The sequence below is a fragment of the Bos indicus x Bos taurus genome, chromosome 10, assembly GCF_003369695.1.
Source record: "Bos indicus x Bos taurus breed Angus x Brahman F1 hybrid chromosome 10, Bos_hybrid_MaternalHap_v2.0, whole genome shotgun sequence".
Taxonomy (NCBI): Eukaryota; Metazoa; Chordata; class Mammalia; order Artiodactyla; family Bovidae; genus Bos; species Bos indicus x Bos taurus.
Window position 1 is genome coordinate 61,646,050 of NC_040085.1, and position 107,072 is coordinate 61,753,121.

General features: G+C 41.0%; 2 protein-coding genes and 2 non-coding genes across 4 annotated transcripts; 2 read left to right on the plus strand and 2 right to left on the minus strand.

Moving 5' to 3' along the window:
• Positions 1–264: 264 nt before the first annotated feature.
• On the minus strand, positions 265–37,569 carry ATG14 (autophagy related 14). The gene is made up of 10 exons (XM_027554174.1): positions 37,324–37,569; positions 25,470–25,532; positions 24,092–24,134; positions 21,787–21,868; positions 16,553–16,790; positions 13,521–13,750; positions 11,920–12,037; positions 10,384–10,474; positions 10,215–10,300; positions 265–3,252 (listed from the first exon to the last, which is right to left on the minus strand). The coding sequence occupies exons 1-10, from the start codon at positions 37,542–37,544 to the stop codon at positions 2,946–2,948; spliced, it is 1,479 nt and encodes a 492-aa protein (XP_027409975.1). The 5' UTR covers positions 37,545–37,569; the 3' UTR covers positions 265–2,945.
• Positions 37,570–39,481: 1,912 nt separating this feature from the next.
• On the minus strand, positions 39,482–66,385 carry TBPL2 (TATA-box binding protein like 2). Its single transcript, XM_027552881.1, has 7 exons — positions 66,056–66,385; positions 62,664–63,121; positions 61,726–61,813; positions 59,893–59,984; positions 57,588–57,755; positions 50,897–50,991; positions 39,482–39,558 (listed from the first exon to the last, which is right to left on the minus strand). The coding sequence occupies exons 1-7, from the start codon at positions 66,383–66,385 to the stop codon at positions 39,482–39,484; spliced, it is 1,308 nt and encodes a 435-aa protein (XP_027408682.1).
• TRNAE-UUC lies at positions 51,664–51,736 on the plus strand. The gene has a single exon. It is a non-coding gene; the product is annotated as a tRNA-Glu (tRNA).
• Positions 64,465–64,546, plus strand: TRNAS-GCU. Its single transcript has one exon. It is a non-coding gene; the product is annotated as a tRNA-Ser (tRNA).
• Positions 66,386–107,072: the final 40,687 nt, after the last annotated feature.

The following is a 107,072-nucleotide window of genomic DNA, read 5'->3' on the forward strand; positions in this document are numbered from 1 at the left end:
GCGACTGAACTGAACTGACCCAAACAAAAACGCATCTTCAGAGCAAGTATGCAACCAATTTTCAAGATGGGCCATTACTGTAATACCAATAATACTTTTTCAAAAAGTATTAACAGGCATTTTTCATCACATGGCAAAAAATTCTTAAAAAAAAAAAAAAAAAATCCTAGTTTGTATAAAATACTCCAGAGTTAGATCTCATTTTTGCTACCCTCAATTTATTATCAGTAGAAATGAGTAATCAGAGCTTGAAGAAGACATACATATTTGCAAAGTACTGTTAAAAGATTTATTGCAATAATACAACAAAAGTTTAGAAAACATTTATTTGTATGACTCAAACTGGTTTGGAAGTCGCAGAGCAGTGGGGAATCCCTGCAATGTGACGCCTTGAGGAGATTCTTTTAACAGCATGCCACCAGACGTTCTTCCCCATATTATCAATGCACGACTCTTTACATGAATTCTGTCCACTTCCCGATGTTGACATTGTTCCCCCCCGAACTTACAGATGTGCAAAACTTTTCTTCGTTACACCCCATTCCAAAAACAGTCTTTAACAGACCATTTAAAGCAGCCTATGTGGTGCCTGTGAGTTTTTCTAGTATTACCTTGTTTCAACAAATCATTTTACTATGGAAAACATGACCAGGTTCTATGGCTTTTTTTTATTTGGGAAAAAAAAAAAAAAAATACCAGCTTCAATTCTTTAAAAAGCTGTTTACATATGGTTCTGGCACCTCCATGAGAGATTTTAATGAGCAGCAAAGAGAGTAGAAAAAACAAACAGTGGTTGAAATGTATATTTAAGAATATTTACAGGGTGGATCCAGTGCAAAATAATGAAAACCAAAATATCTCAGCAGTGTTAAGTCAGTATGTTGGTGTTCAAAACCATTAAAGGTTTGATCATTTAACCCTAAGTAAAGTGCCTCTATTTGATATTAACAACAACAAAACATACCCTATCAATCCCTACATTTCCCATATCCATGTAAGCTTTGTTGAATTACTCTAGTTTGTGATATCTTCTTCATAAGATTACTTGAGAAGAACCGTGACTGCTGTGCATTTTTTCAGCTAAAGTTGTTTTCTACCCCCAAGCCCCAAATCCCAGTGTTCCAAGACTAAGCTCTTTGAGGGTTTGAATGCCTAAACAACTCTCATCTCGTGGGATTTTAAGTGCATTTGGTATTTGTTCAAGTCTACCACAGCCACCCTCTATGAACTACTCCACAGACATGGATGGGGCGATGCAACCCAGCAATCATGAAGGCCAGTACTTAAAACCCATACTGGCTGTAATAAGAACCCACAAGGGGAAAAGCCTGTTTCCTCCCTCAGTGGAAAATTCATAAAGTCAGGGAACTCAGAATTCCTGGGTAGGAATAAACATTCTTCTCTGCAATTCTACCCCAAACTCTACCAAACACTAAGTATACCAAATAGCAAGAGCTATATATAGCACCTCAGATTTGGAGGCAAAGTGTCAACTGTAATAATTACAACGAGAAAAGAAGCTAGGGCGGGACAAACCTCCAAGTGATTTATGAGGTACTATCATGCCAGTCACACTAACAAGATATGGTGATAATGCCTGCTAGGAATTTTTCATAGGATTTCATTTGTAGTTGTTACATAGGATTTTTCTTTGTAGTTATTAAAAATAAAAAACTACTTACATATTTGTACATAATGCCTCTCCACGGTTTTCTTATGAGATTGTCACTAAGAGAAGGACAAGACACATTAGCTGAAAATGATCTCTTGGTGAGAGAAAATTCTTTCCATCAGAGCTTTCCCAGGATAGAGAAGAGCAGTATTAGCTATAATGATGTGCTCTGCCTTTGAGAGCAAAGGTAGTGTCCTTAGAGCAACAAAGACCTAGGAAACAAACGAGCAGGGTGGTTTTCCCTGGAGAAACCTGCTACTTACTGAAGCCCTTAGAAAGAAACTAGACAGCAGAAGAACGGCCCGAGGCCACGCCAGTGGCTTTTAACCTGTGTCCAGGCAGGCATTTGGCTTCCATAAGGGAACACCCTTAATGACTGACTTTTTACCCACAGAAAATAGTTCAATTTCAAAATGCACACGGAGTGGGTGGTAGGAATTCAGTCTAGGTAAGAATGAACTTAATTTCCCTCAAAACACAAGAAAACAGTTCTTAAATCTCTATGACAGTATTGCAGCCAGCATCTCTTCTCTTCGTGGATATGGGTCCTAAAGAAAAAAAGACCTTGGTTTCTTTGGCGTGTGGGGAGAAAGAAAACAGGAATGTCCGACGGGCCACAGTGGAGCAGCGCGAGCGAATCGTTTTTCAACTACCTCTCTCCTCCAAAAACAAAAACAAGACTAAAAACCCACCCTTTTAAAACGAAACAAACAGCCTTGACCTAAAAACCAAACGCGACCAAATTATAAAGAAACCACGTGTTTCAAATTGCCTGCCGATTCTCTGTACAAAAAACTAATGTCATAAAAACGAACTCATATTAAACAGTTTTCATCTTTCAAGTCCTAATCATGAAGAATCACTTCCTTGTGATTCAATCTCCGAAACAAAGTGTTTAGCAACAGTCTTAGCATCACAAGGGACCAACACGTCAGCCGTGTCTGAGGGGTCCACGGCCTGTCCCAGAGGGAGCTCCCTGCGCTTCTGCCTCAACAGAACTGACCAAACAGGGCCTTCCTCCACCAGCACTGGTCTGGGAGAAGGACCTGTGACCCCTCTGTTCTGTTAATTATCGTAAGCATGTCGGTCACCACTGCCCAGTTGACCAAGAGAAATGCTAGACTCCCTGCTTTAAAAAAAAAAAAAACAACAAACCCCAACAGCTTAACCTCTTTTTGTTCCAGGCACTATCTTAGCTAAACACGTAACGTTTACTGGAGAGTGGAAGAAGCTCTTTCTCCAGGCTGTAGTGGCGCCTCTTGGTCACTGCCTGTTAACGGTGTCCAGTGTAAGCTTTAAACCAGGAGGTGACTGAGGCTGCAGCTGACGAGATCATCCCACCAGCACTGCTGCTCGCGATGGGCGGGGATGCCTGGCTGCTCTGGCTCTGGGAGACTTCCACCGGCTGGGAAGGGATGTCACAGAACCGGGGACTTGGCAGGTTCTCCCAGTCCGTGCCCAGGTCAGTTTCCTCGTCACTTACGTGCTCATCTCCACTCTCATCTGATTCTCCAGCAACTCCGGGATCCACAAATTCCATGGACTCCTCCAGGTCAGCTCGCACTTCAAAGGGTCCTGATCTGTGGGCAGACAATGAGACAAGCGCCACTCTCGAGACAGAAGGCCTAATGGGACGTGGGGGACCAGAGCCATTGCTGCACATTCTGCTGGCCTAGAATTGAGTGTTTCTTTACCTAAATAAGGGGCTTCCCAGGTGGCTCAGCGGTAAGGACTGTGCCTGCAGACTTGGGTTCAATCCTGGATCAGGAAGATCCCCTGGAGTAGGAAATGGCAACCCACTCCAGTATTCTTGCTTGGAGAATTCCATGGACAGAGAAGTCTGGCAGGCTACAGTCCACGGCAGTCGCAAAGAGTTGGACATGACTGAGCACGCATCCAGTTACCTAAATAACGACGGCCATCCAAGTAGTGAATAAAACCACCACATGACACCTTCCCTCAACTCGACCTACTTGTGCAGACCCTGAATGGAAAAAGCCCATCCACTGAGACAAGGCGTGCATGTCCAACGTGTGAGTTCCTGTTTCAAACAACTGCTGTATCTACGCGTTCCAGTGAGAGAATTCTAACAGTCAGCTGAGGTATACGCTGGTGGGTTAGTGGAACAACAGAACTGTACAGGTGTTCTCTGCCTTATGTAAGCCCTCAGTTACTAAACTCCCAACACTCACAGGGGCTAAATGATAGAGCTGTATGCATGTTAACAACACTTCCTTGGATTTATGTCAACAGCAAGCTCTTGCACACATTTTAAGATATCATTACATAATTTTCTAGCGATACATTTATAGCACTGAACGAGATATAACTCTTCAGAATATATTCATCTGGAATAGTGTGTATTTCTGTACTATATTTCAAGAGAAAGCTATTTTTATTTCCCAAAGGTCCCCAATGACATCATCACCTCCAAATCAGGCCTCATCACCTGTGATGGCTCCTCAGCACCACTGTGGAACCCGTGTCAACAGGCTCCACACAGTCCCTGCCCCTTCTCCTTGGCCTCTTCCCAGCTGCCTCAGGGGAGCTGGGCTGCATTTCCTTCAGGTGGGCAGTCACCCTGCCCACTGCCCTTCTGGGGGAGTTCCCTGCAGCCACATACAGGATGGGACCAGTCATGCCAGCAGCCCTTTTCTGTCCCCTGTGGTCCCCAAGATAAGGATCAAGGCCTTGTTCACTGAGGAATTTCATTGATGGCGATTTAGGGGAAAATGACAGACAGACATTAGCAAAAGTAATGGAGACATGAGAAAAAAGAATTGTAGAGCCCGTCATTTTACTTTATGGTCCAAAATTCTTTGCGCCCTTCTGAATGCTAAAAGCCTAGCACTAGCCTCAGCGCACCTCATCAGACCTGGACCTTCTGACTCACTTTCTTCAGGGTCAGGCAATCTTCATTCTTTCAAGACAACCATGGTTCCCGGCTAGAACACAGCAACAGTAATAGCTAACGTTTCTGTTCAGGTCTGGGGGCTTTACAAGTATTAATTAAATTGGAAGAGGCACTGCAAGGCTCCCCTTTGGTCTGCGGTGAGCAATTTACTTTTCAAAGAGCCACTCAGACCAGGGGCTCCCAAGTTGACCAGGCCTCCATCCCCAGAAGCCCTCACTGTACAAGAGGTAAAGGGAAGAAGAACGGGGGAATGTCTCTCCCCAGCAGTCTTTCAACCTCCTAACCACTGCACCAGCCTCTTAACTCTCAGGATCTCTTTTCTGGTTCCTGAAAAGGTTCTCCTTACAGTCCAGTCTTGCCCCCCTTCTTTCTTTCTTTTCTTGGACACGTCTACCCCAAAGATGTTTTTTCAGATTCTTCTCCTCCCAGCTCCACTCACAAATACCCTCCACACTGCCAGAGCTCTCTGACTGAGGGCTGCTAAACTCTCACACTCATCTTCTCTGATGTCTGAGCCCACCAGTCTCAAAATACAAGCCAGCAGGAACTCTCCCCTTCCTCCCTCATTCTCCTGCCTGCTATAAGCAAATAAGACCCCCTTTCCACCCTCACTGCCACCCCCCCAGCTCTGGTCCTCTCTACACCCCACCCCACTTCCTGGTCAGGGTCCCATCTCCGCTCAACCTCCCTTCACCCACCTCACTTACTGAGAGCCACTAGCCCTGCTCCTCTCCTCATGGCAGCTGCCCACCAAGAACACAATTTAAGTGCCTCTGCCACTAAGAGGGACATAGCCTTAGTCCCTGTTTTCCTGAACACAAAAGTCTTGGATTCTGTTCTGTCCAGGGCCCTCAGCATCTACTGCCACGTTTCATCTCCCAGCGCCCCCCAGGACCCCTCACAGACCCTGGCCAGTTCTCCACAGCAGTCGCTTCCTCCCAGCCAGCCCAAGAGGCACAACCTGTTTTCTATTCCTTTCTGATGCTGCCAGATCTACTCTTGGGGTCCTTCTCGGCATGAGACTGCCATCATCCACGGGCCTTCTCTTTAAGGGTTTTCCCACGGAAACAGGCAGGAGCGATGCAAGGTGGGGAAAATGACACTTCCTCCAGGCAGAGCTCCCTGCTGGACGCCACCTGGACTCCAGTTTTCTGCTCAGAATTGCACAGAGCAGAGTCCAGCTGGCCTGAAGAAGGTGCCAAATTAAGTACTTCTAATGAAAAATAAGCCAGTAAGATGATTCCCAAAGTGACAAGTCAGAACAATTTTAGTTCCGACAAGTAACCTACATCTCTAAGAACCTGTAAGAGCAGACGACATTTCTCCACTCAATTGCTCTCCCACCACTTCTAGCTGAGAGATGATATGCCCAGCACACCCCAAGCCACACACACACCAACACAGAATTAACTAGCAGAATTAAGTCTTTTCACTTAATGTCTTTGGGAATAAAGATTATAAAATCATTCCTTTAATTTTCAGTTTAGCTGAATAACTGACATCCTTTTACTTAAGACTCTGAAGTTAAGAGTACTCATTTTTTATGATGCTGTAGGGAGTTAACTCTTTATAGATTAAGAAAACAATCTTTTAGCTTTTAGGAAGCCATCTTTTTGGGGTTTTAGGAAGTCTCTTTTGCAAAATATTTCAAAATTATTACCTGATAAAATATACAACCTCAAGAGTGAACTCTAAAGTAAGCTATAAACTTTGGATAAAAATGATGTGTTAAATATGGTACAGGCTGGATCAGATAGGAAAAAAACACAACAACAGATAACAAAATCCAGGGGGAAATTCTGATGAGGATAACTGCATGGTCTCAAAATGTCTCCTAAATGTCTGCTTATTAGTTCCAAGGAAGGAAAAATACGGGAAGTGTACAGAGGAGAAGCTGGAGAGCATCTTGACTAGGTGATCAAATGAACATCACCAGTGAGGGACAGATGGCCACAGTGGGCCTTGGATGTGACAGCCAGCAGAGATTCACCTAGAAGGCATTCCAGCCTGCAATGTACACCTGATCCATGTTTCAAGGAAACAGCAAACTCAGAATAAAAGCTCTATTTAAAAACAAACAAATGGTAATGTCATGAAAAACAAAGTAGACTGTGGTAACTGTTCCAGATTTAAAGGGTAAAGAGGTAACAGCAACTGAACAAAACATCCAACTCAAGACTCAGGGGCGGTGCTCTCAAGGACATTATCTAGTCCAGACAAAACGTGCATCTGGGCACTAGCGTACTGTATCAATTAGATTTGTTGATATTGATAACTCTACTGTGGTTAAAAGCAAGAAAATGGCCCTATTTTAAAGAAATACATATTGAAGTACTTAAGGGGTAACAGCCATGATGCATGTAACTTATCCTCATAGAGTTCAGGGAAAAAAAGTTTTTGTGTATGTATGTATTTATGAAGATAAGAGACACAGAGAAACGGCACAGATGATAAAGCAAACATGGTAAAATACAAACAAAGGTGAATCTGGGTACAGGGCCTAAGTACTTTTGTCCTATTTTTATTTTATTGCTATTTTTCTGTAAATTTATTTCAAAGAAGTTTATTTTGGGCTCAGGATGGGATCCTCAGTTCAGCTAGTCAACAACCTCTCTAAAGCCTTAATTCCAACTGCGGCAGGTGGGAAGGAGGCCCTGACTCGTGAAGCTTACTTCCCGCCCTCTGGCTCACAGACGCGCATGTGTACTCTTGGCAGACCGAGCCCTCAAGACGGAGGGCAGCCCAAAGAAAACGTCATACCCACCAAGGACATCTGCCCTAAAAGAAAGGTGTTCGTTTTCCAGCAACACTGGGTATCATCAAGCTTTTCCATTTTTGCCACACTTGTGACTGAAAACTACTGACAGAAAGCTATTTAGAATAGTAATTCTTTACTCTTGATTGAGGCGGAAGATTTTTTCATTTGAATATTACTTGCACTTCTGTGTAAAATTCCCACCTAAATCCGTTGTCTGTTTTTCCTCTAGGTCTGTCTGTCTTCTACTGATTTGAAAGATTTCTTTAGTCTAGATTTTAATCTGCTGCCTATTATAAAGGTTACAAAACACACCTGTTGCTTGTCTTTTCACTTTGTTTATGGTGTCTTTTACCAGAGACATTTAGTTTTGACACAGTAAAATGTGTACTCCTTTCCTTTATGGTTTTTGGGTCTTGTGGGTTGCTTGGGAATTCCCTCCCCACACTGTCTTTCCTCCTAGTTCCTTTATAGGTTGTTTTGTTTTTTAAAATAAAGTAATAAGGTCTTTTATATCATCTGGAATTTATTTTTACATATGGAATGCAGTATGATTCCAACTTTTCCCCCACAGAAATACCCACCTGGCCCACCACCATTGAGCTGCTATTGTTATCTGATTCAACATGCCACCCTATCATCTATGATGTTCCTACACACACACAAACACACACACACACACACACACACACGCGCGCGCGTGCGCGCGCGCCTGTTTCTGGACTCTCTGTTCTCTTCCTCTAAGTGCTCCACCTATCAGCATGCTGAGAGCAGGGAATAAAGGTTTTAATTACCTTCATACTATGTTTTAAAGGAGCCAAGCCCATCCCTTGTTCTTTTTTCAAAATTTCTTTTCAGATTGAGCTTCTAGCTGAGCTTTGGAAATCAACTTAAGTTACATGAAATATCTGTTGAAATTTCCAATCAGGTTTCCTTTGGGGCAGAAATGGCATTCTTACCATACTGAGCCTTCCCACCCTAGAAAATGCTAAGGGCCTTCACAGCCTCAGGCTTACTTTCATTCAGTCCAATACCTCATACAGTGCCTGGCAGACATTCGGGAAATATATGTTGAATCATTTTTTAAGTTTCATATTTTCTTTATATAGGTTTGCAAGTATTTGGTAAGGATTATTCTTAGATAATTTATATTTTTTGTTGCCACAACAGAAAGGACCTTTTATCCATTACATTTTCTGATTAGTTGCTGCTGGCATATAAGAAAGCAATTGCTCTTTGTACGGTGAACTTGTATCTAGCCACCGCTGAACAATGAATTCCAACAGTTTCTTAGTTCTCCTGGATAACCAGTTTGATAATCATACTATCTACATTGTCACCTTCTTCCCAATATAAACACATCTTCTTTGTAAAAATGTTTTGCCTTGGCCAGGCCTCCAGAGCAGTAACACAGCAGTCATAGTAGGCATTCTTGGCCTTTTCTGACTATAAAGGGAAGACTCTATTAAATATTTACCAAAGTAACATGTCAATAAGTATACTAGTTTTTGATGTAGTAAATATCCTTTATTAATAACCTATTTTAAAATTTTTAATAGTTTTCCTTTAATTATTAATGAGAACTGAATTTTATTCATTGCCTTTTTCTCACCTATCACGTCAGTCTTACACAGGTCAAGCAGTGGCCCACTGTCCATATATGTTGGCTCAATAAATATCAGCTGTTATTATCGAAGCTAAGTTCCTCATATGGAATCCTTTACAAACGATGTACAGAGAAGACAGCAGCGAACTCACAAAAATAGGCATCAACCACTAAAAACGGGATGGCTACCTTACAGGTTCCTGGGATTTGGGGTGAGGCAAATGACTTCCCTATAAAATGACGTAGAATTCTAGGTGTAGGTGCAGTTCTCTGGAGAGATTTCACAGCTTTCTCCAGAAGGCTCTATGTCCCAGAAAAGTTAAGCACTGTTTTAGGTGGGGGGAGAGTTGAGAAGACACACAAGACAAGGCTAAGAGCAGATGACCAAGATTTGGCTCGCTGCAGTTGGAGGGAGCCAGGCACCCTGGTCAGTGGAGGGGTCTCCCCTAGAGCCGTGGTTCCAGTATCGAAGAAAATGAATTATGGGGGAGGGAGTCCCAAAGAACTTTCCCACCTTTTATTTTCTTTTGCTCTCTTTCAAAAATTCAAATACATTAACCAAGTCATATCTGCAGAAATATACAGACCAACTCCTCAGAGCAAGGGAAAAAGATAAGCACCCAGAGAATGGGTGCATGGATGGTCCCAAAGATAAGTCTCATCTATCTTGTGCTTCTGTGGGCTTAGAGACTAGAAATATCCCACAGACCAGTCCTGATTGGTCATTTTGGTGAACTTACTCCTCTTTTTAGGATAGTGGGGTTTCAAACTAGTTCATTTCATAAACTTTCTAATACCCTTTATCTCCAGCAAATGGCAGCCAGATGGACTCAGCGACAAAAAGGAAACAGGGAAGGATTATCATGATGGGAAAGAATGAACAGGCACAACAGAAAATGCGTAAGAATCGGGGGAGACACGAGGCCGAGCTAAGGAAGAAACAGATGTGGATTCAAAGAATCAGCCTCTGGTCTTCAGAGACAGAACAAGAAGTCCCCACTCCAGGAACACGTGGCTTCTATTCTGCTGTAGGTGTTACAAATGGTTGCCATTTATTTCCCCTAAGAAAAGATTATGTAAGGACCACAAGGGATCAGACCCGACTAACCCTTGTTTCCTTCTGTACAGGACTGTGTTATCTTTGTCCCATCTACAGAGTTTGGGGCTAGGGATCAGGCCCCTGCACCCTGCTCACAGGTATAGCAACTCTACTTACAAGTCATCACAGTAACACCACTTAGAGAAAAGCAACAAACACCCTTCTTACCTGCCTAAGTGTTCAGAGTTCGGACTGACCAGGTACATTAGATTCCTGAGTGTATGCAGTGGCTGTAATTGATCTAAATTTACATGCTAGAAAAAGCGGAAAAAAAAAAGATTAATATTTTCAACCATGTAACAAATTAAAATTGAGCTCACAGCGTATTTTTCCATACCTGGGAAAAGCACAGGTAAAGAATATTTGCATTCAGTTTCTTCACTGCTCGAGTAAATTTCTGTCTGCTGAGGTTTTCTCCACAAAATTCACTGCAAAACAAATGGACAATCTGTAAAGTCGTGATTCCTGAAGAAATTCTGTTAAAATGTTCATTTTAAAGAGTATGCTTTACACTACAGTTAGCACAAGACACACCCCAAGTCCTTTGCCTCATAATAAACTGCACTTATCAGAAACTTTCTAGGAATGAGCTGCTGCTCTCCCAGAGAGCAACTTCACTGCATCCAGAAATTACACATGCATGTACCCTGTGACCAAGCAGCCCCTACTTCTGAAAACTTACTCTGCACAAGTATCTGCACACTAATGAAACAACGAATGGACAGGATTATTCTCTGAGGTATGAGCAGGGGAGACAGCGGATTGGTAAGATTTTGGCACATTTGTACAAAGGAAAACTTTCAACTATCCACATCAGGCGGAGTGACTGCTAAAGCCAACAGTGGCTCTACAAGGTCCCCACGGGATCCGCAGACTTGGGTCCCCACTGCCTCATTCTCTCTCTCTCCCCAGGCTCTGCACCTGCCCTTCTCGCCCTTCTTGCCCAGGGATTCCCATGGCCTGCTCCCAGCCTCCTCCAGGCTCCCACAGGATCCATACCCACCCTCTTGGATGTGGTAAATAAACCCTTCCTTGCCCCACGTTCCCGCTCTTTCGCCTGCTCTAATGTTCTCCCCAACCCTCATGACCAACTGACACGACGTTCATTTACTACGTGTCTCCCTGTTCAAATTAAGTACCGAATGGGCAGAGATTATATTCTCATCACCAGTGTACCCCTGCAGTGCCTGGAACAGTGCCGAGCACACAGCAGGTGCTCAAAAAAATCTTCGTAAATAAAAACAAATTTAAAAAGCAAGGCGTAAACACCTTAGTTTAGCACAATACCTTTTGTGTTTAAAGGGAGGTGGTGGTGGTGGTGGTGGTAATAACATACATTAACATTTACTTGAAATGCAAGGATAACTGCTGGGAGGTAGGAAGATCTTAGTAGGAACTGGGTGGACTATAAACCTTTACAATTAAATAAAAAAGTGTTACAATTTACTCAGTTCTTACACAGAAGCATGTCCTCTGCATATCCTGGTCTTCCCTTAAACTACCTTTTCCTATGAGAGAATTCTGTGGTCTTTTCAAACATGTCACGTGCAATTGTAAGATAATGACACAAATTTGCACGTTGGGCTTATCAAGTATTTCATGGTCAGATCTTTTCTCTCAAGAAAATCCTTCGATTCTTTTTTTTCCTTTCCTGGCCATACATGAGGCATGTGGGATCTGATCAGGGATCTGACCCATGCCCCCTGCAGTGGAAGTGCACAATCTTAACCACTGGACCACCTGGAAAGTCCCAATAATACTTAAATTCTTGTCCTTCCCAAACTCCTCTCCCATTATTTAATTAGAATAAAGAATACAACAGGAACATGAGAGAGCCATGATAAAGATGACATCACTGCTTTCAGTTACTTGCCTGTTGCACAGCTTTTTGGGAAGATTTATGTCGAGTATATGAGACAAAATGTTGACCAGCTGAGTCGCGTAGCACAATGCAGCGCTGATCGTGTAAGCAGGGTTATTATGCTCCATGTCTAAAAAGTAGATAAACAACAGCCATTCACAAAAAACTTCAATTTCAACAAAAACATTAAAGAACCTAGATTTCTGGGATGTGTGGTTTTATCAATACATTACTGGCAGCTAAGCTTTACTCTTTACTAATAAAAAGTCCATGGCCAGATATTAATATTTCATTATTTATAATTTTTGATGAGTGGAATATAACTTAAGCAAATGGGTCTAAGCAGACCCAGCATAAATGAAATTGAAATCTGAACTGCTTGGATAACACATTATTTATGCAATTAATGACCAACTTAAAAGTCACCTCCTCAGAGAAGCCTCCCCTGACTACCCTACAGAGAAATAGTTCCTTCCTCTGTAGCCCCACCCCATGAAGTCGCTGGTTCTGCCTACAGCCCACACTCAGTTGTAATGCCTTTGACCATTAGTTGCTTCCTTTCCTGTCCACAGAGAGGTAAAGGGCTGGTCAGGGATCTAACCCATGCCTTGGTGACATCGCCTTGTATCACCAGCAGCGTGCATAACAGAAAGCACTCATTAAATACTGGCTGGATAACTAAATGCATCATCTTTCTCCACCAAAGAGAAGCTACTGGCATTTTAAAGGGTTTTTCTACTGGGGTATTTCAATCTCCACTTAGGACTGGTAAAAAAAAAAAAAAGTTATTTACAAAGTTAGAAGCTATAAAAATGGGACCCAACAGGCTAAATACACTTCTTTAAATAGTGAGATCTTTTTATATAAGTTACTACTACTACTACTACTACTACTACTACTAAGTCACTTCAGTTGTGTCCGACTCTGTGTGACCCCATAGACAGCAGTTCACCAGGCTCCCCCGTCCCTGGGATTCTCCAGGCAAGAACACTGGAGTGGGTTGCCATTTCCTTCTCCAATGCATGAAAGTGAAGTCGCTCAGTCGTGTCCAACCCTTAGCGACCCCATGGACTGCAGCCTACCAGGCTCCTCCACCCATGGATTTTCCAGGCAAGAGTAGTGGAGTGGGGTGCCATTGCCTTCTCCGATGTAAGTAACATTTGACCCCAAAAGGTGAAATATATAAAAAAATACCGGAAAAAAAAAATGTTTTCAGTCCATTCATCAATTAACAAAATGTGGCATAGCCACACAAAGGAGTATTATTCAGTCATAAAAGGAATGAAATGTATATGCCACAATGTAGATGAACTTTGAAAACCATACACTACGTGAAAAAAGCCTGACACAAAAGGCCACATGTTGTATGATCCCATTTCTATGAAACAAACAGAAAGCATCCATAGAGACAGAAAGCAGGAGTGACTGATTCGAGCCCCAGAGTTTTTGTCTGGGATGAAAAATGTGCTTTTGATCTTGACAAAGGTGATGGCTGCACAACACTGTGAATGTACTAGTCCCGCTCACTGACTCTCTAACTGTTCATTTTGTTACATCAGTTTCACCTCAATTAAAAATTTATAAAAGTTTTCGAACACTATCTTGCTTCTCACCAGGCCCCTGCGTGGTTTTCTTCTCTTCCACCCAGTTGTAGTAGGCCGAGTAGTCCCCGTTGTTGGGAAGGCTGATCCAAGGCCCCGTGATGCTAATGCTGGTATCCCCATTGTGATCATCACAGACCCATCGCCCCGAGAGGTAAGTCGTCCTCCGCGCTTCCGCGAGTTTGCTCACGGTGCTGGAGGTCATGGCGCTGTCACTCTCTGAAGACACGTCAGCAGGATCTCTAAAAGCCGAAGATCACACGGATGTAAAGGCACTGGGTTTTAAACTGTGCAGTTACTTGGCAGGTACACGGAACACTGGCATGATGCATGAAAGGACAGGGATTTAACTGGAAAATACAGAGATCAGCAAGTCCTTCCAGAGGTGAAGGACAAAGCAGCCATGGCAGAGCAGCTCACAGAATGTGGGCACGATGGCACCATGAACAAGGCCGTCAAGTGTTAGGTTCTCAAACTATGTGATTTCAAGACCCCCTCATGTGCTTAAAAAATTCTGAGGGCTCTAAAGAGCTTTTGTGTATGATGTTAGATCTAGTAATACTTACTGTATTAAAAATCTCAGAAATTTTTAAATTATTAACTCACTCAAAAATAATAAACCCCTTTACATATAAGTAGCATGTTTTTAAGAATGAAAAGCTATATTTTTCAAAACAAGAAAATTCACGAAGAGTGACATTATTTGCTGACTAGCTGAGCTGCAAAGCACAGCATAGCACTGATGATGACTTTTGAAAATCTCTTTAAAACCCAAGTCTTTCTTCTGTTCTTTCAAGGGGAGAAAGTGTCCCACGGAAAAAAAAAAACTAGTTTCACCAGCAACTCACTCAAGGGCCTTTCCTTCAGCCCCTGGAAGCTTTCAGCATGCAGCAAACATGCTTTCTACAGACTTCCCACCACACTGCACAGCAGTCGAAGGATGGGCATGCAGCGGTCAAGACTTAATTAAAATAAAGTGAATAATTTCTACTGCTTCATCAATAGTGTTCTTGATGTGTAACTGGCTGGTCTTTTGCACTGCAAAGCAATCCAATGACTATTACCACAGTTTGGTGTCACTGCCTTGAAAGCTGTCAAGGCAACAGAGGTTTTCCCACCACGGCATTTGAGCCACCAGTACAAATGTCAACAGAGTGAAAAGGGAAAATACAGTGTTAGTATTATTATGAAAATAGTTTTGACTGCACAGATGCCCTGAAAAGGCCTCAGTGACCCAGAGAGGTTCACAGACTACACTTGAGCGCTGCTGGCCTAGAGTGTGGCAGTGGAATGAGAAGGCCCGGCAGGTACCGTGCAGGTGGTGAGAGGACACAGGGTGTCTGGGGAGCAGAGAGGTCAGCGTAGGTGCGTGCAGGAGGCCCAAGGGAAGTGCCAGAAAATGGTGCTGAAAGAGGTGGGAGATGCCCAGACGAGGCAGGGCCTGCTGTGCTGCTCTGGGTCTAGAATGCATCCCCGGGGCCACCGGCTCTCAATTCCTCTTCCTCTGCACCAGATGCACGTAAACCCACTCCTCCTGGCAGCCCTGCGCAGGGCAGGACAGCACAGGACTCCGTGGCCACTTCTAAGCTGGCCCTCTCCTTCCTCCACTCAAGGAAGATTGAGAAGAAATGTGAAGGAACAAGGTAGCTTATCATAGGGATAACTTCAACACTACTAGCAAAAAAAAAAAAAAAAAAAACGAATGATATACAGCAATTTACACTAACATAAAAGATTTAAACAGCATAAGTACGGAAGAGAAAGTTTTTCTCTTTGAGTCTTAGTATCCTAAAATCTGGAACAGTATCCTAGTCTTGTTGACCATGTGTTCTAACACGGGTATTTTGGCTCATACGTAATTAAAAAAATCTAGACTGTAATTTGGCATAATGCTGCTGTTTGTCAGCTTTTTTCCCCTCAAAGGCCTGGCCAGCTATCTTTACGCCAATTTTCGGAAAAATCCGACTTTTCCCCACTGATTCAAACTACCACCTCAGGGTCTATGTCTGAGCCCTAAATTCTTCTCTATTTTGAATCTGCCTTTTTATCTCTGTATTTGCTAACCATCACTAGTGAAAAATGAGTGGTTAAGTGTCAGAGTAGGCTGTCAAGTCAGAAGCACAATCAGACCTTCGGGCTTTGCGGAAGCTCCCTCTGGCAACAGGTGAAAGGCCAGACTGAAGTGGAGGCAGTGAATTTTAAGTCCTGGGGAGCAAGACTCCAGCGCCAGGAAAAGGTGCCAGAAAGTGGAGACAACTGGAAGAGAAGGAAACCCCTCAAGGGCAAGAGCCCGATGGTTCATCAGAAAACAAACGGAACTCCTCAGTGGAAGTTTCCACATCTGTGTGATCAGCAGCATCATCTGGGGAAGTTTAAGAAACAAAGCATTCCAAGATGGACAGGAAGGCTGGAGCCCAGTCCTCTGGGACCTGTTTTCTCCTGAAGTTCCTGAGTGACTCTGATGTTCAGCCGCTGGGAATCCCCATCCTGTTTGTCCCACTGGCTCCTGAGGGTGTCTGAGCACTATGGCCTGAGACTCAACCTAGCTGATCCCGAGCTAGACGGGAGGGTTACCAGGAAAAGGTGGAGTCAGCATGTCTCGCCCACCAAGTAAGAGACCCAGGGGCTTTTTCTTCCATCTTAGCTCATGATTTCTCTGTGAAGTAGGCGTTTATTATCCCCATCTCACAGACAAGGAAATAAGACTTGAAGACGCAAAAACTTGCCTAACAGCGTGTGACTAATGAGCAGCCTGACTGGCCCTGCAGCCACATCAGACGGTTCCAGATGAAGCGTGTGAGCCCGGCCCTCCTCCGGAAGCTCTGAGTCCATAAGCCTGGGCTTCACCTCTCCCAGGGCACCGCCCTCCCCTGGCTGCCTCCCCAACTTCGTGCAGTGTTTGCTGTTTGCTGAAGCAGATAAGACTTAAGCTTCATCACCAGGGAAACCCAGAATGAGGCTCAATAAACGTGCTGACGTGCTTGAAAGACACTTGATCTTTGGAAATTGGGTTTCCCTAGAGTTGAAGGACTCGCTTACTGTACCTCGCACCAGTCTTTACTTCCTCGATGGGAAAAATGACAGACGTGAGCTCTAATATGTGAGACCGCCGAAGATCTGCCAGACGCTCGTAATGACTTCTTAAGTCCGTGTTTTTTTTCTCTACCAGGTCACCAAGTTTGCGATTATGCCTCTGGATCTTCTCCTTCTTTTCCTGGTGCCGTTGTGCTCGACTATAAAGTTTCTGATTCTTTTCCTTGGTTTTCAGGAGGCCTTCGGCATCTAAAATAAACAAGTCACACCCAACAATAAGCTCTGGAAACAGTTCCTGGCTACTGCATACTACCACTCCCCCACCACGGCTCCAAAGCATTATAAGTGTCTTCCTGAATTATGTCTAAATTGAGAGCAAAACCTCAACATTAATGAGATGATGTTCACCAAGTATGGAGACCAAGAGTTTAGTTCAAGGAGGTATTACACACAGAGCAAAGGGGACCACCACTAAAATGATTCTGAGTCTCCATTTGTAATCAACATTAGTAAGCATCACTCAAGACTATCAAGTTCGGCAAGCTGGGTTGTGTTTGAAGTTTAGCACACAAAGCACCTGACTTTTTTTTTTTTTTCCTCATGTGGGCCTGCAGTGCCAGACTGCGCACCTTACTTTCTTAAAGTAAACACTGAAGAATAGGCATATTGGGCAGACAAAATATCTAAGTTTGAAAAACTCACTGGAGACCTGATTTTCCTTAGGAAACTACTGAGTGTGCCTTGGGCTCCATTCAGAGAACCCGAGGGCAACCTCACGGCCGGTGGTCACGCAACAAAGAAACAGACCACCACTCTGAAAAGTCACAGTGGGGAGCAGCACCCCCAGCACGGTGGGAGTACCCACCATACACTAGCATTTTAACCACTGCAAGGGCCACCAGAGCCTGGCCACACAACTGAGAAATCAGACACTCATCCTGCCCAATATGTGTCCTTTTCATGAAGGTCCTAGGGCTTCCCAGGTGACACAGTGGTAAAAGTATCCCTGCCAATGCAGGAGATGCAGGAGACGCAGGTTCGATCCCAAGGTTGGGAAGATCCCCTGGAGGAGGAAATGTCAACCCACTACAGTATTCTTGTCTGGAGAATCCCATGGACAGAAGGGCCTGGCAGGCTACAGTCCATGGGGTCACAAAGAGTCAGACAAGACTGAGGACACATGAAAATGAACCTAGGTTATTTCACTGCAGGCATAAAGTTTCTTTTATACACACACACACACATATTTTTTTTCTTCTCTGATTCATCTCTTCACCATTCCTGATCAATATGAATGTCCCGAAGTTTAAGTCTATGGTCTTTTCACACACTTTCCAGTAAGTTCAATCATTTTCATGATCTCTACTGAGTTCTTTACAAGTACTCAAATATATCTATCAATATCTAGCCATGGCCTGAGCCGTATGGTGATTAGATTTTTTAAATGACATTTTCCAATGTAATACAGGACCCCTTGAAGGTGACAGGAAATCATCACAGACACCCAACCTGCACTAGTGCACTCAGGTTAAGTCACTCTTCTCTCTACGTCATCTTCCCTGTCTGTAATCTACTCTTGCTATTTTGCCAAATAACAGATCAACTCAACTCTGAAATTCCAAATGCAATCATAACATGTTAAATCAAAAGATTCTGGAGAAATATTCATCAGGAGCTACAGTTTAATTGGTATTTTAACAATAAGATTCTGTTTTTTTAAAAAACACACACAACAGGCTATTTCTTGAGTAGCAAACTCTTAATCTAATCTATAAACTTGAGCTTCTGGAATCCATTAACTGCCTTGAAATTGTTTGCAAAATTTTCTGAGTCTAGTGTAGATGGTGGCAAACAGCTTATGAACCTGGCAGGTCATCAGAGTAGAGCTACTACTCAAAGTGTGAACTGTGGATCTGGCCCAAACCTTTACCAAACAAAACAAGTACAGAATTAGAGAGCAAATTTAGAAAAAAAACATATTTTGACATGGCCATGTGATATCACCCTGGCATCCAAATGTGCAATCACTTTTCTAGTAACTAATTTTATTGTATTTTACAGAAGTATTGATGTTGGTTTATGACACATTAGAAATGAAAGACAAAAAAAATGGTCTTTTACTATAGACAGGTTATGAACCATTGACCCCAGTCCCCATGAATGAGATTTTCATTTTGTAAGTTCAAGGCAGGGCCCAGATTCTCTCTAGATTTTAAAAATGGTTATCAGGTAACACCAATCATCTGCTAGGGATGGAAATCACAGCTATAGAGTCCACTAGTGGAGAACCATATCCCTTGTTAATATTTTCCATGGTTGTTGCTTTCAGTATTTTGGGGCTTTGTTGTTGTTCAGTCACTAAGTTGTGTCCAATTCTTTTCCACCCTATGACCTGCAGCATGCCAGGCTCCTCGGTCCTCCACTATCTCCTGGAGTTTGTTTAAATTCATGTCCATCAAATCAGTGATGCTACCTAACCATCTCATCCTCTGCTGCTTCCTTATCCTTTTTCCTTCAATCTTTCCCAGCATTAGGGTCTTTTCCAATGAGCCAGCTCTTTGCATCGAGTGGGCAAAGTATTGGAGTTTCAGCTTCAGCATCAGTCCTTCTAATGAATATTCAGGGTTGATTTCCTTTAGGATTAACTGGTTTGATCTCCTTGCAGTCCAAGAGACTCTCAAGAGTCTTTCTTCTCCAGCACCACAATTTGAAAGCATCAATTCTTTGGTGCTCAGCTTTCTTTATGACCCAACTCTCACATCTGTATATTACTACTGGGAAACCCATAGCTTTGACCAGATGGACCTTTAGCAACAAAGTGATATCTCTGCTCTTTAATATGCTGTCTAGGTTTGTCATAGCCTTTCTTCCAAGAAGCAAGCATCTTCTAATTTCATGGCTGCAAACACCATCTGCAGTGATTTTGGAGCCAAAAAAAATTAAGCCTGACACCGTTCTACTTTTTCCTTATCTATTTGCCATGAAGTGATGGGACCAGATGCCACGATGTTAGTTTTTTGAATGTTGAGTCTTAAGCCAGCTTTTTCACTTTCCTCTTTCACCCTCATCAAGAGGCTCTTTAGTTTCTCTTCACTTTCTGCCATAAGGGTGGTATCATCTGCAAAGGCAATGGCACCCCACTCCAGTACTCTTGCTTGGAAAATCCCATGGACGGAGGAGCCTGGTAGGCTGCAATCCATGGGGTCACTAAGAATCGGACACAAACTGAGTGACTTCACTTTCACTTTTCACTTTCATGCATTGGAGAAGGAAATGGCAGCCCATTCCAGTGTTCTTGCCTGGAGAATCCCAGGGACGGGGGAGCCTGGTGGGCTGCCGTCTATGGGGTCGCACAGAGTCGGACACGACTGAAGTGACTTAGCATAGCATAGCATCTGCATATCTGAGATTGTTAGTATTTTTCCTGGCAATCTTGATTCCAGCTTGTGATTCATCCAGCCTGGCATTTAGCATGATATACTCTGCATAGAACTTAAATAAGCAGAGTGACAATATATAGCCTTGTCATATTCATACCACAATTCTGAATCAGTCAGTTGTTCCACGTCCAGTTCTAACTGTTGCTTCTTGTCCCGCATACAAGTTTCTCAGGAGACAGACAAGGTGGTCTGGTATTCCCATCTCTTTAAGAATTTCCCACCGTTTGTTGTGATCCACACAGTCAAAGGTTTAACATAGTCAACGAAGGAGAAGTAGATGTTTTTCCATAGACAGAGGAGCCTGGCGAGCTACAGTCCACGGGGTTACAAAGAGACAACTTAGTGACTAAACTAAAAGGATACTTGGGATAGGAACCTATTAAAAGGAGCTGATCAAAGTTTTAATCTTATTCATCAGAGAAACGCACAAACTCAGTCAATTCAGCAATTTCAGGAGGTTCACAGAGGCCTGGTGGCAAACTCCTACTGTGAACATCCAGGGAGGAGGGGAAAGTGGGTGAACCCATGGTAAGTAATGAGTTCCCTACACTGCTGCTGACCCAGAGCCTTTGGAGGGTGCAAGCCAAACTCGGCACAGGAGGCGCGGGCTGTAGTTCTGAGACCTCTTCACCAGGCTGCCCTGTTTCTGTAGCTTATTAATCCTGTGAAACTCCACACAAGCACTTTAATAGGACAAGTTTTCAAAGGCAGCTTTTATACTACTGCCTACCACTATAAAATACTTGCTTCTGAAAGCAATGAGCAGACAAGAAAGGGACTTACAAAGGTATGACAGCAATCCATTTTAAACTTTAAACAATCATCTTCAGAAATACATGAACTACTTACTTCTTTTTCTTTTTTCTAAAATTTATCTTTGGCTTTGCCACATGACATGTGGGATCTTAGTGCCCTGACCAGGGACTGAACCCCCACCCCTACACTGGAAGCTCAGTGTCTAAACCACTGGACCACTAGGGATGTCCCAGCATGCACTATGTCTAAGGACACAGGATTTCTAAGAGGATGCTCTTAAAATCTGGCAACTACCTGTGATAAAATATGAAGTACACAAACATAATACAAAATTAATACAAATTAAAATATGTATAAGACTCACTGATGGAGAAAAAGTCATTATTTGCTTCTGGTGTGAACTAATAATTATACTTGATTACCAAGACTGACTCTGAGCTTCCTATCGGCTAAGGGAAATGGGACACATACAGTGCTCAACTTTTTAAGCTAAGTAGTTTATAAATGGCACCCACTCCAGTACTCTTGCCTGGAGAATCCCATGGGCAGAGGAGCCTGGTGGGCTGCAGTCCATGGGGTTGTTAAGAGTCGAACACGGCTGAGCGACTTCACTTTTACTCTTCACTTTCATGCATTGGAGAAGGAAATGGCACCCCACTCCAGTACTCTTGCCTAGAGAATCCCAGGGATAGGGGAGCCTGGTGGGCTGCCATCTATGGGATCGCACAAAGTCGGACACGACTGAAGCGACTTAGCAGCAGCAGCAGTTTATAAGGGTTATTACATTTGCACATGTGCTTATGTATACATGCACACATTTGTAAATATACATAACACAGACACATGTTTTATATACATATATTTGAAATATATATATATGTAAATTCCTTATACAAATGTTTTACAAAGAGTAAAAGGCAACCAGTTAACTTTTCCAGGTTGCTACTGCCTCTACCACCCCTCCCCTTTACTTTCCCTGGTTGATCAATCCCATGAAGTTACACATGAGTTCTTTATCAGGGCTGGAGAAAGGTGGGAAAATTACTTACTCTTCTTCATCTCTTCATTTCCTTTACATATAGTTTGTTTCAGCTGTTCAATCCTCATCTTGCAGGACATTATTTTCCATCTCTTAAAAAAGGTATGAAACAAATATCACAAATATTGGTCTCTTACAATTAATATGATTATCTACTAGGGACACTACTTATCCTGAGGTGTATCTTAGAAAATGCAATGAACAAAAGTCCAGTATAATTATATTTATTACAGCTTTTGTAACTAGTGGTTTAGGACAGAAGCTGCTAGGCAATTAAGAGAGAATGAGAAATAGTTCTTTTCTGTGTTAGTAAGTACAGAGAAAAAGGTTGACACGTATTATCTTAACCTGTCCTATCCAATACAGAGCTACTGCATGTGGGTCCTATGTGGCTATCTGAAAGTCAATGAGATTACACAAAATTTAAAAAGAAAATCTGGTTTTTACTCCCACTACCCAAATGTCAGGTGGTACATGTCAACACCACCTATGGCTAATGCCTACCATACTGGGCAGTGTAGACAGAACATTTGTATCATCAGAGAGTTCTGTGGATGCACTGCTCTAAATTCTCAGTGCTGGTTACTGAGGAGACTATCAGCTGTACTATCTCACTGATACAATAAGCAAATATTACTTACAGAGTAATAAAATACTGCAACAGAGCAGAATTCCTTTTTTTTTTTTTTAAGTGTACAACTCATGTAAGATTTCTGGAAAAGCCCTGAAAAAATTTTATGAAACATGAAACTGCCTTTTTCCATTACCAAGATTTAGGTACGGCTTCCCCAAAGAGAATAAAGGATAAGTAAAAATCTGACATACTAGTTGGTTTTTAGAAAGTACGATTTATCTATTCTATGATGTCTCCATAAACGGGGACATCCGGAAGCTTACAACAACATTCAAATGTTTATAATGTTTAACACTTGTCTAAGCAGTGTGATGGTACAAGATACAGAATACATTACAGGACTGTTCAGTGGGGAAAATGCTCCCCTCTCCAAAGCAGTGTGAGAGACATCTGAGAACAGATTCACAGGAACCGCGATCAATTTAGGAATAAACTGGCAATGAGATGCTTTCACTTTTAAAAGATATTAGTCTTTAAAAACCAAGATTTTAAGTTTTTGATAGAAAAAGTAGAAAACTTAGATAGAAACTTAGAAAAACTGGGATGAGATTCTTTATAGTCTTTTATAACTTTTTTCCATACAACATAATTTAATAATAGAACATTTAGAACATAAGCAAAATTCACTTATATCACATCTCTAAGTATTTAAAAATTATGAATGATGCTTATGATAAAAAAGCAGGCATCACAAAAGAGAAGAACGAGACTGTTAGCCTGACTCCTTCCCACTATTCAGGGGTAACTGTGTATCTTTTCAGACTTTGAAGAGCATATATATTTAAAACACATACACAAATGGAATCATACTTTACCAGAGCCTACTATTTGAGTTTTTTTTTTCATTAAAAAAATATACCTTGGATATCATTCCATACCAGTGCATACAGACTGACCACATACTTTTTAACAGCTACGCAGTATCATAATTAGCTCATTCTGTTTGATGAATATTTAATTATATATTAATTTTACTAAGAACAATGCAGACAATCAGAATCTTTACCCGTAAATCTCTATATTCATGTGCACTTTCTTAGGAGGAAAACTGCTGGATGTATTTATACCACATATGCATTACGAAAGCAACAAACTACCACCAAGCTGTCCCTCAAATATGCCAATATGCACTTCCACCAACAGTGAATAAAAGTGTAATCAATCAAACTCCTTATTTTCATATGTTATAATCATTTTGTCCCAGTTTATATTCATTTTGCCAGGGTCTTCAACAGACATAATTTTTAAACATTTATGTAGTGTATCAAATGTTTTACTTTATGGATTATAAAGGTCTGCTCACCTTCAGATTATATAAACACTCTCCCATATTTTCTTTTAATATTTTAGCTTATTTTTCAATTAACCCATCTAGAAAATGTATGTTCATGAGTAATTTTTTTTTAAAAAGAGCATCTAACTGTTCTTGTATATTTCTGTCAGCATCAGACCTCATAATTATTCATTATTATGAGGTGGTTCCATAATTAACTGCCAATACCCTGTTTTTGGTATCTAAGTGAAATATGTGAGAAGCCTGCACTAGAAATACATTCACAGAGAACTACCAAAAAATGATCACAAATAAATTTAAGTTCAAAATCATTTTTTAAGTTCTGCCAATTTAAAAACATCTAACCTCAAGTTTAAAGAATATTATTTAAATACGTCTTATTCTTACCAATTGATCTGTCATCCATTTTCCTTCCATAGCTTTTAATACTCTGTTTGGAGAAGAGATAAAGGAAATAAGCTCTTAAAATAATAAAATTGGTAAAGCTCAAAAATGCAAAATCAACAACTTTTTAAAATAAGGTCTTAGAAAACTCTGGATATACCAAAGTGGGGTATAAGTATTTAAAAATGTTTTCCAAATCCCCTGCTTTCTGCAATTCTTTCCTCACCTGCTTCCTTCTGCACTTTTAGTATGGCACTTTTGTATTTGTGTAAATGCAAGAAACTTCCATAACAGCCATCGCCTTTGCTCTCCATCATAATCAATAATTTCCATCAGTCGTAAGTAATAATAACGAGACCCTGATGTTGGAAAAGATTGAAGGCAAAAGGAGAAGGGGGTGACAGAGGATGAAATGGTCGGGTGGCATCACCGACTCAATGCACATGAGTCTGAGCAAACTCTGGGAGATAATTAGGGCAGAGAAGCCTGGTGAGCTGCAGTCTATGGGGTCACAAACAGTTGAACACAACGTAGCAATCCAACAACAACATAAGATAATTCATGATCCAAAATGCTATCATCAGTTCCCCCACTTTAAAATGGCACAAGTCAGTGTAGGCTAAAATTTGTGCTATAGAATGAAGAGTTCTATAGGAAAAAAGTTAAGTTTCTATGTTAGAGGAAGTCAGAGAAATGACCAAGTAAAATAAATCCAAGCAGGTTTCTCTAATGCAGGGCATCTCTGGAGTTCATCTGCTCATAAATGTATTAATCACGTCTGGGGTCTGGATGGAGAACAGTGACTGGACCAATTTGGGACAAAAGGTTCTACAGGATAATTTCCAAATCCAGAGGATGAGAGATTTGTCAGGGGTGCTTGTTAATACTCAGATTTCTGGGCCTCCCCTCAGACCTACTGAATCAGAATATCTGAGGATAGACTCCGAGAATCTACATTTTTAACCAGAACACCAAGTTAATTTAATCTTATGTAGATGATCTAGAGACCACACTTTGCAAAACCCTCATACAGAAGAACAAAGACAAAGAGAAGCAATAACGTCCCACACGAGCCACCACCACCAGTGCAATACGCTTTCTCTACTGGACCCATTTACAGGGTCACTCTCTGATTCACCCATTCAGTCACTGTACCTGCTGTTAACCAGGCACCATGTTTGAGCCCACTGTTTTCCAGAAACCCGATTTTTCCAAAATCTCGTATTTTGGTTTCTCCCAGACACAGTGCTCTTCACATGTTGAGATCTGTATCCTAAATTCAATAAATTAGCAACGCACATATCTGCGTACCACAGCATTGAAATAAACCATGTGGTGACCAGATAACCCCCACAAATTAGAAAGCAAAATGAAAACTCACTCTTTTTGAAATTCTTCTTGCTTGCTCTTAAGCTGGCTTAACCTTTCCTTCTTGTCTATAAACCTGTAAGAAAAAAATGCAGTATTTTATTTAAATGTTCATTTTTTTTCCAGTCAAATGAGATTATGTAAATTCCTGAGAGCCAATCATTTCTGCAGACTCATCCAGAAATGTCACTGTCCAAACATATTTTCTCGATGGGATGCATGCGGCTGCCTACCATTTTACTTAAAACTAGGTTACTTAAAACTAGGTTCATATTCTCAGCTTTAAAACTCTTTCATGGATTTATAAATATATGTCTATAGGTTTCTTCATGCCTAGGTTAAATTATATTCCAAAACAGGCAAATCAGAGCACTAAAGTGAGTTTGAATCCAAGGAAACTGAGGCCCCCATTATAAATAATCATCATTATTAAACTTAACTGAACCCTGCTCTCATCTATAAATTGGTGCCTCAGTTCAGTTCAGTCGCTCAGTCGTCTCCAACTCTGCGACCCCATGGACTGCAGCACGTCAGGCCTCCCTGTCCATCACTAACTCCTGCAGTTTGCTCAAACTCATGTTCACTGAGTCCATGATGCCATCCAACCATCTTATCCTCTGTCATTCCCTTGTCCTCCCACCTTCAATCTTTCCCAGCATCAGGGTCTTTTCACATGAGTCAGTTCTTCATATCAGGTGGCCAGACTACTGGAGTTTCAGCTTCAGCATCAGTCCTTCCAATGAATATTTAGGGATGATTTCCTTTAGGATTGACTGGTTGGATCTCCCTGCTGTTCAAGGGATTCTCAAGAGTCTTCTCCAACACCATAGTTCAAAAGCCATCAATTCTTTGGTGCTCAGTTTTTTTTATAGTCCAACTCTCACATTCATACATGACTACTGGAAAAACCAGAGCTTCGACTAGATGGACCTTTGTTGGCAAAGTAATGTCCAATTTTTTCTCACTAAATTTATTGCTAGGCATTATGGCTAGCAAGTCACTATTATTAATAAAGTTAAAAGGAAAGAATATCACATCACAGATCATTTTTTATATTTGTCAGTGTTCTACCCTTATTTTTATTTTCTTCCTGCTACGTTATTAGGGATTTAGTTTGCTTTTTTTTATTTTTTGGAGTGTAAGGTAAAAATTTCAATCATCAAAATTTAAGCCTCTCCTTAAGTTACAAATTTCCACCAGAGTATTGCTTAAGCTAAACCCTTAACATTTTTGAACTGCTGTATTTTATCATTTAGTTTGAAATTTCTAATTTTCTGTAAAATTCCCTCTGATCAAGAATCTATTCATAAGTGTATCACTCAACTTCCAGATATACCAGCTTTTTAGGTAACTTACTGTTATTTTTCTACTTTAACTCTGACGTGGTCCCAGAATACATGAGATTTCAATCTTGTAATTTGAGACTGTCTTACGGCCTTGCATATGATGTGCTCGCCTCGGTGAAAGTTCCATGTGCACTTGAAAGAATGTATATTTTATAGTTCCTGGGTACAGAGTTCTATAAGCATTAACCAGCTGAAGGTGGCAAGCAGTGATAGTCAAATCTTCTAGATCTGTGCTGTTCAACACAGCAGCCATCAGGCATATGTGGCTACTGAGTACCTAACATGTGACCATAATGGCCCTAAAAGTCTCTTCCTTAAAATAATAGTAAAATAATCTCTTCCTCAAAATAAGAAAAATTTTTAAAAAATGCATGAGTAATAACATGCAACAGACTGGTTCAAATTGGGAAAGCAGTACATCAAAGCTGTATATAGTCACCCTGCTTATTTAACCTATGTGCAGAGTACATCATGCGAAATGCCAGACTGGATGAAGCACAAGCTGAAATCAAGGTTGGTGGGAGAAATATCAATAACCTCAGATATGCAGATGACACCACCCTTATGTTAGAAAATGAAGAAGAATTAAAGATCAAAGTGAAAGAGGAGTGAAAAAGTTGGCTTAAAACTCAACATTCAAAAAACTAAGATCATGGCATCTGGTCCCATCACTTCATGGCAAATAGATGGGGAAACAATGAAAACAGTGACAGACTATCTTTTTGGGGGGCTCCAAAATCACTGCAGACGGTGACTGCAGTCATGAAATTAAAAGACGCTTGCTCCTTGGATGGAAAGCTATTACCAACCTGGACAGCATATTAAAAAGCAGAGAGATTATTACTATGCCGACAAAGGTCCATCTAGTCAAAGCTATGGTTTCTCTAGTAGTCATGTACGGATGTGAGAACTGGATCATAAAGAAAGCTGAGTGCCAAAGAATTGATGCTTTTGACCTGTGGTGTTAGAGAAGACTCTTGAGAGTCCCTTGGACTGCAAGGAGATCAAACCAGTTCTAAAAGAAAGCAGTCCTGAATATTTACTGGAAGAACTGATTTTGAAGCTGAAGCTCCAATACTTTGGCCACAGGATACGAAGAACTGACTCATTAGAAAAGACCCTGATGCTGGGAAAGACTGAAGGCAGGAGGAGAAGGGGACGATAGGGGATGAGATGGCTGGATGGCATTACCGACTTGATGGACATCAGTTTGAGCAAGCTCCAGGAGTTGGTGATGGACAGGGAAGCCAGGCGTGCTACAGTCCATGGGTCACAAAGAGTAAGACATGACTGAGCGACTGAACTGAACTGAATATCATGCAATGATTTTGAATTGAGCTAACAGTGGCTTATTAACTGCTTTCAAAGAAATAAAGGTAATGTTACCCACCATGGTAACATGGTATGGAGTCCAGAATTAGGCTTTTGGCTATCTCCTGATTTCCCAGTCTAAATGAAAACAATTCAACAGAATCGTAACATAAAACCAGAACCATAACAGCCCTAAAAATCTCTTCCTTGAAATAATCCAGACAAAGAAGTCTAACACACTATTTTTATAATCCCACATCTGAAATATCCCCAGATATCTACTTCTAAATGGAAGGGATAAAATGCCCTAATTATGACTCTGCCATTTCATAGTCACTGAAAATGTACCACATATATTAAACAAGAAAGGAAATCAGACAATATTATATGTGACAGAATTATATACATAAGTGGCTAAATTAAAATTAAATTAAAAATTCACTTTCTCAGTGACACTCTCACATTTCAACAGCTACATATGGCTGGAGGCCACTTTACTGGATGCACAGATATGCAGCATCATTGCACAGAGTACTGGGTAGTACTGCAAAGGCCAGTGAGGTGGTGACTACAGGAACCATTAGAAAACTCAGAAACCAATGTAGAATGTGGACAAATTCATAGGTTCACCAAATAATTTATCAGGCTTTTACTATGTGCCTGCAGCTTACTACAGAGCACTTTACAGAACGTTAAGAAATCTAATCATTCATTTTCTGCAACTGGCTGTGTGCCAGACATGGCACTTGTGATATGCTTCCATTCCTTATACTGAAAATGAGAAACAAATGTGGTATTTACTTCTCCCTTACTGAGGTAACGCGTGATTCATGCTCTTGATCACCTGAAAGGAGATGACAAACTCACAAGATTCATCAACCTGTGTCAACAAAGGGCTGACATGAAGGAGAAAATCCTGCTTTCAAAGGCTATCAAAGTGCTCCTTTCAGGTCTGTTGTAAAGATTCCACTTTGCACTAACACAAATTGGGATGATGACACTGTCCAGCTTTGTATCAGGCTGGTTAGTTCTCCTGGGTTGTTAGAAAGAAACCCAAACTTAAAACACAAAAATACAGATGGCAGCAGGAATAACAAACAGGAGATGGCAATTCCTCCTGTACGGAACGCATCAGGAGTCATGTCACTCTTCATGAAGGAAATGAGAAAACAGGTAGTGTGAGCAGAGCAAAAGAGCAGATGGTATCAAGGAATGTGCCTGGTCAGCAAGCCAACTGCTCACCAGCACCTCGTCCATTCTCTGCATTTTCCAGTCCAGGACTCGTGGAGATAGGTTAGGGAAGGAAAAGAAAAAAGGAGAAGGGGGAAACGCATATTTTATTTTATACACTGTCTTTCAAGCTGGGTTATTACATAAAATGTTTTCTATCTTTTTCCACGTCAGAACATAAAGACGTGTCTCATTATAGAATTTCACTGAATGGACATCATGTAACTTATTCACAGAAACTCCTGCTGAGGAACACTGCCATTGCTTCCAAATTTACACTACTATCAATAATGTTAGAAATGAATATCCTGGTGCACAAATCTTTTAAGCTTTTAGGTTTCTCTATAGGAAATTCTTACAAATAAACTGCTAGGTCAGATATTCATATGCAAACATCTGGCAGTTATCTTTAAATTTCTTCTGAAATCATTTCATACGATATTTCCAATCCCACCAGCCTGTTCTCATGCTCTCAGCTCTGCACTTTTTATTCTTTACTAACATGCCTGGCTTCCCACTCCCTTCCTTCAAAGATAGTTTACAATTCATTTACTTGCCTTTCTTCATTATTTCTTATTGGCTACTTTTCATTTGTTATTCTATGTCCTTTGTTCACTTTTCTATAGTTTTTTTAAAGGGTTATTAGGAAAATTAGTGATTTTCCTTTCATACATCTTGAAATTCTTTCTCAATTTTCTTAGTGACTATTATGGTTCTGCTCTGCAAAAATTCCAAAATTTTGTGCAGACACATTTATTCATTTTCTTGTTGCTGGATGGCTCTATAGTTTTGCATTGTTTTCTGAAAGGAATCTGCCAGTGAACCTGTACCATGCATGCATCAGGGCTTTTAAACACTTTTTTAATATTTTCTTTCCCAATTTAAAAATGTCTTTTGTGTTATTTACCAAATTCCTCCAGACTTGTATTAGCTTTTCTCCCCCCTAAAAAAGGATTCCCTTAAGTCGACTTTAAACCATGCCCCTGTGATAGAGACTGGTGAGAACCAGGAGCAGGCGGTCACACACAGTCTGGTGCTATCAATCCAAGAGACGGTACACAACCCAACTCAGGTTCTGGAGTCACGTCTGCCTGAGCTGCCACTTGAGGATGGGTTAGAGGTGGCCCTACTAAGGGAAGGAAGGCATTACAGGCAGAGGAGATTCTGCTGTTTCACATGCTAAGAACTTAATCTGTCCTGCCCCAGAGAACTTCACCAGACCAGGGGGACAGCAGGGTGACGAGGATCAGTTACAAGTGTGAGCCGCCATCGCTCCACGCTGCGCCATGGCCACAGATCGTCCTGGGTGACTGAGTGGATCTGGCCACAAGCAGGACTGGTCACCTAAGTCTGTCCCATGAGAGCGGGAAAGCAGCACCCAGGCACGCACCCTATCAGGAGTCCTATTAATTCTGTGCGAGATGATCAGTAACACCGTTAGACCATCGACTACATCTTGCTGAGCACTGACTAGGTGCCTTTCATAAAATAAGTCTCACCTTCCATCGCCGCCCAGTCCTTCCCCTCATCCTAGCGCTTCACATTCACTTGTGCCTAGGGTTACAGCAACAGAGAAGTCCAAGAAACACTATTCCTGTATTTTAAGAAAGGCAAACAGAACAACCCCACAAAACTTTCAAATATGCAATTGAGGGCCTTAAGAATTAGTCAACCCTTATATTCCTTGGGTTTCTTAAATCTGAAAGGAGAAAATAAGCACTGACAGCTTTCAAATCAGTGGGGGGGAATTTCCCCCAGCTCCGATTTGGACACAGGTTTGGTGAAGAGTTGATGATTCTGGCTCTAGAAATAAGGCAGTGAGACTTATCAGGTAAGAAAGAGCACAAATTTTCTTGGAAAAGAGCATAGCAATCTCTATTATACAAGCAGAAAGGGTTAAAGAACGGAGTATTTCTTGAACTAGGATACTATCAATAACACAGCAAAAATTACTAGCATTCACATTTTTCTCCCTTAAGTTCTTTTAGGCATTCAAGGGTATGACGTTTATGGACAAATGCAATATGAAAAAACACAGTCCTTATCCTATGTTAGAGTATTTAAAGTATGAGAAAATACACAACTTCAACAATGTGGGTTTCATCAATTGTAAATACTACAGTACCACACGGTCTGAAGTTGATTCAATCTGTGGGTGCAGAGCAACCACAGATAAAAAGAGGGCTGACTATAAATTATAGATGAATTAACCCCTGTTGTTCAAGGCTTAACTGTAGCAAAAACATACTCCACTGGCAGGAATGAAGGTTAAGTCATTAGTAGAAAATACAGACAGAGCACTGTTTAGTTCCTCACTTGTAAAATGAAAATAATGATTATCCTACTTGATTATAGGGATTAAATAAGATAAATGTGAAAGCATCAGGTACAGGCACTTAACAGGCAATACAGGCTAGTTTCCCTTTTCTTCGTTGCAATCAGTGACTTTGCACTTAATCCTCCTAATGTATTAAATGTATGTATGTATTTCAGATCTGGAGGTCAATGTAAGAATTAACATAGCCCAGCAGTAAGTAAGGCACAACTACTCTGAGCTTCCTCATCTTAAAAACAGGTTAATAACTCATGGTTTTGTTACCAGGGAACAAATGAGACAATACTTGTGAAATCCTTTTACAAATTCTGAAGGGTGCACATAATGGTTAAGAGTAGCCAGTGATACTGATTGAAACAAGAATTATACTTTCTTAGGAGATCCACATGTATTGTTGTAAATACAATTAATAAGCTACATGGGATGGGAGCTGTGACCTTTCCTGAAAGAGAGAACCCAAGTGAGCAGGTTGATTAAACTCCTGTCTCAAGATGGGAGTCCAGGTACCTATGGAGCTCTTATTCTGCTGAGTGGGGTACAGATGTGGGTCCAGAACCGAATCCTCGTGAAAACAAACTTTTATAAGCTAAGGACTGACAACCAAAAAGATACTGGAGGGGAATAGAAATGTCTCAAGAGTAGTTTTTAGGATGCATCTTCCTCTCAAAATCTTCAGTAACATCTAAAATTTCTTGCTTGTCCTCTATCCCACTTCTCAATTTGTCCGGGGCCCATATTTCTGTTTTGTGGTAAAAATGTAGTCCTCAATGCCTAAAACTCATCAGTGAAAGGAGTGCTGTATCACTCCTAATGCTGTGTACTTATGAAAGCAATATCCATCTACTCACAAAATGCCTTTTTTTTTTGATCCACACTTTAAAATAACTGGTTTCTAAACCAGCATGTAGAGGTTCCTGGGTATCCTCAGATTATCCCCCCTGTCTCATTCTTACCCCCTATCATAAACTGGTAAGCAATTTTTTCAAGTTTTGAGTGGAAAGATTATTTCAACTTGTCAGTTATCTGTTGGGTAACAGTGTTATTTCTAGTACCAGATAAAGGTTTAATCCAGAAAACTACTTTCCTGTTAAAAGACCTGCAATTTTAAAATGTTCTCTGGTACAAGATTCAAAGAAGATGGTGTTGAGAGTATAGCTTAAAATCATTCCTCTTCATCTCTGAAGGAAGCAAACAAGTCAAAAGACAGACGCGAAAGCAGAGATGTGGGCAGTGTCTCAGGACTGGGCTGAGGTGGGAGGTGAGGAAAGGATAGTGCTGATGAGGGTACCAAGGCTATAAGGAAGTGTCCCACTGAATAATAACCAAAAATAAAAACCAAAACTAGCAAGTTCAAGTATTTTTCAATCAATCTAACTGCCAAACTCATACTGTCCACAAAACTACATAAAGATGCATGTTCCCTTCTTAGAAGTCAAAAGAATTATTAGGAGACACATTTATTCTTTAATATTGAATTTTCCTTGAACTGCTAAACCATTAGAACCTGTATATTCAGCTAGTCTATTAATGAAACCTGAAAAAAAAATCTACATTTATAGGAACTTTGATATGTACATCACATTCAAGATCCTTGCAGGCACAGCTAATCTGGGTGACTTACTGAAAAGAACCAGGGGTTAAACAAGGGTATTTAAATCATGCTGAAGCTTCCATATTTTATTTCCAAGTGGTTTCCCAGTCAGTGAGTTTTCTCATAAAGTAAGAGGGGGAAAAAGGGTCTGAAAGTAAAGCACAGAATACAAAATTTTTCATAAATACTGAAGACCAGAGAATATATCACAACCAACCTTTGGCCCAAGATATCTAAGGCTTATTAGTAGTCAGTGCAAATCCTTGAGAGCAGAAATCTGCCTTTCTCTTATCTGCTGGAATATTTCACGCCAATAACTGTACCCAATGAGCTCATTAAAACTGATCTGGCCATCAGGACAGGGTCCTGGGTCTCAAGAGATTCTTGCATCCTACTACATGCTGGACACTGGTTAGGGAATGAAGGAAAACAAACAAGCAAACTCCTCTTCTTTAGAAATACACACTTCAGAAAAGGGGATGATTGAAGGTGAAGTGAAGCTCTCTTATCCCCAAACCTTAACTTTCTTTTTCATTTCTAAATTCTGAACGATCCTGGTATTTATTTTTCATCTTTCTGCTTCGTCATAAAAAGAAATCCACTGTAACACATCCCTGTCCTGAAAATAATTCATATTTCCGTTTCTAAAATGGTCCCGCCTTTACCATTTCCTTCAACAATCTGCTGATTATGTTCCTGCCCAGCGCTGCACTAACCACCAGGATGGGATGGAACAAAAGCAGAATTCACTCCTGTGTGGAACTACTGATACATTCTGGATGCAGTTACCTTCCGCAGATAAGTGACACCACTTATCATGCTCAATACCATGAAAGAATTGAGTACTGTGACAGAAATGGGAGGAGAGATGGAAGTGGGGACCTACCTTAGTGAAGGTCAGGCAAAGTCTCACTGAGGAAGTGCATTTAAGTTGAGACATGAAAGGCAAAATGCCAATCAGGAGGAACAGTGTTCCAGGCAGAGGGAATAGTAAAGAAAAAGGCCCATGGATGGAAGGGTTCCATGTGTTTGAGGATGTGAGAGAAAGCCCAATTACTGAGCTGTGAACATGAGGGAATGTGGTGAGAGTTTACTTTTTGAGTGCTTAATACATGCTAGACATTATGTTAAGTAATTCAGTGCATGCTCTTATGTAAGTACTACCAGAAACCTATGAAACTTCAAAATCACATAACAAGTGGTGGAGCTTGGATTCAATTCAATGCAGCTTGAATCCAAAGATCACATTTTAAACTCAACCTTACAGCCAAAATTAGAAGGTAGGCAGTAGCCAGATCACATAGGGCTTAATAAGCACAGTAAAAAGTTTGAATTTTATTTTCTATAAAGTGAAAAAACACTGAAAGGTTTAAGCAAAACAGTGAGATTATCTGATTTACATCTCTACTGTGGCTGTTGTGTGAGGGCCAGAGGATGGCTAGGGAGGAGCTGTACGTGTAAAAGAAAGAAAAGATCTACTCTGAAGCAGATCAAATTATACCTGTCAATGATTTGGATATGTGGAATAAGAAAAAAAGGAAAAAGCTAGGACAACGCCCAGGTTTCTGGTTTAAGTAACAAACGGGTCATGATGTATAATAATGAAGTAGTTCAGGATCAGACTAAATTTGGGAAGGAAGGGTAGATTGATTCAGTCATTCAATGAATCTTTATTAAGCTTCTACTATGAGGATATAGCAGAGTACAAAATTGTCTTGTTTTCACAGAGCTAACATCACTGGAGTGAGAGGCAGTTACAAATTAATATGCAAACCATAAGATGGTGATAGGTACTAAGGAAAACAAGAAATCACATTGTGTGGGGAAGAAAGTTACTATTTTAATTGAATGAATGCTCAGAGTTTCTCTGTAAGGAACAGAGGCCTACGGATTCAAAGAAAGTAGCCTGGAAGCCTAGGAGAAAGGAGTTCCTGGCAGGCTGAATAAGACCGAGGCAGGAGTGTTCTCAGTATGCCTGAGTACTGGCAAGGAGGCCATGATGTTTTGCAGAGTAGCTAAGAGAAAAGCAATAGGAGAACAACTGGGGGACAAACGACATAGAACTTCGGATAAAGACTTTGGCTTTTTTTTTTTTTTTTAAACTTTGGGTAAAAGAGGACACCCCTGGAAGATGTGAACAGAGGAATGGAAGGATGGTATTAATCTGTATGCAATATGAGAAATTACACTATGAAGGAGAAAAGGCAGAAGCAGAGACTCAAGAAGCAATAATCCTCCGGTGGACCAGACCAGGAAGTAGTGAAAGGGCTGGGATTAGGTTTTGAATGGCAGATGGGATTTGTTGATGGGATAAGATACGGTAGCATTAAGAGAGGAGTCAAGGAAGATTGGAAGACTTTTTTTGCCTGTTCCAAAGAATCAGGTCATCATTTACCGGGTTGGGATGAGCATGAGAAAAATAGATTTATTATGGATAATCATGAATTCAGTTTGCCATATGAAGATGGAGATTCTCACTACAAATTTAAATACAAATAGAGCAAACAGCTGTTTTCTCAATTTAATAAAGGCCTAGGTTGGAGAAACAAGTCTGGCAGTCTTCAACCTATAGATGATATTTATTTTTTTTTATATAGATGATATTTAAATTATAGGAATGGATCTAGGAAAAAGTATATAGAGAAAAGGATCCAGAACTGACCCTTGAAAGACACTGCCATCTCATACCTAGTATTTTTATAATAAAACTGTTTTAATTCTTAAAGCTATTACTTATTACATCAGCAGTTTCTAAATTCATCAACTACATCAATGACTAAAACAATGATGAACTAAAAGATTATATCATACAAATCTTCTCAAAAGAAAAAGTAATGAACTCCATTCATGATCAGAAGACTATCAGAAACTCAAAAACACTTTCAAATACAGATGTTATATAATCCAGTGGTTAAGTGCATGGCATACGGGTTCAGGCTGCCTGGAATTTAATTCTGGTCCCTACCCTTATTATTTGTGTGACCCAGGGCAAGAAACTGCAGCTTCCTTAGCAGTAAATTAGGGATAATAACTTACTGGGTTGTTGTTAAGGCATTATTATCTGAACTTTTGCACTAAAAAATATTAGCTGGCTTACTGTCACTAAGTTATTAAAACAAAAGTTGGGACTGAGAAAACTTTCAGCTAACCACACTAATTCTACAATTATTTAACCAAGGGCTTGTTTTAGTCACTAGGTCGGTCCAACTCTTTTGTGACCCCATGGACTGTACCCCACCAGGCTCCTCTGTCCATGGATTTCCCAGGCAAGAATACTGGAGTGAGTTGCCATTTCCTTCTCCAGGGCATCTTCCCCACCCAGGGACTGAACCCGGGGCTCCTGCAATGGCAGGTGTATTCTTTACCACTGAGCCACCTGGAAAGCCCAGGACTTGTAGGCCTCTGTTTAAATGTCAAAACAAGGCCAAAACGTGTTCTTAAATTCAATTCTCTTAATAAGGGCTTGCAGCTCCCACTGTGCATTTTTAAAACAGAGGAAACACATCTTCAAACTCCTTAACACTCAAAACAATCTTTGCAAAGGGGAGAAACTAGCTAGATTAGTTTACACATTAGAGTAAGGATGTCTGATAACAAGATCAATCTGTGACACAAACTACCAGGGCCCGAATCCCTCTTAACCAGTTATTTGATTCTTTTCTGGCCTCTTCTCTAGAAAATGAATGTTCTTTTGAAAATAATGATTAAACCAAGCTTTTGCTTGAGCGAGTAACAAAGTACCGAGAATCCAACTCTATGGCAATAATAGGAGAAGACCTTTCCACAGGTACCACCTATTCCTTTTCCCTAGTACCAGAAGCACCGTGAGGTCAGGCTCCTCTCGAGTGGGTTAGGAGGAAACTGAGACCTCTCCTCTTCGGGCCTCCATCCCCGTCCCCGTCCCTTGGGAGCAAAGTACCGGCGCAAAGGAGCTACCCTCGCTACCTCCTCCTCTTTTCGCTGGGCTCCGCGGCCCAGACTCGGCTCCACGCTCCAGCCTCCGAGCCGGTGGAGACACCCAGAGAAGACAATAGCGCAGGGGCGGCTGCCGTACCTTTCGCGGTCGCGGCCGTCGAAGTAGACGAAATCGCCGCTCTGGACGCACTTGGCGCAGGTCAGCCGCCGGCGGGTGGTGTTGCAGAGAGGGCAGCGCTCGACCGCCACGTACAGCCCCTCCGCGTCGTCCACAGAGTCTACCAGGTCTCGGGCGAGCGGCTGGGGCCCGCAGCCAGGAGCCTCCTGCGCCTGGGCTCCCTTCCCACTGGGAGACGCCATGATAGCATGAGAGCAGAGCCAGTCACGTGGGATTTTGTTTTCAACCAAGTGCATCTTGGGTGAGGAGGAGGGGCCTGGGAGGGGCCTAGCTCGGCGGGAATCCCGCGAGCACCTCTCCAGACCTCGCCCACCCCCAGCTACCGCTGGGTAGGAATTAGGTTAGAGCCGGGAGAGGCAGCGCAACAGAGTGTCATCAGCGGCTCCTTCACGTCCAGGCTACAAATTAACGTCAGAAACTTGTGCAAGACATAGTAATACAGTGCCCTCAGGATTTGGGGAAGACAGATTGCGAACGCATAAGGGAATTTCTGTCATTAGCTGTGGATACTTAACTAAATTTGGCTAAAACTACCGCAGAGTTGGATGAGGGAAGTGGGTCTTGGAGCGAGGTGGAATTATGGCTCATGTGATTTCGGGGCAAATTCCTCACCTCTCCTGTGTTCACGTGGAGAAAACTTCAGTGCCCACCCAACGTCGTGAGGATTAACAAGTCAATCCGTTTAATAGTAATCTGATAGTACTTTGCCAATAATAACTAACCAGTGGAAACTACTGAACGTGTAAATCACAGTTGGATCTTTATGAAAAATTTTAATGTCCAGCACTCCGCTTCTATTCTCGGCCATATTCCAAGAATTTCAACTAGGTAGTATTTTAACATGGCTTGATTACTCCAAATTTCTTTCTGTAAGAATAAATAAGGTGGGCCAGAGGATTATATCAGAGTAATTGGTGTTTGAATATGCCTGTAAACTACAGAAGAAAAAAAAATTGGGCTCATAGGTCAAATGATCCAGACCAGTGACTCAAAAGGATTATTTTGGCAGGCTATAAATTAATGACTGCCTTAATTTCTCTCTTCAACTAGGGCTTCTCTCCCAAGTTCATACCCCCAAATTCATAACTGCCTACACTAGGCTTAAAGTAATGTACGGTGACCAATTCACTGTACAGAATTGGTCTGAAGCAATTCAGAAACAAAACTGAACTCTCCCTCCCTACAAACGTTTCCTCATTTTGTTGTGTTCAGTCGCCCAGTCGTGTCCAACTCTTTGCGACCCCATGGACTGCAGGCCAGGCCTCCCTGTCCTCATTTTAGTGAAAGACAATCCCCGCCCACGTGGGAACAAGGTCCAAGACTCCTATTAGCCCATCCCCCTCCCTGTTAATCTCCACTTCTCCATCAAATGCGCATGATTCCCACAAGCTAATTGGGTTTTGAAGCTGAGCTCTTTGCTCCAGCCTCTTAAGTCTTACTTGATCTATTTTAATACAATTACACAGGGTTATGAAGGTACAAAAAAAAGCACAAAATCCCTAAACTGTCTTCAAAATAGACTTTATACTAAACCTGAATGGTTCCTGAAAGTTTAAGTTTTAGGGAGAGAAATACTTTTCTCTGATTATTTCAAACAAAAGGATATGTAATTATTTAATTTTTCTTAAAGTTTTCAGACTTTAAAGTTTCATTTGTATTCTGACAGGATCCATCACAGGCCTGTACCTACTGGCCGGGATCATCTACTCAATATTTAAAAAGGCAAAAAAAAAAAAAAAAGACAATAGACAATTTCTATCCTGTTTTATACAGATATTTTAAATTTCTATATATTGTTATACATTTTTAGAGAACACATGTTCATGTACTACATCTTTAACAAGAACAAAGCATTAAATTTTAATGATGTTAGAATATCATTCTAGCAAGGCCTTAACTCTTCAAATTCTGAAATCAGGTTACTTTTTCCATTTTAAAAATAACATACAATAGTCATTTCGAAAAAAAGTGTTATTTCTTAGGCATGGTTACACATACAGAATCACACTTTAATAATTAAAGTCAAAATGTGCATGGAACATCTACAGTCTAGCTGTTTCTGTTGCTGGGCTTATGCATATATTCAAACCAATATACTGTGAGATGTTGAATGATATATTCAGGCTTTTTTAAAACCCTTTAGAATAGGATAGATGTTTTCAAATGCTTCATAGATGTCAGAACGTTTTTTGGCACCTATAAAGAAATCCAAGTTTACATAATCTTTAATATAAAAGCAATGCTAAAATTTTCTTAAGACTAAAATTTCATTGTCACTTCCAATTACTTTTAATACTTTAGGTGTACCTGAGAAGTACTTTATTCCTGGTAAAGACAAAAGAATTTGGTGACTACAGTCATATTCCCACAAAAACATACCCTAGAGCAGATTTTTCTAGTATTTCTGTAATGTGGGCACATCAGTATGTCTTTAGCCTCCTAGGGCACAGTATGAAATATGGAATGTTATCTCTTGGTGTGCCATGGACATGACCACAGAACATGACCTTCGTCAGCAGCTGTGGGCACTTAGCTACCAGCGAAAGGGACTTCCTTTGATCTACTCAGCCTTAGTTAACATCCTTATTCCCTAATATTGACTAACAGAGTGAGACAAATTGGAACTGTTCTAAAGTTTTAAATTTCAATTTGGGAAGGGATTATTAGAGGGAAAGACTCTACCATTGTTACCCTTAGAGTTAAATTTCAGGAGGTCTTTAATTACAACTGCTCTAGGGGTTAAAATGGATAAAAATATGATTTAGACACACCACCCACCCTTGAGCGAGATTATCAGTCAGCCCTACTAACTACCTTTCGCTTTCAATGCTACACAGGCATGTTATGTTAAGGGTTAAGGACAGGTAGTACTTATGTGGAACTGTCAGTCCATCAGGGAACTATTATCTGATACTGGGCAGGAGACAAGGAGACTAATGAAAAGCGTATTAAAAACTGTTAACATGAAGAAAAATGGAAAATAGTTTTTAAGTTGATAAAGACTTGTTCTTGGGAGCTATAAACTTAGCTAGGAGAAAGGCTAAGTAAGACAGCAGAAATAACGTGTGAGACGTAGTTATCTGGTTTAAGGATGGGACGAATGAGAGGGAATTCCCAAAAGGAGAATCAAGAGATTTGAGAAGTAGGTAGAAATCAGGATTCAGAACCTAGGATGAGCTAGAACAATTTAAAAAGTGGAAAATGGCAAGTGTTGGCAAAGAGACTGAGAAACTGGAAGCCTCATACGTTGCTGGTAGAAACATAAAATGGTTCAGCTACTATGGAAAATAGTTTAGCAGTTCCTCAAAGCTGCTAAAAGAAGAATTACCACATGACACAGCAATTTCACTCCTGGGTACCTGGGAATATACTCCCCAAATTGAAAGTAAGTACTCAGACAAATAATATGCATGTAGCTGCATATTCATTGCTGACAATGGAGTATTATTCCACCACAAAAAGGAATAAAGTGCTGATACATAGTACAATGAGGACGAACCTCAAAAACATTATGTTAAAAGAAGTCGGACATGAAAGGTCACATATTATATGATTCCATTTATATGAAATCTCCAGAATAAGTAAATTCAGAGACTGGAGACTGGCGGTTGCCAGGGTTAGGGTAGGGAAGAAAGGGGAGAAAACCGCCTATGACATAGGACTTTATTTTGGAATAGTGGAAATCTTTTGGCACTAGAGTTGGTGGTTGCACAACATTTTGAATGAACTAATTGTCCCTCAATTTTTCATTTAAATGGTTATATTTGCGCTATTTGCATTTTATCTCAATAAATTAAAAAAAGTTTAAGAATCAAAAATGAAGTACTTATTAGCTTAATATGGTGGTGGGGCAGGGAACAGTATGCAAGGGCAAAAGTTACTCATTCACTGCCAAAGAGCCTCTACCCTCAAAGATGTCTGGTAGAGAGGCGGGAGGGTCAATCATTGAATGGTTAACAGAAACTCGGTACGTTTGAGGTAGCGAAAGTCCCTTAAGTCTCAGCAAATTTTAATTATAGTGCTAAAATTTTAGTTTCTAAAGAGACTGGTTTTGTAGAAGCCAAACTGTTAGTTTGGGAAAAAGTAAGACATCACTATAAAAAGACTCTGCGTCTCGTTTGATGGACTTTTTCAGGTTCTGGATACATTTGAATAGAACAGCCTTAATTGGGAGACAGTGAAGTAGGAAGATCCCCTGGAGGAGGGCATGGCAACCCACTCCAGTATTCTTGCCTGGAGAATCCCCATGGACGGAAGAGCCTGGCGGGCTATGGTCCACGGGGTCATAAAAAGTGGGACGTGACTGAGTGGCTAAACACAGCACACCACAGAAGCACAGTAGGTATAGCAGGCACAGATACACCTTCACCCAATGCCCCCTCCCCAAAACTAAAGTTCTTTTTTTTGGCAACTAAGTTTCTTTTTATATCTGAGTAACAGATATCCAGGTCCAGCATTTTGGGTAACCATGCACTTCAGTTTTTTCATAACACTTAAAAATAATACCTAGGGACTTCCCTGCTGGCCCAGTGGTTAAGACTCCAAGCTCCCAATGCAGGGGGCACAGGTTCAATCCCTGGTAAGGGAACTAGGATCCCACATGCTTCATGGGGCAGCCAAAAATTTTTTTTAGAAATAGCAAGAGCTTTACATTCAAGCCCAAAATAGTATAGCGTTCTGGTATCCCCTAGAGAGTACAAAACACCCATTGCCCAAGAGGGAACAGACACTGAGAGTGATCATTTTTTTATATCATAGAAAAACAACTTTGGACACAAAAAGGCTTTAGGAAAATTGTCTAGTGCAATTTTTAAAATTTATTGTGTGGGAAAGCAAGGCCCACGAAGTTGAAGATGCCCTGAATCGTGAGTATCAACTTTGAGAGAAGACTTCATGTATCTGCGTTCCTTCCTTTCCATGGAAGGTAAGCAAACAAACATCGCCAGGAATTGTAAATCCCAATGAGGGAACCTGGTCAATTCAGTGAAATATTTCCTCACTGAAATATTACCATAAAAATTTTGAGGAAACCTAAATTGGCCCCACAGTCCTATTAATAATCAATCTATAATCAAACCTCTCAATTTGGAGCACCAGACTTCGATTATATGACCCTTCTCTTTTAAACGAAATCTACCAGATCTTTCCTTCAAATGTATGATGATCACCAATTTCCCTGGTAGCTCAACTAGTAAATAATCTGCCTGCAATGCAGGAATTCAGTTCAGTTCAGTTGCTCAGTTGTGTCTGACTCTTTGCAACTGCAGGATGCCAGGCTTCCCTGTCCATCACTGACTCCTGAAGCTTGCTCAAACTCATGTCCATTGAGTCAGTGATGCCTTCCAACCACTCATCCTCTGTTGTCCCCTTCTCCTCCTGCCTTCAATCTTTTCCAGCATCAGAGTCTTTTCCAATGAGTCAGTTCTTTGCATCAGGTGGCCAAAGTATTTGGAGCTTCAGCTTCAGCATCAGTCCTTCAGTGAATATTCAGGACTGATTTCCTTTAGGATGGACTAGTTTGATCTCCTTGCAGTCCAAGGGACTCTCAAGAGTCTTCTCCAACGCCGCAGTTCAAAAGCATCAATTCTTCAGTGCTCAGCTTTCTTTATAGTCCAACTCTCACATCCATACATGACTACTGGAAAAACCATAGCTTTGACCAGACAGACCTTTGTCGGCAAAGTAATGTCTCTGCTTTTTAATATGTTGGTCATAGCTTTTCTTTCAAAGAACAAGTGTCATTTAATTTCATGACTGCAGTCTCCGTCTTCAGTGATTTTGGAACCCCCCCTAAAATAGTCTTCACTGTTTCCATTGTTTCCCCATCTATTTGCCATGAAGTGATGGGACCAGATGCCAAGGTTTTAGTTTTCTGAATGTTGAGTTTTAAGTCAACTTTTTCACTCTTCTCTTTTACTTTCATCTTCAACTCTTCTTCTTTTTCTGTCACAAGTGTTGTGTCACCTGATTATCTGAGGTTATTGATATTTCTCCTGGAAGTCTTGATTCCAGCTTGTGCTTCATCCAGCCCAGCATTTCGCATGGTGTACTCTGCATATAAGTTAAATAAGCAGGGTGACAAGATACAACATTGATGTGCTCCTTTCCCAATTTGGAACCAGTCTGTTGTTCCATGTCCAGTTATGTTTCTTCTTGACCGAATACAGATTTCTCAGGAGGCAGGCAAGGTGGTCTGGTATTCCCATCTCTTGAAGAATTTTCCATAGTTGTTGTGATCCACACAGTCAAAGGTTTTGGTGTAGTCAAAAAGCAGAGGTAGATGTTTTTCTGGAACTCTCTTGCTTTCTTGATGATCCAGTGGATGTTGGCAATTTGATCTCTCATTCCTCTTTCTAAATCCAGCTTGAACATCTGGAAGTTTATGGTTCACATACTGTTGAAGCCTGGGTTGGAGAATTTTGAGCATTACTTTGCTAGTGTGTGAGATGAGTGCAATTGTGTGGTAGTTCGAACATTTTTGGCATTGCCTTTCTTTGGATTGGAATGAAAACTGACCTTTTCCAGTCCCATGGCCACTGCTGAGTTTTCCAAATTTGCTGACATATTCAGTGCAGCACTTTCACAGCATCTTTTAGGGTTTGAGATAGCTCAACTGGAATTCCATCACCTCCACTAGCTTTGTTTATAGTGATGCTTCCTAAGGCCCACTGGACTTCGCATTCCAGGATGTCTGGCTCTAGGTGGGTGATCCCACCATTGTGGTTATCTGGGTCATGAAGATCTTTTTTGTATAGTTCTTCTGTGTATTCTTGCCCCCTCTTCTTAATATCTTCTGCTTCTGTTAGATCCATACCATTTCTGTCCTTTATTGTGCTCATCTTTGCATGAAATGTTCCCTTGGTATCCCTAATTTTCTTGAAGAGATCTCTAGTCTTTCCCATTCTGTTGTTTTCCTCTATTTCTTTGCACTGATCACTGAGGAAGGCTTTCTTATCTCTCCTTGCTGTTCTTTGGAACTCTGCATTCAAATGGGTGTATCTTTCCTTTTCTCCTTGTCTTTCACTTCTCTTCTTTTTTCAGCTATTTCTAAAGACTTGTCAGACAACAATTTTGCCTTTTTGCATTTCTTTTTCTTGAGGATGGTCTTGATCACTGCCTCCTGTACAATGTCATGAACCTCTGTCCATAGTTCTTTAGGCACTCTGTCTATCAGATATAATCCCTTGAATCTATTTGTCACTTCCATTGTATAATCATAAGGGATTTCATTTAGGTCATACTTGAATGGTCTAGTGGTTTTCCCTACTTTCTTCAATTTCAGTCTGAATTTGGCAATAAGGAGTTCATGATCTGAGTCAGCTCCTCCTCTTGTTTTTGCCAACTGTGTAGAGCTTCTCCATCTTTGGCTGCAAAGAATATAATCAGTCTGATTTCAGTGTTGACCATCTGGTGATGTCCATGTGTAGAATCTTCTCTTGTGTTGTTGGAAGAGGGTGTTTGCTATGACCAGTGTGTTCTCTTGGCAAAACTCTGTTAGCCTTTGCCCTGCCTCATTTTGTATTTCAAGGCCAAACTTGCCTGTTACTACAGGTATCTCTTGACTTCCTACTTTTGCATTCCAGTCCCCTATGATGAAAAGGACATCTCTTTTGGGTATTAGTTCTAGAAGGTCTTGTAGGTCTTCATAGAACCATTCAACTTCAGCTTCTTCAGCGTTACTGATTGGGGCATAGACTTGGATTACTGTGATATTGAATGGTTTGCCTTGGAAACAAACAGAGATCATTCTATCGTTTTTGAGCTTGCACCCAAGAATTGCATTTCGGACTCTTTTGTTGACTATGAGGGCTACTTCATTTCTTCTAAGGGATTCTTGCCCACAGTAGTAGATATAATGGTCATCTGAGTTAAATTTTCCCATTCCAGTCCATTTTAGTTCACTGATTCCTAAAATGTTGATGTTCACTCTTGCCATCTCCTGTTTGACCACTTCCAATTTACCTTGATTCATGGACCTAACATTCCAGGTTCCTATGCAATATTGTTTTTTACAGCATTGGACTTTACTTCCATCTCCTGCAATGAAGGAGACCCTGCTTTTATTCCTGGGTCGGGAAGATCCCCTGGAGAAGGAACGGCTACCCACTCCAGTATTCCTGGACTTCCCAGGTGGCTCACGACAGTAAAGAATTCACCTGCAATGTGGGATACCTGGGTTTGATCCCTGGGTTGGGAAGATCCCCTAGAGAAGGGAACAGATACCTACTCCAGTGTTCTTGCCTAGAGAATTCTATGGACAGAGGAGCCTGGCAGGCTACATGGGGTTGGAAAGAGTCAGACACGACTGAGCAACTTTCACTTTTGCCAGATCATTCCTTCAAGTTATGATGACACCAATTTGGGGGATAAACACCTTTGCTAACTGTGGTAAATGAGGTAGAAATTCTGTGGCTAGTGCACTGAGGAAAGCACTAGCTACTGGCTTGAGATCAAACCACATGGGCTCAAATGCAAGCCCTCCCACTAAGTTTGAAATCACAGGCATATTGTTTAACTTCTGAGCTTCTATTTCCTCACCTATAAACAAGGACAACAGTCTTCTCATAAGGTGACTATAAGGATTGCATGAACAAGTTTTTGCAAAAAGTCCTTTTCAAATGGTAACATTTGACAAGAGCTTAGCCATTTTTACTGTCCTAAAAGAATGTACTTCAGGATTAGGGATGCTGGGATGGCTGGTTCATGCATTCATGGCTTATCATTTGGTTCTGTGAGAATCGGTATCATGTAATTTGTCTGTCTCCTTCACCAGGGCTGGATTTTTGCTGGATAAAGAGTGTGTTGTATTTGCTTTCGCATCCTGAGCACCTAAAACAGTATATGTACCTCGTAGGCATCCAAAGTTTATTAAATATCTATCATCTAACAATAGAATTTGCAAACTCATCCATACCCCTTGCATACATGCATGCGTGCTAATTCACTTCAGTCATGTCTGACTCTTTGTGACCCTATGAATTGTAGCCCACCAGGCTCCTCTGTCCAAGAAATTTCCAAGCAAGAACACTGGAGTGGGTTGTCATGTCCTCCACCAGGGGAATCTTTCCCACCCAGGGATGGAACCCACGTCTCTTATGTTTCCTGCATTGGCAGGTGGGTTCTTTACCACTAGCACCACCTGGGAAGCCCTCCCTACCTCTTAGCCAGCCCCAATATCTCTTCCCAGGACTACCTGGATTTTCTAACTCTATTCTTACATCAAGTCACAAGTACACATCTTATTTTCCCAAGGGATACCGTATGTGTATACACATAAATGAAAATCTTACAAATTGGGGAAAAAATAAACAGACTTTAACCTCTCAAGGTATACATTTTGCAGTATATACTGAGTCGCTCTTAGTGGTAAATTACCAGCAATGATCAACAGGGATATCCTGTTCTCTGTCTGGCTCACTCACTATTAAATCTTGCCATTTTTATGGTGTCCTCCGACCCACTCATTTCCAAGAACCACTGACACCCAGCTGATTGAGAATGACCCTCCCTAACAAAGACCCAGCTTCTGCATCCTTTATGCCAGAAGGAAATAAGTATAAAAAGCATTTTACTAAAGCCTCTTTAAACTTCATATTCCTATCATCTGGGCAAGGCACGAGAGCAACAATTCATCTTTTTCAGTGCTGGGGAAAACTCAAGAAGAGCGGGCTTTCACAGAGGTAATAACAGCTAACATCTATACTGTGTTTACAGCAGGTAGTTTCTATGGGCCCCTGCCTTTTACATATGTAGAAATCAAGGTGGAGCACAAACTCACCCAAGGTCAACATAGCCAAGAGATGGTAAAGCTTGGATTAAAACTAGATGACTGGCTCCCACAGCTTAGCCTCTTAGCTATCACACCTGCTGCCTCTCACCACTAAGAGTATTTGCCATTCCTTAGGTGACAAGGAGTATTAGGAGGAAGGTGTCCAAAAGACCACACAGGTGTTTTCATAGACATCTAAAGAGCTGGGGGATAGTGTACGTACATGAAGTTGGTGGTCTGAAACCAGGCATGTGCAGCATGAACAGCTGTTCGACATTGTTAATGTTACTTAAGCTCTCCATTGTCCTCATTTTACAGGTGAGGAGACTGAGATATTAAGCACAACCTCACAGAATTAACTGTTGTTGTCTGGTCATTAAATCACGTCTGACTCTTTTGCAGCCGCATGGACTGTAGCCCGCCAGGCATCTCTGTTCATGGGACTTCCCAGGCAAGAATATGGAGTGGGTTGCCATTTCCTTCTCCTGGGTATCTTCCCAACCCTGGGATCGAACTTCCATCCCCTGCATTGCAGGCGAATTCTTTACCACTGAGCCTCCAGGGAAACCAAGAGAGTTAACTAGAACCCACATAAAAGCCCTTACTTATCATAATGCCTGGTATATGAGTACTTAACATGTCTTTATTATGTCTCATCTTGGAAGTGAAAACTGACATATATACTGTCACTGTATATTGTTCCAGCAGATCCTAGCTAGACTATTCATTTTACCATGGTCTGAGAAAAAGCATGGGTCCTAAATGTCATATTAGCTGTAGAAAAGCATCATAGACCAGAAAAAGTTGTGTTAAGGTCCCTTTGCCATTTGCTCTCTGGGACCATGATGAAAGACAAAGTAGGAAAGTAGGTCCTCTTTGTTCTCAGTTCATTTAACCATTCATTCAGTTGTAGCTTTGGACGTGCTGACTGCAGCTTTGGCACCTCAAGGGAGTAAGACAATTTTACAATTAGCTATGCCTGTTCTTTGAGCTGAACACATTGACAAATTTTCAGGGAAGGGTATTATATGGTCTTCAGTACCCTGAGTTGACATTCCTTTACTTTTGTAACTTGAAACTCCTAGCAAATGTGCACATGAAAGTATATCTTTTTCCTTTTTATTTGGGATAACTAAGAAAGTTGGTCTGAATTATGGATATTTAAAGAAACTTGTTCTTGCATACCTATAATAGGAACTTAGCCTGTACTTGGCAATTTGTACTTGTAAATAAGACAGTTTCCTAATGATACATAACACATAGATGAAAGCATCCATCCAAAGATCTTAAAATTTTTTTTCCCTGGAGGAGGGCATATATTTGCCTGCAGTATCTACACTATTCAATGTACTTGGCAGGCTTTTTCCCCTTTCTCCAGGACATATAGAGGGAAACTAGATCTTCCCAACCCAGGGATCAAACCCGGGTCTCCCGCATTGCGGGCAGATGCTTTAACCTCTGAGCCACCAGGGAAGCCAGTTAATTACCAGGAGGTCTTAATTATTCTAGACACTAAACTGGTTGCATCTGAACAATTGTTGCATTGTTGTATTCAAAAGGTTCTTGAATTCTAAACAAGCTCTCCCAATTTTGAAGATACATTATTTCTGAAAGAAAAACTGTAACACTTACTGGGCATTCTCAAGATTTAGTAACAGACACTCAATGTTTTTGGATGCTGAGTGATAACTTTATCGATGTTTCTCAAATTAATTCAGCTAATGCAGAAATCTCATTTGGCTTTACATGGGGCAAGATATTATTAAATTTTAAAGTTTATTTGGAAGAATAAATATTTGAGGGGAGCTAATCAAAGAGAAGCAATGACAGGAAATTGGCCTATCAGATATAGAGCTCACTAGGATTAACACACATTCATAACCACAATGTAGTAAAAATACAGTAGGATTATCATAGTATAATTCAGGAGCAAAGGTGGAACTGGAGACCAGACCCATATTTTAAAATAAAGGCCAAAAAAGAAGTCATCAGATATTAATAATGAAGGATATGTAGTTTTAGGTTGTCTGGCCAGCTATTTGGGGGTGGGGAATAGTCAATTTGGCTCGTGCCATAAAAACTGGGTATTTATCCTGGTCCCAGAGAGTAAAATGTGTAAAAAGTCAGACAAAATAAGGCGAAACCAGCAAACTTCAGTAGAATGGTGTGGAAAAGAGCCTCAACCATTTACCTCAAGAATTAAAAAAACTTTTACGTAAAAATAAGTGAAACTGGGAAAACTCACAAATAAAACGAAGAGTAATTATTTTCAATACTACGGTAAACTCACACAAACCCTTAGAGGGGGGAAAGTAGACAAAAAGCAGTAAGTTACATACACGCTATTTTAAAAAGATGAAATGCTGTTTACTATGCGGAAAAGCGATCAATTTCTATTTCTGATTACCAGTGAGATCCCTTTCACTTACACAGTTAGAGTTTTTTTCTGTAAATTATTGTTTTGAATGTTGCTGAGAGTTTGTAAAAGATACTCAGATACATTCCTGGCAGCAATGTATGATATAGAAAAACTGCATTGTATAAACCTTTTCAAAACAATTTCATAAAATAATTTGTACTAGGAAGCTTTAAAGTGGTCTGTCTTTAGACAAATATTCCCCTTCTGAGCATAGGTCTTCCCTAGTGGCTCAGATGGAAAAGCGTCTGTCTGCAAAGCAGGAGACTCGGGTTCAATCCCTGAGTTGGGAAGATCCCGTGGACAAGGAAATGGCAGCCCACTCCAGTATTCTTGCCTGGAAAATCCCATGGACCCAGAGCCTGGTAGGCTACAGTCCATGGGGTCACAAAGAGTCGGACATGACTGAGTGACTTCACTTCTGAGCATTTACACTAATAAATGACTCTCTACACATAAAAATAGCCAAACTTTTGTCCCATTAATAAGCAGCAAACAAAGAAAAAGCATAACCTGACAATGGGAGAACCAGTCTGATGCAGGAACATGTTAGAACAGAGGTTGGGAAACTTAGGTCTGCTGGTCAAACCTAGTCTGCTACCTGATTCTGTATAGACTGTGAGCTAAGAATGATTTTTATACTGAAATGGTTGGGGGAAAAAAGAAGAAAATTACTTGATATGTGTAAATTAAGTGAATTACATTAAATTCACACTTTAGAGCCTTTTTATTTATGTGGTGTTCACAGTTACTTTCACAATAAAACAAGGCTCAGTTGTGACAGAGACTCTACTGCCCACAAAACCGAAAACATTTAGTATTTAGCTCTTTGCAGAAAAAAGATTTGTTGACCCCTTTGTAGGAACATTGTTCAGACATTGAAAGCCTTCATTAAGAATTTGTAACAGTGAGTTAAGCTACATATGTTATAATGGTTATTAAAATGATAGGATGTAAAGATGAGTATCCCTGGAGTAGGAAATAGCTTATAAACTTCAGTATTCTTGCCTGGAAAATTCCATGGACAGAGAAGCCTGGTGGGCTACAGTTCATGGAGTCAAAAAGAGTTGGACACAACTGAGCTACTGAACAGACACATAAACACATAACATATTCATTTTAAATATATCAAAATGACATAAAACATGGAAAAAGTTATATTGTTTAACTTTAGGGACCAATGTATGATGTTATCTTTCATTTTGCTTTTCATTTTTTTCCCAGGTATTCTATAATACCAAGAATTGCTGTATGACAGTGAATAAAGTTATTTAAAAGGTAAAACAAAGCATAAGCAAAGCATACGCAAAGCTGTTGAATTTTAAGAAAGTCAGAATCTTAGAACTTACCTGTCAGCACAACTTTTCCAGATACAAAGATAAGCAACACAATTCGTGGTTTCACCATTCTATAAATAAGGCCAGGAAACAGTTCAGGTTCATAACTGTTAAGATATAAAAGAAAGAAGTTAAAAAATAGCACTATTCAACTACTTTCTCGTAATATTTGAGATCCAGCGCACAAAAGCAGTTTTCAAAAGCCATTTTACCAAAAACCTTTTGGCCATCTTGACAAAAGTAGTCTTGAGTGTCTTAGGTAATTTCTGTGGCAGTCAGTGACAGAATTCATTTTTAGTCATAATATTTTTCCAAGTGCAGACATCCTAAGCTTTTAGAAATTAAGGAAATTTAGAGCATCAGATTTAATATATTAAGATCTTCTTAGTTGAATGTTCTCTATTTTTCAAAAAAAGTCTATCAATAGCAATACATAAACACATTTTCAAAAATTTCCAAGTTCCACAATAATAAGCACATTGTGGATATATTTATAAAGTGCTACAGTTAACATTTTTAGCAGATAGAACCTAAAAACATTACTAGAATACTTTGGACAGATACTGTATACTAAATCATACCAAGTTTTACAAATTCAGAATTTGCTCCTATAAATAGTATCTCACTCCTTCCTAGAAAGGCTTGAGGAGCCTACAAAAAAGATGTCAGTAGTTAAGAGGATGTGATGAAATAAAACTATTCTCAAAACAATGGCTAATGGGGATAGAAAAGAAAGAAAAAAATCTAGGAAATTGAACACTATAATATACATGGGGAATTCCCTAGTGGTCCAGTGGTTAGGACTCTGCACTTTCACTACTGAGGGCACAGGTTCAATTCCTGGTTGGGGAAATAAGATCCCTCAAGCCGTGTGGTGCAGCAAAAAAAAAAAAAAGTTTTTGCTCTTAAGGAGTGGATCCAGATCACACAGAAAAACTCCATTCCATTCTGAAATGGCTCTGACCTCTTACTGGCACCAGAAAGATGCATGACGGTGGTGAGTGTACCCATCTGAAGTATATGGAGGTCGTTATGTGTAGACATGTCTTCCTGGGACATCACTCTATTTTCCTGCAGAAAGCCTGTCAGGACTTCTGCCCACAAGCCACTTCCGGACACTGGGGAGACAATGATACTAGCTGGAGCCCTGAAAAACTTCTATAGGAACTATGAAGTTCGAGCCAAGAAAGTAAAGACTAAGGGCAGAGAAGAAATGTTTTCATTTGATTTTCCAACCAAATCTGAAGACACTAAAAGGGAAAAGAGCAAATAAAAGTCTTTGGTATGTAAATACCTGGAAATGTCCCTAACCTGGGAAAGGAAACACACATCCAGGTCCAGGAAGCACAGAGAATTCCAAACAGCATCCACCCAAGGAGGACCACACCAGAACACATTGTAATTAAGATGGAAAAAATTAAAGACAGACTATCAAAGGCAGCAAGGGAAAATCAACAAGTTACGTACAAGGGAACTATCGTAAGGCTATCACAGCTGACTTTTCAGCAGAAACCCTGAAGGCCAGAAGGGATTTGCACAATGTATTCAAAATGATGAAAGGGAAAAACCTACAACCAAGAATACACTACCAAGCAAGGCTGTCATTCAGATTTGATGGACAGAGCAAAAATTTTACAGACAAGCAAAAGCTGAGAAAGCAGCAGCACCAAACCAATGTTAAAGGGACCCCTCTAAGTGAAAAAGAAAAAGCCACAACTAGAAATATGAAAATTAGAGAAGGGAAAAGCTCAGGTAAAGGCCAACAATGCACAGGAAAGGTTGTAAATAACAAAGCTAGCAGGAAAACTAAAAGACAAAAGTAGTATTTTCCAGGCAAGAGTACTGGAGTGGGGTGCCATTGCCTTCTCCACAATAGGCAATTAGGGAATTCAAAAAAGAAAAAGAATGATATCAAAAACAGTAATCATGGAGGGGGCAGTAAATATTCAGGGTTCTTAAAATGCCTTTGAACTTAAGAGATCAACAACTTAATTATGTGTATACACACACACACAGACAGATTGCTATATATAAACTTCATTTATGGTAACCACAGACCAACAATCTAATAATACATACACACAAAGAGAAAGGACTTTCCTGGTGGTCCAGTGGCTGGGAATCTGCCTGCTAATGCAAGGAACACGGGTTTGATCCCTGGTCTGGGACGTTCCCACATGCCTCGAGCAACTAAGCCCGTGTACCGTGACTACTGAACTCGTGCCCTAGAACCCCTGCTCTGCAACAACAGAAGCCACGGCAATGAGAAAGCATGCACACTGCAACTAGAGAATAGCTTCTAGATCACCACAACTACATAAAGCCTGCACATGGTAACGAAGACCCAGCACAGCTAGAAATAAAATTTAAAAAAAAGAGAGAAAGAAATCCAAACAGAACATTAAGGATAGTCATCAAATCAGAAGGGAAGAGGACAAAAGGAAGAAAGGAACAGAAAAGACCTACAAAAATAACCCCCAAGCAATTAACAAAATGGCAGTTAAGAACATGAAAGGGAAAGTGAAGTTGCTCAGTTGTGTCCGACCCTTTGCAACCCCATGGACTGTAACCTATCAGGCTCCTCCAACCATGGGATTTTCTAGGCAAGAATACTGGAGTGAGTTTCCAGTTCCTTCTCCAGGGGATTACCCTAATCCAGGGATCGAACCTGGATCTCCTGCATTGCAGGCAGATGCTTTACCATCTGAGCCACCAGGGAAGCTCCAGTAAGAACATACGTATCAATCGTTACCTTAAATCATAAATTGACTAGGGACTTTCTTGGTGGTTCAGTGGTTAAATATCTGTCTTGCAATGCAGGGGAAGAGGGTTCGATCTCCAGTCAGGGAACTAAGATCCTATATGCTGCAGAGCAATTAAACCAGTGAGCAGCAACTACTGAGGCCACATGGTACAACTAGACAGTCCATGGGCTGCAGGAAAGATCCCAAGTGATGCAGAGAAGAGCCTGTGTGCCGCAACCAAGACCTGATGCAGTCCAATACATAAATACATTCTAAAAAATTAAGAATAAAACTACCATATGATTCAGCAGTTCCACTCCTGGGTATATAGCCAAAGAAATAAAAACATTCAGAAAGATACATACACCCCAAAGTTCACAGCAGCATTATTTACAATAGGCAAGATATGGCAACAATGTAAGTGTCCATCAACAGATGAATGGATAAAGATGATGTGATATATATACACAGTGGAATACTGCTGCTGCTGCTGCTGCTGCTAAATCGCTTCAGTCGTGTCCGACTCTGTGCGACCCCAGAGACGGCAGCCCACTAGGCTCCTCTGTCCCTGGGATTCTCCAGGCAAGAATACTGGAGTGGGTTGCCATTTCCTTCTCCAATGCATGAAAGTGCAAACTGAAAGTGAAGTCTCTCAGTCGTGCCCGACTATTAGCAACCCCATGGACTGCAGCCTACCAGGCTCCTCTGTCCATGGGATTTTCCAGGCAAGAGTACTGGAGTGGGGTGCCATCGCCTTCTCCACAGTGGAATACCACCCAGTCACAAAAATGAATAAAATTTTGTTATTTGCAACAACATGTATGGACTTGGAGGGTATTATGCCAAGCGAAATAAGTCAAAGACAAATACTGTATGATGTCATTTATATGTGGAATCTAAAAAATACATCAAACTAGTGAATGTAACAAAAAAGAAACAGAATCAGAGATACAGAGAATGAACTATTGGTTACCAGTGGGGAGAGAGAAAAGGGAGAAGAAGGGATTGAGAGGTGCAAATTGCTATAATGTAAAAAGAAATAAGCTACATAGATATACAGTACAGGGAATATAGCCAGTATTTTATAATAATAGTAGATTTATAATCTATAAAAATTTGAATCACTATGTTGTACATCTGAAACTAATATTGTAAATCAACTGTACCTCAATAAAAAACAGATACATACATATATATACAAAAAAAAGTCTTTGGTATGTAAATCATGGTGAACTGTTTTTGGCTTCAGAACCATGATTTTAAGGTACTAGCATGATGAACTCCCAACTAGAGATTTACTTCATTTTATTTACTCTCTACTTCATTTCAAAAGAAGGCTGAGACAGAAAGAAAAGAGGTTTTGGTTAGAGATGGAGAATATTTCATGAAGATTGAAAACAGCAAATAGCTGCCAATCTCTTGGACCAAACCAGCTCATTCAAATCTGTTTAAATGTCATTCCCTTAAGAAGTCTTCCTTATCTTCAGCCCTTCCCCAGTTACATTAAGTATCCTAATTGATGGTACCAAAACAAGTCTTCCTTATCTTCAGCCCTTCCCCAGTTACATTAAGTATCCTAATTGATGGTACCAAAACACGCCAAGAGGTATTCACCTTCACCATTATACCTTCATAGTTACATTTCATTATTGTCTTTGGTTTCTCTGTTTTCCCTTTTAAATAGTGGTTCCATAACGGCAGGGGCCCGTGGCCGCATTGATTACCACTAGCATCACAGCATCTACTACCCAGTAGCCACCGAGATTCTACTCATCTAAGAAATATTTAAGATAACTTTGATTTATTGGATTGGCCAAAAATTTCATTTGGATTTTTCCATGAGATGGAACACACTTTTGGGCCAACCCAATAAAAACTGAATGGAAGGGGAAAAAATTGCTCAGGGAAAATGGAAAACAATTATGGCGTAGAAAGACTGATGGAGAAGCTGCCCAGTAACAAGTGAGATACGTATTATCAGATGCTGATATACATATTTGTAGAATCAGGGGAATTAAATGAACTCGAGGTTTTAACATAAAGCAAACTTGACTTGACAATTATAAGTGGTATGTTGCCATGGTTCCCCACAGGGCTACAGGCAATTAAAGGAAGTCTTCATTTTAAAGGCATAAATCTGCTGAGAAAGAGGTTTTAATGCCCCAATGTCACAAATACACACTGAAGTTGTAATCCATAAGATAAGGATGGAGGGCATTTTGGGGGAGGCAAAAATGAGACTAAAAAGAGGTATCGGTGAGAGTATCTGGCCAAATTTTTTAAAAAAGATGAATGAGATCATAAAACTGGCTTACGAGGAGGGGAAAACAGTGATAGACCCACTCCAAGTGACTAAAAGCAGTGCATCAGGTGAATTCTCATCTTGCCCTTCTGCAATTTCATTTTTCAGAGGTAGAAGTACTGACAAGGGGGCACTCCCACTCCAGATTTAAATCTGACCTACAAAGAAGACAATCTTGGTGAAAAAGAAATGAAATTTAGGGGGAACTGCACACATCATTTCAGAGCCCTAAAGGGCCAGAAAGGGGAATGCCAAGACTAATACAGACATGTACCTCAAAATTGGGCAGACATCTTTCACATGTTCATTAAAAACTGCCTCAGAGAAAGATAGACAGGAGGTCCAAGGTTGAGGATCTGGAAGATAGAGTATGTGTTCAGAGACTCTTAAAAATGAAGGTTTTACTATGAGTCTATGAGTCATTCCAAGATTGAAGGAAGAAAAGGACACATAAAGAGGCAATACATCTTGCATGGGGTGCTTCTCAGTGAACTCAAGGCGTACCTCATAGGCACTTAATAAACATATGCTGAAAAAATTGAGGCAGAGGAAAAAATGAAAAGACAATCAAGAGCAAGATATTGCTTAAAGAATATCATAAAAGCTAAATCTCAGAATGAACAAAATTTTTTTTGAAAGTTAGGGGAAAACAAGGCACTTTTTAACTTCTGTTTAGGTCATTTCTCAATGGAGAGTTAACAAACATTAAAGAAAACACAGCTCTATGATCCCTGTCTATTATTAAGCAGAATGATTGCATAAAGGCAAAGGGAAGGAAAAGCAGAGTGAAAGGACTTCAGTTCAAGTTAGATCACAAGAATTTAAGAGCATCTGTGATTCTAAGCCAGTTTAAGTGCCCTGGCCTAAGGGGTGGTGGGATTTAGTGTTAGTCAGTCACCCTCCATCACCATTCTCTGAGGGCCTGAACAGGCTGTGAGAAGCACAGAAGCAGCTGGAAGAGGAGCATTTGCTGTTGAGATGGGAAGTTTCGTTTTAAGAAGCCAAGCAGGCTAGAGATACTCCCCAAGAAATATGAATCCATGAAAGAAGCTGTGGTGGGGGCTACAGCCACACACAGCAAAAGAAAACCCTTGAACAAACTCCATAGGACAAAAGCTAGGTAGGATTGCCTTCATAAAGTATGCTACGGCCATTCTTTATCATTATAATATTATTTTAAAATCTTCTCTCCAGCTCTTTCTCCTCTCACTGGCTGTCAGCCCTTCCTACTTACCTAGTCTGTATCATACCCTTTCTCTTCCTGCCATTGCCACCACCCCCAGCCAGGTGTGACTTTTTTTTTAGAAATCTATACATTAGTGAGTCTCAATGTGTGGGCCTCTGGCCAGCTGTAATGGCATCACCTGTGAGCTTGTTAGAAAGGCAGAGTAAAGCAGAATCTCTGGGGACTGCAGCCCAGGCAGGAATGTGTGTTGATAAGCCGTCCAGGTGATCGCTATGCAATTTAGTTTTGAGAACCACCGTTTCAGAAGATTAGACACATATGGTAACCAATGAGGACTTAGGTATAGCAATTTAACCCTTTCACTTATTGTGGCTTAAAAAAATGTACACTTTCTCTGAAAGATAATATATAAGCAATCCAAATAGAATTTTAATATTTTGGTAAACTCAAAGTGAAGTTATACAATCATACCTACTGAACTGCTGATGGGTTAGCACCAAACCTTCCAGACTGATAGGAAATCTCACATCACAGCTTGCAACCATGTTCTGAATTGTAAAATCGAGGAATCTGGCAGGAAAGCCCAGCTTCTGCACCACACGGGCGTACTTCCTCGCTGCAAGTCGAGACTGCTCTTCGCTGGGGAGGGGCAAGATATTAAAGATGTCTTAATCACTGCGACTGCTGACAAGTTGGGCTATATTCCGACACTTCTCTGATTTATTTTTTTAGCATTTGTACCATGTTTACCCTTCACTGTATACAAGGAAGCTGCAGACTTTGAAGAGAAGGACCCACCTCCCCTACTACTGTCTCTAGCACCTAGAAAAGGCTTTGGTACAATGGACAGTTTTGGAATCATAAACAGATTTGTGTCTTCCTAGCCATCTTTTCAGAGAAGGCAATGGCACCCCACTCCAGTACTCTTGCCTGGAAAATCCCATGGACGGAGGAGCCTGGTAGGCTGCAGTCCATGGGGTCGAGAAGAGTTGTACACGACTGTGCAACTTCACTTCCACTTTTCATTTACATGCATTGGAGAAGGAAATGGCAACCCACTCCAGTGTTCTTGCCTGGAGAATCCCAGGGATGGGGGAGCCTGGTAGGCTGCCGTCTATGGGGTCGCAGAGTCGGACACGACTGAAGCAACTTAGCAGTAGCAGCAGCTGCTCCCATTTTAAACAATGCTGAAATGTACATCTTTGCAGAGTTGTCCAAAAATGACTTCAAAATGGAGATTTCTAGATCAGAGGATACACAGATCAACAGAAGAGAAAGTCTGGAAACTTACCTGGACACAGGTAAAGAGCATGCAAAACAGGTGGGGGAGGAACAGATAAAATGGATTCTCTGATAAATGTATCAGGACACTGACTGGCCATTTGAAAATACTGAAATGAAATTCTAGACTCGCTGTGCCCAATATGGTGGCCACCAGTTACACTGGCTATTTAAATTTATATTAATTTTAAAACAAAATAAAAAGTTCAATTTCTCTGTGGTATTAGCCATATTTCAAGTTCTCAGAAGCCACATGTGACAAGAGGCTACCACACTGGACAGCACAGGTACAGAACATTTCCTTCATCCAGAGAAGGCTCTGCTGCTGCTGCTAAGTCGATTTAGTCATGTCCAACTCTGTGCGACCCCATAGACGGCAGCCCACCAGGCTCCCCCGTCCCTGGGATTCTCCAGGCAAGAACACTGGAGTGGGTTGCCATTGCCTTCTCCAATGCATGAAAGTGAAAAGTGAAAGTGAAGTCACTGTCATGTCCGATGAATCAAAACATTAATTTCTTCTCTTCAATATAAAGCAAGACTTAAAAGAAACAAGAAAAACATATGGAGGTCAATACTTACACATGGGGAATGCCTTCCTAAGCGTGAAGCCAAACACTGAAGCCATAAAGAGAAAGATTGGATAGACTAACCATACACACACAAAATTAAACTGTGTATAAAAAAAAACAAAAAAATATTACTAACATTAATATGGGAGAAATACTTATAGTCCAAAATGGCAAAAATACTTAAATACAAAAAGATAAATATCTCCATAGAATATTGGGCAAAAGATACAGTAGACAGTTTATATCCTTATGAAAAGTTAGTCTCACTAGTAAATAAAAAGAAATGTAATTAAAACAATGTAACTTTTGCCAATAAATTTGGCAAATAGATAGAAGAATATTAACACTCAGTGTATATTGAAGAAAATTGGTACACCCTTTCAGGAGGACAATTTACTACTCATCTACTAACACCTAGAGGGAAGAGCAGCTCTCCTACTAGTTTTATGGCGAACAGACCTCCATCAGCACAGGGCTACCTCGGCATGAGATCCAGGAAAGAGAAGCCTTTTAAGAGATCCCTCCTGAGTGAATGCTCAAGCTAATGCTCAAGAAATGTCTAATTCCCCTCCTTTGAAAAGTTCTATCCATGTATCTGCCTGCAATGAGGAAAATACACAAGAACTACTTCCCCAGATTTATAACAGGCTTTACTACTATAGCTTTTCTTTTTTTCATTTTAAATATACCTTAGAAACAAGTTGTAATAGCCTAGTGAAGCCCCCTTCACTATGGGAGACTGTAAAGTGGGATATGTCAGTATTACGAGGCTGAATGTTTTTAACCCCTAACTTCGCATTTCATGAATTTAACTCTTCAGCAAAGTATTTTGCATCTACTATGTGTTTTAGAATATTAATGCCATCCTTCCTTGTTTCACATACTGAATTGTTTGTCTGGTTTTGGAGGAGGGTGGCTCCTCTTACCTTTTGGCTCCTGTGCAGACCATTTTCCCAGAGCTAAATATGAGGGCTGTAGTCCTGGGCTCTCGGATCCTCATTATGACAGCGGCAAATCTCTAAAGACAGAAGCCAAAAGAACAATTAACCTTCACTAGGGGTTAACACCTGCTGAAGCTGAAACTCCAATACTTTGGCCACCTGATGCAAAGAACTGACTCATTGGAAAAAACTCTGATACTGAGAAAGATTGAAGAGAGGAGGAGAAGGGGTGACAGAGGATGAGATGGTTGGAAGGCATCACTGACTCCATGGACATGAGTTTGAATAAGCTCTGGGAGCTGGTGATGGACAGGGAAGCCTGGCATGCTGCAATCCATGGGGTTGCAAAGAGTCAGACATGACTGAGCAACTGAACTGAACTGAAGGGTTAGCACTATTCCAGTTGCAAGGGTGAGCTAGACATGAAAAGGGTTAAATAAATCGAAATTTAGTGGGAAACTAAAAAATGTCTGGGTCTATTCTCCTACCTTAAGGTTAACAAAATGATTGTGATTCTAAAATGTACATGATTCTAAAAGGTAAGAAGAATAATAGTAAAGCTAAAATTTGAGTATCTGTTAATGTTTCAGACCCTATGCTAAAAGCTTAACAGGTCTTATTGCATTTGAAGTGCCGACAGTAAAAAGAACCCCAAGTCAGAGCTACACACAACTGATCAAGGCCTATTAATGTTTTCCAGATGTTTACTAAAAAGGTGGCACTCTCACCTGATATTCCTTTTGTTAAATTCTTAAGACATCTGAAATGCCAAACCAGAATTTTTCCAGCTGTCAAGTCTAAGTATGGACAAATCCTATGCACCAAATTGAGAGGAGAGCTGAGGACGGTAGAGAATAAAATAGGCTCAAGATGTTGATTGCTCACTTGTGTAGTCAATCATAGCTACATCCTTAAAAATCCTGGCCCGTCACTGGGCTTCTGTCCTCATCATAGCTAGCAACACAAAAGATAAACAGGCAAGCTTTGTTTCACTAGGTAATATTCAGGTAATATTTAAATTCGGATGTCAACAGCACCACTACCACAACAGGAAAAACAAAGACTTTATCCATAAATAGTTGATGTTGGCAAGGTCCTCTGGGTTCTGACTAATATGGCCTTTCTCATCTAACTCCTTAAATCTCCACTACCCAAGACAGTGAACTTTTCCCCAGTAGGCACCAGGCCTTACTCGTCTTTGTACTAAGTAATTTAACTAATCATTAAATGTTGATTGAATGAACAAATCCTAGGTAAACAGACCACTGAAAATGGGATACCTGGCCTTGGAAAGACACAAAAAAGAATAGATTTTATTAAACTTTGATTTTAATAGATAAGATAGAATTTAATAAAATAGATTTTATTGAAGCTGGAATCATACACTTCAGTTTTGCACTTTATACAATTGAGATTTCCCAGGTAAGAGAAACTATAAGTGAAAAAATACATGTGTCAGCTAAATGGGAAAACAATTAGAAAAAATTATTTCCATGAGTATGATGACATTGTAAGAAAGTTAGCATTTCCATAATCAGGCTGAAAATAGCCACACTGAAAGGTTTTTCTGATTAACAAGAGAAACATCTTAATGTTTAGAACTGCTTAATAAGTATTCAACACAGAAAATGAAATTATTTTTATAAGTTCAAAACAGAGAATGAGGCAATTAAACTTTCAAATTGCCAGAAGTCTTCCACCAAACATTTTTTCTTTTTAAAAAATATTAACAAAGGAATGAGTCAATATCACGATCCTATGAAGGAAAGAACATCTAAATAGAACCTAATTATTGAAAAAATTACTGAGAAATCTTACCTTTGGGTTATATTCTGCGTTTTTTGCATGCAAAGCTATTTTCTTCAGATCCAATTTACAGGCCAGGTTTACAGTGGAAACTATGTTCCTAAAGAAATAAGTCAACCTAAGTTATACCAGATTTAAAAAGTAAAAAATAATTAAAACATATTTACTTCTTCATTTTATAGGTTTAGGTGCCTTCCTAGGGGGAGAATTATTCTAAATGTGAAATATATAGTTACACAGTCCTTAGTATATTGTAAAACTCCTAAAGGACTAAAATAGCTTTTTCTAAAATTTCATGACTAAAATTAAGTTTTAGATCTTTTTCAAAATGCCTCAAAATAGAAAGCACAACATCAAATCAACTTGCAAATCAAATTCAGTTTTACATTTTTTTTATCCTTTGTGTTATTCCAACTCCAACCACAATTTATAACAACTAAAGTGCTTTAGTGTAAACAATCAGAGAAGGCAATGGCACACCAGCACTCTTGCCTGGAAAATCCCATGGATGGAGGAGCCTGGTGGGCTGCAGTCCATGGGGTCTCAAAGAGTCGGACACGACTGAGTGACTTCACTTTCATGCATAGGAGAAGGAAATGGCAACCCACTACAGTGTTCTTGCCTGGAGAATCCCAGGGACGGGGGAGCCTGGTGGGCTGCCATGTATGGGGTTGCACAGAGTCAGACATGATTGAAGGATTTAGCAGTAGCAGCAGTGTAAACAATATAATCCTTCAGGAATATGTAGACTAACCCTCAACTCCTGCTTAGGAGATCAAGAGTTGGTGCTTCATTTTTCAGGTAAATAGTCTAAAACCAAGTCCACTAAGAGCTGATAAAACAAAGGATACTGAGATCTGAAATTTTCTTCCCTACACTATTATGATCCCATTCAAGAATACAAAATCTATACTCAGAAGCATTACTCATCTAAAACAACAGCAACTTACTGTAGTTGAGGCACAATTCCAGAACATTCTGAAATAGGGGCCATTGGTGTCATAGGAGTTATGGACGCCAGAGGCATGGAGTGTGGTTTCTCAGGAGAGGGCTGGGCTGAGTTACCATCAGCAGGGTGCAGATGTGAATGGGAACCTGACCCACTGCTGCTGTTTAAGGCCAGGCCAGCGTCCAGTTGGCTGGGTAAGGGCAACCTAATTTGCCGACTTTGAGTTTTACAGTTTTCTTCAACTTCATGCTTGCTCCTAATGACAGTCTGGTCTTTATTTTCTTGGGAGAGCTCATCTGGTAAGAAGCTAAGATCCACAGCTGAGAAACTGCCAGATGCTTCTGTGACTTCTTCAAGCTGGGGATTAAATGCAGTCTCTGGATTGGATGACGTAAGCATGTCCACATCATAAGGCACAGCTGGGCTCAGCAGGGGTGATCTGGATGGCGTAAGGGCATCCTAGGCCGTTCCCAAAACAGACAAAACACAACAGACAGAACATCATGTCACACCCAAAGGATGCCAACCTTGGCTGACAGGCAGTGTGTTCAGGAGGAGGCCGTTCAGATAGCTTATATTCACACCCTGCTCTTTCCAGAAAGGCTCCTTAAAGTTCTACTCTAGGGTTACAACACACTTCATGAAAACAGGAAAATGTATCTTAAAATACAGAAAAAGCATGTTTCATAAAATGTTTTTCTTTGGTTAGATTTGTAGTAAGTTGCTACTCTAAACCCACTTCTGTAATTCAGGTAAGTTGGCAATCACGCTATAAATCTGTACTTTGAAAAGTACAGATTTTTCTGTACTCCCTAAGTTGATTATAAACTTTAGTTGACTTAAAGGTTTTTGGTGTTTTTTTTTTTGAGTTTTAAAATCATATTTTTAAAAAAAGAGTAGTAAGTGAAGGAAGCTGAGGATACAGCCTTGAGTGCTAATCAAGCCTCCACAAAGGACTCATCTTTATTCCTTCTAGTCAAAGGAGAGATAAGAAATCATTCCATTTATGTGCATAGGGGGAAAGTTATTGAAATTTAAATGGAAAGACTAGTTTAAATCAATGTATTGTATTTCCAGCACAGGGACGGCTAATCAACTTCCATTATCATCAACCGAGGGAATGAGGTGTGCAACTGAGGGAAACAGCTAATATAAAACTCATGGCCTTTGTTATGGAAAAAAATTGTTGGTACATATTACCACCCACATCACCCAAGTTGCATGCCTGGATTCTATATTTGACCACTAGTTGGCAGGATAACCTCACCCATCAGAAGATCTTGCTTCTAATAATTGAACAGTCACGAATGCCTTGTGCTATGTCTTCTCCATGACAAACTTATCTCAGCTAATACGTCTGGCTAAAAGTGTGTGCTCAGTCGTGTCTGACTCTTTGCAACCCTATGGACTGTAGCCCGCCAGGCTCTTCTGTCCATAGAATTTTCCAGGCAAGAGTACTGGAGTGGGTTGCCATTTCCTACTCCAGGGGATCTTCCTGACCCGGAGATGGAACTCATATTCTTTACCACTGTGCCACATGGGAAGTATATATATATATATATATATATATCTGTGTGTGCTGTGTACTAAGTCACTTTAGTCGTGTCCGGCTCTGTGAGAACCACCAGACTCCTCTGTCCATGGGATTCTCCAGGCAAGGATACTGGAGTGGATTGACATGCCCTCCTCCAGGGGATCTTCTCAACCCAGTGATGGAACCTGGGGCTCCTGCATTACAGTCAGATTCTTTACCATCTGAGCCACCAGGGAAGCCCGTAATAAGTCTGGCTAGATCCTATTGGGACGAGGTGGCCGAGTGGTTAAGGCGATGGACTGCTAATCCATTGTGCTCTGCACACGTGGGTTCGAATCCCATCCTCGTCGGCCTGTGGCTTCTGTGGCCCGCTTTGCATTTTATGGGGCTTCCCTGATAGCTCAGTTGTAAAGAATCCTCCTGCAAAGCAGGAAACCCTGGTTCAATTCTGGGTGAAGATCCGCCGGAGAAGGGATAGGCTACCCACTCCAGTATTCTTGGGCTTCCCTTGTGGTTCAGCTGGTAAAGAATCTGCCTGCAATGTGGGAGACCTGGGTTCGATCCCTGGGCTGGGAAGATCCTCAGGAGAAGGGAAAGGCTACCCACTCCAGTATCCTGGCCTGGAGAATTCCATGGCCTGTATAGGCCATGGGGTCGCAAAGAGTCAGCAGGACTGAGCGACTTTCACTTTTACTCTTTCACTTTCGGATCCAACTGATGGTGCTGTTACCACGAGTCCAGCAGATGGCAGCGGTGACTAAATGTTAGACAAAAACACTTAGAAGAACGCAGTTATTCTCTTAAAATAAGATTTGACCTTATTTCATTTTGCATTATATTTTGCCCCTATCTCCCTCCACCCCTACCCCACAGGTGGGCCCTAGGGAAAGTGAGGTGGGGACAGCGGCCCAGACCCCTCTCCACTGTTTCCATGGCCTCTTCTGTTCTAGCCGGAAAAGATTCCATCAGCCAATTTACACTAAAGAACTAAAGTCTGCAACATCGGTGACTCCCCTCCTTTTTCCAATTATGGCATTTTAGCAGAAGGCAAAACTCCCACCCAAAGAACTGAACTTCAGCAAGGAATTTGAGGCAATGGCAACAAGATAAAAAGAGGGATGTTTTATGTCAGTGGAACCCTGAAAGCCTCCTGTCTGAGTTTATTTATAGGAACACACCTTAGAGAACAAGCTTACAGAGTATTCCCTAAGTATACAGAATATAGCCTTATACTTGAAGAAACTTTTTTGTTAAACTGTCTTTACAGAGCCATTAACTCATCTTTCACAGAATCTTCCCAGCTTGGGCTCTCCTTTGCAATGTTAAATACTGTGGGACTTCACTATTTCTACTTCACTGCTAATCACTGGTCTATTTAAGCACCCCCCAACCACCACCACCCCCTCTGTAAGTTGCTCTCTTGCTTTTTCACTTGTTCTTGACTCCGCCACATGCATGATCTTAATTTCCTTAGCACTGATGGAAACCCAGGCCCCTAAAATGGAAACTCAGAGTCTTAACCACTGGACCAACAGGGAAGTCCCTTTTTTTTCTTTTTGAGGACTCTTTCCTCTGTTTTCTACAGTTCTTAGATTAAAAAGCAAAACCTCAAAATGTAAGAATCAACAAACTGAAAGAAGCCTCAGGTGTCTCCAATTTGTATTCACACTGGACCAGCAACCTTTAGTAAGTTAATTCATCTTTCGAACCTTCTAGTTTTTCAACTGAAAGATGGGGATAATGAAGCCCACCTCCTACAGTCGCTAGAAGTTTTACTAGAGATAAAAGGAAGGCAGACTCCTGGGTACGCAGGACGTGGGCCCTGACTCTGGGACAGTGGCGGCGGCTTCCAGGCTCACCTGGGAGGAGCACTGGTCCAAGTAGAGCTCCAGGTATGTCTCCTCCATGGGTGGAGGGCTCACTGTTGGGAGTTGAGAGGTTGGGAATGGGGGGAAGAGCCAGAGCGAATGGAGCTGTGGCTGAGTTGGCCAGGCGTGTGGGGCGCAGAAGCCATTTATTGGCCCGCGGCTGCTCGTGGCAAGGCGGGGCCTGGGCCAGGGCTGGGAGCAGGGGACCAGGGGCTGGGCAGGGGGCCTAGCCTGGTCCCCCACGTCTACGCTCCCACAGATGGCTGGAGGGAACAGATGATGAACCAGGGAGGGGGTTGCAGAACTCCGCACCCAGCCCATGAGTCCCTTACCTTGCTGGGGAAAGAGGGCTGGGGCAGGAAGACTGTTCTCGCCTGAGTGCAATCACTGCACTCGGCCCACAGCTGAGAGGCAACGCGGCCTGCCAATCTGGAGAGTTCCTTCCACCTGCAAATGCTGCCTTTGCCTTTTGCAGGAGAAAAGGTCTCAGTGTTGTTGTTCAGTCACTAAGCCATGTCCGACCCTTTGGGAGCCCATGGACTACAGCACGCCAGGCTTCTCTGTCCTTCGCAATCTCCCAGAGTTTACTCAAACGCATGTCCATTGAGTCGGTGATGCCATCCAACCATCTCATCCTCTGTCTCCCCCACTTCTTTTCCAACCCTCAATCTTTCCTAGCATCAGGGTCTTTTCCAATGAGTCAGTTCTTTGCATCAGGTGGCCAAAGTATTGGAGCTTCAGCATCAGTCTTTCCATGGAATATTCAGAGTTGATTTCCTTTAGGATTAACTGGTTGGATCTTCTTGCAGTCCAAGGGACTCTCAGAAAATCTCCTCCAGCACCACAATTCGAAAGCATCAATTCTTTGGTGCTCAGCCTTCTTTATGGTCCAACTCTCACATCTGTACGTGACTACTGGAAAAACCATAGCTTTGACTATACGAACCTTTGTCAGCAAAGTGATGTCTCTGCTTTTTACTACACTGTCTAGATTTGTCATAGCTTTTCTTCCAAGAAGCAAGCGTCTTTTAATTTCATGGTGGTCACCATCTGCAGTGATTTTTGGACTTCAGTGTTAGCATCATGAAATGGGTTGGGCAGTGAGAAAAAAATTTTTTTAATAGAATTTTTTTTCCTTGAGTAAAGTGAGTGGAATTTTAGGCACTTTACCCAGTCAGGTGTTGGACTTTTATGTTATAATCACTTCTCACTTTCAAATCCTAGCTGGCTTTTTTCCAATTTCAGAGAATTCAGTCTAAAGCCACATATAAAAGAATGTGTTGCTGCACTTAGGGTTGTGCTGTGCTAAATCTCTGCAGTCATGTCTGACTCTTTACAACCCCATGGACTGTAGCCCACCAGGCTCCTCTGTCCATGGAATTCTCCAGGCAAGAATACTGGAGTGGGTTGCCATTTCCTTCTCCAGGGTATCTTCCCCACCCAGGGATTGAACTCATGTCTCTTATATCTCCTGCATTGGCAGGCTGTTTCTTTACCATTAGTGCCACCTGAGAAGTCCACAGTTGGGTTGATGCAGTTCAGGAAGGTAATGTAAAACCAAATAACCAGAAGATTTTCCTCTTTCTTGAAATGTAACTTTTAGTGCCTCAGCTTTCATAAGAACTTACATGTGCAGAATGGTTCTATAAATACAATTGATACTCTTAATATGAGATATTTCAAAATGGAGACATGCATGTCCCCATTCTAGCCTATGCTCTCTGAGAGGAGGATTGTTACTCATCTTTGTGCCTTTGAACCGAGCTCATGGATAATCAGTAAAATTTGATCAGTGAATGAAAAATTGTCCTCAGAATGGAGCATAGTAGAGACAGAGAACTCAAAGAATCAGGTTAGGCCAAAAAAGAATTAGGATTTGTCATTGTACCAATCAGTGCAAAAATCAGATACAATTTCTAATCAAGAATATAGGATATATTTTGACAAAGTTGGGATTTTATATAATAGTTATACTGATGCATTATTTAATCTAATGATTTATATGTAATAAGATAGCTCATCAAAAATGTTTAGCATAATACCTGTTTAGTAGCTCAAATAACTCAAATATTAGCTCTTAGTTTTGTTATTAGACAGATAAGGACCAAATTGTGTCTCGCCCCGCCGCCCCCCACCCCCCCCCCCCCCCCGCCAATTCATATGCTAGAAACCTAATCTGTGTAACTTGTGTCCTTATAAGAAGAAAGAGACATCAGACTGTGAGGACACAGTAAGAAGGTGGCCATCTTTAAGCCAAGGAGAAGGGCCTCAGGAGAAACCAGACCTTCTGACTCCTTGATCTGGGACTTTCAGCCTCCAGAACCGTAAAAAAATAAATTTTTGTTGTTTAAGCCATTCTGTCTGTGATATTTTGCTGTGACAGCCCTAGCAGGTTAAAATACATGCTTATAAAGTATCTCATCATATGTGGTAGGTGGAATCCTGAGATGGTCCCCCAAATTTCCACCTTCTCCCAGTTATTCAAACAATAATCTAGGTGCTGCTGTAAAGGTATTTTGCAGGTTTAATTAAGGTCCCAAACCAGTTAACTTTAAGAAAGAGAGACACATTACTCACATTACTCACAAGAGACACACATCACTCACATTCCTGAGTGAGCCTGACCTAATCAACTTATCAGGCGAGGCCTTACAAGGAACCGGGCCCTTTCTTGGGAGAAAGATTCAAAACTTGAGAAAGAATTGCCATAAGGGAGATTCTCCATTGCTGCTTTGGAGATGGATGGGGTCATGTTGCAGAGAGGGTGGGTGACTTGGAGGAGCTGAAAGTGACCCACACTTGACACCAGTAAAGAAATGGAGACCTCAGTCCTACAGCTGCAAGGATCTAAATTTGGCTGGCAACAGAGAAAGGAGTCCCTGAAAGAAACTCAGCCTAGCCACGACCTTCGTTTCAGTCACGTAAGCTCTGAGCAATGCTGTGCTCAGACTTGTGACCTGTACAACTGTGATCTTATAAAAAGGTGTGGTTTTGAACCACCAAACTTGTGGTGTGATTTGTTATGCAGAAATAGAAAACACATACATCATAAGTTATGAATAAGAAGTAGGGACACAGATTTGCAGTGATCTGGTGGGCAAATGATAAGTTGAATGAATAAAATGTTAATAATTCTGAGTTTGAAGTTATTTTCAAATAAAGAGTTTCAAAATAAAAGATGAATGACTGTTTTTGTAGATGTTTTCAGCTTTGGTAAGAGTTAATTTATTCCAAATCTTAAATTGTTTTATTTCTGAGAATCAAAGATCGGTACGGTTTTGCTAAATAATAACTGATTGCTGGCATTTGTTCACCTCTTACGATGGGCCAAGCTATATTCTAAGTATTTCCTATTATGAATTCACTTAAACATCACAATAACTCTGTGAGGTAAAGTGAACGTGTTCGCTCATGTCAGACTCTGTGACTCCATGGACTGTAGCCCGCCAGGCTCCTCTGTCCATGGAGTTCTCCAGGGAAGAATACTGGAGTGGGTAGCCATTCCCTTCTCCAGGGGATCTTCCTGACCTAGGGAATAAACCCAGGTCTCATGCATTGCAGATGATTCTTTACCTAATACTCTTTAATCATTTTACAGTTGCAGATACTAAGGCACAGAGAGGTTAAGTAACTTGTCCCACGTCACTCAGCTCCTGTTCAGAATATCTAACTCCGAAGCCACACGCTATGTATTGTTCCCCCATCAAAGTCTACATATGCCACTTCAGATTAGTAGTTTGCTTTCCTTTGCACTGCGCTTGTTAATCTGTTTTGATTCTGAAGATTTTTTGTCTGTTTTGTAGTTCAGAATTTGTAATATTTTGTACTTTGACAAAAAAATGGGGGGTACAAAAAACCCACTGTGTCCAAGCATTTTAATTCATTATTTCATAATTTACTATTGCAAAGATGAAATGAGTTGAATGGGCATATGTGTAAACTTTTACCAAGCACTTTGCACGAAGTATTGTTTCTAATGTCTTTAAGAGAGTAATGCCAAACCTTAAACATTGTAAGTCAACTATACTTCGATAAAATATATATAGTAAGGAAAAAAAAGGAGACTTAGATGGACCATGTCAATGATCAGGAAGACTCTTTAAGAGAGGTCAACTCTGAAAAATAACTTTTACTTTAAGAGGTTGTCCCTCATCATAGAAAATATTAAAAAGAACCCACATCTCACATTAAAAGTAATTTATATGTAACTGTTTAATAGCTGAGTTGCTGTGATTAGTTGATATGTCACATTTTGTAAACACTTCATCTAATGTTTCAATTTTGAAACTAGATTCAGTTTTGAATTTAAAAGACTTTGGAGCCAATGGATTTTTCTCAGCTCTCAAACAATTTTATTGGCCCTTGAAAAGCTTGTAGGACATAGGTGCTGGGCCTTAGCTGCTAAAAGGCAATCACACTGCTTGCTGCAGAATGGAGGTGGAATTTCACTGTTGATGAAACTTTAGGAAACAGTTTCTAGGTGTTTCCTAGAGGGCGCTCTTTCCTCTCCAGAAAGGAATGAGGTCCTCCTTAGGGAGCAAACAGCTTTTGGAGACAGAATACAAAGGAGTCCTTGCACCCCTAGATATTAAAATAAAAAGTGAATATTACTCTGTGCTCAGAAGACCAGAGGGTACTTCCAAAAATACTTATAACTAATTAGGGAGTTCCGTGGCCATCCAGTGGTTAGGACTCCAAGCTTTCACTGCCAGCGGCAACGGTGCAGGTTCAGTTACCGGTCAGGGAACTATGATCCTGCAAACTGCAGGGTATGGCCAGAAGAGAATTAGGACTTGTCATTGGACCAATCAGTGCAAATATATTTTTACAGAATTATACAAGGGGATTCAATTGTTTTAGTGGCTAAAGCAACTGTAAGTGCTTTAGAGTAATCTACGTTCATACCACTTTGATAGGTGCATAGTTCAGTTCAGTTCAGTTCAGTCACTCAGTCGTGTCCGACTCTTTGCAACCCCATGAATCGCAGCACGCCAGGCCTCCCTGTCCATCACCAACTCCTGGAGTTCACTCAGACTCACGTCCATCGAGTCAGTGATGCCATCCAGCCATCTCATCCTCTGTCGTCCCCTTCTCCTCCTGCCCCCAATCCCTCCCAGCATCAGAGTCTTTTCCAATGAGTCAACTCTTCGCACGAGGTGGCCAAAGTACTGGAGTTTCAGCTTCAGCATCATTCCCTCCAAAGAAATCCCAGGGCTGATCTTCTTCAGAATGGACTGGTTGGATCTCCTTGCAGTCCAAGGGACTCTCAAGAGTCTTCTCCAACACCACAGTTCAAAAGCATCAATTCTTCGGTGCTCAGCCTTCTTCACAGTCCAACTCTCACATCCATACATGACCACTGGAAAAACCATAGCCTTGACTATACGAACCTTTGTTGGCAAAGTAATGTCTCTGCTTTTGAATATGCTATCTAGGTTGGTCATAACTTTCCTTCCAAGGTGTAAGCGTCTTTTAATTTCATGGCTGCAGTCACCATCTGCAGTGAGGGGCAATTTTGCTGCCTAGGAATAATCTGAGAAATGAGAGTTTGAGAGGTCATTAGACCTAACACGGTCTTGAGGCCATGTTAGGAGAGAATGTTTTTCAATCTGGTGCCGGTTTTGCTAGGTGCAGCCTTCTCTTCCTTTTGGGAGCCCTGGACGTTCATTGTGATGAATCTCCGCGTTGAACTGTCATTTTCCCTGACAGGGATTTTATACACAAGAATAGGTAGGTGGATTTGAGCACTGTTTGAAGGTCTTGTATAGATCAAAATTTGATGAATTCTCTTCCTTTCAGTAATTATTTGAAACAAAAATATCCTGCAATAACTCATCCTTTCCCTTTTCAGTGGATTTGGAGCATAAAATCAGCGTCTGGGAAGGAGCCTGGGTTAGGACTTAATCGAGGAGGCTCTGAAGCACAGTCACAGATAACCTTCTTAGTAACCACAGCCTTGGCTCCCCACTCTCAGTCCACGGCAAATTTTGCCTGGTAACTGCTCCACAGTGCCTCCCTGATAATGCCACTGCCTTCCTTCTCAGGTGGGCACTGTGCTCCCCATGAAAAGAAGACTTGCTGTGTTTTAATTTTCGCAGGAAAATGACTCAATTTCTTGTAAAATGAAAAAGCTAAAAAGTCACAAGTTCTCTTCTCTTTTTGATTCATCCTCATTATTTTCTTCTATATGTACCATTAGAGAGTTTCTATGATAAAGAATGCATTACTTTCTAAAGCCTATAGATAGCAAGTGTTATATATGAGCATAGTTTTGGCAGTTGTTACATGGAAACAGAATGGCATCAATCAGCACTGATTCTGGGCGGGATGGAGTTGCTTTATCATTTCCCAAACTGAATACATCCAGGGAAACTTGATCCCAGAAATCTTCTGCTCTACCTGCCCTACCAGGCACGGCAGATCATGTTTTCCGGCATCTGCTTGGGAAAATATGTATAAGGGTTTCCACTTCTGTCTTCTCTTTCAACTACGCTTTGTACACACCTTGCTAAAATATGAGTCTTTGCACATGCCTGTGCTTGTATACTGTATAATTAGAGGCAAGTTGGGAATGACTCTCCAACTCTATCTTTCCTGCCTCCAGAATTAACATTTAAAATTTTAATTCTGATACGCATTCTCAGGAAACTTAAAATGTGTTTATATTTCTTATGTGAAATCAGGTAAACTTCTGAGATTGCAGCTGTTTACCCATCTGTGAAGGGTCTGCCTCAGTATTTCTAACCTGGGAAATGCAAGAAGAAGATTGTTTTTGTTCTCTGCTTGGAAGAGAGGATGCATATTAGGAGGTAGTAGTGTTCGGTGGTTAAGAGTCTGAACTTGGCAGTTAGATCCAGTTGGAATCTTAGTTTCATCGTGCACAAGGATTGTGATTGCAGGTGTTATTTACTATCTATAAGCCTGAAGTTTCTCCCCTGTGAAATGGAGCTAATCACAGGTTTCTCTTAGATTTGTGGTGAGGACTACACGCAATAATCAGTAGAACACAGTGCCTGGCTCTTTCTAAGTGCCCAGTCAGTGATGGTAGGGTTACCAGGAATATTATCTGCAGCCAAGTGGTAGTGACTGCCAGCCTTCACATCAAATGGTGAACATCTTTTAGAAAACTTCAGAGTATTCTAAAACAAAAGAAAAGAACCATTTCTTAAGAGCCTTGACCTTGAGAAATAGCCCATGGGATCACGTGGGGGAGAGTATAGTGTGTAGACAGAACTAACAGGGCAGTGAAGGTTTCCACATTCCTGAGAGGCCCTTGAGGGGAGCAGCCTTTGGGAGGTGAGTCAGCACACCTACCCAGCTCTGAAGAGGCTGCTTAGGGCTACTGAGTCACTTTTCCCTTAAACCAGGAGCCAGCCCCTCCCCACCCCCTTTTTTCCCTTCTATTTCAGAGTCACATCAATGCTCAGAGGTACAATGAGAATGATAAAATATAATTACCATGATGACAAATCCACAGATGATGTTCTTTATGAAAATGAATTCTCCTTGGATATGCTGGCTTACTCAGAAGGGCCACTGAGTGACAAATCTCCCAGTTGTGCTTCTTGTAAGTCAAAGGGAGTAGCTGTTGGCAGAAAGGTCCTGGGAGTGGCCAAGAAGAGACTCCCCACCTTTGGGGAAGACTTGACCACTTTACTGCTGATGGGGGGCTGGATAGAGCACTCACCCCTCATAACATTTCCAAATATGTCTATTTCAAGGCAACTTATCTGTCATTTTCCCCCAATATTCTTTATTTTGTGCAAGACACTTCTTAGTTGCCATGGAGGATACAGAGATGTCTGTCTTTAAGGAACTTACAATATTAGGGAAAATGATAAAATCCACCACAACAAAGATAATAATAATAATAACACTTACTGATATTTTACTGTTTCCAGGCTCTGCTTTAAGGCCCCTTCAGTGTCTTTTTATTTGGACTTCCCTGGTGGTCCAGTGATTAAGATTCCATGCTTTCACTGCAAGGGGCCTGGGTTCCATCCCCGGTGGGGAACTAAGATCCTGCATGCCATGTGACTAAAAAAAGTTGTTTTTTTTTTTTTTTTAATCAAAACAGTGCTATAAGAAAATGTAATTATCATCTCAGTTTCAAAGATGAGGAAACTGAGGTCTGTGAAAGTAAGGGGCTTCCTTGGTGTCTAAGATGATAAAGAATCTGCCTGTAATGCAGGACACCTGGATTCGATCCATGAGTTGGGAACATCCCCTGGAGAAGAGAATGGCAACCCACTACAGTATTCTTGGGCTTCCCTGGTGGCTCAGACGGTAAAGAATCTGCCTGCAACTTAACTAAATCCTCCTTGGTGTTATTGCATGCTTGTATTCAGGACTCAGTGTGAGTTACTTGGAAGTTACGTTTTGTGAAGGAACTCACACAAACATGAAACCTGCATACAAGCATGCAATAACACCAAGGAGGATTTAGTTAAGTGTCCTGATAGTTTGTAACAGGGAAGGATTACTTCCTGTGTATTGCCATCAGGGCATTCTTCACAGAGGAAGCAGCGTTAAAGCCAAGTATTGAAGAACAGAGCGGGGTTGAATGGGCTTCCCAGGTGGTGCTAGTGGTAAAGAACCCACTGCTGGTTCGATCCCTGGAAAGCTCCCCTGGAGGAGGGCGTGGCAACCCACTCTAGTTCTCTTGCCTGGAAAATCCCCATGGACAGAGGACCTTGGTGGGCTGCAGTCCATAGGGTCATGGAGTCGGACACGACTGAAGCGACTTAGCCCACAGTGGGTTGAATTGTGGCCCCCCAAAAGACACATCCTCTTCCAAACTGGGAATGTGACTATTTGGAAAAAGAGTTACTGTAGGTGTAATCCAGATAAGGAGCTCGAGATGAGATTATCCTGGATTTTGGGGGGCCCTAAATCCTGTGACAAGTGCCCTTTTAAGAGAAAGGCAGGGAGAGATTGGAGACACTGACACAGAGAGAAGGCCATGAGGCAATGAAGACAGAGATTGGCAGCCCTAATTCAGGGGTGCTGGCAGCCACCAATCACAGGAGAGAGGATGAAACAGACTGTCCCTGAGAGAACCAATCCTGCCAGCACCTTGATTTTGGACTCACGGCTTCCAGGATTGTGAGAGAATAAATTTCTCTTGTTTAAAGCCACCCAGTTTGTGATAATTTATTGTGGCAGCCCTGGGAAATGAATACAAAGGGTATGTGAGAATCGCTGGGAAACAACAGCTCAAGCTAAGACACTAAAGTGGAAAAATACAGAGATGTGAGTGTGTGTCTCTTTCAGTTTGGTTGAAGCATAAAGATCCTGAAACAGAACAGGGTGTTGAAGATGGAGGTCATATCATATGATGGAGGGCGGTGAATTTCAGGTTAGGAAATCTAGATTTTATTTGCTGAGCAATGAGGAAAATTAATTAGAAAATGAAGGCATCCCTGAGCTGGCAAGAGGTGATGTGTGTGTGTGTACTCAGTCGTATCTGACTTTTTGCGACCCATGCAGGATAGCCCTCCAGGCTCCTCTGTTCATGGAATTTTCCAGGCAAGAATACTGGAATGGGTCGCCATTTCCTTTTCCAGGGGATCTTTCCAACTCAGGGATCGAACCCACATCTCTTTGCATCTTCTCATTGGTAGACGAATTCTTTATCACCACCACCGAAAAGCAAGAGATAATAGGTATGTGTTCAGTTACTTCAGTCATGTCCAACTTTTGCAACCCCATGGACTGTAGCCCTCCAGGCTCCTCTGTCCATGGAAATTTCCAGGTAAGAATACTGGAGTGAATTGCCATAGCCTCCTGCAAGGGATCTTCCTGACCCAAGGATGGAACCCACATATCTGCATTGGCAGGTAAGTTCTTTACTGCTGAACCACTGGGGAACCCCAAGAGGTAATAGGGGCCTGAAACAAGACAAAGGGATTGGAAGGAAGAAAAGGGACAAAGGTATCTTGTAGGAATCCAAGAGACTTGGCAACGGGTAGATCTCACACTGACTTGCTAAGTAGCTTGATTCATATTTTACCTGCTATTGTTTATGCGCTTTTGTCTTCTGACCTGCATCACACCCACATGTTAAATGAGCTACCTCAAGTCTTTTGGCTGCCTGTCAAGTCGGATTATTAACTTTTTCTGATCTTTTGGCAGTCAAGCTGCACTCTAGATTGGGGACTTTTTCTGAATCTTGGGACTGTTTCTTTGACTAGATCTACCCCTGCCCCTTCTATGTGAGCTGGACCTCTGGAAGCTTCGGAAGCTGTTTCAACACCCTTGGTCACCTCTTCTTGGCTCCCATCCTGCCTGAACTGGGAGCAGGGCCTTATTCCTGCTATGCTGACCTTATTCCAGCATTCTATAATAGATCTTGTCTTAACATTTGATGCAGAGTGTGATGGAGAGACTGCATTGATCAAACCATGACATCTGGAATAGATGCAAATCCCAGAGCCTTTTCAGAAGTTGGACATTGGCCATGCCTCGGAGACCTTTAATGTGGTCTGAGTCTTCAAGCCTTATTAACATCACATTCCTTTGGTTAGTTTTCCCCAATCATGCTGACCCTCTTGATCTGGTTTTATAAATAGTGTGAGACCAATGGGAGAAAAAGAAGGGGAACCAGAGTTTACCCAGGGCTGACTCAATGCCAATTATCTTGTGAGGTGCTTTGCAAATGTTATCTCACTTCATCTTTGTGTCAGAAGTACAAGGCAAGTGCTATTATCATTTTACAGATGAGGAAATAGACACTCAAAGCACTTAGGTCATACGGTGAGTGGTGCTGCCAGGATTCAACTTTGGGACTTGCCCAGAGACCACACCGCCTCCTACGTAAGAGATCATTTGTGGTCAATGCTACTAAAGTGGTAGAATTCAGTTTTGGGCATATGTGCAGGATTTGCCTGGTATGTGCTGGTTTTTTTAATTTTGTGCCATGATTTTGTAAGATCATTTCTCCCATGGTACCTCCTAGAGCTTAGGCACTGACCTAGCATTTCCTGGACAGCAGCTTCCAGAAGGTTTGAGGACTTTCTAGGCTGATGAATTTGTGCTGTTTAACAAAAGAGCAGAAGTGTTTCAGCATCGGGTTGCAGTTTTCAGTTTTCTGGTTGCATTGCGAGGTTTGGTTGTATTGATACTGGGAAGAGTGAATACAAAGTGTTCTTTGATGTAGCCTGCGTCTCTGCATTGGTGTGGGGAAAGGAATGGTTTTGGTAGTGTCACAGCAGTACTGCTTGCAAAACCTGTGATGCCAGGGCCTCTGTTCATGGTTTCCAAACCCAAGCAAATATCCCCAAGTCCACTATACTAACAGCCTTTGTATAAACTGTTTTGTCCCACCTTCCTCTTGCTCAATCCCAGAAAGTGCTTCTCCCTTCTTTTTGCAATTCCAATCCTACACTTTGTTCTTGGCTCAGTCCCAGCTCACTCCCTCCATTAAGCACTATCTGATCAGCTTTACCTTTCTGGATTCCTGCCACCAGTTTGCTTCCATGGTGCTCCTCCCCAGCTCTCTTTCTAACTCTGGATCTGTGCATTATCTCTTAAATTGATTGTAGCCTCTGAGAGTGGAGAAGGCAATGGCAACCCACTCCAGTACTCTTGCCCGGCAAATCCCATGGACGGAGGAGCCTGGTAGGCTGCAGTCCATGGGGTCACTAGGAGTTGGACATGACTGGGCGACTTCACTTTCACTTTTCATTTTCAGGCATTGGAGAAGGAAATGGCAACCCACTCCAGTGTTCTTGCCCGGAGAATCCCAGGGACAGGGGAGCCTGGTGGGCTGCTGTCTATGGGGTCGCACAGAGTCGGACATGACTGAAGAGACTTAGCAGCAGCAGCGGCCTCTGAGAGTAAGGAGTGTGGTCTTCCTTATGGCACCATGGTGCCTGGAAGAATGAAGGGCATATAACCAGGGCATTCATTATTGATTAAGCCCATAAGTTGCACATACATTTCTAAAACATAGACTACCTTGCGCAATCTGCATTGCTTTCTCCACCACGTAGAGAATACAGTGCAAATTCCTGAGCATGGAATTTTTGTTTTAGGGAAAAACAAAAAACTATACTTCTAGCCTCTAAAAACGCATTATCATTGCTCCTATGATTCTCTCAGCCAAGAATACCGTTTCTGGATTGTCTGTCCCTGGAAATTTTTCCTAGACTTCAGCTGTCACCTTCTGTGTGGAGCTCTTCTTGATCTCCCAGGACACACAGCTAAGACAGTTTTTCTTCAGAGCATCTGTACCATGTTGCTTTAGCTCCACCCGGCCTGTGTTTCATTTGACCCTGTCCTCTATTTCATTGTGTACACTGATTCTGGATTGGACACTGCTTAAGGAGCAGAAGGGTGTTGATTCGCTTCTACACCCAGTTAATGCCCAACATAGGATAAGCAGCCTTTCATTAAGCCTGCTTCTGGTTGGCGTAGCTCCTCCTTGGTAGGAAACAGCAGTAGCTCTAACTCTTTGGCAGCAGCTTGCTTGTAGAGGAGCTGAAAGGGGAGGGCTAGGAGGAAATGTACCTGACCTTTCCTTCTTTTCACTGTCTTCCCTGGTGGCAGAGACAGGGTTCTTGGGTCTCGTTTCTGAATGCATAACTGGCTGTCCTTAGCAACCTCTGTTTCCTGGAGAGGAAATAGAAATCAGTGCGGATTCAGGTACACACATCACATCAGAGGCAGGCCAGGGCCTCTGTGTCTTACGAGTCAGCAGGCATTAGACCAAGCTCATCTCTTCCCTTACCTCTAAAAGCCACAAAGCAGCAAACTCATTAGCTCTGCACAGGGAATCAGGAGCATTAGGCCAAGGTCAGAGCAACCTGGATTGTTGCAAGGATTGCTTTTTTTTCAGGGTTGGCGCGGTGAGCCAGTTTCCTTCAATTGCTCACTGCCAGTGAACCAGAGATTTCCTCTTGACATCATTAGTTGGGTGAGCCAGATGTCAGCCACTAGCTGTTTCTAACTTCCCCAGCTTGCTGAGCTCATTTGGTCATTTATGATTTAGTAAAAAATGTCTCAAATCTTCATCCGTATGCAGTAAGTAGCTCAGATACTTTCCCAGTAGCTCTGAAAATTCTTTCCGGCAGCACAAACAGAAGGAGCCTGTGTTCCCTCTGCCCCTTCTCTCTGTTTCCTCTGCTTTCTTCGTCTCCACTCTGCTTTCTGCCTTCTGTATGCCCTGTTCATTTTGCATATACTGCCTACTTACTGGACTCCTTATAAACCCTCAGTGCCCAGAGTGCCACTCTTCCTGGCTGTGGGTGCTGCAGACTTTACCAAAGATTTGGGCAATGGAGTGCATGCCTGCGTGTGTGTGTGTGTTTCCTAGGCCTGTTGTTACAAAGTAATATAAACTGAGTGGCTTAAACAACAAAAGTTTATTGTCCCACGGTTCTAAAAGCTAAAACTCTGAAATCCAGATGGCAGTGGGGCTATGTGTCGGCTCAGAAGATACTAGGGAAGGATAACTGCGGGCCTCTCTCCCAGTTTCCGATGCTTCCTTAGGCTGTAGCAGTGTAACTCCGGTCTTCACGTGGTGTTTTCCCTGTATCTGGATTTTCTCTTTCTATAAAGACACTAGTCCCACTGGATCAGGGGCCCACCCTTCTCCAGTATGACCTCATCTTAATTACATCTGCAAGTCCTCTTTCCAAACAAGGTCACATTCTGAGGTATGGGGTGTGGGGGTGTTAGGACTCCAACATTTACATTTTGGGAGGATATAATTTAACCCATAGCAGAGAGGAGTGTGTGTGTACATGCGTATTATGTATATTAGGGTTAGGAGTATTACCTTATAGAATATAAGGGCAAAACACTTGCAAATGAATACTTGACCTCCTTAGTTTTTTAAAGTCCCTAAGCCATCGTGTACTTTGGGGAAATTCCTGTGGTCCTCTCTTTCCCTTGGCCTTCTGCCATGTTGCTGGACCCCATCTTACCCTCTTCTTGAACTTCTCTTTGCTTCAACAACAACTCCAAAAATGTGTGTTTCTGATGTAAAACAGTTTAACTATTTTCCTCTCTCTGCAAACCATATAGATGTGATCAAGAGGGCCATCCTAATAACCAAAAAATCCATTTTAAGATGTTTTTAACAAAGATAGTTCTCTACCTAAGGAGAAATTCTGTAATAAACTCTGACAGAAACCTCTTTTTCCCCTTCCATCAGTAGATAAAATAAAATTATTTGTTGTTCTAAGTATTTTAGCAAATTAGCTTTTTAAAATTTATTTTATTTCTGGGTGCATTGAAAAAATAATGCCTCTTGCACAAAAAGAGAAGAAAAAAAAAACAGAAATGATAGTGAGAATAGGTTGTGTATCTTAGGCCAGGGAGGGCAGCTCATTACCCCTTCTACTGAGAGACATCCTGATAAACATGGCACTCTTTTCTGCTGAGCGAGGACATGGCTTCGGAGTCCTCTACAGAGTTGACTCAGACTGCCGTTATTAAGTCCATTAGAGTAGTTGGGAGTGATGAAACCAGTTTGCCACCACTGGGAGGCAATATGAAGAGAGTTGTATTTTCTGGTGATTACTTCTATTTCTGTTCACTAACAGTTGCTGGTTTGGGGAAATGAGTAGAGTGTGGAGAATGTGATTTCTGTAAGAGTCAGTATAGACTGTGGTAATAAATGACCCCCCAAACTTGGTATTTCTTGCTCATGTGACTCATTTTTTCAGAATTAGTTGAGGATCTGTTTTGTGTTTCCTTTATCTAGGAAGTCAGGCTGACACAGCAGCCTCTATCTGGAACATTGCTAGTCTTGTGGCAGTAGAAAACAGACCATGGTGAATCATTCACTGACTCTTAAAATTTCTGCTTATAAGGAACTCACGTCACTTCTATTCACACTTCATTGGCCAAGCCTAATATCAGCGAAGTGGGCAAGTGTACCCTCCCTTAGGGCTGGGCAGCAAACACATTAATTCAGTTTACATCAGATACTTACAGTTTATTCTTAAATAAAGGTAGTGAAAGAAAAGAGACTTTTCTATTTATCAATTTCAATGGCTGCTCCTTATTTTTCTTACTGTATATAGTAGAAACCTTATTTTGAGGTTTAAAGGCTAGAAATACACATTTGATGTGATTAACCTCAGGACTTTTTATTATTCAGTGTCCTTTCTTCAGCTGGGATATAATTAGTTTTAACAGATGGCGGTTTAATGGTCAAAATGAGGTGTAGTATTTATGCAGACTAAGATAATCTTAGTGGTTAAATTTGACTCTAATTATCTGACACAATAGCGCTGTCTTTTAATCACCTTCATAGCAGAATAAAGTTAAACTGAACAGTATTAACCTCATGAACCATACCCTGCTCAACTTTCTGAAAATATACTGTACTCTTATACATACTTTTACTAGGAAAATAACCTTTTCATATTGAAATACATTAAAACAGATAAAACTATGGTCATATGTTGTGATAATATTCACTTCATCCCATTGAATGTAAAAGTTTCAGCATGTGACATACAAAGCAGAATTGCTAACACGTTTGGAAGAACACTGGTTTAGAAAGTGTTAGTAGATGTTACATTCAAAGAAGTTTAGTAATTCAAGGGTTCAGGAGTGCTTGGTTAAACAGTAAATCTGTTATGCAAGATGTCTTAGAATCTTAATGATGCATTATTAGTGCATCAGCCACTTACATGGTAATATTCTTCAGAACACACTTTAGAAAATGCTGACTCACAGCTTTCAACCAGTCCATTACAACCATTTTTCAACCTCTCTGGAAAGTCAGTCCTTCAAGCCTTCTGTTTGTTTCTAATTAATCAGCCCTCTGCTTTCTTTGCTTCCCTGTTTATCCATCTTAGACTGAATGATTCATCATTTTAGTAACACGCTTGGCCAATTATCTAAGCCCCCTTATTTCTTGTTTGTACCAATCTGGCAAAACCCCACTGTGGATGGAGCCAACTTTCTGCTTCCATTGAGCCCTGCGGGAGAAAGCCAGATGATCATTTAGTGTCAATTAGGCCCTTAGTATCTGACAATCCTATTAGGCTTCCCGTTCAGCTTACATCCTACTCTCCCACTCCCTGTAACACTATTGAAATCCTTTCCACTTTCTGGATTCTACAACTACCTCTCTCTTCTCCCCAGCTGCATATCCTACCCACCTAGCCCCTTTACACAGCACAGTTGTGCCTGGTGTCCCTCATCCTACAAAATTCCTGTCACTGCCCCCATTCCAGCCTCCTTTTCCCCTATTGAAATAATAGAAATGTTCCTCCTCCATCTAAGGACAATCCCTGTACTTGTACTTGGATTTGCATACCCTCCCAACTTTCCATAGATCTTACACTGTGGATTATACTTTCTTTTTCTTATACAGAGTCAATTTCAATTTTTAACTAGAGTTTCTCATCAGCCATCAGCTTTTACACATGTGTAAATCTTTCCCATTACACAAAGGAAGGGAAGAAGAAAGGAATGAAAAAAGGAGGAAGAGAAAAATTCTCCCTTGACAGGACACATCTGTTTTAGCTAAGTGCTTCTCTGTGGCCCCAAGTCTCTTGATGTTGGGGGCCAGAGTGAGGTACTCCGCCCATGGCAAAGGTCATGAGGAAGGAGGCTCGACATACGCAAAGGCGGGATCGAGCCTCAGGAGTCCCCCTGGAAATCCTCGAGTGTCTACCCCCATAACCAGAGCCTGCCTACTTTACTACTTTGTGCTCTTACCTACACCTCTGACTTTACGGGGGGCTGTCCCCCACTACCTCTCTGAAAAAAGAGTTAGCTTACAGCTCCAGTTAATAATTCTTGGGTGTGACAGTGTTTCAACCTACAAACTCCTTTGGAAATCCTCTAGCCTGCCTGAATAGGTTTTTCCGGCCACGTGTGACTTTCAGAGCCTCCCAACTGTGAGAGGCAGGAGATGTTCTAAACTGTCTAAATACAGATTCCTTTGAGCAGTCAAAAGATTGATTAGAAATTGTGTTGGTGAAGGGTTTTTCATTTGTTGAGCCAATGTTTGTTGCTACGTCTCCACATCCCCTGCCCTTACACACATTAATGAATATATAGAAGGAATAAGTATTAACCTTTGATATTAATCACGTTAGACCTTAGGCTAAGTAAATTCTTTCCTTAACTAAAATCCACTACACCCTCACCCCGTAGGGATGTAACTTTATTTGGGTGGCGTCTGCTTTGAGAATAATCAGCCCTGGAGAAATAAGTGTCCTGGTTGACTGACCGCTGTCACAAGGAGAGGGTCGTAAATTGTCAGCAGGCCCCCTGGCCAGAAGATGATGTAACACCCCTAAGACCTCTGTATACATTTGTATGAAGCACCTGACTTTGATAAAAGTCAGGACTGCTGACCCCGTGTGACTTTTGCATAACATCTCAGTGTATAAAAGTAGACCATGGAAAATAAAGAATGGGGATCAGTTTCTCGAAATACTGGTCTCCCCATGTCTCTCTCTCTTTCACTCTGGCTGAGTCTCCATCTGGACCGCGGAACCCACCATGCTTACTAATTATGCCTGGGCTTCTAAGATCCGACCAGGGAGGCCTCAGTGTCTCCTCTCCTTCGGGAGAACGGAAGGACGCCTGTGGCCTACGTAAGTGGTGCAAACTTCTTGTCTTGAAGTTTTATTGGTCTCCCGCGTAAACCAAGCCACTCAGCCTCTTTTCTCCACTGAATTTCCTCACTGAGCTATCCTCATCCTATTACTCTTTATATCCTTAATTAACATTTAATTAAGCAGTTGTTTCCTGATCTTCGCCTACGCCGTCTCTCCTTCGAATACCCTGGATCAGCCGGGGCTGGTCCTCGGCATCTTTCCATTTCCTCTTCTCTACTCTTTACTCAGTTTGCTACCATTAAATGTTTTAAATTGAGATTTAGGATACATATGGTCATGTGCCCCAATCTTAAATGCACAGCTCAGTGAAGTTTTACATTTTTATGCACCCCGTGTAGCTACCACCCAGAACATTACCAGGTAAGAGAACATTACCAGGAACAAAAAGTAGCAGTATCCTCAATGTTTACTAACTTGTTATCTTCACTTAACAATACATCCTAATGATTACTCCATAGCAGTGTACTGAGAACTTCTTAATTTTTTCACTCACCTGAGTAGCGCTTCACTACTCAGCTGTACCAACACTTATCAGTATTCTACAGATGGACCTTTAGATTGATTCCAGCCTTTTGCTATTACCAACAGTGCTTCAACGAAGAGTTACATACGGACATCCTTCAGTATTTCTGCCAACGTTTGTTTGATTCTAAGAAATGACTTACTGGGCCAAAGGTTAAGTACATTTGTAATTTGCCTAGATATTGTCAAGTCTTCCGTGTAGAGGTTGTACCATTTTCATTCCCAACTGCAATGTGTTAGGGTATGCAAAAATACCCTGTTTCCCCACAGACTTGCTAATAATATAAGTTAATAAATGTTTGAAGTTTATATGCATATCTTTTTTCCCTCTTCTTATTTTCTTGTAGCTTCAGTTCAGTTCAGTCGCTCAGTTGTGTCCGACTCTTTGTGACCCCATGAATCGCAGCACACCAGGCCTCCCTGTCCATCACCATCTCCTGGAGTTCACTCAAACTCATTTCCATCAAGTCGGTAATGCCATCCAGCCATCTCATCCTCAGTCGTCCCCTTTTCCTCCTGCCCCCAATCCCTCCCAGCATCAGGGTCTTTTCCAATGAGTCAACTCTTCGCATGAGGTGGCCAAAGTACTGGAGTTTCAACTTTAGCATCATTCCTTCCAAAGAACACCCAGGGCTGATCTCCTTTAGAATGGACTGGTTGGATCTCCTTGCAGTCCAAGGGACTCTCAAGAGTCTTCTCCAACACCGCAGCTCAAAAGCATCAATTCTTTGCCACTCAGCTCTCTTCACAGTCCAACTTTCGCATCTGTACATGACCACTGGAAAAACCATAGCTTGAACTAAATGGATCTTTGTTGGCAGAGTAATGTCTCTGCTTTTCAATATGCTGTCTAGGTTGGTCATGACTTTTCTTCCAAGGAGTAAGCGTCTTTTAATTTCATGGCTGCAGTCACCATCTGCAGTGATTTTGGAGCCCAGAAAAATTAAGTCTGACACTGTTTCCCCATCTATTTCCCATGAAGTGATGGGACTGGATGCCATGATCTTCGTTTTCTGAATGTTGAGCTTTAAGCCAACTTTTTCACCCTCCACTTTCACTTTCATCAAGAGGCTTTTGAGTTCCTCTTCACTGTCTGCCTTAAGGGTGGTGTCATCTGCATATCTGAGGTTATTGATATTTCTCCCGGCAATCTTGATTCCAGCTTGTGCTTCTTCCAGCCCAGTGTTTCTCATGATGTACTCTGCATAGAAGTTAAATAAGCAGGGTGACAATATACAGCCTTGACATACTCCTTTTCCTATTTGGAACCAGTCTGTTGTTCATGTCCAGTTCTAACTGTTGCTTCCTGACCTGCATACAGATTTCTCAAGAGGCAGGTCAGGTGGTCTGGTATTCCCATCACTTTCAGAATCTTTCACAGTTTATTGTGATCCACACAGTCAAAGGCTTTGGCATAGTCAATAAAGCAGAAATAGATGTTTTTCTGGAACTCTCTTCTTTTTCGATGATCCAGCGGATGTTGGCAATTTGACCTCTGGTTCCTCAGCCTTTTCTAAAACCAGTTTGAACATCTGGAAGTTCAAGGTTCACGTATTGCTGACTTGAAATATAACTGACATGCAGTATACTACACACAATTTGATGAGTTTTCTCATATGGATGCTATGAATCATACTACAGTCAAAATAATGGATACAGCCAGCTCATCCCAAAGTGTCTTCAGGTTCCTTGCTAATCTATCTTTTCCTCCCCAGTCCCCTCTCCTAATATTTTACTTCTCATACACTCTTTCTCAAGGTGTCAAGAAGTGTGTCCTCCAACATGAGGGAGTAAATTAAGAGAGGGAGAAAGGGCCGTCCTTTCTCAGCATGAGGGTGAAGAAGTCCATGTCTGTGGGTTGCTGCAGTGCAGGCCGACGGCGCCAGCATGGAGGGCAACCACTATGGATGTGGTGCAGGCCTTAGGACTCTAGAATAGAGGAAGATGAAACCAATGCAAGTTGTTTTGGAGTAGAGATGTAGAGATCTAAACAGAATGTTTTGTGACTGGAAAACCAAGCAAGTGAAAAAAATAATTGATAAGGAAAAAAAAAGGAAAAGTTATTGGGATATGCCAAACGGCTCAACTATGGATGGATTTGCATTGTACCTCTAATGTAAATATTGAGGTTAATCTAACCAGAATTCTGATATGAGTCTTGCAGGGGAGTGGCAGAATGGGAGTGCATGCGGTAGGGGTGAAAGAAGGCTGGCTCCTTATCTTCCCATGGGCAAACTGAAGGAGCATTCTTACAACTGAAAGATCAAGAAGGAGCAAAAGAAGCACGGTCTCAGCTCCTTCCTACATCGCCTTACATCTTGGCTTGAGTGATATGACCAGGTGCCACTTTTCCTGACTGCCCTTGCTGGCTCTCTTTCAGGCAGTCTTGTGCATACCTTTATTAAGGCACCACCATAACTTTTTATTTACTTTTCTGCATACCCATGAGATTGTGAGCTCCTTGGGAGGAAGGACAGTATTTTATATCCTCTTGGGCTGACAGACAGAAAGTGTAAGTTAATAAACAATACTACAGAACACTGCAAAAGCAAAACTATAAAGTCTTGGTAAAATTAAGAGAAATTTAAAGCATCTATTAAGAACCACAGCATACTGAAATTAAAATAAAATCATAAAGATTTAAAAATATTTACTTATCTGACTTCTGAAACTTAGAAACATTCTACCTTCCATGGTGATGAGCAGTAGTCATGCCCCAAATCTCCCCTTAACTCTTTAGGCTATTGAGCAGTTTTCTTAATGAAACTAAGTGCTTAGTACCCTTCCATAGGGGCATTTATTTAACTTTCTCATTCACTAACAAAAAGGTTTTATATTTATTTTTCCATTACCTCCTACTGGGGTAATTTCATAAGCCCTAGGTGTCCTGTCAGGAACAAGAAACCAGTATTGCCAGGAAACTATGGGATATTAAATTGTAGTTAACAGTACAGGTGTGTATTACTTTTGAAACTCAATGTCAAACATGTTAATTGATAAAATATTTTAATTTGATGGAGATGGATAACAAGTGGGAAAAGTGAGTTAGGGGATGAAAGAGTGACTATTTGATTAATAAAAATAATTTTGCTGAGCTATTTCCTTTACGCTGTGAGTTCCTCATGGAGAAGGCAATGGCACCCCACTCCAGTACTCTTGCCTGGAAAATCCCATGGACGGAGGAGCCTGGTGGGCTGCAGTCCATGGGGTCGCTAGGAGTCGGACACAACTGATCGATTTCACTTTCACTTTAATGCATTGGAGAAGGAAATGGCAACCCACTCCAGTGTTCTTGCCTGGAGAATCCCAGGGATGGAGGAGCCTAGTGGGCTGCCATCTCTGGGGTCGCACAGAGTTGGACACGACTGAAGCGACTTAGCAGCAGCAGTGAGTTCCTCAAATGCATTTAAATTCAATTCAGTTGGCCACAATTTGACTTACATTTAGATTTTTTTTTAGAAGCCCATTTCTAACATAAACAGGTCAATCTGTTTTCCTAAAATTACAATATTTTCAGTTCTATGCTGCAAATGACAAAGGAGGTGGAGGAGGCACCTCTGAGCATTCCACTCAGTGACCTAGTTGCAAAATTTTCGTTGTCCATCTTCAAAGTTCTGTGCTTTGTCATGCCCAGGGGGAGGAATGCTTCCACAAGCAGATGCAATTATGGTTCTAATGGATCAGAAGTAAGGTTTCCACATGCAATTGGCTGAACAGACATAATAAGAGGGGTTCATGATGTTGATGGGGTGATTGTGCCTGGCTCCTAAGAAGAAATGAAGTTGCTTCCTGTGAAAAAGAGATAAGCCCTGTAGATCCCTTTGAAGGAAGGACTTTTGGCCCAGCTACAGACAATATGGTGTGCAGTCAGCTTCCAGATATCAGACCTTTAGCTGCCAAGAGCCACCTTGCACATGCCACACCCTTCCTGGGATAGCTGGTGACTGAGTGACTGGCAACACTTCCTTCAGAGCTCCCTCCCCACCAGGCTGGCTGAGGCTTTGCCAGGTTTATACTGCAGTTTTGCTCCTCTGCTCAATTCTGCTTCTGCCTCCTTAACATCACTGGTGTTGATCCCTAACAAGCACCTTGCACCCCAAACTCCCATCTCAGTATCTACTTTCAGAGAACCCAACTGGCAACATGGCACACAGGGAGGAGAAGAAGGAATATGGATGGGACTCAAGGGAATCACTGGACTGCCTCCGCCACTGCCAGTAGCAGGAGTAAGTGGAAAACTACAGTAACTCGATAGCAACTGGACCGCAAAAGGCTCAGCTCCCACAGGAATTAACGTTTGGTTCACTTTTTCAGGCAAAAAATCCAAACCAGCTGAGATGCTGATGGAAAACCAAGGGAACACAGGATAGATGGTGGGAAAACAAGCCATAAATATTAACTGTAGTATTTATACAACATTGTGGAAGTACGAACAATCTTGGCAATTCATGTTTTCTTCTCTGCTATTGTGTATGTATTTACACACTTTAATTTCCCCTCTCTTTCTTCTCCCTTCACTGGGCTTCCCTGGTGGCTCAGATGGTAAATAATCTGCCTGCAATGCAGGAGACCCAGGTTCCATCCCTGGGTCAAGAAGATCACCTGGAGAAGGAAATGGCAACCCACTCCAGTATTCTTGCTTGGAGAATCCTATGGACAGAGGGACCTGGTGGGCTACAGTTCATGGGGTCACACAGAGTCCGACACAACTGAATTGACTTAGCACTCATGAAGGAGTGGAGAGAAAGAAGGAAAAGGAGGAGGAGGAAGGAGCAGGGGAAGAAGAGGGGAAAGAGAAGAAGAAGATGAAGAAGAATCACTTTAATATATCTAACATTTACTGAGCACTTGAATTAACTTATTTAATGTTGCTGTTCAGTCACTAAGTCATTTAATCTTTAGGACAGCACTTCGAGAATGGTACTATTATTATCTCCATTTACAGATGAAATGAAGGCTCCTACACTTTAATTAACTTGGCCACAGTTACAGAGCATTTGCCCCTAGGCATTCTGTGTATAGAACTCGTGCCCTATCCTGACTTAGTTTACTGCGGAGGAGATAGGTCATTCTTTAAGGCTGCCCAGCCTCTGAGTCCTGTGTTATGCTTGGGAAGTCCTTTTTCACATGAGTCTGGGTAGTAGACAGAGCCCACCTGGGCCTACAAAGCTCAAAGTGCTGCTACTCACTTCCCAGTTTCCCTTGCACCTTGGATATGGCATGTGATCAAGACTCACCCATCACGTGCACTCTCCGGTGGCCACTGCAGCAAGATCAAATTTCAGGAGTTCCAGGGTCAGTACTGCTAGTGATAGACTCGTGTCCAGTGGTGCCAGGGCTGTTGGGGGTCACAAACTGCCCCTTCCAGTTCTTGGCAGCTTGGCAGTGGCAATAGGCCTGTCCTCGCTAGACCAGTCCCTTTTTTTTTTTGGCCACATTCTTTCGCTTGTAGGATTTTATATCCCTGACCAGGGATCGAATGCAGGCCCTTGGCAGTGAGAGCACTGAGTCCTAACCACTGGCCAGCCGGGGAGTTCCCTAGATCCATCTTAAAACATTATTTTGGAAGTTCTTAGCTATGAAGTTTACTAGGCAGTCTTCTTGGCAATTCTGTGAGGTTCCTCATAGTCTAATTTGTAGTAACAGCCCTCATAGCTGTTTAGCCTTATTTTCTAAAATGAAGTGCTAGCTTCACATATACAGCTAACAGCATTTTCTTTCCCAGGCCCTATTCTAATTTCATTTCGTATATAAGCCAAATGAAGTCTTAGAAAATCTTAAGGCTTCAGTTCATCTCTTGTCTGCATTTTACAATGAGGAGCCTTAGGTACAGAGAGCTTAAATGACTTGTCCAAGGTCACAGAGAGATGTGATTCCAGCCCAGGTGGTCTGTCACCATAGTCGATACTCACCAGGGCTCTTTCTTTTCTAAAATGTTTTGTTTTGATTCTACCCATTCTTGCATGGCTGCATTTTGTTATCAGAGAATTTTGTATTGTCTTCTTTTTCAAGAAGAACTCATAGTTATTTCATTTGAGATCTTTCATGCTGGAGAATATTTGTCCTCTGCTTTATTTTATGAAGAGAAAATTTATGAATATAAATTCTTTTTTTAATATAAATTTTTAGGTCACCCTTTCTTATAGAACTCTCCAAACATGGTTCCGCTGTCCTCCAGAACAGAAAATATCAGTAAAGATAGATAAATTTTGAATAATACAATTAACAAACTTGATCTAATGAACATATATAGGATCCCATAAAACAACTAGAGAATGTACATTTTTTTAATGCCGTACAGAATGTTATGAAAATTGACTACTTAATAGTCCAAAGCTTGTGTCAATACATTTTGAAAAATTGGAACCACAATTTCTGACTACAGTGCAGTTAAAACTCAAATCAGTTTGTAAAAAATGACCGTGAAAATCTTATATGCCAGCAAATCTTAAAATAAACTGCTAAATTATTCACAGGTTAAAAAGGAACTCAGAAAATTCAAAATACATAGAACTGAAAAATAAAAACAAATGTAACAAATAAAAAATTTGAAGATTTAGCTATAGCAATGCATATAGGGAAACATTATCTTAAATGGATCATTTAGAAAAGCCAAAGACTGAAAATTAATGAACTAGGTGGCTAACTTAAAAGTTATTAAAGTAACAACAGAATAAACCCAAGGAGTAGTAGAAGTATGGAACTAATAAAGTAGAAATTAATGAAATGGAAAAAAAGGTAAAAAAGAATCAAAAAGCAAAAAATTGGTTCTTTGAAATGAGTAATAAAATTAATATATCTCTGGAGACTTAGTTTAAAAAAGAGAAAGGGCACAAAAGCACTATACTGGGAATAACTGGGACATAACACAAGGGACAGCAGATTAGAAAGAAATTATGAGAAAAACTCATTTTTAAATAAATATAAGTGAACAAATACCTAGTTTAAAAAAAATAATTAATAAGATTAACTTAAAAAGTTCAAACCCAACCCTGAGTACTCCTTTAAACACATGGAATTGGTGATTTCAAGGGGGATTCTCCTGAAGAAAACAACTGCTCCAGATAGTTTTGAGGACAAGTTCTAATAAACAGTTGATGCAAACCTTCTAGAGAATTGAATAAACAAGAACATTTATTCATCCTATGGGATTTATTAAATTGTTAATTTCAGAAGGTTGCAGTAACTACTAGAAAAATCAGCAAAGTATTTTGTTAACTCTTCTGTTAAATATTTCAGCAGTTCAAAGTAACTCGGGTTAATTGTAAGCTCTATCTGATTCAGTTTACATAATTGAACTTACCTCAGTAAATTAGAGTCCAACAGAATCCTGTTTTAAGTCTTCTTATTCATCTATATTAATAAAGGGGCTTTCTAGGTGGTTCAGTGGTAAAGAATCCACCTGTCAATGCAGGAGACACAGGTTCAGTCCCTCGGTTGGGAAGATCTCCTGGAGAAGGAAATGGCAACCCACTTCAGTATTCTCACCTGGGAAATCCCATGGAGAGAGGACCCTGGCGGGCTACAGTGCATGGTGTTGCAAAGAGTCGGACATGACTGAGCGACTAATAGAAGTGATCATCCTTTGTGAGAGGTGGGAACTTGCCAGCAATCTCTGAGAGCATGATGTTGCAATATCTATAAGCAGAGAGTTTGCAAAGTCCACAAACTCTTCCACGGGAATCACAGATGGGAGAACTTCTTGTATTACCTATATCAGTTCAAATTTGCCCCATTTTTTCCACTCAAATAATCTTATATAAGGAATTCCCTGACAGTCCAGTGGTTAGACTCTGTGCCCTCACTGCTGAGGCTCAGGTTCGATCCCTGGTAAGGAAACTAAAATCCCTACAAGCCATGTGAGTGGCCAAAAAAACAACTTATATAATATGCCTGAGTTGGTGTAATCCCTTTTCTCCTCAAATTCCAAAAAATCTGAAATATGGAGCTCCACCTTTACCACTGAATATTTAATTGACATAAAGTATAATTCAGTCCTTTTTTCTCTCCTTATACTGCATGCTGCTGAAGTTTACAGGTTATGAAAATCTGCCTATTTATGATGCCTGAAAAATCCTCTTATTAATCCTAGCTGTGCCCTCTGGTGCTCTTGTTGGGGTCCCAAGGGCTGTCTTTTTCTTTCATGACCAAATAAACGATCTCTGTCCTACATGTTTATCAGTCACAATTGCAGAATTCTTGTTGACTTGCCTATTTTCTCCATTCCCTGGGGTTATCTTTTATTTCTAGTGGACGCATGACTCCCAGCCTCTTCTAGAGGCTCTTGATTTCCAGCAGTCCACAGAATCTTTCCTGTTCAGCATTATGCTAAAGGTATGGGTTTGGAGTAAGGCACACTCTATTTGGACCTATAAAACTAACAAGTCCAGGGGTAATTTGTTCAACATTTCTTCTGCTCAGTTTTCTCATCTGTTAACTGGGAACAGTGATTCCTACCTTGCAGGACTGAATGTTTGTGTCCCTCTAATAGTCATATGTTGAAACGCTCCCCTACCCTTATACCCCAGCATGAGAGGTATAAGCATTGAGAGGTAGTAAGGATTACATGAGGTCATGAGGATGGAGTCCCCATGAATAGGATTAGTGTGCTTCCACAAGTCATGAGAGAGGTTGCGTCTTCTCTCTGCAGTTAGGGATGTAACTAGAGGTCCAGAACCAGACAGAGGGCTTTCACCAAAACTCAGCCATGCTGGCCCCCTTATCCCAGACTTCCAGCCTTCAGAACTGTGAGAACTGAATTTTCATTGTTTATAAGCTACCCATTCTATGGTTTTTCTGTTTAAGCAGTACAAACAGACTAAGTCTGAAATAGTAATAATAAGGTTAGAATGAAAGTGAGTGCTTAGCATAAAGCTTAGAACTCAGTAAACACTCACTGCATGCTGCTTATCATTATTATCATCATCTCCATTCCCAAAGCCAATTTTCTGTGTGTTATAGGGGTAAAGAGATCTTCAAACTGTTTATTCTAGGGCTTCCCTGGTGGCTCAGATGATAAAGAATCTGCCTGCCAATGCAGGAGACCCAGGTTCAATCCCTGGGTTGGGAAAATCCCCTGGAGAAGGAAATGGCAACCCACCCCAGTATTCTTGCCTGGAGAATTCCATTGACAGAGGAACCTGACGGGCTACAGAACACTTAATCTAACCACAAAAACAAGTACAAGATACAAACTGTTTATTCTAATCTCCATTGATTATCTATTGACGTTATTCCTTTGGGGGAAGGGCAAGTTTTTATTTTTATCTTTATTTTTATTTTTGGCCACATCATATGGCATACAGGATTTTTGCCATGCAGACCAGGAATCAAACCTGTGTCCCCTTCAATGGAAGTGTGATTCTTCTTCTTTTTCATTTTTTTGATGTGGACCATTTTTAAAGACTTTTTTGGACTTATTACAATATTGCCTCTGTTTTATGCTTTGGTATTTTGGCCATGAGGCATGTGGGATCTTAGCTCTCCAACCAGGGATTGAACCTGTACTCCCTGCATTGGAAGATGAAGTCTTAACCACTGGACCTCCAGAAAAGTCATGGAAGTATGGATTTTTACCACTGGACTGCCAGAGAAGTCCCAAGAGCATGTTTTTAGATTTTAATATTTAAATACCCTGTTGAGATCTGATTTCTGGGAGCAGCAACTGGGAACATAATGGTGATGATAGCTTGTATCTCTAATTGCCTTTAATGTACTCGTAGCCTTTCTGGGAGCCACTGTCAAGGCCTTATGAAATATCTGAGCTATTAGTATAGCAATGTCTCTTGCTTTTAGGATCCTCAACAGTGAGTTAATATTTAAATGTTATAACTCAGAAGGGCAGTTGATACAAGTTTCTGTGTGATTTTTTCACAGATATGAAGAAGGTAGTTTTTGTCATACTTTCAGCTTCATTGGGCTTCCTTGGTGGCTCAGATGGTAAAGAATTCACCTGCAAGGTGGGAGATCTGGATTTAACCCTGGGTTGGGAAGGACCTCTGGAGGAGGGAATGGCTCCAGTATTCTTGCTTGGAGAATTCCATGGACAGAGGAGCCTGGTGGGCTACAATCCATGGAGTTGCAAAGAGTTGGACACGACTGAGTGACTTTCACATTCAGCCTCACTGGACCCCTTATCAGTGTTTGGCATACTTGTGAACTGAAATTTTAGTGAAAATTTTAAAAGATTGCTCACTAGTAAAAAGTGATATTCAAAATTTAGGATGATCATTTCATATTTTTAAAGATTGTATGCAATTTTTGTCAAGCCAGTGTCATAATGGGTAACTTGATTCATCCTTGAGACTTGCCCAGGGGCTGTACTGTTGCAGTTTTTGAATGTGATTTAAAATAAGCTGAATAATACATCATTGATTTATCTCCTAGATATCTGAAGAATCATCTGGAGTTAGGGAAAATTTAAGGTGCTAGTGACTGAGTCAGTTGTACACAATGCAGTTTTCTGAAGATATCCTGACGTTTTACCTTCAACATTAAAAGTCTAGATAATAGGTTCTTGAAGTCAACTTCAGGTCAACTTCAGATACAGTTTATGCTCCTTAGATGTCTTTGGATTCCACATCCTGAACCTGTAGCTGCTTATTCTATCCTAGCCACAATCAAAGCCACCCAGCTCCACTGGGGCCCACGTGGCTCTGCTCCCTGGGTCTGACCAGCCTTTCACTCGGAGGGCTGGGTCACTCCCCTTGCTGTGATCCTGCATCCAGGCCAGCCACCCTATACCTGAGTGTTCCGGGACCTGGGGTCACTTCTGGACCTCGACAAACACCATACACTGGGCATGGGAGTCTACTTTCCCAGAAATCAGAAAGGTGCTTGTGTTAATCAAGGTTCAGAGAAACAGAACCAACTGGGTGTCTGTGTAACAGCCTACTATTCTTTTTTATTTTGTCAATTGTTTATTTTTTATTAAAAAAAATATTTATTTGGCTGTGTCAGCTCTTAGCTGTGGCACGCAGGATCTTCATTGCAGCATGCAGAATCCTTCACTGTGGCATGGGCTTCTCTGTAGTTGTTTGTGGCAAGCAGGCAGGCTTAATTGCCCCAAGGCATGTGCAATCTTAGCTCCCCTGGGGACTGAACCCAGGTCACCCGTATTGGAAGGTGGATTTTTTTTCATCCAAATGTTGTTTATTAATTTAAAAATTAACATGTTTATTAATTATAATAAATTAGTAATAATAAAATATATTAATTTAAATTTTATATTAATTATGTAGTATATAATTTGATTTATTAGATTTTATAATAAAATTTATTTATTTTAATATTTTAATTTATTATGTTAGTTATATAATAAATGATTCAATTTATTATATTAGTTACATAATAAATGATTCAATTTATTGATTTTATTTATAATAAAATAAATTGATTTAATTTATTAATTAAAAATTAATGACAATTAATTTCCATTTAAATAATGAAAATTATGATCTTCAAGATCTTGGAAGGTCATGTACACACTGCTACATTTAATGTGGATAACCAACAAAGTCCTATTGTATAGCACATGAAACTCTGTTCAATTTTATGTGCCAGCCTGGAAGGGAGAGGGGTTTGGGGGAGCATGGATACATTTATATGTGTGGCTGAGTCCCTTGTTGTTCATCTGAAACTACCACAACATTGTTAATTGGCTGTACCCCAATATAAAATGTTTGTGGTGTTATAAAAAAAAAAGTAAGAATATGAAAATTACAGGTTTGAGTCTGCACATTAAGTTGCTATGATTTGTAACAATAAAAAGTTCCACTAGCATAAGACCCGGGTTCGAGCTGTGGGTCAGGGAGACCCCCTGGAGTATGAAATGGCAACCCGCTCCAGTATTCTCTCCTGGAAAATTCCATAGACAGAGGAGCTCAGCGGGCTACAGTAGTTCATGGGGTCGCATAGAGTTGAACGCGACTGAGCGACTAACACTTCAGGGATAAGGAGAACAAAAAACTCATCTAGAACTTCTCACCCACACGTTACATCATGATGTGCCAACGTCTGATTTCTACCCTGACTCTCATCGGTGACTTCCTGCTAGCATGAGGTACTAGTATGCACAAAGCATAGGAACCACTCTGCCACCATGTGTGCCTTGGTTATTAGCTTCTACAATAGAGTCATTCATTAAGGGATTTGCCAATAGCTTTTTCTGTCTTCTCTCTGAATATGATTCTTATCATTTGCTTTGCAGCTATTGTTCAGCAATGCCATGACATGCACTTTACTTGCAAAGTATTATTACTTTTAATAAGGTTCATAAGAATGAATGATGGGCATTGTTTTGATCCAGCAGCAAATTTCACTGTTTTCATATTGGAGAATATTATTTGTTTTCTGTTTGTTTTGAAATAGAACAGATGATTGGTTCATCAGAGCGGTCATGATGCTTTGTTAGAACATTACACAAAGGGTTCGTGCTACTAGTTGGCAACATTTTGAAGCAGAAAACATTGCTGAGAACTAGAGAATAAATTAAGTAATGACTGTCATTCACCTTCAAAGATTAATCATATTTCTTATCTGTATTTTTCATCTTTTGTTACTTATAAGAAATCAGTATACATTGTATATTTGTTCTAGATTTCTAGTCACTTTTTATGTGGTTGTTCTCAAGTATAGTGTTTACATTATTATTTTCATTACTATATTTATACTTTGATGAACTATTTTATTTATTTATTTGGCTGCACTGAGTGGTTAGCAGGATCTTAGTTCCCCGACCAGGGATTGAACCAGGTCCATGGCAGTGAAAGCACAGAGCCCTAGCCGCTAGGCCACCAAGGTACTCCCTCAATGACCCATATTTAAATTATTGCTGCATTGGACATAAAATATAACAAAGGGTAATTTCAAAAGTGCAAATTCAACAAATACAAACTTTATTAAATGATATTCAAATATGTTCTCTAAGATAAATTAGGGCATATTAATTGAATGTAAGCTGAAGCAAAGCAATTGAAGTAGTCCTTGTAAGATTTTTACAACTTTAAGAATGTAATGATTACTATACATGAGATGAGATTCATGGGAAAATCCTATTTAGTTATATTAATGCATCTCACATTTTTAAATGTATGTGGAACAGTTTATTAGGCTTTGCTTGAGGCTTTAAGGTATGGTGTTTCAGATACCAAAAGTTCAGAACACTATGCAAAGACTTTAAAGTAGATGTTCAAAAATCAAAGAATCAATAGTACCTTCTACAATGATGGAAATGTTCTATATCTGTGTTTCCTGTGTGAGCCTCTAGCCACATATGACTATTGAGCCCTTGACTTATAAGTACCATGACTGAATTTTTAATTTTTTGTAATTTTGATTAATTTGTAAATTTGATTAACATATCTCTTTATTTTTACTTTTTTGACTGTGCCATTTAGTTTGTGAGATATTAGTTCTCTGACCAGAGATCAAACCCACACCCTTTGCAGTGTAACCATGGAGTCCTAACCACTGGACCATCAGGGAATTCTCAATTTTGATTCATTTAAATTTAAATGATAGAAAAGCTGGCTTAAAACTCAACATTCAAAAAATGAAGATCATGGCATCTGGTCCCATCACTTCATGGCAAATAGATGAGGAAATAATGGAAACAGTGACAGACCTTATTTTCTTGGACTCCAAAATCACTGCAGATGGTGACTGCACCCATGAAATTAAAAGACGCTTGCTCCTTGGAGGAAAAACTATGACCAACTTAGACAGCATATTAAAAAGCAGAGACATTATTTTGTGGACAAAGGTCCATCTAGTCAAAGCTATGGTTTTTCCAGTAGTCGTGTATGGATGTGAGTGTTGAACCATAAAGAAAGCTGAGTGTCCAAGAATTGATGCTTTTGAACTGTGGTGTTAGAGAAGACTCTTGAGAGTCCCTTAGACTGCAAGACAATCAAACCAGTCAATTCTTAAAGGAAATCAGTCGTGAATATTCAATGGAAGGACTGATGCTGAAACTAAAGCTCCAATAGTTTGGCCACCTGATGCAAAGAGCTGAATCCTTGGAAAAGACCCTGTTGCTGGGAAAGATAGAAGGCAGGAGAAGAAGGGGATGACAGAGGATAATGGCATCACCGACTGGATGAACATGAATTTGAGCAAGCTCTGGGAGTTGGTGATGGACAGGGAGGCCTGGTGTGCTGCAGTCCATGGGGTCACAAAGAGCCAGACACAACTGTGCGACTGAACTGAACTGAACTGCACAGAGTTAAGTGCAAGTGAAAGTCACTCAGTGTTAATTGGCTCTTAAATCCTTCACCCACACCGAGAGCATAGATGGGATGAGGGAGAAAGGATTGGAGAGAGCTGTTACATGGATTCCCCAACTGCCGTCAAAGAGTAGAGCTGGTGGGTGGATGCTCCTCACTCAAGCCTCATGAAACAGGCTCGGTTCCAGGAATTTAAAGGATGAAAGTGGGCTGGCTAGCTGCTGACAGGCAAATAAAATTGAATAGGGCCAAGACTTCCTAAATGTTTCCTAAGACCCAGGTTTGAGAGAGAGAGTGATGAGAATACCTACCCATACATACAGTCTGATAGGGTTTCCTGAAGGGTGATGATGGCCTAACAGAAACTCTGAAGAAATTATTATGGGCCATAGAAGGAGTAAGACAGACAGACCAGACAGATTTAAGATATGATTGCTTAGATCAAGGAAGCTATAAGTAAAAGATTTCTGATTGGGATGTTTCTGAAGCAACCACAGAGCCAAGCTCTAAACATTTGCTAGGACCAAGTCTTCAAGGCCATTTTAAGTCAGCCGTTTCCTGCCTTCCTCACCTCTTCCTTTTGCTCACTCCTCTCTGCCTAAGGGGTCAGGAACCATGGTTAGCAAGCAGGATAAGAGTGGGGTATAGCAGCCTAGACAGTCTACTTCAACTAAAGTTGGTTTGCTTATGTCAAGTCATGGTAAGGATTTTTGTTTCCTAAAAGGGATCAGAAGAGTCATGAGACTGCTTGAGTTCATTCAGAGGTAAAGGATGAACCAGTTCCATCTAATAAATTTGAAGAGATAGTGAAAGACAAAATTCAGTTGCTTTATGATTATAGCTCATGACTCCAGCCTATTTTGTATACCATGTATTTATGTGAACAAAACTGTTCTTTCACTTTTTCCTCTGAAACATATAACCAGAAAACTACTCGATGGAAGGGTATATTTTAGACATTGATGGAATCCCACCCAAATCCCATTACTTGGCTGTCCAATCCATCCCTCAGGGCCTGTGCATGTTGGTGGCAAACCATTCATAGCTGCACCTTTCCCCAGAGAATTGCTCTAGTCCAGAGAGAACTAGCTCGTCAAGAGTTGGCTGGGAGGTTGTTAGCCACTTCCCCTCAGCCAACCAGTAACTGACAGATGTGTGGAACACAGCTCCTTGTTTTTTTGAGGAGGCAGTAACTCTGTGATGCCAGACACATTCCAAAGCTCCCCATGGGATCAATGTGAAACTAGACTCCAGCTGAAACTATGGCTTTGCTTAGCTTTTACTCCTGTTCTATCTTACCACCCTTCTCTCCTGCAGGTTTCTCCAGAGAGCACTGTTCAATAAATAACGCAGTCTAAGTAAGTCAAACCCAAGTCATTAAAAGTTATTAATTATGTTCATTCTCTTCATTGATCTGCCTGCAAGTTCCCAGCTTTTTAAATTTCATGATCCAGTAAAGTTTTCGTTTTTGAACAGGGGACCCAATAGGGGGTCACCAACTTTTACTTTTGCAAGTACAATTAAGGGAGAAAAATCCTTTCTGAGAAGACACCATTGGTAGCATATTAAAATCTCACGCTCTTCTTCCTTGTTTTCAGAATCCCAATTTTGTTCATGTATGTAGTAGCCAGGGAATTCCGGGTAATTGAACTCCTCTTCTGCAGCAAGGAGTGAATCTTGATTAGGATAAGCCAATTATGCAGTCCCATCACTTTGCCAATGATTTCTTTAGGAGTGAGCCTTGACTTAGTTTTAGTCAATGAGATATATATAATGCAGGAGTTCTGGAAAAAGTTTTTCTTATTCTTAAAAAGAGAGATACATGAAGAAAAAGTGCTCTTCAGGGTAAGATCCAGGTTATGGAGCTTGAACCTTATACAGTTTGGGGGCCCTTTTTAAGGAAAAAGGTATAAAATTATCTTGCTTTTTCAGTTTACAAAAATACATGACCAGGTGAATGATTGCTAGGGTCCTCTTCAGGACCTTGGAAGAAACCTGTGAAAGTGAAGGGTTCTAAAGCTTAAGCTTCCTTAGTGTCATGGTAAATCACCACTGGCAGCCTTGCTTTTTTGGACATTGCTGTCTTTATGGGACAACCGGAACTACTGCAGCCATCTTGGGACCATGAAGAAAGCCAGCTTAAGGGGACAAGCCAACATTCACCAGATGGCACAGTGCAAGGATGAAAGAAATCTTGCTGGAATCACAGCACTTGACTTTCCTTGGAATTCCTTTAAGTACAGGATTTTTGTATGAAAAATGATAAGTATCTTTATTGTTTCCGCCACTGTTCAATAATTTGTAGGCAAAAGCATCCAAACAAAGACAGCTACTATCTACTCTCTCCATTGTTTCACACACCCACACGAACACACATACCCCTAAACATGTAGAAAGGAGATAATTTCAGAATATAGAATGGTCCTTTATATCAAATTAAATTGATGGTGCTTTATATCAGATTAAATTAGCTTTATGGAAAATTCAATTCATTATCCTTTTTTTCTTATTGGTTGTGTACCCAATGAAAACTTCACCATGGTATTTGGGAAGCACTGGCCTAGACCAGTGCTACTGAAATTGTGGTTCATGGGCTAGTGACAGTCCATGAACTATTTATTACCAGCCTATAATGAGATATGTTCTGAAACCAAGAGTAAGAATTTAGAAACCTTCTATAGCATTTAGAGATTTGAGAGTAATTTTTGTTATAATAATGAACCAACATTGAGGCATTATTATTATTATTAAAGTCTATACTTTATTCAGATTTCCTTAGTTTTTTCTTAGTGTCCTTTTCTATTCTAGAATCTTACCCAGAACACTACATTACATTTAGTTGTCACCATACCTTAGGCCCCTCTTGGCTTCTTTCTGATGGCCTTGACAATTTTGAGGAGAAATGGTCAGTTATATTGTAGAATGCCCCTTATTAAGATTTGTCTAATGTTTCTCTCATGATTAGTATGTCTTTTTTAAAAAATTCATTTTCCTAGTACAGTCATTCATTTTTACTGTGTTTTACAAAAGCATTGGTCCAGGAAAATTCCCTGGTGCTCTATTGGTTAGGATTACTGTGATCCAGCAGATGTTGGCAATTTGATCTCTGGTTCCTCTGCCTTTTCTAAAACCAGCTTGAACATCAGGAAGTTCACGGTTCACGTATTGCTGAAGCCTGGCTTGGAGAATTTTGAGAATTACTTTACTAGCGTGTGAGATGAGTGCAATTGTGTGGTAGTTTGAGCATTCTTTGGCATTGCCTTTCTTTGGGATTGGAATGAAAACTGACCTTTTCCAGTCCTGTGGCCACTGCTGAGTTTTCTAGATTTGCTGGCATATTGAGGTCAGCACTTTCACAGCATCATCTTTCAGGATTTGAAATAGCTCAACTGGAATTCCATAACCTCCACTCGCTTTGTTCGTAGTGATGCTTTCTAAGGCCCACTTGACTTCACATTCCAGGATGTCTGGCTCTAGGTCAGTCATCACACCATCGTGATTATCTTGGGTCATGAAGATCTTTTTTGTACAGTTCTTCTGTGTATTCTTGCTACCTCTTCTTAATATCTTCTGCTTCTGTTAGGTCCATACCATTTCTGTCCTTTATTGAGCCCATCTTTGCATGAAATGTCCCCTTGGTATCTCTAATTTTCTTGAAGAGATCTCTGTTGTTTTCCTCTATTTCTTTGCATTGATGGCTGAGGAAGTCTTTCTTATCTCTTCTTGCTGTTCTTTGGAACTCTGCATTCAGATGCTTATATCTTTCCTTTTCTCCTTTGCTTTTCATTTTTCTTCCTTTTGCCAACATCCGCTGGATCATGGAAAAAGCAAGAGAGTTCCAGAAAAACATCTATTTCTGCTTTATTGACTATGCCAAAGCCTTTGACTATGTGGATCACAATAAACTGTGGAAAATTATGAAAGAGATGGGAATACCAGATCACCTGACCTGCCTCTTGAGAAATTTGTATGCGGGTCAGGAAGCAATAGTTAGAACTGGACATGGAACAACAGACTGGTTCCAAATAGGAAAAGGAGTACGTCAAGGCTGTATATTGTCACCCTGCTTATTTAACTTCTATGCAGAGTACATCATGAGAAACGCAGGACTGGAAGAAGCACAAGCTGGAATCAAGATTGCCGGGAGAAATATCAATAACCTCAGATATGCAGATGACACCACCCTTAAGGCAGAAAGTGAAGAGGAACTCAAAAGCCTCTTGATGAAAGTGAAAGTGGAGAGTGAAAAAGTTGGCTTAAAGCTCAACATTCAGAAAACAAAGATCATGGCATCCGGTCGCATCACTTCATGGGAAATAGATGGGGAAACAGTGGAAACAGTGTCAGACTTAATTTTTCTGGGCTCCAAAATCACTGCAGATGGTGACTGCAGCCATGAAATTAAAAGACACTTACTCCTTGGAAGGAAAGTTATGACCAACCTAGATAGCATATTCAAAAGCAGAGACATTACTTTGCCAACAAAGGTCTGTCTAGTCCAGGCTATGGTTTTTCCTGCGGTCATGTACGGATGTGAGAGTTGGACTGTGAAGAAGGCTGAGCACCGAAGAACTGATGCTTTTGAACTGTGGTGTTGGAGAAGACTCTTGAGAGTCCCTTGGACTGCAAGGAGATCCAACCAGTCCATTCTGAAGGAGATCAGCCCTGGGATTTCTTTGGGAGGAATGATGCTAAAGCTGAAACTCCAGTACTTTGGCCACCTCATGCAAAGAGTTGACTCATTGGAAAAGACTCTGATGCTGGGAGGGATTGGGGGCAGGAGGAGAAGGGGACGACAGAGGATGAGATGGCTGGATGGCATCACTGACTCGATGGACGTCAGTCTGGGTGAACTCCAGGAGTTGGTGATGGACAGGGAGGCCTGGCGTGCTGTGATTCATGGGGTCGCAGAGAGTCGGACACGACTGAGCGACTGAACTGAACTGAACTGTGCTTTTGCTGCTATGACCTGGGTTGAATCCTTGGCCGGGGAGCTGAGGTCCTACAAGCTGCTCACAGCATGGCCAAACAAAACAAAACAACCAAAAGAATGGGTCTGCAGTAGATTGGAAAAAACCTGGTCCTTCATCACAGGTAGTTTGAGCAGCACTGGTCTAAAGAGCTACTATTCTCGTCTTAGCATTTAAAATTCTCAAACAAATTCTCCTAATGAAACTACTGGTTTGCCTTTGGATACCATTCTGTTTTCTGAATCAAAGTGTTATGAGTGGGGCTTTTCAATTTAAATTTTAAGAAAAGTTAAATTACCTTTTTAAAAGATTATCTTTTGGGCTATCTATAGTATGTCAACAAATGCTTGCTGGCTTACAGAACATTTGAAAGAATGTTCATAAACTCTCAACTATGATGAAAATAGAATGTGTCTGAATCAAGATTGTAGTAGGGAAGAACATCTGACTCCATTTTTGATCTGTTTTTCTTTAACCTTTGTATCCTATTGCTTTTACAAGTTAAGAATGTTGCCTATAGCCTGAAGTATTCAGGATAGCCCATTCTCAAGGCTCTGACCTTTAAAGATGTAACACTTTTCCATTCAGTTGCAGATCAGAGAATAACATTTGTCTTGTTGGAGGTTTACAAGAATATCATGATCTGACCTATGTGGACAGCAGAGAGAACAAAGGATTCTGACCCCAAGAAGTTTGCAACAACCAACCACATTCTGTCCCTTTTTAGTATAAAAGCTAGAATTCTAACCCAGGAAAGATGGTTCTTTGGGACACCAGTCCATCATCTTGTCAGTCTGCTGGCTTTCCAAATAAAGTTGCTATTCTTTGCCCCAACAACTCATCTCGATTTATTGGCCTATCATGTGATGAACAGTTCTGGACAATGCAGCGAGGTTGGCCTCGGTAAAAAGAGCTTTATTCGAGAGGTTTTGTACCATTTAAGCTAGAAGCCCTAGAGGTAGCAGACAAAGCAGAATATAGTCGTATGTTCATCTGCATTCTGCTTGGTTTAGCTTTGCCATTAGATGTTTTGGTTTTCTTTCTTTTCTCCGTCAATTTCACTATAACAAATACTTGGAGCATTGACAGCCAAATTTTCTCCATTATGTCACATTCATCGGTGGGTTACCACTGTCATGTTCATCCTTTTTTCCCATGTTTCCTCTGATATATTCATGTTGATGATATAAAGAGTTCCCTGAACCTTGCTTCTTTGTGGATTCTTTCTTTGATCCTTGTGTCTAGAAACATTATTATAATGAGCCTTCTTTGGGCTTTGATGATAAAAGCTTCACTTGGTATGTGTTTCCTCTCTGGAACTTGATTTTTCTAGTTGTAAGATGTGTGTTAAACAGTGTATATAAACCATTGTATGCCACTTCCTTTATTTATTTTTGTAATTCACAAAAGTATAGCCAAGTATTTTTAATGTAACAGCCTTTAACTTTAGGTTTAGATCTCCTTTCTGCTTTTGAAGCTCTTGACTTCATTTTGAAAATCTGGTTCTTATTTCTTGCCTCACTTATTATGATGGATACAAGCATCAGCTCAAGTTCATTTTTGTTGGTTGTCCAATAAGTCAATTGAGGAGCTATGGCGGTTTTTCAAGAACAGTTTGCAGTAAGGCTTTTGACTCTGATTTTAAAATTGTGGTAAGACTGTCCTTGCCCCTCATCTTGATGTTTCCATAACAGTTGCCAATGCAGAAGGATAAAGAAAAGCACATGTAAGACTATCTTTCCATTCATTCAGTGATGTTCACATGTCAGATACTACTCTTGTCCCAGCGTTGCTGGGCTTGCTTCAAAGGTAAAGTGCTCCTGTTTACTGTGGGCAATGTGGGTATATTTATAAATATTCTGTCAGAGCCATTTTTTCCTAAATATATTTCCTTAGAACCATTTTATTTTCTTGATACAATTTTGTCTGCATTTGCCTCTGATCTGGAACTCTGATTTTCAAATGTCTGTTATGAGTGGTTTTTTATTTCCTTTTCTTTCATTTTAAACAGTTCAAGGAAAGACAAATTATATATTCTTCTGTAGGTTTGTCTAGTCAAATGTGATTTTGCCACAGGCTTGTTTGTTTATTTACTCAGTTATTTACCCACAAGGTCAGCGCATATTTAGAAAGTACTTGTTAGGGGGAAATGCTGTTGTTGTTGTTTATTGCTAAATTGTGTCCAACTCTTTCCAACCCCATGGACTGCAGCACACCAGGCTTCCCTGTCCTTCACTATCTCCCAGAGTCTGCTCAAATTCATGTCCATTGAGTCAGTGATATTATCTAACCATCGAATCCTCTGTCACCTTCTTCTCCTCCTGCTGTCTATCTTTCCCAGCATTAGGGTCTTTTCCGAAGTGTCGGCTTTTTTCATCAGGTGGCCAAGGTACTGGAGCTTCAGCTTCAGCATCAGTCCTTCCAATAAATATTCAGGGTTCACTTCCTCTAGGATTGACTAAAGGGCAGTGAATACTATTGCGAGGTATCAGAGAAACAGTGGTGAAGACAGACAAAAACTCTGACAAGAAACTTTTGATTTAGTGGGAAAGAGACACATGATACACATATACATACGTAAGTAAGATGAAATTCTGATCAAGGTTGTGCAGAATAAGTACAACTGCAATTACCCTAGTTTTGTGATTAGAGATGGGAGGGGGCTGTACAGGCATTCCTTTCTTAGAGAAGTGTTATTTAGACTGAGACTTGAGGCATAAGGGGAGCAGATCAGGTGAGGTGGAATGAAAGACCCTTCTACAATGAACCTACATGCTGGGCAAATCTGATTCTTCTTGCCCCCCCCACCTTTTTAACCCTGGAAGAATTAATTCTTTCAAGTAATACTGAGCACCTACTATGTGCCAGAGGTAAACACTTGTGTGTGGAAATAATGTATTAAATACCCTTTAATAGGAAAGAGAAATTCATTTATGATTCTGAGATTGGTTTGGCCTCTGGAGTTCATTTCTCCTCTTTTTTATTTCGGCAGTTGATAAGAAAATACTTCAGAGACTTCCCTAGTGGCCCAGTGGTTAAGACCCCACACTTCCAATGCAGAGGATCCTGGTTTGATCCCTAGTCAGGGATCTAGATCCCACACGTTACAACTAAAGATTTCACATGCCACAGCTGGAAGACATCATGTGCCATAACTAAGACCTGGGGAAGACAAAGAAATACATAAGTAAATTAATTGATGAATAAAAGAAAATATTTAAAGGTAGGAGGGAGAGATCAGATCAGATCAGTCACTCAGTTGTGTCCGACTCTTTGCGACCCCATGAATCGCAGCACACCAGGCCTCCCTGTCCATCACCAACTCCCGGAGTTCACTCAGACTCACGTCCATTGAGTCGGTGATGCCATCCAGCCATCTCATCCTCTGTTGTCCCCTTCTCCTCCTGCCCGCAATCCCTCCCAGCATCAGAGTCTTTCCCAATGAGTCAACTCTTCGCATGAGGTGGCCAAAGTACTGGAGTTTCAGCTTTAGCATCATTCCTCCCAAAGAAATCCCAGGGCTGATCTCCTTTAGAATGGACTGGTTGGATCTCCTTGCAGTCCAAGGGACTCTCAAGAGTCTTCTCCAACACCACAGTTCAAAAGCATCAATTCTTTGGCACTCAGCCTTCTTCACAGTCCAACTCTCACATCCATACATGACCACAGGAAAAACCATAGCCTTGACTAGACGGAC

What these genes read in the sequence shown, in the direction of transcription:
- ATG14 (XM_027554174.1), bottom strand. Translation starts at nt 37,544, where the DNA reads ATGGCGTCTCCCAGTGGGAAGGGAGCCCAGGCGCAGGAGGCTCCTGGC. An exon ending in GACGGCCGCGACCGCGAAAG is followed by an intron (nt 25,533 to 37,323) that starts GTACGGCAGCCG and finishes TTTTTCTTACAG; the next exon opens with GTTTATAGACAAGAAGGAAA. An exon ending in AAATGAAGAGATGAAGAAGA is followed by an intron (nt 16,791 to 21,786) that starts GTAAGTAATTTT and finishes TGTTTATTTTAG; the next exon opens with ATGCCGAAGGCCTCCTGAAA.
- TBPL2 (XM_027552881.1), bottom strand. Translation starts at nt 66,385, where the DNA reads ATGGGCTGGGTGCGGAGTTCTGCAACCCCCTCCCTGGTTCATCATCTG. An exon ending in GGAATTGTGCCTCAACTACA is followed by an intron (nt 61,814 to 62,663) that starts GTAAGTTGCTGT and finishes TTATTTCTTTAG; the next exon opens with GAACATAGTTTCCACTGTAA. An exon ending in GTCTGCACAGGAGCCAAAAG is followed by an intron (nt 57,756 to 59,892) that starts GTAAGAGGAGCC and finishes GCCCCTCCCCAG; the next exon opens with CGAAGAGCAGTCTCGACTTG.